This window comes from Maylandia zebra, linkage group LG6, assembly GCF_041146795.1.
Source record: "Maylandia zebra isolate NMK-2024a linkage group LG6, Mzebra_GT3a, whole genome shotgun sequence".
Taxonomy (NCBI): Eukaryota; Metazoa; Chordata; class Actinopteri; order Cichliformes; family Cichlidae; genus Maylandia; species Maylandia zebra.
The window spans coordinates 24,368,538-24,512,716 of NC_135172.1; the positions used below are offsets into that span (position 1 = coordinate 24,368,538).

Sequence of the window (144,179 nt, forward strand, 5' to 3'; positions counted from 1 at the left end):
TCTTCTGGTTATCCAGTGCCAGGTTTGGGGCAGCAGCCTAAGCAGAGAAGCGCAGACCTCCCTTTCCCAAGCCACCTCCTTCAGACTTTCCGGGGAACACCAAGGTGTTCCCAGGCCAGCTGAGAGATATAATCTCTCCAGAGTGTCTTGGGCCTGCCCCGGGGCCTCCTCCCAGCGGGACATACCCTCACACACCTCACCCAGGAGACGCCCAGGAGGCATCCTGGTAAGATGACTGAACCATCTCAACTGGTTCCTTTCTATGTGGAGGAGCAGCGGCTCTTCTCCGAGCCCCTCCTAGATGGCTGAACTCTTCACCCTGTCTCTAAGGGAGAGGCTAGCCACCCTTCGGCGAAAGCTCATTTCCACTGCTTGTATCCGTCATCTCGTTCTTTTGGTCACTAACCAAAGATCGTGACCATAGGTGAGGGTAGGAAAGTAGACTAAACAGTAAATTGAGAGCTACACTTTTACGCTCAGCTTTCTCTTCACCACCCCTACAACAATACAGAGAACACTTCAATAATCAGACCTCCTATGAGCAAGCACTTGGTGACAGTGGGAAGGGAAAAACTCCCTTTTAACAGGAAGAAACATCCAGGAAGACCAGATTCAGGAAGGGGCAGCCATCTGCTGGGACCTCTTTAAGGTGGGGGGGTGCCTTCTTAATGAGACTTCTGAAATGGCAATACAAGCTCTTTAACCATGCAAGAGACCAAAAAAAGAAAGGCCGGATGGTCCACTGTGAACACTGGTGGGACTTTTATGAGTGTGTGAGGATTTTGTTTCCACTGTTGTCATACAAATGTAAAGCCCATCATTTGATTTGAAAAACAAATGTAGTCTATTACAGTTGCATACATCCACACCGTATATAACTGCCATCATGCACAGTTATAATGTCCTTCAGTTGCATCATTTACACACACAGACACAGAGCCCCTTCCCTAGGAAGATTAGATTATTTTAGCCTATTATGGTCTGTATTCTTAATAACTTGTACTTCCTGTTCCCACGGTTGGAGTCACACTATGACCTGTGATCAGTGGGCCTCTGGGTTTCTCCCACAACATTGTCTTTGAGGTTAGACCCACATAAACAAAGCAAGTCAAAATCAACAAATGAACAAAAGCAGTTTTTAAAATCAAAACATCAAGGCAAACCTCTTAAGTTGCATCATATTCATTGAGATATTTCATTCAAGAATACTGTGACTGCTCAAGTTCCCACCCAGCCCTCAAACACGGTTATTTAGACTAGCATGACTGTAGACAAAAAGAGTTGTTAACCACAGGGCATAGCAAGTGACAGGAAAGATTTGCAAAGAGCTCGGTGTGGTTTGCAGATGTTATATTTAGATCATCTGATGAGAAACTTTGTTTTGTTGTATTTTTAGTGTTAATAAACCTAAGATCAATTTTCACAACTTCTCATAACTACCAGGCAAGTACAGTGTTTTTTTTTTTAAAGTTATTTAAAGAAACCCTAAAAAAGAGCAACAAGATCTACTCAAAGCCGTCTTTGTATATGAAAGCACTGAAAATGACTCAGTTATGGGCGGGACAGTATTTTTCTTCTCTGCAAACGTCACCTAGATTTTCCTACATGGGCAAACACTGTTCTTCAATGCACATGATTTAGACTGACTTATTTTTCCAATAATAAACTATATCAGTGAGGAATGTGGGGTTGTTTCCTCTGGGCCCTCGTTGCTCCACTTAAGAATCTGACGGGTTGAACAGTGGGGGATTATAGGGTGAATCATGAATGGTCCTTTCTTATCCATGTATGTGACTGATCCAGACTTGTGACCCGCACTATTGCATGCCTATAAAAATGGTCATGCTCATCCTTTCTTGTGTGGGACTTTGAGTTTGACTTGCAACAGTGACTCCTAAGGCAAATACATGTTCCCATAAAAAACACGACTTATGGCATGACTTAATGGATGGCAGATCTGTTGGTAAAGCCAGACTGAAATATTGCAGAATCCTTTGGATAAATCCGCTGTGCCCATATAAATGAAGAAAGTCCAATTAAAAAACCCTGAAATATCTCATATCCTTTTTGTGCTTCCTGCTAAAGATCAGTTAAAAACAAATGATCTGTCCTGGTATTGTCATAGATTTGTGTCATAATATTGTCTCTATTTATGTAGTTGAATGCTAAACTGGCTTTGTGATTTATGACCAAATATCTACACAATGATACAAAAAAGAATCATCCAATTTCAGAGTGCTTGGAGGGAGAGGGAGACCTAAAAAGAAACAAAAATGTCTGCAGCAGATGAACAGCATCTAAAAGTCACTGGAAAAACTCCAGCAAAGACCAGACATGGGACATGAGAGATACATCTGGCCCTTCAGCTGATTCATCTACTGTTTGCCAAAACTTCATCAGAAATGGTCTCAGTGGAAGGTTGGATGTCAGGAAGCCATTCTTAAGGAAGACAAACAGGGAGAAAAGACTGGGGTATTCTAAATCACATAAGAACTGGATTGAAAATCAGTGGGTCTTATCGAGTGATTAATCAATTTTTGTTTTTTCAAATTCTCGTCAATATATATGTAGCTGGTCAGGGGAGACTGTCAGGAGAGACTGTCAGCTGTGGGTGCCTGGGTGTAAAACAGTGGAGGCTCTGTCATGTACTGGGGCTGTATTTCAGCAAATGAAGCTACAGTTCTTGATGGAATTGTGAATACAGTAAAGCACTGTCAGATTTTGATCCACCTGCAATATTATCTAGAAAGCTTCTGATTGGCAATGGCTTCATTTGTTCAGCACAATAATGATCCCAAACACACTGCCAATGCAGTAAAAGCATATCTGGATAGAAGGACATTATCAGGCCTGACTAGAGCCCAGAATTTATTGAAGAAGTACGGGATCATCTTGATAGGGAAGAGAACAAACAGCAGCCAAAAGCCAAAGAAGAGCTTTGAAGGTCTTTCACAGAAGCCTGTAGAATTACTCCTGAAGACTTCTCAAAGAAATTAGAAGAAAGCCTGCCTAAAACAACTGTGTTGAAGAATAAAGGTCGTCATACCAAATATTGGCTTTCAAGCGTGTTAGAAATGTAGAAATGTTTTTATATACTGTATTTTCATGTATGTTTTGCAAAGTACATCATTTAAATCTGCCTACTTGTATTTTGTGTTCAGTGTTAAATATTAATTGGTGGCATGCTGGCAAGCTTTGTCTTCATGAATGGAGAACATTCCTAACAGTTTCCTAGCTGAAGGTCAGCATACATATTGTTACGTCATGGTTGGTATGTTCACATTCTTGTATTTAGTCCCTCCCTGAACTTCCACAGTAGTTGTAGATCTGTACTCACATCAAAGCTACATTTTGCTTTAACCTCCCACATTTAGTGCTTCGCTGCTCTTCCAGTTCACACACAACTGCACACACAGAAACATTGCTGATGGGCATCTTCTCTTGCACATGTTGTTGCCTAAATATGTGTTTTCACAGTATCACTGGTGTATCAGATTGTGACGTACACCAGTTGCCCTGAGGACAAGCAAGATGGTGTGATTGGCAGGGGAAGGCATAGCCTTTTAAATTATAGAGCAGCATTGGACGTCCGCAGGAGATAATGAGTGGATAGCCTGAGTCATGCTCTGTGTCGGGCTCCGCACTTCAAACACCAACTGTATCCACATGGAAGCTTCTGTAACCGAAAAAAAAATCTGCATTTCATTACATGGCACTTGGTGTAAGAGTGCAGAGTGCATCATGTGACATGCAACAGCAGAGTCTTGTTGTACTTGGATGGCTTGCCCTTGAGTTCGACCATCTGTGTCCCCGGAGAGGCAACATTTATGGTAGTGCACAGTTTCCCAGTGCAGCCCCTAAGAAAAGACTCATCCAAAGCTTCAACTCACATCTGGATGACCCAGAGGTTAGAGGCTGGGGTTAGAGAGATAGTTGGAGGGGGCTTCATTCCAGTTTTCTCTTGTGCTTGGACTGTCCCTGTTGGTATGCAGCTGATCCAACTGAAACAAAAAAAAAAAAAACCCAACACAAAAAACACTCATTATAAATCTGATCATAGCTGAACTTTTAGTGAAATTAGGAGATTACTTACGTTTTGAGGTTTTCAACTGGTCCGGGCTTTCCAAATGAAATATTCAGCTTGTGCTATGATCCTAATTTCACTATGGGTTTAAAAACAAATTATGTCAGTTGGTCTTTGTGATATGAAGAGCAGTCATTGCCAGCTTTGCCCTTTCTTTCTGCAAAGTGCTTCACAGAGAAATTACTATATTAGGAAATGAATTGCTGGTATTTTGGTCCTAAATATTTTTTTTTCTTCCCACTTAATCTCCTTGAAAAGAAAATTGTCAGGTTCGTAGCACTTTTAAAGCCGTCTCCATTATTATAAAGTATGTTTTAATGCTGAAATATGATTTACCATTTTAGTGTATTTTTAAATACCTCTCCCCAACCAGATTAACTATAAAGATATCTTGCCTTGTATTTTTTTCACGAGTGCCAGTATTTTTATCTAAGAATACTTGTAGTTACAAGATGACAAATTTGCTGCAGATATGACTGCCAAAACATTAGAGCAATCTCAGTTGGCTCGCAGCCCGAAGTCTTACGAAGCAGCCTGTCTGTTACTAATCAAAGCCAACTCCTCCTTCCCAGCTCGGTGAAATAGGGAGCTAAAGAAGAATGAAGAAAATGTCTCCTGAAAAGAGAAGCAATATTTCTGAAATAGCGAGTAGTGAGTGTACAGTAGAGGAGGGTGGAGTGTATGGTGTGCTTCGAGAGCTGTGAGACGGGGGATGGGGCTCCTGAGATGTGACTCAGACTCACTGTCAAAACCAGCGGGGAGGGGACCTGATGAGAAAAAAGGATAGAGCGGAGGAGAGAAGGGAGGGCCGGGAGAAAAGAAAACCCAGCCCCTCTTACACCACCCCGACTCTTGAGCGTTCAGCGTCAGCAAAAACCATAATGTGATCAAGATGGAAGTTGTCCATGGACTTTTCACTGCTTCCCGGCTTTCTGCCTTCCTCTGGGGGCTTCACTGCCTGTCCAACAGTTTTACTGCGAAGATACTGACTCGAGTCTAGAAAAAGGCTCGTATAGCTTAAAGTAAGGACTTCTTGCTTGGAAAGAGTGAAGTAAAATTTCCCAAACGTGGACAGATTTCTTTTGATGGATGAATGAAAAGTCAGCTTGAGTAACATCTCTTGGCAAACTGCATTTCAGGAACTAATTGATCTGCAATCTTTGGTTTGGATTATATATTCCACTTCTGGATTTCCACAAAAGCTTTCAGATTATGTTGCTAAACAATGTGTCATCACTGGAGTATTTATGAGAAGTAAACATCAGTGTTCCTCCACTGTAGAATGTGGAGTTCGGCTGTCAGCTGTTCGTTGGAGTGCAAGTAAGAGGAGCGACTGCTTTTTGGATCTTTCCCTTATTTTACATATAACCAAATCTGGTACATGTTTGTGCCAAAGGGTGCAAATGGCAGTTAGAACCACCATCCTTATGACTTAAAATGAATATTTGGGAAAAGAAACTCTTCAAGCAGGTCTTCCATTTTTAAAATACTTTCAATACACTTAAAAAAAAATCAGATTCTTTGTCACAGACTACTTAAGGTGGCTATGCTATGTTGTTTTGAATTGTGTTATTTACATAGTACAGAATGGTTCTCTTTAATCAAAATATTTTATTTGTCTGTCTCGACACATAGCAGATTTACGGAGTAGTGTAAATCTTCCATGATTTACACTACGTTTCTTCACATCTATAAATTGAAATCAACCACAAAAGGAAGAAAAAACACAGAGCAGTGTAATGCAGTATATCTTACTTTGAATTCTGTGATAAGACTTGCATTTGGTTCTGTGATAGTGTTGGATTCTGTTCCAGTTTTACTTCAATCTACTTCAGTCTCTTATTTTTGTAGGTGAATGGGTGCAGAAAGACTGTTAACTAACACCCAGCACTTTTTCAGACTCTTTTTTTTTTCACTGTTAAAATGGTGCAAATCTGACAAACTGCTTTGTTTACAGTTTCCTGTTTGTGATAAGATAAACAATCGGAGGGATGTCTACATTAATCTCAACGATTTAAACTTTCTCCGTCTTAAAAAATTAAACAATTGTTAGAGATCAGAGTAGTTTACTTGTAGTTGCCAAGCTGAAATATGGAAAAACTTCAAAAGAAATCGGTTTCCTGGGTTAAATTAATACACTTGGATTGCTTACTTGAAAGTTGAAGCATTATTTGTACGTTCAGCTCCTGCAAAGTGAAAACTTTGCAACACTGGCTATTTCTTATCTCCTTTTCTCCTCTTGTTGCACCAGATCTGGCCCTTCTATTTAACCTGGCATCAAAAGCAGCTTTATGGGATAGCATTGGCTGCCCATCATGCCAGTTGCCATACGTAAAAGAAGCTGGGAGGAGCATGTGACTCACCCGTCAGGATTACAGTACAGCTATGATGATCTGGATCTCGTCTGCTGTCATGGGGTCGAAGGCGATGGGCTATGGATGGCTTCTGCGGGTTCGAAACAAGGTAGACGGGCAAGGTGTTCCTCTATGCCAGAGGGATGCCACCAGCTGCCTATAGATGACCCTGCTCAGACTTGTGAAGGGGGAGCTTCTGTGATGAATGATGATACTGAACCGGAACACTTAAAACTAATGGAAAACAATGGAAAGGATTTACAGGAGTCAGTGGATCGGTCTTATGAGTTGGTGGGTGCTGGCATACTCCCAAAGACTGACTCTGACTCAGAGGCTCTCCAAACCGCAAGCCCTGGGAATTTTGGAGAGTTTTGTAATTCAAACAGTGGTATGTCTAGTGCAAATATTTCTTGTGCAACTGATAGCAGTGATAAAACTATCGATAATAAAAGTGATTTGGGCACAGAAAGTTGCCAGAATCACAGCATGTGCGATGACAGGGTCTTTAAAAGTACACATATCTCTCACCAACAATACGTCTCTATCTCTTCCAACAATGTGCCTCCATTGTCTGAATGTGCTGGTGAGCAACCTGGCAAAGTTCCAAACCATCAGGATACAAAGGGGAGCCATAGAGAGGGTTACAGCAGACCTCCTGAAATCACTGGGGCCACAGTAAACTGTTGCTCTGCTGGCGAACAGGAACCTCAAACCGATCTCCCAGATGTTGAGGAAAGCAAGACTGTCATCTCTGACCAGCCTGGTATGAATGCTCTGCTAAGCTCAGCAAATATGGAGGGTGGTGAAGCACTGGCGCTAATCAACAAAACTGTGGAATCATTAGTAGCAGATGGAGAATGTGACAAAGGAATATCTGAGAGCCGGAGTGCATGTTCTGCTGACAAGCAAGATGGATTGAGTGACCTAGGAACTCTAAATGAAAATACAGGACTGAGCTGTCTCTCAAGAGTCACTATAGGAGAAGAGCGGGACCATGAAGACTGTGCTGGACCGTTGGATAAGGATCATGGTTGGGAAATATCCAACCAGACATTGTTGGAGCAGCACAATGTTGAAATGTTAGCGGAGAGCAGGCCCCAGAGAGTGAAAAGTGCACAAGCAGAAAGCAGCGAGAAAAAAGGACACGTCAGACCTATTGAATCATCTGATGTTAGTGTCAGAAATCAGTGCTGCTCTTTAATGGCAGACAGCAACGTGTCATCTAAACAAATGAATTCTGGACATGCAGGAGATGCCATTGGGACAAACACGACACAGTGTGCAGATAAGGATGTGAAAGGTTCTGTAAGTCAGTCACTGGGAAATACTGACCAAAGTTTAGTGCCTGTTAGTGAGGATCTCGCCATTCCTCATCAGACAGAATATAGTTGTTCAAAACTGGACACTATACCAGAGATCAGCCCTGTGGAGGCAAAAGACAGCTCTCTACTTCATGCTCAAAAGAATAATGATGTTAACAGTACCCCAAATCCAGCTGCTGAGCGCTGCTGTTTGGATGATAAACACGAGGTTGTTGAACAACACACGCAAAACCTGCCACCATGCTCTACAGAGGTCAACGAGGGACTCCATGGTAACCGAGCCTCAGGTCCTCACTTCAGTGAGTCACCTGCCTCTGAGGTGGCAGATGGTCACAGAGAACACCACCAGCCAGGAGCCACAATGGAGGCGTCAAGGGAAGACATACGTTCAGTTATATACAACGATACACAAGATGGCAGTTCGGCTTTAGATGGAACATATGAGCATGCAGATCAGAAGGAAGACAACGTGTTCAAAGTGCGGCTGAGAAAGGTAAGAATAAATATGATACAGAAGTGTAATGGATGTACAATTACTACATGTACTACATGTATACTAGTTTAGATCAGTTTTGCAAGTTCTGTCTTTGTAATTCTGCGACCTGAATGCTTCTAATGAACAGACACTTACTGGGCACACATAATTTTGGTCCCACACTCTGGCAAGTGTCTCGGAAAACACTGACTTCACTCTCACATGCTTACAGATCTGTGAGGGGGCTGTGTGGAAGGGGGGGGGGGGGGGGGGGGGGGGGGGGGGGTCTGTGAAATGTTGTACTTTTTCTCAACCGCTCATTGCAAAACAAGGTCCTATAAGGGCATGGAGACCATGAACGCAGAGGGGTTGGAAGCTCAAAGTAATCTCTAGGGTGAAATGCTTAAACTGTTTTCTCTAGCAAATACTGTATCTTGTGCTGTTTTCACACTGTTAGCAGCATGCTTATGTGGTGCAAAAATATACCAAAAATCTTAGAAGCAGTTCGTGGATTTGGGATCAGTGAAGCAAAGCAACAATCAGACAATTGAAACTGTATTCGCTAATAAGTTGCTGTAGTTTCAGTCCTTTTAAAATAACAGTAAGAAGCCCATTAATTTCAACTCAGGGCCCATTAAGAAGGCATGTTGTTTGGACAAGAAACGTATTGTGAGAATTCTTGTGTGACATTCAAGATCAAATTGATCACACTCTTGTAAACAGTGACACATCTGAGTTTGTTTTATTATAAAAACTTGTGGAACGTTTCATATTCATATTAATTCACCTATTTTGCATTAATCAGAAGTATAGATATTTATAGTAACACCATTTATAAGAATGCCAAGGTAACTGCAAAGAGCCACACAGATATTTCCTGATAGAGACTCACTGATATAGGATTTTTAAGGCTCATACCAGTGTTTGGTGATTTAAATATCTGATATGCCAATTGATATTTATTCGTTGAGAGATACAAACCATAAATAGATTTCCCTAACACCTGTTGTGTGTAGTTATTGATGGGTCCCTACTAAGATAATATGACATTTTTTCCGTCACAAGTTGTGGATTATTCGTTCACTCTTGACTCTGCTCTAATCCACTGGCTCTTGTGTTTGTGATGTCCCCAGATACATGCTGCCATAAGTGAAGTTAAGAGTGGTGGGCAAAGTTTGCTGCATTATTACCCATAACATGGTTGAAGAGTATTTCTCCTGAATCTTCTTTACTTTTTACATGTATCGCCTGTTATAAATGTTGAAATGAATGTATCGGCAAATAGCCAATATCAGCTGGTATTGGCATGGCTGATATATCGGTTGGGTTCTATTTTTGAATATACCGTATTGTTAGCAATTATAATTTCTCATGTGATGACATAAGTTATGTTATTACAACTCATTCATTATTTGTTGAAACAAAAGGAGTCCATGTGCAACTGTGTAGTGTGTGGTTAACTATAGCTTGTTGGCTATAGTTTACATAATGTGAAAATAGTGCTGATTATTGTGCTATTGTTTGGTCATATTCAGTTGTTTTGTATATAAATCTATTGATGTGTGCTGCCATGACCCTAATAATATACCACAACCCCTTCCTAATAGTAGAATAAAATGCAGGCATACAATAAAAAAAATATTTGGCTTGTAGTCTAGAATAGAAACCATAAAATCAGCTGGTGCTGAGTGGTTTATGTGTCATATATTGACACTCTGGTTATAGCTGTGTTCCTGAAAAGCCTATGGGTTGTGTAATCCTAAAGATTATCATAGCATTATTTCCACATAAATTTTTTAGAAACTTTGGAGCCACTTTTAGCCATGACTAATGTTGAAGTCAGTCCACCAACTGCCAAAAACAATAGGTCATACTCCAACAGGGAGACATGGAAAACCAGTGCCACATTTTCCCCTGGCTCTAATTTCAAACTTAGAAATGATGACTTTAAATACCCCACCAAAAAAGCAGGATTTTGGAACTTGAAAAGAGCAGTTAAGCCAGTGGAAGAAGCCAACAATTCATCTACCATATGGTGATGGCTTGCCTCATCTTTGACAGCAACGTGATTTGTGTGTCCAGTTTAGCGCAGGAATTGTGCCGTATAGAAGACCATGCTGATAAAATATAAATTAAAAATGTAAAGCTTTATCCCACGGGACATAAAAAATGGAGAAGAGTGTTTTCAATATCACGAAGAGAATTACTGAGCTTATGTTAGTTTCTTTAGTGGATAATGACAGAAGCAGCCTGGAATGATCTCTGACAAGATATTGTACTGACTAATGATTGCATCCCCCAGTAGACCAAGTTTTTGTTACAGATTCAGCTTGTAAAACAAACCCATCTGGTTTGCATAACAGCTTGAGATTAAGCTGATATTGGGCTTTGTTACTGTGTTTATTTGTTTTAGCAACAAGGCCTTATCCTGACCCCAAGGCCAAACTGGCTCAACAGTCAGCAGACAACTTGGCAGCATCACCCTCAGTGCTCTCTCTTTTCCTTTTTGGCCTCTTTGTCTGTATTAATTAAGAGAGCCCACTCAATGCAGAGGTCTGAGAAATGGGATGCAGACTGGCTGTAAGACAGGCGACTGAGGGGTCTTGAAAAAAGAACAAGTTAAGGGGAAGGAGGGATCTAAGAGTTCAAACAGTGTGGGAAACATCTCCCATCTCAAAAAACAGGAAGTTAAGTGGAATGTGACAGAAACCTCAAACATGGGAAAGACAGCAAAGAAACCTTCTGAGAACACCCAAACCACCAGAATGCCCCTAAAAACGTTGCCTCCGAGGCAACTGAAGTTTACGCTTGCACTTGTTTTTCACTCTGCCGTTTTGTGGTTGTTTTTGCCATCCCGAGCCAGATGCTTTTGTTCATTCAGCGAGGCCTCGTAAAGATGTCATTGTTTTACAACGGTACAATGTTTCATTGTGATACTTTGCCAAGAAGATGGGACCGTAGCGCTGCGCTCTGCCACGAGCTGCGTGCTGCCACGAGCTGCGCGCTGCCACGAGCTAGAAATGTCAGTGAATGCATCAGTGTGAAGCGCATTTCCCCGACACACACGGCATGTCTATTTGCGCTCTCAGCAAACCGATAGGATCTGACTTTGACAGCCAAATTGGGCACTAACTGGAAAATAAATGTAGAAGCAGTCATAAGACATTATTAGGGTTGGAGCTGGAAGCCAGACGCAGGGATGAGGCTACCTTTAGTATCCTGACTCTATTAGCACATTTATGATTAAACCATGCTGACCATTTCAGCAGACACATTTATGATCTGTAAAAAGTGCATAACCCAAAGATTCCTCTTCAAGGCACTGCATGTAGAGACAAACCAGGCATGAAAGCCAGCCTCACATCCACTAGTTTTTGTAGCTTTGCGTAAGCATACAGTCACAGTGGCTGTGTGTGTGCCATGAGCTCACTCTCATTAAGAGTTTAACAGCATCTGTTAGCGGGGATTGTAACAAGGTTTGTTTGCGGGTAATGGGCCAGCCATGAAATTTCCTCGGGTTCTTCTCAAGGGTAAAGCTCAGGCAGGGAGCCACACCCGGTGCCAAGATAAGACAGGCAGAGGGAAATGAAAACATACTGCTTTAAGCAGTGAAGAAAAGGATATTACACGTTTTACTCCTGCTCAAATTGCATGAAAACAACATAGAGCTTAAGGTTAGCAGAGGACAGAGTGGTAGGTGGAGTGTGATGCAATGCTGGATTGTAGCATGTCGGTCTGCTTGTCTTGCACAAGTCAAACCACCTGAGGTCAGTATGAGACTTGTTATCACAGCCCTAAGATGGATAAATTAGCACAGCATATTAAAGGGCAAATAAGTGGAGTGTTAAAGTAATGACAGAGGCGAAACAAAAGAGATAGCCATTAAATGGCCACAATGTGTAAATCAGCTATTTTAATTGGCTGAAGTGGAAGGTTGCTGGGGAACATAGAGGGACAAAGAACAAAGGAACAATTAGATATATTTTGTACTTTAAATCATGCTTAAAAGTTATAAGCCTTTAAAACAAAGTCACCGACTCTGTGAATAGTTCTGATCTTACTGTATAGTACTGACTTTTTGCTTTTCCGGTCACATTTCTAATTACGTTTCACATATATATTTCATGTTTCTGTTCTCTTCCTGATCATCTGGTCAGAGATCACAGATGACACTGGAGAAAAAAGTTTCCTTAGAGAAGTGGAACAAATTGATTTCGGCACATTTAATGCTGGTCTTAATAGTTTTGTGAGTTTGACTGTTCTCCACTGATCTGTCTCAGCGTGGGCATGCTCGCTTGGACTCGATGGTGCTGCTGCTGATGAAGTTGGACCAGCTAGATCAGGAAATTGAGAATGCCCTCAGTGCTACTTCCTCCATGGACAGCACAGCCACCTTCCATCGACGGCATCACCCGGTACCCGCACAACTGAGTTATCTAGCTGGATGTGACAGCAGTTTTTTCTATATTTGAAACTGTGCAGCAGTTCGGCGTTCTCAGTGAACTATATTGTTTGTTTTTTTACTTGTGCAGGAGTTTGATTTAGGATCCTCTTCAGCAACGTCACAACCACCCACGCATCCACATGCTGCTGTTGTTGCTGCTGCTGCTGCTGCTTTGTCTTCAGGATCTCCACAAGCCCTTGGAGCAAAGCCTAAGAGTGGGGTAAGTCAGCACCCGAATGTATATAGAAATCAAAACAATGTTCCAGATTCCAACTGACTGATCACATTTTCTGGCAAAATGTCACTGACATGACTAAAACACGTGGGCAGTTAAAATATGAAAATATTTTTAAAAAAGGACTAAAAAGCCAGAAAATAGAATAGACAAAAACAGCAAAAAATAAACTGACATTAACATTTAAACTTAAAAAGCAGTGACAATAAAACACCTAATTTTTCAAGGTGAAAGATCAAATAAATGTTAATGAAATATAAAGAATATCCTGCATATAAAAAGGTACATTTCTAACATAAAATAGTTTTTTTCTTTCACAGTATGCCCAAAAAAAAAAACTGTAACAGGAAATAGTCTTCGCGTTTAGCTTAAGTGTTCGAACTAATCACTTTACAATGTGAGTCACCCGTTCACATGCCAGTTGTAATGGAGCTGCCACAGAAGGCGCCCGCCTGATCTCGATCAGCTTACAGTCTGGTGATCTGCTCGATGATACTTGGGCAATAAGTCGATAACCTGCTTGTGCCTCTATAGCCACAACAGCACACTACAAATCAGGCACTACTCTTAACTTCCGAAACACTGGCTAAACTGGGCCCCTGATGCCAGATTTTAGTCCTGAGGCCTATTTCGCAAGACATGAGCTGACACGGGTGTTTCATTGTAAAATGTCAAGGACACAAATATGCCTATCATATGACTAAAGTGGTATAGTGGTTAAGTTACTCAGTGGTGCTAGAATAGATGAGACAGCTACTAAGAATCCCAATCTCAGGCATGTAATTCAAGACATAAAGACCTGATGCAGTTAACATCCTCTGCAGGTGTGAAACAGAATGGCATGGTGGAGAAATACCCAATGCAAGTATTTGGCAAAGAGGAAGGGTCTTGGGTTATCTTTTTGCTTGGGTGTGAAGACTTTTTTTTTGCTTCCACTGAGATGTATGATGAGATAATGGTCTGATAGTGGGCAGGAAGCTTTGGAAAGAGAGGAGGGGAGGACACACAGTAAATGTCCCCGGGCATATTTGAACCTGGACCTCTGGAATAGCCTAACAGTATATTGGTCACCTGCTTCATCCGGTGAACACCCGTGAAGGCTCTAGGTTTTAACATTTAGCAAAAAAAAAGTAAAGGTTGCCAAACTGAGTGCACTTACTGTCTTTCCAATCAAGTGGCTGGAGATTGGTTGCAACTCTATAGATAAAACATGGTAAATGGCCTGTATTTGTATAGTGCTTTACTAGTCCCTAAGGACCCCAAAGCGCTTTACACAACCAGTCATCCACCCATTCACACACACATTCACACACATAACAGTGTTGCAACCTGATCTTTGAGAATCACTGAGTTGGACACTCAGTTAGGCTCCCAGTTCACACACGCACACCAAGTGTACAACTTTTTCCTCTTACTCTATACATGCCATTTAATATTTATAGGCCGTGCAACAAAACCTTAGTTTGCATTAGTCTGGGTAAGACTTGCACAGAAACTAGACCTGTGTCACAATCTGTCTCCATTCAGAGGTCCACTTCTATCATATCATACTAGAAAAATACATTCAATATTTTTTGATGAACAGCAGCAAAAAAAGAGACATGTTTTCCTATTCTGGGGCTTTCACTGGTTTTCCTTTACTTTACTGCCACCAGAATGATGTAACTATGACCTCCACTCCAAATTGGTCCATAATCTTACTGAGTAAACAGATTTAGGTCCCCACAACACTAGTAATATCTGGACCACACAGACACACATACTCAATCTTCCAATTGTAGGAATGTCCCTCAGCTCTCAGGGCTTAGCAAAGCAGACGTTAAAACTCTCTAATTGGCTGGTTCCAAAGATCTAGATCCCTTCACCCCATCAAAAGGGTCAGAAGGGGGGGTCTGGGAGGTGAAAAGCCAGGGCAAGAGGGAGCAGTGGGGGACACGCTTCGAGTGAGACGTGTGTCTAAAACCCTTGCATGCTCACTTAATGATTTTGTCAGCCTTGCATAGCCATTGCCTACATTCAAGCAAGCCTTTCTATGTCAAAACTGGTTAAAATGACATAGAGTATAACTTTGTAACCTTACAGAAGTGTCTGAGTTACTTTAAAATATATATATATATTAATTTCACGATTTATCTGTTGCAATGCCACAGTTGACATTGCTGTGTGCTGTTTATCTTCCCTGCCGTCAAAAAACATAAGAACAGTTCTTGGTTCATTTAAAGGGTACATATCAACATCCTCAGTGATGTGTGATTTATTATGTCTGTAGCCAGCAGTTTCCACAACCTCCATTCCTACAGTAACCCAAGGTAACTCACTAGGCTTGGGTAAACACAGCTTTCACTGTGCCTAATAGAAGGCCTTTTACAGTGGTGGCCCTGTGGAGTGATTGATTGAGGCCAAAGAGATGAAGACTTGGTGAAGGGGATCTCAGTAGTTCATAGTTGCAGGGGTCCTTTCAGACATAAAATGTTGTGACACCCACTTAATCTTTTTACCTACACAATACAAATCCACTGGCCTTTCCTAAAAGAAAACAGGAAAGGCAATCTGGCAACCTATTGGCTATTTCTGGTGGGTTCAGCCTCTGGAGAGGACAGGGGTTCTGATATAGCCAGCAGATATCTGTGCCAAGACTGTTTGATTATTTTTATTTATTTTAAATGCTTCAGTTCAGCTTAGACTCATTTTTTTAACACTGACAGGTTGTTGGTATTTGTCAGGTCTGTAGACTTTATCAAAGATGAACAAAGCTTCTGGGTGGAAAAATGAAGCCAGTGAAGAAGGGTTAAACCTGCATTCTATCTCAGGGCCACCAGATGGTGATGGCTGTGGCTGCAAAAAGACTTCAAGTATTAAAGAAGTGTATAGATAAACAGATTTCTGATTTGACCTTTGGGAACACTTTCCTGTTGGGTTTCTGGCCTTAGACACATTTTGAGTCATAGTAGATAAAAAATAAAGCCTGTTTTGTAAATCTTGGTTACGATATTTTTTAAAACGAAGGATTATAAGTGCTTACTCTTTGGCTAACAACTTTGGCTAACATTTTATTTTTATTTTATTTAGTAAAAACTGGTTTTAACTGTGGGGCAGCATGGAGGCACGGTAGTTAGCAATGTCACCTCACTGCAAGTTTGAATCCACCACCTGGCCAGGGCCTCTCTGTGTGGAGTTTGCATGTTCTCCTCATGTTTTCGTGGGTTCTCTCTGAGTACTTTGGCTTCCTCCCACAGTCCAAAGACATGAAGTTAATATGGGTAGGTAAATTTATGATTCTAAATTGCCCATAGATGTGAATGGTTGCCTGTCTCTCTGTGTTAGACTTGCAATATTCTGGCGACCCGTCCAGGGTGGGCCCATTGTAGCTAGCATAGTGCTCCAGCCTCTCGATGCCCCTAATAAGGATAAGTGGAAGAGAATGAATGGATGGATGGATGGATGGATGGATGGATGGATGGATAGTTTTAATTGTTATTTTATCTTTAGTTACGTATAATAACTTTGGTTAACTGGTAGTTTTGAGATTGCACTTGAGATGTTACTTTTCCACTCCTTACCAGGACATGCAACCAGTGTTTGCTCTAATATAAATTCAGACTGCAAAACAACCTTCTACTATCAACAGTCTTGTCACTTACCTGTAGACATGAACACACATGCAACTCTAAATAGAGATTACAGGAAAGGCAGTACGAGGCAACTGTCTAAGATTTATTTTTCTTTTGTGTGGGTGTAATCTCAGGTTATAATAGGAAATAGCTTAATCCTAATTCCTAGTATTAACTTTTATTCTGTACTAATGACAGCTTTTATAGATTGTACATGTGTTGACTGAATTGCCAGAAGTACAAATGCATCATCACAAAAGGCATCTAAATCGTAATCAGGTTTAATTACCACCCCTCTGACACACTGTCGCCAATATCTAAGCATTACAATAGAATAATAGGATTTATTGAAAAGCCTCTGAATTATATACAGTTGGGAGGTACCTGTACTTTAGTTGCCCCATACACAGTAAATTGACATATCCAAACAATCAGGTCATACCCATAAAACAAGCCTTGTATTGTCTCACTACAAAAATGTTGAAACAACCAAAATCTCAGATAGGCCTGCTGTAAAATTAAAAGGGAAAAAAATAACCCTATTAGGAAATCTCTCGCCCTTTTCTGCATCGCTTTTTCACCAACATTTGTACATGTTGCCGTGAGCATCTCTTGACATCAGTCAGGAAGGTATTTGCAAGTTTACACAGGACAGAGCAAACAACATATCTCTTTAGCAAACCGGGGGGTGAGCGCAGCCTGACTGAAGGTAAAACGCTACCATGCACGCTTTTGTAATTTACGAGAGAGAGGAGCCAAGCTGAAGCAATTAGAGCACAGTCTGGACCATCTGAGAAAGTAAAATATGGGCATAGTATGATTTGAAATAACTGTCTAACTGCAGTTCTAATTCTTTCTGAATTCTCTGTGATTCCCACATGTACATCAAAGCATCAGGAAAGCTGTGGTGAAAAAGAGTGACACTCTCATCGCTGACATGCATGCGTTTCTGCGTGTGTATGTTTGTGCAGGATGTGCTAAAAGTAAAGTGTTTATCATTTTTGCATTAACATTCCTTCCATTTCTTCAGCTGGATTATGCAAGATGTGTCTGGTGTTTGTGCTGACACTATCCCCATGACACCTCCATAAACACAGTGCAACACTCGGGTGTAAACACACCGCATCTACTGAAGCACTGTCTCATGCTGTCCCGACCTTTACGTAACCACGCTAAAGGTGATATGGGGTTGTATCTGTTTGTGATGAGTGGACATTCACTTGGCATGCGCAGTATCATTCCTTTGCTGCTGTGGATAAGGTATTGGGTTCATGCGAATGCATTCTTGGCTCCTTGCAAGTTTAGACGGTGGGTATTGTTAGCCTCCAGCAGGTGGCTGTTATTCTTGCATAGAATGTGAGCCGAACACTTAGCGGATGTTGTGCTGCAGCAGGTGTTTGTTCTTATGCTGGAACTGCTATTCTTTACTCTGAGTGTTTTTGTTGGCAGGTTTATATTACTTGCTTAGTGTGGCAGGTGTCTTGAACTGTTGGTTAGCTTGCATTATTGTGTTGCAACAGGTGGGTTTTATTTGGTTTATAGACTAGTGGGTACACTGATTCAAATGTATATTGTATTCATGGCTGTAAATAATGATTATTTTTGTTTTTTGGTTTGATGATTATGCACTGATTACATTACAAGTTGGTTTCATCAACTGTTTTCTAAAAGTCACAAGAGCATTCATTTTACATTATAAAGGACTAGAACAGTAAAAAGTATAAAATTATTCATGCTTGACCATCTTAAACCAGTAAACAGGTGTAATAATTTTCAACTAATACAATCCTAGTATAAAAATGAGTATTTATTTGTCCAAAATTAGAGTAGATAAGCACTCTGTAGTGACATTACTGCACCATCCGCAGTGCAAGAAGTATTTGTTATGAGACTATTTTTAGGGCTCTGCCGCTGCAAAGGATGTGCCAAGTCACAGAGGCAGGCGGAGCCTGCTGACCCTTATCCACCTGCCTTTTAATTTTTTAGTCGGAAACAACATATCAGTCACCTTGGGCAGCGACAGTTCCCATGAGTAAGGCATGTAACACAGAAGCTGCTGAACAAATCGCATAACTGCCCATTAAATTTAGCACAGGGGTGTTTCCCATGTCATGCACACGATGACAGGGAAGGTGCTGGCGGGCACCACCTCTCATCCGTCTTCGGTGAACATTCCATGGAGCGGTGACCTTTGACCGTATGTTTGGATCTGTATTCTATCTCCATAGCAACAGTATTCAATTTTACCTCTGGTTTCACTGCCAGTGAATTTAGAAAGTAAAAGTTTCCATATCTGGGTTCATGGGATTGTTTTGTTTTTTTCTGGGAGGGATGATTGATTGAGAGATATTTCTATTTCAGAATGACGGAAAGACTCTACTCCCTGTCAGTAGGTTATGTATGAACATGGCTCTTTATCTGTCTGGTGGACAATAGAAGTGCTGTGGTTTGCGTGCTAAGGTCACTGGCAGATCTCTGCTCTGTCCTTCCTCCATGTTCCGGTTTGGCAGCCTCGCAGTCCCCAAACATCCTACATCCAGACCACACCTTCTCCACGTCCCAGGCAGATAAAAGTCTGAGTATTTTGCTACTTTCACTGCCTTTTATTTATCTTTACATTTACTCCCACTCTCTCCCACTCCTGTCTGTGGTCAATAGTCGACACAATGGGCAACAGGCATAATTATGTTTGCCTACATTCCACCCACGTATTGGCTTAAAGGCTGTAGTAGGCCATAATGAGTCAGGGAGCTATGAAACCAGTCACCATTCAGTCTGTCAAGGGCTGCCAGCAGTGGCTCTGGCCATGGCCATGCTAGCAGCTTTGTGTAGTGTCATTGTCCTCAAGGTCACTTCTCTGCTGAGCACAGCTGTAACAAGGAGACAAACAGGGACCTGCTGTGGTTTCCAAAAAGAGGGTAAGAAAAAAGAAAAGGCTTATGTTTGGAACAGGATGTGGAAAATGAATTTCTCCTCATGCCCCATAAGGAAATTCCTGTTGAATCAAGGCTAAAGGCAGTGCATAAAGTACTCCAAGGGAATTGATTCAGTGCTCAATAAATGTATTAGACTACCTGTCACAAAAACAAGAAAGCAACTGTCGAAAACATATTTAAAACTCATAAAAATGTATCATTATTTATCATTTATCAATCTGAACTCGTTTATATCCAAATTTGAGCCAGCACCTTGGACTCAGTAAGAAATGAATTGTGCATAACATTCAACCACTAAAATTCTATTTTTAAGTAAACAACTGTAATTTGGCATTGTAATCAAAATATATTAACTGTGTGTAACTATTTTTTTCTGCTCTTTTGTAAAACGGGGCAGCATGGTGGCACGGTGATTAGCACTGTTGCCTCACAGCAAGAAGGTCCTGGCAAGATGCCTTTCAGTGAGGAGTCTGCATGTTCTCCCCGTGTTTGCGTGGGTTCTCTCTGGGTAAACACTCTGGCTTCCTCCTACAGTCCAAAGACATGGAATTACGGGGGTTAGGTTAGTTGGTAATTCTAAATTATCCATAGGTGTGAATGTGAGTGTGAATGGTCTGTCTCTATGTGTTAGTCCTGAAAGAGACTGGCCTCCTGTCCAGGGTGGACCCTGCCTCTTGCCCTATGGTAGCTGGTCCAGCCCCGCCCCCCAATTCAACAGCAATGATTGATATTTTAGCATTAAAAATATAATTTTGATTAAAGATATTATACAAACTAAAGGATTAATTCTTACAGAAACATAAGTGCTTTCTATCCAATGTTCACTATCCATCACAAATCAACTTGGGGTTAGGATCTTACCCAAGGACATTTTGCAGACTGGAGTAGCCAGGCATCAAACCACCAACCTTACGATTAGTAGATGACCTGCTCTATCTCCTGAGCTGCAGCCACCCCATAATATCATATTAATATAATCACAAGTGAAACTCTAATAGAAAGCACAACACATGGTGTATTTTAGAGATATTGGTATTGTCCACATACATGAGCCTGACGCATTTGATGTGTTTAACTCTTTAACAGAAGGAGTGCTCTGTTTCAGCAGTGTCATGAATGTCAAATATCACATGATTCTTAGTGTTTACACACTCAGCTCAACGGCAACTCTCTGTTTTTATAATAACATGTCGTGGCACCGCCCCCAAATCACACCAGCCCAATCATCAATGCGATTTACTGCCTCCATATGGATATCGCTGCTTTTTTTTTTTTTTTTTACTTAAATGAATCATACTTTTTCATCCATAATTACATTAAAAAAATCGCTTCACTATTGGTATCGTGGAACGCACTGAGTCAGTGAATTGAAGCGTGAATCGATTTCATAGAGGACACTGCAGAACGTGTAGCAAATATTTGCAAGATGATGGTACTTGTTGACACTAAATCATGAGGATGACTGTAAAATGCAGGCATCTGGAAATACCCCTACAGATACACAGATAATGAAGTGCAGTAAATCACAGAACAAATAAACAGCGTCTCAGGAACACAGACGCACACATGAACCCACTGTAAAACCAGGTGCAATTCAAGATACACTCACTGGGGCGTGCGGTTTGAGGTTTTAATTGGGACGTTTAAGTCAAGCGTGTGTTTGCATTTTTTTGTTTTCCATCCGTATTTGCCTTGAAGTTAGATTACCTCAGTCAAGAGATACTTGAACCTCTTGCTCAATTCTTCAGCTTTCCTTAATATCTTAAGGAAGGAATGCAGCCCACTGGTGTTTTGTGTTTATAGCTAGATGTGCTTGTGGCATTTGAAGTTGTACAGGTGAGGGGTTTACAGTTAGGTCATGCAAGAGAAGAGACTTGAGTGACCTTCTTTGACTGGATGTAGTGCCCTGAAAAGCGAATGGTTAAACCTAAAGTAGATGTTACAAAACCGTGACCCCCGCGATCGAGTAGCTGTTTTTGCCACAGCACAGGGCCACCATAATCTTGTGCAGAGGATATTCTAATCCCCCTTGTTAACCTACTCTCAGCTTTGTCCTTAAAAATGTCAGCACCTAATCCTGTGGGCAGCATTGTTGTTGCAGTTGGGATCTTAGCTTATCCCTATTAACTCTGGTCCATAACCCACAAATGTGACCTGGTGAGAAGAAGCAGGTGACATATTTAGTGCCTTAATGAGCGTAGTGACACTGTAGAGATGTAAAACTAAAATTATAAAACTAGTTTGTGTGGCTTAATCAGTGGTTTCTGAACTTTTTATCCCACTTTTTTCACATTGCCCTTTGTGGAGCTACTTTAGAGTACAATCCAAAAAGCAATAACTAGGCTTACAGAGTGATTAATTAGTTTTAGATATGATTGTGCGTATGCCTCGATCTGGTGCCAACCATTCTGTTTTGAAAGAACCAAAAAATGGAGGGAAAAGAGCTGCATCAGTATATGCTCTGCATGTTCAAACATATGCCTAAGGTGTGGTTATTTGTTCTACTTGTCAAAACATATACATTAGACTGCCTGCTTTCATAGCACCTTATCGGTTTCTTTATTCGTAAAAATTAAAACTTTTAAAATCATATTTCTCACTTTGCACATTTTCAGCTCAGATTCTTTTTGGCACCTGCTTGCTCTGGTTCTGCTGCTCTCATTAGGCTTGGTCATACAACAAGCATGAAAAGGATTATTGTCCCTTAAGATGCATAAAGTGGTTTCCTTAATGCTTTACTCATATGAGGTAAAGCAATGGCATTATTCAAAGAGAGAAAAATAAAACATTTTCCTTTTGGGAGAAAAACGGTCCTGGTCGGACAAGTGAAGAGTTATTGTCTTGTCTGGTGATGGAATCCAAGGGCCACTGAACAGTTCACAGTTTACGCTCCACCACTAAACCCTTCCACAACAGCGCCTGAAACCAGAAGTCCGTTGCTTTGGCTTACGTGTGTAAACAGAGTCAGATGTATGGGGCTGTCTGCGTTTGTGCACATCTCACCCTCTCTTACTCCCTTTCAGTGGACATCAGCACGTACAGAACATAACTCATGACTCAAGGTTGGGCGAGGGAACAAAGTCTCAGCTGGCAGTCTCGTGCATGTGTGTGAATGTGAGTAAGTGCACAGGTTGTACGGTGAAATCATTAACCTCGTCACACAGCTAAAGACTGAAAGTGCACCCATTCGTGCTGTAGGTTTTACTTGAGCTTTTTACTGCATTAAAAGATCACAGTAAACGTCACAGAGACATTTTCAAGCATCACCTCGTTTTGCGAGGTCACTGTTAAATCCAACATCTGGACGCTACTATACTTTTTCTACAAGAAATGTTCCAGTGGATCATTAAACCAAGTCATCGCATCACTTCCTGTTGACACATTCTAAGTGTGACATATGGAGACTATTAAAATGAGGGAAGGGGATGCAGGGGAGAAAGGAGAAAATGTGTGGGGTGGATAACTGTGTGTGTGGGAGGGGGGCTTTTCTGGAAAGGAGAAGGTTAAATGAAATTGTTTCCCACGTTTCCCTGCACACATGGAGTCTTGGGCTCTGAATAAATTCCTTTGTAAATGCAGGGCAAAAAGAGCACATGAATGCCAGTCAAAATACAGTGAGTTCCAGATAACATCTCCAATGTTCCTAGGAAAGCACGCACACACAGTCAGATGCATTTCTCTTTCCTCTGTCAGACACACACCTTAAGCATCTAGTGCTGGAGACTCAAGCTTACCTGGGCATAAGCCATCTGCACCGATTTAGCCATTCGCGTTAAGTGGCTGAGAAAAAAGTTTGGGTTTGCCTGAGCCCCCTAATCCTTGGCCAGCACAAACCATGGGTGGTCACACACACTCGCACATCCACACAAACACACACACACTCATACACACACTGCAGCTGCAGTGCTGGAGGGGGGTGGGGATGAGAGGTTGGCGGTGGGGTTGGAACAGGCCTGGTGGACTGCTTGGGTTTGTTGTGCAAGAGCCACATGCCAGTGGCTTGCTTAACAACTCTGACTACCTCACTCACACAGAAAGGCATGCCACACACAATGAGGGGCCATTACTAAGAGACAAAATAATATTTGTTACTAGGACTGAGTATTGAAAGTCTTTACTTATTTGTCTATAAGCTGTCATGTTTCCATAGTACAAGATAAATTAACCTTTCAGTTACTGAACCCAGGCTTTGAACGTCTCTTCAGCAGGCAGCAGACCATCTGTGAGGAAGCATCGGCCATGCTTCAAAGCCTCTTTAAAGATAGCATTCATTTTTCTCAAGTGGTCAGTCTGTTACACAAGTAACACATTATTTGACTCATCTAGCCATTTTTTTTCCTTGAAAATAGGTTGACAGGTTGGTGTCTGATGCTGATTAACACACCTATTACTGGTTGTTCGTTCGTATGTCCTTAGCATCTTACCTTTCATACCTCTTCCCATTCACTTGTCTAGTTGTACATTTTCTCACATTGGCTGTTGTGGATGTCCCAGTGTAACTGCAGTTGTTATCATCTAAATTCTAACTCTTAAATATCAGACAAGCTATATATTATTGAGAACGCTCCAATGAGTCTGCGAGCATTCCAGGAGGGTTAAGAGTGGTTTTGTAATCCCCTCTCATTACCAGAAAATCTGGGCAAGTACGGACCGACGTCCCAAACCAGATGAATGTCAGAAGCAGGGCTGATGTCACAATACCAGAAATGTAGTAGTTGGTAACAGCACCAAACCCATGTACTTTAACGTAAACTCCTGTATTAAAAAGTAATTTTTTATCACCAGCATTGTTGTAGCAGACCATTTATTTAACACTTATTTACATTGAAGGTTTGTAATTAACATATTCATATAACATGTGAATGTTCAAATTCAAATTTTATTTATCACACACACAACCATGCAAAGTATGACATGAGGTAAAATGCTTGTAGCTGTGCAGTGCCCTGTTTCAAGTGAGAGAGGGTCGCCTCGGGAATGGCGTCTGGTGTTAAAAATCTGCCAAATCAAACCTGCGGGATTCATCCGTTGTAGCGACCCCTGGTGAATAGGACCTCCCATATTTCCATTATACAAGGATGGTCCAGCAGAGGTAACATGCATGTAACTCTGCTCCAGCTCGCAAAGCTCTGTTGTCAGATGGAGAGAGTGTACAAAGTAAGTGCTACAACCGGCCTTGGGCCATGCTTGCTTGTGCTGTTGTTGGTCAGTCAGTTGCAGAAATGACTGACCAACAACTCCACACTGGGGAACTTCACTTGTTACACCAGCACAAAGGACAGGAAGAAAGAGTGAAGGGTGAAGTTCTAACATTACAAAAAGCTGAGGTGAAAACAAGTGTTAAAAGCAATGAAAAGTGTCCACTGCATCTTTCTCTGCTCTCATGCTATATTTGTTTAATCTTTGGAGTTTTTTACTCAGTTCTCCTGTTCCCAGTGAACTCCACTATTGCTTCCTCCTACTACAAGAACAAATTCTGTTGTGTTTTCATCATGTTTCCAGAATTTTGATATCAAAGGGTGTCACAAGCATCTGTTCTGGGGACATATACTACAAATAGTTAGATAAATATTTTAAAAATATATACCTGATTCCTGCTTGCCAGGAGCACTTAACAAACATTAGAATAACTGAACAGCTTTTAGAGTAAGGCAGTAATATTAAGTGTCAAAGTTCTCCATACTATTCCAATCAAAATATCCAGAATGTTTAGTAAAGTAAATACATACATAAATACAAAAAAAGTTTCATACCTGGATTTTTGAAATGTATTCACTAAAAGTGATTTGTTGGAGAAAAAAAACCCAAACCAAGACAAAAACAATTTCACCGGCCTGCTGCTTAGAGTAATGACCCTAATTAACAACCCTACAGTGTGTAATCATGCAGGCACGCATGCTTGCAGGCCACTACATACTCATGTGAGGCAGACGCATACCGTACCCCTTGTGCCCCAACACCAACCACTTCCAGTAAATTAGTGGCAGTAAATGAGGCAGCTGATGCCTGTGTGCTGTGCAGCCTGCAGCTCCCCAGTGGACACTTGACACGGCCTGGGCGACCCCACACTGGGAGAACCTGCACTGTGGCATGCAGAGTGGGGGAGAACAGAAAAGCATTAAGAAAATATGTGAGTGTGGTGCAGTGAAATCACTGGTACTTATGTGTATTCGTTAACATTCTTGTTCTCATAAATATATGAACATATTTCTAAATGTATTCATTATCTGTAATTGCTATCATAAAGTGAAACGCAACAGTACGTGAAAGCTGAGGTTTACACTGTGTGTAAGTGATCTCATGGGTCACTGAAAGGAACCCGTGGTGTCGTGTTTACACAATAAGATGGGTGCACTGGTGAACTGAAATGTCTTGTTAGACCTAAACAGAGAAGCCACACAGACCTCCCATATTTCCATCCTTCAGAGTTGTAGATGAAAATACAAAACATTAGCCATTCAGATTTTTTTTAAAAAGAACCTTTTTGCTACAATATAAAGGAATAACATGTCTTGTACATGTACAAAATCTGAGTTAATGTGGTGCTGTTTAAATATAAAACGCTGTTTGAGGATATATTTTGGCATTTTGGTAGTATTTCAAATAAAATTGTATATTGTGGCGAAACAAGAATAATAAATACTGTTTCTAACCTATATCCAGCTGATGAAAAGGCAAAAATGGAGCAGGTGGCTTGTGTTATCTTAGCTGAGTCTCATACCATTCATAATGTTTTCCTGTAACAAAACATTGTGGCTGAAAAAGCAGAGCTAATATTACCCGTGTGCAACAGCTGAAACAGCACTGAGTATAAATGTATGTCTGGCATCACCTCACTGCTGATGTTCTGTTTGTTCCGGATAATTTAATGACAGGAGCCTTCAGCTTCTCCCTGGTGTCTTTTTTAGGCTGTTAATTAGCAATAAATTGTGAAGCTGTTTGTCCACAGAGGAAACTTCACCCGTGTTACGTCTGAAAGTGACCGACAAATGATTTACTGCTGTTTCAGCACACATATGATATGTTACACATGTGCAGACATAAACACGTACACATGCATACTCAACAACCATAAACAAATGCATCGCCAGATAAAAATCTAGTTACGATTTTGTGTGGATTTTAGTTTAAACTATGTGTGAGCAGATAATTCACTCGTTGGATTCTAAAAACTGGATTTAGGACCAAGATAATTCATTTATCCAGCGTGAATCAGCAAACACGTTAGCAAAAACAAACTCGTGCATAAGAGCAGCCATTGTGTTCATACTCGCCAGACCGTGTCATACCTGTGGTTATTCAGTCATAAAATACAGGGGCTGCCTCTGAGACTGGAGGAGCAAATCGCCTGTAGCCATATTTTTTGCTCTGTAATGATTAGTCATGTTTCTTTCTTGAATGTGACCGTACTGCAGCCTGATGCCAATGAAATTAAAAGTGATTAATAATCAAAGTAATGCTCCCTTTATGGCAAAATATATTGTGCTCATACTAACAGAGAAAAAAAGAAACATTTACAAGGCCGGGAGTTTGTATTAATCAGATTTGTAAAGTTTAGTGTTGACATCAAATTTCAGGAAACAGTGGAAATTATTTGGTTACTAGCGTAACGCCGGTTCTCTGTAAGCTTATTGCGGTATCTCGTCATCCAAAAATTACATGTGATAAATGATGATAGAGGCATCGTATTGCATTGTAGTGCATTCCAGCTCAATTTCAAAATTCCTAGTCAGAATTTCCAACTGGAACACCCCCTCAAATCAAATTTCCAACTCGAATAGTTAGAGCAGCCCCACCAACACTGACTTAACAAGACATGATGGCAGTCGTGAACATATGCAGTAGTCAAACAGTAAAGATTTAAAACTGTACAGCCACTATTGTGTATTTCTAACTCGATAAATAAGCCATACGCAGAGCTCTGACTAGGCTCTTTCCATGATCACGCTGGAGATCTTTTACGTGCAAAAAAGCATCATTGCGCTGTATTTCTTGTGATGCATGAATAGTTCTACCTTGCTAGGAAGTAAAACAACTGACTTTGCTACTAAAACTTGCTCAATTCATGAGTGAAATCACTCACAGCTCTGAAACCCGATCTCTGAGGTAAATGAAATGCAGCATTAGTCCAGAATGTTTGAAATGAAATATGTTTACAAGGTAACGTGTTTCCCAACCTTACGGATGGTACAGAAAGGATAAAACACAAGTTACAAGTTGGTCTTTTAGGGAAACACTAAATATCTTCTTTCTTGAATGGAGTTTTTTCTTAAGGAAATAGTCACTCTTTAAAGGATCTTCATTTTTTTGAGTCCATTATGGCACATCACCAAAGGACTCCTTATGCCAATCTCTGATGCCAGTATCACTGAGTAAGGACTCTCGGAAGAACAGAATGTGATCGTTCTTCAGCCAAAGTGAGTGTGTGGGCAATTGCCTCAACTGTTAACCCAAACTACATGTTTCCAGCCAGCTGTCCTGTGGTATTTGTGCCACAATGTGGGTTTAGGCATTAGTAGGATAGGTCTTTCACTCCAAACTCATTGCATATGGGTGCACCCTTGGCATCACATTTAAATGCAATAGGAAAGTGTTATTTTACAACATGCGTTTCCTAAACCTGTCCAAGTAGATTTTGGTGTCTAAACCTAAACTAATAAGCGAGTGAAAATGAAACAAATCAGTGAGTGATAAGTGAAACCAAGCTCTCAGACAGGACACAACCTTTGGTCTCTTGGCTGACGTTTTCTAACTTCTGCTGTTTTTTAATCACCTGAAGGTGAAACAAGAATGATTCATTTCTTTTGCTTCCACTCAATGTGATTAATTTGAATTTTGGTGCCATTTGAGGCATTATCGCTCTAAAAGAAGGATGGAATGAAAGAGGTCAAAGTTGTAACAGCATACTTAAACATCATTAAAGCTGTTTAGCTATTTCTGAGGGGAAAATAAACATTGAGTTGTAAACTCATCCTAATACAAATATCATATCGCATATAATATCACAATGTTTAGACTTTATGAAAACAGAATTCTTCTCTGGGCAGTGTGAGAGCATTGTAAGAATGGTCCTGCTTACTTTGTCTGATCTCTTCCAGGGGAGTTTGGATTAAACAGGTCAGGGTGTGGAGATCAGCAAAAGACCCTGAGGTCAAAAGTCAGCACCAAGAAAGACCTTTACATTCCAGCTGAATGCTCCACTCTACGCACGTGCAGACACACATGCACTTTACCACTGAAACGACACACAGACTGTTCTATTTTTACCCAGAAAGGTTGTTGATGCAGCATTATTTTCTAAAACCTGCAACAAATCCAAAAAAGGTCATATTAAGCAACTAGAATAATAAGAATCTACTACAGCTACAAAATGTGTTGTGATTTTATCAGTAATGTCTCTCCAGACGACCTACGTGAGAGCTGAATCAACATTAACTCACAGGAAAGTGTGCTGTGTGAACACTTTTAATGATGTGGTTTTTTCAGAATTCTTTGGTAGGTTTGTTATCTACTGTAACCATTTATTAAAATGTTTACACATCATAAAATTATGCATATTGGGTTTTGGCAACCACATTCCTGGTATCTCAAACCTGGTATGTCATGAAACAATGTGGTGTAATTATACGCTCCATTTAGGCAAGATTCTTAGAAGCATATATGGTTAATACCGAAGATCAACACTTATTTTTATGCAATGACTGGCATGCTTTTCTCTTTAGCCAGATGACCGACACGAACAAGCAGTTCAGCAAATACATACAATTTGCTGAGCTCGTGTTAAAACACTGGTTTATAAAACTGCAGATGCTCCTCAAATAAGAGGGATAACATGTAAAGGAATGAAATAAGTAGCTGCTGAAACACTGGAATAACACAGGATGAATGCTTATTTTAATTACACTCTCTAGGTCAAGGTTTATTTAGGAATGCTTACAAGTGCTAAGAAAAATCAAGCGAGTTTCCTGTGTGAATCACTCCGTGGCATCAAGTATCATGGAAATGCATCATAGCCAAGCTATCGTGACTATAATCTTTTTTTCTCCTCTTTTTCCCAGAGCACCCCCGTTGTTCCTGAGAAAGAAAAAGCTGGTAAGTGCTTGCTGTTTTTTCATTATCATTTGTGCCTGCCTAGATGAGAATCTTATTATAATTTTTTTTTTTTTACCTTGTTCATTTTTCGGTCACGTAGAAGTTGTGAAAGTTGTCTTCAGTGTGTCTGGTCTGCGCCTAAAGTGGTTTATGTGAGGAGATTCTTGACAATTTGCGATGGATCCGTTGCAAAGTACTGAGAGAGAAGGTGGAGTGTTTGACTGAACAAGGACAGACTGTGGTGCTATGAGGCTCTGGATATGAGTGTAGATAAGATCCTAGACTCATCTACGAAACCATCAAGCCTGTCGCCTTTCCGAGATAAGAGCCAGACTGGATGTCGAGTCTGTGCCCAAAACTTTGAACCTTTCCCTCGTTTACCTTTTGCCCTCACTTTCCAGACTCTGTATAAAAAAGAAAAATGGGGGGAAAAAGCAAATAGAAATAATGATCTTATATCAAATACATACAGCAGCACACAAGTTTCTCTAAGCAATATTTATCGAATAATTTAGCAATACAAATAATCTATTCTGAATGAATGAATCTGATGAAAAGACTTATTTCTATTGACATGTTATATCATTACATTGCAATTCTCCCAATGGGCCACTTTATTATGAATCGATCTAAAGAAAAAACTCAAATCTGTAGTGAATGCTCCCTCCACTCTCTATCACATAGTGCACAGGAAACTGTGGATGTACAGACCTACTTGCAGACAGACGGCAGGGGAGCAGTGTTCATTAAACACCCCCCCCCCCATGTCGTCAGTATGCTGGTAAACAATACCGGAGAGGTGGTTCGACGTAGGAGATGAGGCTTTCATATTGCCCCCTGCTGTCTCAAAGCCTGATGAGAGTCCTCACTCAGGCTTGCTCTGTCTGTCCCTTTCTCTCTCTAATTAATACCACTATTGAATGGAAAATGTCCCAAATATGTCCTTGTGTCTGTGTGTGTGTGCATGCTGTGCATATGTGAGTGCTACCTGCATTCTAAGTTAAAGCTTGGGGAAAAAAAGTACTTTGGCAGCTTCAATGGGGTCAAAGTCTGTTCTTCATTTTTCTTAAATTAAATCACTCTGACTCCCTGTAAGCAAGTTATGTAACCTCAATCTTTGCGTCTGTGTGATAGGGCCCGTGGATGTGGATGGAGGGGGAGGATGGGGTTACAATGGGAGGTTTTTTTTTTTTTTTTTTTTGGGGGGGGGGGGGGGGGGGGTGCACAAGGCCCAGTGTTCATTGTGGCACTTCAAAGCCCTCTCTGTATCGCCAGCATTTAAGGCCTCTTGGAATGACACATTTCTGACAGTGTTACATCACACGCCATGCCCTGAAGGCTCCTGCTGCACTGCTATGAAAGACAGCTCATTCATGGTTAATTTTACTATGTGTGCAACAACAGAAGCTCACTAGTGATCAACAAGACGTTTCCACAGTCCATGCTCCCTAATGGCACGGTTGATGACCTGCCTGTGGCACTGGATGTACCTTAGCCAGTGTTATGGCTTGGCTGCGCACAAAGACCATGTGTCTGTTGCTCTGCAGAGCTACAGCTCCTGTCCTGCTGGTTATTGCCTGATTTTACAGGGCCTGCAAAGTACCAGTTAACTGTAATAGCAAGAAAAGACACAAGACATACCGCATACCATTGGAGGATAAGGACAGTCATGATGAGGTGAGAGATGCGATGTGTATGTTATGCTGCTGAAACTAAGAATACACTCAGATTTATTCATTTATTTATTCATTACCACAAATGTATTATTACTATAACAAAGAGGCAATTTTTGTTAAACAAAAAAAGCCTCTGTTTATCTTCAGAGGCAACTTTTTCTTGGATAAAAGATAGGAAGCTGACAGACTTGCCTCGTGGAGTAAAAACACAAGGAAAACAGCAAAGACAGCCTATATTGGAGGATTTAATATTTTTAATGCTTTCTGCTGTAGGCCTGAACACTTCAAGCACTCCTTTATCTGCTCTTTATTTGAGCAGGTTAAGGTAGCACATAGTTGGTATGGCTGGGTGAGGTTTAACAACTAGGGTTAGCTACTGTGAAGCTTTTCTTACAGTACTATTGGATCATCTGGGAGTAACCTTTATTGCCAATTTATGACTTAGAAATGTCGTAGACATCGCCCTCCATGTCATAACCAGAAACTGAAATGTGAAAGCAGAAAAACATAATTGTTTATTATAGCACTTGGTTAAATCCGTATCCAGTACAGTAATGATAATTATCTTACTGAAAACAAATCTTTTTTACCAATATCCTAAATTATTTGATTATCTATATTTCATAATTTGCAAGCTAAAGAGAAAATAGCTAACAGCTAAATGATGGTGTTTTAATTTTTGAAGACAGAGAAGACAGAGTGTAGCAGATAGAGCACAAAGTAACAAAAAAAGCTAAATGTTGGCATTTTTATTGTTTATGATTCAAACAACAGCTTCTGTTATTTGAACCAGTGACAGTGGTCTTGCCAAAACAAGATAATATGTGCTGCCTACAAAATGAAACGAATCCAGGTTCTTTGCTGAATGGGATCCAGATCCACAATATAACTTGATATCCAAACTAAGTTTGATAATAATAGACACTGTTGAGGGTAATAACACACAAGCTTAAACTGAATGTTCACTGATGTGAAAACTTGCAATGTTGTAAACATGTCAGAAATCCACGTTGCAGATTACTGATAGCAAAGTCGGTCTGTCTTCTGTGTTTTTTTCTTGGCTGTAGTTGAGTTTAGAGGCACCATGATCTGCCTAACTGATCTAAATATAAACCAGTGCAAATATAAAACACAATGATGGGCATCCAACCAATAGCAGGGTCAAATCCCGGCTTTTTACCTGGACCTACGTGTCTTGGCTAGCAGTTGGCGATAAGAAGAATAAGGAAACTGGAGGGTTAGATACCCTCAGTGGGATTCTTCATGCTCCGACTGTGAATAACTTGCCTCATCATGTCTGTCTGGCGCTGTTTTTTTTCCCTGTTTCCCTGTTAGTCACTATTCTTTCCAGTTACAGTGATGTTACTGGTATTTACGGCTGATGGTAAGATAATTGTTTATTAGAAGTGACCTGAGCGTTAAATTGTGGGGAACCCAGAATGAATCATTAGAAAATCTCACATCAAAAAAACTCCCTTTTGAAGGCACAGCCGTCTGGTCAAGTGAAAAGATATCAGCGTGTGGATAAAGTCAATAGTTTCTGATCTGTAATGTCAATATGATTCATGTGAAGATTTGAATCTGAAAGAAGCAGCTAAAAAGATGTTTTAACTATATTTAATAGTTTGACTTATACGCCACCAAATCACAACAGCAGTTGCCTCAAAGTGGTCTATTATATTATAAGTAATACACTTTACAATAAGCGAAAAACACCACACCAAGCAGGTGACCCCTGTGAACAAGCACTTGGTGACAGTGGGAAGGAAAAATTCCCTTTTAAGAGGAATACACCTTCAGCAGAACAAGGCTCAATAAATAGACAGAAGGCTTATTGTGTAAAAGAGACAGAACTGATCCACTCATCTAATAAAACGGGGGGAAAAAGAAATTTAAGTATATTTTTCTATTTTTTTTCCTTTAGTAGAAGTTCTTAGAAATATGGTGTATCTGTGAGGAATATGTGACAGACTTAGTCATCTGTGCAAACAAGTAAATCAGTCCTCTGAGCACAGATGGTGTCTTAAGGATCACGTTTTCTCTGCAGATCTTGTGACTGATCATTTTGGCTCCAACAGACCACGTTCCCACACAGCGTCCCACTTAATTCAGAGAACATCACAGTTAGCAGAGTTGAACAACTTGCTTTTCTCATTTGCGACAATTGCCTCTTTCCTGCAGCTGCGTGCCCTCTTAACGGCAGCGCTGTCATCTGAGAAAGCGCTCTGACAGATGTAAACAAGCTCTTCGTATTTGGAGCCAAGTCAACAGCAGCTCATGACTGATGTTTGTTTTCTGCTGCTTGTTCCTCTTCTTTAATTGAGTCTGCCTTATCCCACTTTTTGCCCTCCCCACTTCATACCAAGTACAGGAGTCAATGTGTTTGTGCAAGGTCACATTCCTGGCCTCCCCCATCCGTCTCTGATGGCCTAACCCCCCCCCCCCAACCAGCCCCTCCTCTCCCCTCCCATTTGACACCCTCTCCTTTACTTCCTGTATGGAGACCTGTAGTGTAACATACTGCAGCTGAGTTGGTTTATATTTCAAACTTTTGAGTCTGAGGTGGAAAGATTTACAACTGCAAATCACAACTGTTCCCTTTGAATGTACATAATCCAGTTTCCTCATGCTTGATGTCAAAGGATATCTGGGATAGTTTGGAATTTTAAAAAAGTTTGGAAGCATTTGATCTTTCACTGTTCTGCTACTTCAGATTTCTGGTTGAATCATATTGTATTACAGTAAGTGTTCCTCCTGTGAATTTTGAGAGCTCTTTCTTTGGGCATCCATCTCCTTTACTGTGAAAAGGAAACCACACATGAAGGGGAATTTACAACAGGAACTCCTCCTGAAACTCCCGAACCTACAACAACAAAAGTCTCCCCTGTTCTATAGAAATAAGCCAGAAGAGGTGAAAGAGGCCTTGCGTCATCAGTCTTATTATAGCTGTTCAACAGCTATTGATTCAGTACCCACAATACATGCAACGTATGTAGAAGAAGAAGACTATCATGGAAGCTGCCGAGTAAATGTTCTACATGGATGGTGAGAAATTTATATTTGTCACTGATTTTTTATTTTAGTTTTTTGGTAATGGGTTTAGGCTTGATCCCAGTCAGAGACACAAATCCCTTTGGGGTTGCATCAGGAAAAAAACATCAGCAAAATCAAACATTTGGAGCTACCTGCTGTTGTGACGTAAAAGAAAATTGTCTTTTTTTAGTCTTTTTGCATAAAGAAACCTTTTTGATATTGGTTGTATTTTATTTTTAATGTCACCATTTATAGAAACTCATGACATTAGGTTAAGGTTGAGGTAATAAGTTCTGTTGTGGTTTAAAAAACACTCTCTGACCTTTCTGGCACTTACCTTCTACCTCCCTGTGTGAAGGGCCGGTAACAGGTGTAATGTGGGTAAAAATTTCCATTTGGCGGGTAATTCTCTGAGGTTGTCCACCACAAAGGTGAGTAAATGGAACAGGGTAACTGCAGAGAGTGTATAGAAGGTCGATAAACATCACGTTTAACAAAACCATCAAGTTGGTTTCATTCTTGAATACATTTAATAGCAAAGTAGATTTATATGAATTATACAGGTCCTTCTGTTTGTTCATAATTTGTTTCAAATAATGACCATGTCTTTAAGGTTGCATACATAATTATTACCTAAATATCTATGTAAATGTATGTATGTAAATTTGATCTCTGCGATGCTTAGCCAGTGGATTGGCTTGTCTGTCTCTTGGTCAGGAAACCAAAAAGTTAGTTTTAGACATCGGATGTGAGAATATTTTTTGCAAAGGCTTTCATCACATGAAATAAATATTTTTTGGTTTTTGCTTCAAATAAGAAACATGGATAAGTTCGGAGGTAACTAAGTAACCAATTGATGCCATTCTGGATATGTCACTCCCTATTCTCTTTATTATCATTTTCAAAGAGGTGTATATCCTCTTAAATATATTCTTTATCTTAAATAATCCTGGAGGAATTTTCATCCATAGCCAGGAGGTTGTAAATCTCCCCAGTGATGATGGTGTAGCATGCCAATGCTGTCCCGAGGCTAATGAATCAGTCCTGGCTCAGCAGGCTCTGTCACTCCCTGGCTGGTTTATTCCCCTTGTTTGGTTGTCAGGGAGAGAGACTGAGGTTCACTCAGATTCTCACTCAGTCGGTGGATTTTTTTCCTTTATATATCTTAAGATGTCTGGGGTTTTTTTTTCCGTGATTTCAGAAACTTCATTTTTATACCTTGAATTAACTGGTAGCTAGCATGTGAGGGAGTGTATAGTTCTGCATCTACATCATAACCTACGCCATAACTGGAACTCCATTTTAACCCTACGCAGCAAAGTTCTGCGTAACCTGACGAGCACCTCCTGAAAATTGTATCTACACGTCAGGTCAACGCGTAGCACAATGACTAGAATGCCGTGGAAGTTTGCAATGTGGGGACAAAAGAAGTTTCCGGTTACTATGTAAGTTAGGATGTAGGTTTATCACAGAAGTCTAAATCAAGCTTAAGAACTCAAGTGGGTGGTCACATCAAAGGAACTTGCACACAATTACAGTCACACTGTGCCACACACACACACACACACACACACATAACACATCTTTTTGGCTTTTCTGCAATGGGCACATTGTTTTTCATAGACATTTTGATGGAAGACCCTGGCATACTGTTCCTATGCACTGTTTGAAGTCTTCCCAAAGCACAACACCCCTGTCTCCATATCTGGGTCAGTATGTTGGCATGTAACCCTCTCCAGACTGTATTCTGTGGATTCTGGTATTCGTGCACACTCCTGGCAGGCTGTACACTTGTTTGACAAAGGAGGCATTTGGCAGTGCTTTCCTTCCTGAGGTGTGAGACTTGCATTGTTTTCTGCTTCAGCATATTTACCCTCATATCCAGGTTACAGTCTGCGTATTGCCCCCTATCACAGGTATACTGGAGACAGAGAGGGAAAGTCCACCAATATGTTGTGATACACACACACTGACCCAGAGGGTTTCTGTTTGTGTCCTGGTGTACGCACACAAGCGCACTCGCCTGAAAACAACAACTCGTGTCATGTGAGTCAAACCAGTGTGTGAAGGAGGAACGGAAACTCTGATACTTCCATAGTTTCTTTTTCTTTATCACGCCCTAATCCTTATTTATTAGGTTGTCCAGGACATCAGTCCACAGTTGTGGGAGCATGAACTAAAAGGTTGTGAAAAGGTTAAGATGCAACAATCCAACGTTATGAGTCTCAGCAAACCCCGGGAGACCATAAAGTCAACTGGCCGTGATGAGCACAATGCTATCTTGAAATTGCAATTAGCCTAAGCATTACCTTCACTTGCTGGAGCAATCAGCATGACTGGCTGATCTTTCTCAAGTGTGAGCTTAGTGTGAAATGTAACAAAATGCAGTTTAGCAGAACACAAATAGTCACACACACACACACACACACACACACACACACACACACACACACACACACACACACACACGAGTATGAGACTGTTGGGTCTAAAAGACGATAGAGTGTTTTTAAGTTCAGTAAACTGTGAGATATTAACTTTTTTTCTGGTTGGATGATTATTTGGGGGCAGCATAACAAACTGAATGCAAATGAAATTATTATCACCTTATAATATATTTTTCTGCAGTCTTCTTTCTGGTCAAACAATCACTGTTTGTCTTGTCTTTTCATTATCTTCTGAAGAAAATATGTTGCGCTTTAGCTGCTAAATTCTCCATTGCAATCACTAGCTTGTTGCTTGCCTTTGTACTGAAAATAATGTCCTGTTGTAGCTGGAAAACACAGTTATCTCACTAAATACTGACTTATGAGTCATTCAAGCACAACTTTGACTCAGGTATGACATATGACACAAGAACTGGACTGAAAACCAGTGGCAACAGTTTTTATGTAGTGATACATCCAAGTCTTTGAAACAAATCTTTATCACAACAACAGGTGAGGTCAGGAGAGAGGTACAACAGAGCCTCTGCAGCCATCTGTAAAACATGGCGAAGCCTGTCGTAGTTTGGAGCTGCATTTTAGCCAATGTTTGTCACAGTACGGCTGTGTGCAGGCAAAAGTAGGACCCAAACGCAAACTCACAGAGACAAAAGGTAAACTCAAAAAACACAGCTTTATTGCTGGCGTGGAGTGGGACACGAAAAACAATACAAAATAAACTAAACTGGAAAAACTAAAGCACAAGGCGCCACAGGGAAAAATCACACAGCTATGATGGAGGACGCAACACTGACAAAGAGAAACATGGGGCTTAAATACACTGAGGGATAACGAGGGGGAATGAGCCACAGGAGGAGAGCACAGCTGAGAGTAATTAAGCAGGACGAGGCAAGGGAAGCAAAACTAGAAACATTAACATAGAACAGACTGTGAAAGTAAAACAGGAAACACACTGACGGAACTCAAGACATGTGAACTTAACAGACTGGGGGAGACAGAACATAGGGATCTGAAACATGGAACAGAAAGGAACAGTAGATCAACATGAACATAACAACGCCACAGGGGAAGAGTAAAACTGAACACGATTAACACAGAAACACCAGACCTCTTCACAATAAAACAGGAAACATAATGAGACGTAGACATGACAACCCAAACTTCACAATGTAAGACACAGACATGAAACACATGAAAAGCAGGGGAGATTTACCATAGTTGGAAACACGAGGGGAAAATAATAAGAACTAGAAACACTTAAGCATGATAACAAATGAACTTAGGAACCTGAAGGGCTTACATAAACTAAAACATCAAAATGAACTAAAACTCAAAACACTGGGTCATAAGACCCAGGATCGTGACAATGTTATTGCAAGTCTTTTTAAAAGTTATGGGATTATGAACACAGAAAACCACATTATGATTTTAATCTATAACACAGTACCATCTGGAAAACATCTGATTGGCAACAGCTCGATTTGTCAGCATGACAATAATCTCAGAAAGAAAGAAATCTGGAGAACTGTTCCTGAAAAGATTACAAGAAAGATAGGTTGAAGAATAAAGGTGGTCATAACAAATACTGCAAGTATTTCCCAGTTTCCTAGCAAGCATGCTAATGGATGCATAGGAGGTCATTTGGGATTTAGTATTTTGCCCAAGGGCAAATAGAGAGTAGAGGAGCCAGGTACCAAACTACTAACCTTCTAATTAGTGAATGACCCTCCACCTTTTGAACCACAGCCCTTAGTTTATTGATTGGTGAATTTACAATTGCAGTTTATGCAAATTGGTGAATCTAAAAGCATTCAATTAAAAAGAAGTTACCATTTCACATACAGGTAACAATATGAGCCTTTTTTAATGTAAAAATAGAGTACTAAGCATTAACATTAAAAACACAGCGTAGCTCTCGTGCAAGTTTGTGTTTTCTTTGTCTTTACAGCATTTTATTAAATTTGCATGAAATATTAAAACCATTTAAAATGTAATAACAAACTTTTATTTGACTGAAAGGCACATTCCTATTTAGATTTTATCTTTCAAAGGCTTAAAGTAGCTTGTGTAGCCCCACCTTTGCAATGTGACACCAAATCAACACCAAAAAATAAAAGAGTACAAAAATCAGTTTAAAGTTTTCGAAATGTTACTACAGCTTCTTTTTTTAAATTCAGCCAATGCTTAAGCTTCCTCGCTGATCTCAGAGAGTTGTACTTGCTAAATAGAAGCCAAATCATGATTATCCGATCAACACCGCGGTGGTACAAGTAGTAACGGATTGTATTATGCTGTTTTTGGCCATTTCAGAAGCTTAAGTTTGGTTATGTAAGAATCAGCAGTGCATGTGTGTTTCTCAATAACTAATAGAATTTACTTGAGCTTGTGTTTATGGACGTGTGTGTTTGTATGTGTTCACTGTATGTTCTCGTCTGTCCATAATATATTTACAGTAAGTCATGCTATGAGTCGGACGGTTTAACACAGGATTGGCTTAGGAAAGTGATTATTGACTGTTGGGAATGACAGAAGTTTTTGTGGTCAAAGCAAGTTAAACTCACTTTTTTTCACTCTTTAATTGCTTCTAACATTTTGTCCTCTCTGAGTGGATCTAGATGTTATCCTGCACCCCTTCATTGCCGTCACTTCCATTTCGTATTATTTCTTTAAGGTGAGGGCAGGTGGAACTTCAGAACAAGCATGCTGGCTTGGAAATACATTATATAACAGGCATTGATGCTCCTTGTGTCTAGACAGGGAAGGGCAGGTGTAAATAGACTGGATGTGAAGGAAGGTGGAACAGTTAAGAGGCAAAAATAGAGAGACATACAGGATAAAATGCAAGTCGTGACTGTGACCCACTCATTTATTCACAGAGAGGGATGAAGCTTCTGTCAGAAAGCACTTACTCACCTTAACACACAGCACTACACACACACACACACATACACACACTCTGGCAGAATAGAATATGAGAGCATTGCAGCACTGGCTGGATGTGTCCCAGCAGTTACCGCACTGATGCCTGCTGCAGCAGACGGGAGTGTACAGTCCAGACTCGAACAGAACAGAAGGAGAAGGAGAAGCAGCCCAATGCAGAAGATAGCTCAAAACCAGGTAGATGCAGAAACTAGTCAGATTACGCTTGGATATTTGAGCACTGATGATAGTGATGTTTAAGCTATTCCAGATAGATATTATCCAATTAACTGACGAGAGGGAAATGCACAAAAGACAACTTAGTCAGGAATAAGTGTGCAGATAGAGTGGGAGTCTGACATTGGTAAGCTTAGGTGGATCACCATGTCTCGCTCCATGAGGCTGCTGCTACTGCAGAGGTCCTTCAGTGACCACATCAGGTCCTCTACCTCCAAAGCCCTAGATATGCTCAGCAAGCCCGCTCGAGAGGCTCGTCTGGCAGGTGAGTGGCAAAAGCATGTTCGTGTTGTTGCTGGTTCAGTGTGCACATCCTTTCTTCTCGTTACTTTCCTCTTAACGGTTTGCATATATGAATGTTTAGATACAAAACATACACGTGTAGTTTATCATCTCTAAGATGATGCGCAACATTATGACAAAAATGCATTGTCATTGTCTCAGAGAGGAGGCAGGATTTATGGCCAGGCTTCTGTAAAGTCAGCTGTATTTCTGACAAACAGATCAATAGAACAACAGCTGACTGGGATTTAATGGATGGGTGGGGTACTGAAGCTCAGAGAAGGAAACAAGCAGTTCGGATTGTTTTGACGGGTTTGTGTCATGTTTAGAGCTTTCTCGTTTTTGGTAGATGTTCGTGAACATGGCTGACGCTTTCTTTTTAAAGAGAGCAGTGTTGCTGTCATACCTACTCTGTCTCTCTAGTGACCAGGTTTGGCCCATGTATAACTAATGAGTTGGTTATGCACACATAGGACTGAGTCCATTAGAATAGACTTCCAGGTCTCTGGTAAGCTTGCTTTTAAATAATACAAATAGTCCCTGATCATATAAAAGCAGCAGCACAGAGAGTGCATTTACAGAGATGCTCTTTAGGAATGCTGGCCCCAGATGGCTGACATCCACTACAAGTTCAGGTCTTTTCAAAGTGCTTTTAAGAAAAAGGTATCTTTATTTAAGGCCACATTATGTCCTTGCGTCATGTTTAAAATCTGTGTTCTTTGCAACTCAGCTCGGTTGTTGGATGTGCCTTTTCAAAGGGGGTCACACAAAATCCCCATCAATCCAGAGGTGAGTGCCCTGTGGACCTAACCTCAGTAGAAGTAAAGAGCACCAGGTAATAAATATCCATCGACAAACACTTCCAGATATGTCTCACACTGCAGCATAGATCACTTACATGAAAGAGAGAAGACTAGAGAAGTAGGCTAAAGAATTATGACAGGATCTAATTACAGCTCTCCTGTTGTGACACTAATTTCTCCCTTTTGTTTTTTCAATACACGTCACTTCCTCAAGATTTAAGCTCAGTTTTAAGGCTTTCAACAGCAAATGTGTATGTAATTAACTTTTGACTGTGCGTGATGTCATTCATGACATTAGTGTGCAGGAACATGTTGTTCTGAACCGAAACATTCATAGTTGTGCCTTAGTGTGTTTGGAACCAAACAGGCTTAACACGTCTTCAGCCCCTTAATGAAGCTTTAATGAAAGTTTTCTATAATCTTTATGTGTGAGTCCAACATTTTCTCTTGCTGTGGGAGATGACAGCATTTCAACAAGACTCTTTTTAGTCCCTTGTAAAATGATTTCTCATCTAAATTGACCTCTAGAGGACAAAAGATGGGTAAGATGATATTTATTTACTTTAACTCATGACAATGACTTGATTTTGGTCTGTAAACCTTGATGACGCATGTGCATTTTCTAACAAACACCGACAGTATGATCCTCAAGGATCTCACTTCTGCACAGTATCACACGTCCTGAAACTCAATAGCCTTGTTGACATTTCCCACCCTTGTCATCCTTACACTTACATCACATATTTAAGTGTGTTTACAGCTGAAAGGAGAAAGATGTACTCAACTGCAGAGTTCATCCACTGACAAAGCCCAGCTTCTAGTCCAGTCTTTGTACACACTGTCTACTGGAGACGTAAGCAAAAAGATCACCGCTTCCTCAAGCTATTTATTCTCAAGACCAACTTAAATCTGCCTACTTTTTCAGTACAGCGTTTCTTTAAGAAGCAATGAATGCAACATTTAGGCCACAGGTATGAAATTTAACCATGAAAGTCAGCAGATAGTAAACCAATGAGGCTGCAGACAAAAGCCATTCGAATGTTTTCTCAGTCAAAGGCGAGAGACGCAGTACACCCGCATGTCGCCAGTCTGACATTCCTTTTTTTTCTTTTTAAATCAAATCTTGCTGAATTTAATTCTTATCAGCCTAACAAAGGTGTCATCTATACATATGCTAACTGTGCACTAAAACAATGCATGTGACCTGAAGTTTCTCTGAAGGCTGTATTTAGACAAAATTCACATTTTGTGTTGAACCTCATTTTTAACATTGTGCCATTTCTGAGATGTAATCATGGATTGCTTATTTCTGCTCTACATTTAGATTAGATTAGATTAGATAGAACTTTATTAATCCCTCGGGTGGGTTCCTCTGGGAAATTCGATTTCCAAAAAAGCACAGCACCGACAGAAGTTACAGAGTTACAGAATATTATATATATATATATATATAATACACACACACACACACATATATATATATAAATACAGAGACAATATAAATAAAATATACGAAGGGGATAAATAGAATAAATAGGAATAAAAATAAAAATACAAGTGAATTGCACATTTCAAGTATTGAGTCTATTGCACCGTTGACTATTTACAAAAGTATTGCACAAAAGGTATTGCACAGTGAGGTGACGAGGCACTACAGCTTAGTTGTTCCCCCCTCCTTTGTCCTCCTGTTTCCCCTCCCTCTCCCCTCCAGGGAGGAGTTAAACAGTCTAACAGTTGGACAGCTACCATAGAGGTCTAACTACTTTATCTCTACTGTAATGCTCATAGGGTAATACTGTTGCATAAGAACCAGATCTTGATCAATAAATCTATTTATGAAGGGAGGCAACAGGTGTATTAAGTTGGTTATTTTAGAGCATTTCAGCAATTTCTTTAATATTACTACAAGACTAAGGCACTGTTATTCACAGCAACCTCTTAAATCGGTTGCCGTGTTGAAATTAGCTTAACTTTTATCTATATCTTCATGAAAGAATTCAACTTCTCGTCCGAGCCTTGACTTTTAAGGTCCCAGTAACCGTATAATATAGTGTAACCTATTCCTAACTTTTTATTTCATATTTGAGTCTATCCAAAAGAGCCACATTTTTCCATGAATATTACATATATGTTTGGGGTTTTTGCATAGTAAATAAGTTATTTGGCGTGACTACAGTGTCCCTTGTTAAGATCTTGCGAACTAGTGAAATTTTAAATGAGTACAGCAGCCGTTATGTGTGTGCAGCTTCACCAGCTTTATTAATTATAAAAAAGCACAGACTGTGTTTGCTTGTGCCGAGTCTTTGTGGAGCCATAATTCAACGCCAAAATGAACAAACCAAAAATAACTGCACTTCCAAATCTGCATTACCGCTCCATCCATTTTGAACTATATAAGTGGGTCCATCTTGTACCAGAAGCACACAGAGACAAAAACCTGCTTTGTGCCACGTGAAGCTGACGAGGTGCTGACACATAACCATCTGGACCAAAGTGGTGTGGGCGTGATGAAGGACTGGGGAAACCAATAACTCTGCAGCACTTGCTAAGAATAATGTTACTTAAAATTTTTCACCACTGCCAAAACAGAGACATCAAGGTCATGACATGTTACTTTGAAAATTATCTGTTAGGAATTAGTGCATTTAAGTGCTAGTGTTTCAATATGGGAGCGTCTTTGTGCCCCTGCTTGTCCATGTGTGATTGTTAAGTGGCAGCCAGGCTTTTGTATGGGTCTGAAGGGTGGGTCAGTGGGGTGCCCATAGACATGTTCCGGTCTGCTCAGACTCTGTCTACTGTTAAACCACACAGATGTTCTGGACCTATTGTGGCTCTACAGGGACCCAACAGAGTCATTTCACGCCTGAAGGACGCCCAAAGAGGAAGTCAGAATGGGTGCACCACTGTGACATCAGCATAGACCTCTTTGAATGAAAACCGACAAGGCAACTGTGTAACAAATTAGCTTCAACAACATACATTCACAGCAAGAATGGAAAATTTAGCGGCTGTTTTAGCTGCAGATAAACAAGACAAAATCACTCTGTGTGTTTTCTCGACAAAGTCCATTTTAACTGCTGGGACTGAAAAAGCTTGTATCACACACTACTTTGTTCACCATGTTCACCTTGCTGTTGCTTTTATGTTGTTATTCTGAACTATTTGTTGGGTTGCAGCTTGTACTTTTTTGTCTTCGCAACACTTGTCTATAGCACGTTTCAAATGGCTAATGGTAGCCGATCAAGAGCAGCGTTCCTGCACCTTCAACTAATGAGTATTCAAGTGTGATTGGCAGACTGTTGTCCACTGGTTTATTTAGCCATGTGCTGTAACCTGGCACTGATAGCCAGTTATTTGATCAGTCATGAGAAAATAATGACATCCCACGGCTGTTTACACCTTTAGCACATCTTCGTTGTCTTCTCACGTCAGTGATGCGTTCATTGTGCGTGTAAATAGTCGCGTTTTCAGCATCTAGCTAGCTCTACTGAAGATGAGCAAGCATGAATGGAGTAAGGTTTTTTTTTAAGTGGCAGGTCATTTCAAGTGCAACTTTTCTAATAGCTCAACAAACCAACCAGTCACACTAATTGTTTCTCTGCAGTTTGTCACAATATGTACATGTGAGCTAAATGTAAGTTTTCTGTATTTCCCGGAGAAAGAAAAGTATGTTTAATGCACAGATTTTATAAACTGGAAAAGAAAAGCTTATGATTACTGTCCCATCTCGTTTTAAAGTTGTTAATTTGATATGGGATCTACATATGATGTGTTACATAGTTATGGTTTTTATACTAAGTATAAGTATACTCATTTTCTGTTACTCAAATTTGCAATGAAAATGTACCAGACGGTTTTGTGCAGGTTGTCATATCTCATCTTGGCCAGTCAGAAGCCTACAGACAATCAAGGAGTTCACAGTCTGACATCAACAAAGGAGGTTAAGTTGCACAGCTTTGACAGTTTCTAAAAAATTGTCAAGGAACTTTTCAGAAGCTCCATTTTCAGTGATCTGAAAAGCCATTTACGAGAGGACAAAAGACAAAAACACCCAGAAAAGCTATGTTTACAAGTATACCTGTGTAGGTGTGTTCAGCTTGTATTAAGGCTTATGACTTTGCTTTGTGAGGGGTGTGGCCTCTTTGAGGTGTTTTCCAACCAGTCTCAGCTTCTAGGCTTCACTTCACCTGGTTGACATCACTGAACTGGATCACTTGACCCTGTTTGTGAATATGATCACTTGATTCCAAAAGAAAGGCAAATGCTGAGCCTAATCTTAAGGCTTTAAAATAGAAGTCAACAGACCAATGGCTGACATCACAGCTGCGTGCATCTTTTAGGGTTTCGAGCCTGGCTACAACTCTAATAGAGGTCCTTGTTTCTAAAGTTGACCTTTTCTACTCCCATCTTGATGTCAAAGTGGCTTCAGGACAAAACTCTCCACTAAGGTTTTCTTTGTATCGTTAATTTGCCGCAGCAGATGCTCCTCTGGTGATTTGTCTTGTGGTCGTCCATTCGTGCATTCTGCAGAATGGCTTGTGATGTTCCTTCTGGGCACCCACCAGTTTCAGACGTCACATTTGAGCATTTGCTGTGACATTTAGGTCAAGCTGCTCATTTGTGACTATAAATAGCACGGCTTTATTATTTTATCAAGTGCACTCCGCTGTCTACTTCTCTGCGTGTTTTTCATCCTTCATGAAGATGAAGAAAAGTAGGCCAACACTACTTTCCTTTCCTGTGATCTCAGTGGAAGAGGTTCTATTAAATCCCACGTGTGTCTCTTGAGGGATATGTGCTATGTTTGAACCTCCTGAAAGAGCCATAAAAACAGTTTGTTTTTGTGGGTGTGTAAGTGTGTGAGTAATTGAGGGAATACGCAAAAGCATGCACGGACCCTTTTACCGCGTTAGCGTAAGTATGTTTGCTATATAAGATTACAGTCATTCCTGACTAGACATGACTATGGGACACATGCCAGGGACACACTGTTTTTTCCTTCAGCCTCGTAATCAACCTTTTCCCATTGCTGCATGATTTTTGTTTTGTGTAGTAAACACCACACTTTCAGTTCAGTGTGTTTCCCTCATTAAAGGAGAAAGTGAAATGAATTAAATTTGCCGAAAAGTCTGTTTTTCTCCAGCTTCTGTGGGCAGTGGGCTGTAAAAGTTTGAGTTTCCACCTTGGTACTACCAAGTTTTCAAAAAATGTGTTACAAGCTTTCTGTGGATTATAAAATGTAACACCTTTAATGCGTTATGTGTGTCTAAAGCCTTATGCTAGGTCTATGCATTCCAAATATTTTGCCTTTTTTTAAAAAAATGCACCTTGTCTGAGTTTCATGGACGAGGTTTGAGATTGTCGTGCTGTTTTTCATACCATCTACTTTAATGCATATATCACCTCTATCAGAGTTTGACACTTCTTTTTAGCTTGCCTATTGTATGTATACCTAGGATAGGCTCCAGCCACCCCAGACCTTGAATTGTAAAATGGATAGCTGGCTGGCTGCTGGATGGATGGATGGATGGATGGATGGATAGCTGGCTGGCTGCTGGATGGATGGATGGATGGATGGATGGATGGATGGATGGATGGATGGCTGATGGATGGATGGATGGATGGATGGATGGATGGATGGATGGATGGATGGATGGATGGCTGGCTGGCTGGCTGGCTGGCTGGCTGGATGGATGGATGGATGGATGGATGGATGGATGGATGGCTGGCTGGCTGGCTGGCTGGCTGGCTGGATGGATGGATGGCTGGCTGGCTGGCTGGATGGCTGGCTGGCTGGCTGGCTGGATGGATGGATGGCTGCTGGTTGGCTGCTGGATGGATGGATGGATGGATGGATGGATGGATGGTTTCTGAGGCTGCAAGTGTCTTTCTTCCTTTTATGTCAGCTACTCAGTTTTGGAGTCGCCAAAGTGGATCATCTGCCTCCTCTGTATCCTCTTCTGTTGCACCATCCCTCATTCACTCCCTCACTACATCCATTAACCTCCCCCTCGTATTATTACTTCATATTTACATGTATATGTTTTAATGTAAAATCCCCTGTGCCTTCATGTCAGTAAATCACTTTGTCCTCTCCCAGTTTATTAGGCTTGGCTCAATTGTTGTCACTGATTGTGTCCCATCGTTCTATACGTTAGTGTACTGGGCCCTATTTCAGGAAGCCGGTTTAGTGCAAACTCTGAGTAAGTATACCCTGAGTTAACGAAAACTCTGGGTTTTCGGTTTCACAAAGCGAGTTTAGATTAATTCTGAGTGAGTTACTATGACGACACACTCCGTGAAGCTAACCTGCCCCCTAGCAGGTTTACTTCAACTAACCCTGACCTTCTCCGCCTCTTTGTCAGAAACCTGACTGTAGGAAGTGTCAGACATGGCATGCCCCTTCCTTGAAGAGCCAGTAGATGTTGAAGCCCAAATTCTCCGCAGAGCTCTCCGCCGGGAGAGAGTGATTAGAGCGCGTTTGGACATTTTATCATTTCCTGATGATTTCCTGTGTGAACGTTACCGTTTTTCAGCACAATCTATAATTTATTTGAATAACATCCTCAGGCCTAATATTGCTCATGTGACACATCACGGACATTCTCTCAGTTCTGTACATATTATTTGTATCGCACTTCGGTTTTTTGCAAACGGGAGCTTTCTGTATAATATTGGTTACGCTGAGCACGTTCCCAAGGCTACCGTCTGTCGGGCAGTCAGGAATGTTACAGTTGCACTGAAACGTCTCCTGTACTCGTTTGTGGTGTTCCCCGGTCATAGACCCACAAGATTTATCAAAGAGGGATGCCACAAAATTGCAGGTAGCAGGATGAACGAAACTTAATTCATGATGTGGTGATACTTGAACTACTACTTAAATTTTACATTTATTCTCACGGTTCCCAGGCGTGATTGGCTGTATAGATGGCACTCACATTCCAATCATTGCTCCTTCAGTAAATGAAGGAGACTATGTGAACAGGAAGTCTTTCCACAGCATAAATGTACAGGTACATAGTTCCCTGTAGCATTTCAAACTAACAAATTATTTCATTATAGTAATGGATGCTAATTTGTGTTCTCTGCACTGTGAAGATCATATGTGATGCTGCCAACATTATCACAAATATGGAAGCCAACTGCTCAGCCTCTGTGAGTGGTGGTGGTGGAGGACCCCCACCTGTTTTTCGGGCCTCCGCTTTTTTTTCTGTTGGCTATAACGGGTCACATTTGAGCATACAGAGTAAGCAAATATGTACTTGTAATGTGCTCAGATAATTTCAATAAGTGCTTACAGAGGGGAAATTAATGTAGCCTCTAACTGCAATTGATTTACATCGGACAAACAGACCAAGCACTATGGCCCATGATACAATTACACCTTACCTGTTTGGACTATATTTTTATATTTCATTTTTACTTGCTGCCAGGAACGTTTGGGGCCTGTTGGGTTGCACCTGCGCTCAAATCACGTCACAAAATAAAATGTATAAAATACAAAATAAAATAAAATATAATAAAATAACGTGTTAAATGGGTGGAAATCCCTAGATCAATGTTTAAATTAACACTCACGCATTGACTCTGTCGGCTATGTTTTGCCATGCATGCTCCCTTTCTTTTGCAGCTGAGGCTGTGTTACTTTTTTTCCGCAAAATTTGCATGTTATCGGCATATGCTGCCATCAGAATTTCGGCCTCAAGCGCTGTGAAATAAATTGACCGCGCCTTCTTTCCCTCCGTCTCCATGGTGACTCACTTAATCTGTGCTCCACTAATCAGGGCTTTATGTATCCTCATGCGCGCGTTTAACTTGGGGTTAAAGCAACTCCCTGTTGATTGAACTAATTGTTATCAGCCTTTCTGAAACCGAATATTCCGAGTTGGACAGTTCGGGGTTACTCAACCCTGAGTATCGTTTTTCACTCTGAGTTTTCTAAACCGGCTTCCTGAAATAGGGCCCTGGTAGCCACTTCAGTGTCACTGCTGGTGTGTGAGAGTGAACACTCTTAGTATTATGATTGAATTAGAGGCCATGAACACTGTTCCTGTTCAGTGATTTAAAGCCCACTTGTTTCTCCCTCACAAGGCCGCCTGTTTCGAAGACTTTGGAATTTTTTGCTAAACCCAGTAACTCCAGTAGGCTCAAGCCAAGCTTGTTTACTTTGCTTGTTCTCCCGTGCTCCCTCTCCTTCCTTCAGGCTTTTCTCATTTTCTTTTTTAAAGCCATGAAATTACTCAGTAGCTCTTTTGACTCTCCCATTATGTTTCATTGATCCAGCTATATTGAATCAGTTCTGTCTTTAGTTCTAAAGAGAAAATGTTTGATCATGGGAGCATCTCTTGAGCTTGTGAAATAAAAGTTAGGTCAACCATGCCTTTTATCTTGCACAGCAAGAAGGTCCTGAGTTCAATTTCACCATCAGGCCGGGGTCTTTCTGTGTGGAGTTTGCATGTTCTCTCCGTGTCTGCGTGGGTTCGCTCCAGAGTTATGAGGAGCTGCACCTTCAGTCTGCTGTTTTGTGAGCAGAATCCTAATCACCCTTTTTCTTTGATTTCTGTTTCTCTAGACCTAGCCATGACTCAAGTGGGATGTCTAGCACTTGTCAGCAGGATCACAAGTGGCCCACTCTATGCGTGCTCTTGACTTCTCATGGTCCCATTCACTGCCAGTGCTCTGCTCCTAGAGTCTCCCACACTTCCTCACAGACTCAAATGGCTGGGCACGACTGAGCTGGAACAACAAGCTTTGCCATTTCAAGTATCCTCTGAAATTGTTTGCTGAATAGATGCTTGCAGAGTCGACACTCACAGAACTCCTGATCTGGCAAAAATTTGGGAATTCTAAAGCAATGTGCACAAATATTTGCACACATTGTGGGGTTCACTCCTGCTTACTTGGTAATTGTACTTGCTGATTTCATACCACAGTCTTTTGTGGCCCGTCCACTCCTACGTCTTTACTCCCTGCAGTTGCAGAAATGTGTGATTTCTCTTTGGGGCAGTGCTGCTTTGTCAGCAGACATGGACCTTTTCACATTAGCTTGAGTCACCGTGTAATATGTGCCTCCCCAGCTTTAATCAATACAGCAGGTTGTGTCGTGCTGAGAGGAGTCATGCACTGTCAATTACAGAACCAGGGAGAGAGAGTAAATCAGAGCAAAACACGTATTTCACGTCTGCAGACAGCCTGTGAGACTTTTTTGCAGAAGAAAATGATAAATAAATAATCACAGTTATTTCTTTAATCCATAAATTTTATGGCTAGAAAGGGAGGCTAGAATTTATGGCTCGATAAATACTTGAGAATAGAATGCTTGTGTTTGCAATATAAAAATGTAATATACACTGGAGGACAAAGTGAGCCTGTCATGTGATTTTGTGCTCTAATAAAAGGAGGTGTTTATGCAATGGCTATATCAATAATATGGAAGGCCTCGTGAGATGATTAAGACCAGAGGGAACACAGCGAGTGTAGTTTGATGTCATGGAGCGTTGCAGCAAGACATTGCCACACTCACATTTCCTGGAATGCAGTGTGACCGTAGCTGGCTTAAGGACTTTTCAGCTGTACAGGAACATTAAACTGAGTAGAACGAAGAAATACAGAGGGGTTGCACGTAATTGAAAAGCAGCATAATCGCGGACACGCTAATGCAAAGGAACATTTCTGTGGGATGAATTTTTGAACTTCATGCAATTGGAATGCAAATTCATATTAATCACCGTTGCTGGTGCTGTTTGAATCCACACGCTCCATCAGTTGGTGCAGAGTTCATCCAAATGGCTGCATCTGTGGCGAATGGATGTGGATAATTAATGGATCCAAACTATTCTCTCCAGCACTTACTAGACATGCAGCTGAACACTTTCACTAACACGTCTTTCATCACCGCTGCCTCAAGAACAGATACTAAAAATCGCTAAAAACTCAAACCACAACACCTCATCGTAGATTTGAGCTCCTTTTTGCATCATATTTATATTTTAATTATGATTGAGCAAACTATTGTGTTCTCCATATTTTATTAAGGTTTTTGCTGCCGTAGATTTTTCTTATCTGGCCTTCGTATCTTTTATATAAGATAATAATCTTTAGTGAAAATTAAAAAACAATAATATCATGAGGATACATTCACTCTGGATAGAAGCTGTAAGAATGAGTGATTGTGCATTTAAAACGATTTGAGCATCTTTTACTTGCACAGTGAATGCACATTAATCCCACTATGAACTGTACTGCAGTTGCACAAGACAGGTGTATCTACACATCTGTCAGAATCTTTTTAATACTTTATGTCCAAGGTCTTTGTGTCTCACAAGCTCCAAGTTTTAGTGCCTGCCTTTTTAGCTGTTCATAGTTGGAAATGACTTGTGAGAGAGGATGATGGCGTGACGATTCGTCACCGGTCATTAGCTGTAAAACAGCCACATTCTGGAAGAATCTACTCCAGATGTGTACTTAAAACAAGTTTTAGTGCCCCATTAAAACAGTCTCATCTCTCGTGAGTTAACTACCTCTTGGGGTGCCTGATCTTATGGTATGTTGCTTGTTTACTCTCCAGTGGGCCTTCATTTCCTGTGTGTCTGCTGCTTTCAGCCCTCTAACAGTTCTCAGGGGGTTAGCTATCTTTAATTTACTGAGCCGTCGACGGGAGCTTTTTGGCTAATCTTGTTGTTCTTGTTTATATTTTTGACCCTTTGAATACCATTAATTGGAAACTTTCTCTCTAAATCTAGTTTTGTTGTTGGGAATAGGAAAGGTGCAATTTAAATCATGTTACAGTGCAAGAGAAAGGTACAGCCCATGCCCGTGTCTTTGGACTAAGGGAGGAAACTGGAGTACCCCGAGACACGGGGAAACCATGCTAACACAGAACGGCCCATATTTTGTTTCAAGTACTGTACCAGTGTTGTGGTTTGAATTTCTTTCCGGTATCTTGCTAAAATACTGCTTTTAACCAAATAGAAAATGGGGAGAAGATCATTGATATATGAGGAGCGAGAGAAATCAATTACAGATGGATTTCCAAAATCTAGAAATAGAATCAAGGACGCTCTGCTTAAAAACCTCCTGCGACTTATGCCAGATCTGGTTTCTGACTCATTTTCATAAAGCTGGAAAGTGACTCCTATTTTCTGTCTGTGAGATGGCCAGTGTTGGTCAAGTTACTTGAAAAAAGTAATCAGTAACTAATTACTGATTACTTCCCCCAAAAGGTAATCCCGTTACTTTACTGATTACTTATTTTCAAAAGTAATTAATTACTTAGTTACTTAGTTACTTTTTAAAAACACGATTTACAACCCAAATAGGTGATAAAGCGATAGATCTTTCAGCCCAATTCTACTTTTTCTGCATAATCCATCATACAAAATGTAATCAAATGGAAAAGTCTCTTTTTAAAACTTGTTTTATTAGTTTTAATCTTTTAACTTTAGGCATCAAGCAAAAATTTAATTATCTGCAACATTCTCTGACTTGAATAAATTAGTTTAATATTTAAACCTATTTTCTGCACATTCCAGCACATAAAATAAAATAATTTTTTTGTGTGTTTACACTCAGTCTTTCAAATAGATGCAAGTAAAACACAGCAGAAAATAAATAAAGTCAAAGACTCAGCGGTCCTTTTGCTCTATTTTCACCTGTAAAGCAGGAGTGGGGTAGGCGGAGGTTTACCCTGGTGCAGGTGTGCCGCAGCGGTCAGTGGAAGAATCCGCGAGTTTCTCTCTGAATTTCCCATTACGTCGTTGCGCACTCGGTGCTTGCTTGGACGTTTAGGGTTTTTTTTTCGCTGTAAAAAGATGTTTTCTTCCCACGCACAACGGACACTAATGTTTTTGTCACTTTTTATGGAATCAAACTCAAAGTAAGGTCAGTACTTCCACGCTTTAAACGCTGCACGCTCATACTCTCTCCCACAATCGATATATGATCCACTGTTGATCTGCACACAGCTGTTGTCACGAACGTCGCACTTGCTTACGTCACTGTCATGAGACATTCTCGCAAAAAAATCACGGTTTTAGTAACGCAGTAACGCAGCGTTCCTATGGGAAAGTAACGGTAATCTAATTACCTTTTTTGCAATTGTAATCCCTTACTTTACTAGTTACTTGAAAAAAGTAATCGGATTACAGTAACGCGTTACGCGTTACTGCCCATCTCTGGAGATGGCTTGCAGACACTCTGGGTCCTCGAGCAAGGATGTTCTTCATTTTCCATGTCCTAATTAGTTTTCGTTAAATTTGCTTGGACAAAACTATTACCTAAATGCCATTTTGATCAATCTGAGAACAATCTGGTCATCAGTCAGGGAACTGGTTAGAAGTCTGTACCCATGAACAGCGCCAATAAAAATGCATCAGCTGCTCTGATAAGCTGCTGAGACAGGATGCCTTCAGGCTCCTTCTGGTCTTTTAAAGACTGTTTTCTGAGAATCTCAAAGGAAAAGGTTTATCAGGGCAACAGTGTGATCGATCACAAGTTGCGTTGGATGCTAAAAGGTTACTACAGTGTTTTCTTGTTTTTTAAGCAAGTGCTTGCTTTTTATTCTGTTTAAAATATCTCATCTTCAGATGGTCTCTCCAGCTGAACTTACATTTCTGTTGTGTTGCCTAGACGCCTCAATGGAGACCTCCGTGGAGCCTGAAAATAGTCTCTTTGAATGTTTCTTCCTCCTTTTCATCAGGAAGTGTTGCCTGCAACCTTTTACCTTGCGGTTTCACAGGGATCCTAACCCTCTTTACCACCCTGAATAGGTGAACACAAGGCTACTCGCCAAGTGTTGTCACTCCCCACATCCAAGCCAAACTTCATTTAACTCTTTATAGCTGCTAATAAAAGAAGCACTGGGGCGCTTAGCGTTAGCGTGTTAGCTAAGTGACATTTTGACACCTTAATGTCTTTGGTTCTTGTGTGGTAGAGGTCAGGGTCAGTGAGCATTGTGTACTTAGTGTTCCTTGGGCTAACTTCCCTGACAGATTACACAATAGCCCCGTGCTTTCAAGAACACAGTCATTTTTTATCCCGAGGTTATAAAAGCAGCAGGTTTATAATGTTCTGAACAAATCTCTCTGAGGATATAATGAAAGGAAGGGTTTGTTTGAGTCTTCTGGAGGTGACTTTGGACCTGCAGTATTTATTTAATTCCTTTCTAACACAACCATCTGTCTCTTTCTGAAATGCCTTTCACTTGAAACTTAATGAATGGTAAACATGCTAGGTCTTTTATTGTCTTCTCCTGTCTTTCCTCGGGGTCAGTGTAGCTGTCATGTGAACCACTTGAGTGGCTCTAACAATGTGCGCTCACTGAAACATGACTCGTGCCTCCCGAGCATGTCATTTTTGAAGATCAAATTTAAAACTATGTGTGAATAAACCAAGAGCACAGTAACCCTGAAACCTTTTCTCTTCACATGCCTCAATACTGCACAATGAAGCTGTTAACACAACACCTGAAGACGCAAAGAGGAATTTGTTTGTTGTTTGTTGTTTCTTGTTGTGTGGTTGTTGCCTGGTCACAAGGACATTATTGTTTGTGAAAAAAGAAAATGGCAGGTGTTTGTGTCTTGTGCCAGCATCATGTGTTTTTCTTTGAATAAACTCTTATATTTGCAGTTTTAATGCAAGAAAGCCAGATTTCTCTTTCAGGGGTCTCTCGCATTGTGTGACATCATTCACACATTGCTTCAGTGTTGTCCGCCACATCAGATGTGATATAACCACCACTCAAGATTTAAAAAATTATGTTTCCCAACTTATTTGATGGGTGGTTGGTGGACGTTCCTTGTAGTTAGTGGATGAAATTGATTGCAAAGAGGCTGTTGCACAAAAACCCTTGTGGTCACGACCAGATTTCTGGGATGTCCATAGTATGCATGGAGGACACATTGTTCCCTAGCAACTGGAGGTGACAAGTATGCATGCATGACTGACGCCTTATATGCTTTATGCATTATGATTGTGAGCATATTGCTAGTTTTTTTTTCATCCAAAATCGCACTTTTTGGCCTATATAGGTTAATAAGCAAGAATTAAATTGTTATTTTGAAAATTATTGATTTCACAATCGGTATATCCCTATTTACTAATTTTATGATGTCAGCATTTACACGTAAATACTACCTTTTAATGCCTCATTAAGACTTCTGCAGTGACCGACGCTGTTGCCTACATTTATGTTTATGCTGGTGCATTACATGTTAATTACAGCAAGGTCATGAGCTGTTGTTTCATATGTGGTGCCAAATGCTGGGACATTTTTCCCTCCTGGGTCACCACTCATCTTTACAGGTATTTTTTTTTCTTTTTGAAGTTAAACATTTTTCCCCATATTTGTTTCCACTACATTCAATTTCTTTTATAGTTTCAGCGATCTACCTCCAGGTATCTGCTGATATTTGTGGGTCCTTATATTGATGGTATGATTGTTATATGATTGTTATTCTCTCACTGATAGATTCAAAACCAGCAGCACAAAGTTGCCAGAAATGTGTTCATTCACATTCAAACAGTTCTTTCTCAGAGCATCTCTGTTTTAATTTTTCCATCTGCTCACGTTTCTTCCTTCACATGTGAAGAACTGGAGGAATGGGGGAAGGTCAGTGATGAGAGCCATAACCCAATCTGCTGGACATATGGAGGGCTCTGTCGCTGCTGCCAGCCTCCAGCTGGATGGTATTATTCCCCCTCCGTACTCAAGGCTTGAGCTATCATCCTCCAGGGACCAATGAGGAGCAGAGGGATGAGGGGGGAGTCATAGGTCTAAACTCTGGCTCCTGTTCATCACATAGTTTTCCCACCCTAAAGCATTTCAGTGCTTTCCATTAGCTCCCAAAGTAAATAAACCAGCTTTGTGAAGGCCAAAAAGACAGTCTAGGTGAATGTGGGCATTAGTGTTAATCACATAACGTGTTTTAGAATCTCTCGAGAAATAAGAGCCTTCTACATTAGACTTTTATATTTTATATCTAATGTAACTCCAGTCTGCTATATTTAAAACAGAATTCATTAATAGAATTGGTAAGAATAGTGGACCACATTGATTAGTGATCATTTTTATTTGGCTGATTAAGTGCTTGACCCTGATTCCCGTTTATCCTATTTGCATCTGGGTCGCAGTCCATTTACAAGATGTTTCCATTCACTGCCTAAGTGCAGAGCTGCTTTCTTCTCCTTATACACATACACTTACTTCTTTCAGTTTATTTGTATTTAGCTTACCAGATTCCTTAGATTCCTATGCTCTAGAATCAGGTCAGCTATGCATAAAGACAAGCATTTAGACTCCCCAATTGAACTACAGCCCTTCATAAACATATCAAAAAGCTTCTTTTTTTGGTCAGCGCTTACACAAGACCACGTAAAAAAATGCCAAGCATGCAAATAAATGTACGTGTAGGTTTGCACAGGCACACACGTGAAATTGTTTCTACTTGAATCTCCTTAGGTTCCTGTGTGTGCCAGACATTTGTCTTGTGAATCTCATGTCCATCGCTAGTTTAGTAGGTCAGGCTGTCACATGAGGAATGAGTTAATATCCACAGGCTGACCTTCCTGCTGTGATTTGACAGACCAGAGCCGAAGGGAAGAAAATTACTCCCACAGAAATGGAGTAGTGAGCAATGAGAGATAAAAAAAAATAATAATAATAATAATAATAATCACAGGGTTTTACCCAGAGGAGGAAGGTTATTATTTTCATCAGCAAAGTTCTTCAACTCAAAGAGACATTTAAAAAGACAACGTCTTCTAGCTTCTAGAATATAGTAAACACTAACACTTATTGCACTACTGTGCATTTGATGTAGTAAATGCAGCATTTTTATCAAGTAAATGCAATGGTCAGTTGCATCGCAAGTTTTTTATTTTTTCCATACTTAAGCTTGTTTGTAGGGTCTCTAGTAAAAAGAGAAACCTGCTGGAAGGTACGGGTAGCTGATACCCGTCTATACATCCAACTGACAGATCTTATAGAGGTCTCTGTTTGATTTACAGTATCAACCCTATAGTTTCTGCTTTCTGTGCAAGCTGCTTTGCAACCCACCTCCACTATAGCTCCTCCTTGTGTCCGACTAGGTCACTGCCGTCGATGCCTCCTCTGTTCTCGGGATGGGGGGAGCATGTTACTATAGATGCAAATAATAATCATCTTTTAATCAATGTGATCTTGATTGAAGTATAATAAAATATTACAAAAAGAAATTATGTTTCATGTAGATTCACAAGTAGATTTCCAGTGAGACCAAAATTTCTAGTTTAAAATTCTTTCAGTTCAAAACAATGTTTGTTTGTTTTTTTACGACGGAAAGGTGAAAAAATTGATTTCATGCACTTCTTTCCATTTTTTCTGGTATATTATTTGTCATGGTATGTTTGTCATTTATCCCAGCTGTCTTTGATCTGCAGGAGCACTTTCACTCATTTTCTGAACAATGTCACATGAAACAGGAGTAGTAGCTGGCAGAAATCACTCTGAAATTGAAACCTGCTTGGTGCTCTATGGCCGAAGAAGCTCCAGGATCAGTGATAATCTCCCAGCTGAACCTGGTTTGTGTTTATCGTGACAGCCTTCGAGTCTGCATGCTTTGTCACGTGGCTCGCTGTAGGTCAGGGTTCAAAGGAGGTCACAGGTCAGGGCAGGGAAGAACCAAAGCATGAACTTCCTGTGTTACTCACAGGCAGGTTATACAGAGAGAAACAGAGAGAGAATGGATATATGGTACTTTGGAATTCGGTCTTTGCACGACACAATTAGAACTCCAAGACAAAAGTCAAAAACAGGAAAGAAAATAGAAAGGGGACGAGGGGAGTTGTTAGAGCTTCTTTTGGATGCCTCAGCAAGAACATGCACGTGCAGGATGCGGTGATATGTTTAAAAAAAAAAAGCATGCCACTCACACAAACAAAACAAAACAAAACAGGCACACAAACATATACAGGCATGCAGCCATTTTTTCTCCCAGATGTCATATTTCTTCATCTTCCTGGCATATCAAACGTCCATCTGTTCTCACCTTGCCCTTCACTCAGTCACACTCAAACTTCCACAATAGCTGCTGGGCTTATTTCAATCTCACTGCAACTTAAACTTTGCACCCAAGGCCTTGCAATTCATTGTTACTGAAAGGTAGTTGGCATGCAACTCTTCCAAGTGCTGCATATATACCAACCCCACCTTCATTCAGGGCAATTCATCATGATGTCAGACGCTATCAGCAGGCCGTACATTCTTACGGACGTGTGTCACTACGCTTCTGTAGTGCACTCGGAGGATTATTGTAAGTCTTTCTTTGATTTTATGACAAATCCAAGTCGCTGTTCTAAAACATTGATGATATTGTGATCTGTATAAGTAATGTGGAGCTGGAGATGTCGTTTTTTTAGTTTGTTAAACTTGAAGCGATATGGGATGAAAGACTTGAGCTCACTTGGATTGTTTTGCTCTCTCTGTGTTTCTAGTTTGGAAAGCCTGGCCTGTAAGAGTACACCTTAATCCATAGAGTAATTATTGTACGTCACTTAGTTGAAATAGGAATTCTGGAGATTTCCAGGCATTACGGAGGAGCTGCGGATATGTGTTCATTTCAGAGCCATATGGTTGGCATCATTAACCACTCCCTAAGAATTCATCTCAGTTTCCCAGGCAGACCTCCACCTCTTGTAATTCTTAGAAACTGTGGTTGCGCACACAGTAACTCTTTATGTGATTAAGTGCCATTTTACCAGTCCCACAGCCTGTAGAAATAAATCAAGCCAAATTGTTTCATTCATTTTAGGCCAGTAACAACTGCACTTTGTAATAAAACATTGTTTTTCAGTCTTTTGCAGTGAAATTAATGGCATTAATCAACCAGTGTTTGCAGAAAGCCCACCACAGTTATTTTTTTACCAAATTTGGAAGTTGGAATAAAGTCTTCTTCTTATTTAAAATGTCACGTACTGTGGAATAACACTTAGTGATAACAGATTTTATTATTTGTTTTAGATTCTCTCAATCTTTCTCTCTTTTTTTTCCACGATCATTGCACATTTATAACACTGACTTCCAACCTTTTTACTATTTTCACATGTCCTTCAAATTCAACGCCCAGCTTTTTGTTTCCATGAGAGATCTGTGTTTTTGGAAACATCTTTAAATGTACCTTTGGATCTGCTCTTCCTCTGGCGCCCATCTCTCACCCAAAAGCAAACCGTCACTAATCTGCTTTCTTCAAGCATGACTAATATGAAAACTATGGAAGGTAATCTGGAGCTCTGTGCATGTGTGTGTTCCTTTTTCATGTTAATCGGAACATTAAAGTGGTTTGCTAATCACTGAAATTGTTAAATGTCTGCGTTGTTGTACGTGCCTGTTTCGGTGTAGCGTCTAGAGCATAGGTGTCAAACTCTGGCCGCAGCCTAATTACATTTGGCCCGCGAAGCCATACCAAATTACTATTAGAGCTGGCCTGCTGGTATTATACAGCTAATATATATATTGTTTAGTATTAAGCTTTGCTTGTTCCATATTCAGTTTTTCAGCAAAACGTGTTTGAGTCCATAAGAAAAGATTCATTCTTATATCTGGAGCAATAAATATATTTCAATAAATATTACTGTTAGCCCGCGACTTTGTTCCCGTTTTGAATTTTGGCCCACTGTGTATTTGAGTTTGACACCCCTGGTCTCTGTACAAAGTGACTGGTTTTTTTGTTTTTTGTAGGCAAACACTTAATGAAGCGTTACACACAAGAGAGTGCAGCAATGTGCAAAATAAAATATCTACATGAACATCTATGCAAATATCCAGTTCTTATGTGTGCATTTGGTGTACACGTGTGTATTTGCTACATTACACAGAGTTTGCATTTGCATTTACACATCAGTGTTCGCCAGTAATACCCTCTGCAACTGTCCGAAAGCCAAGGTTGAGTAGATACCACATATGGTAGCGCTTAACAAGAAAACAGTGATTTAACTCCTTTAAGACATCAGTGATGACAAGAACAAGATTCTCTTAATTCTGACGTTAAAAATAGACTGAAAACCTGCTCAAAGGGTTCGGATAGTTCTAGTCACACACACACACACACACACACACACACTTTTAAGCTTTATAAAAAGTCAGGCTAATCTGAACAGATCTGGGCTACAATTGAAATTTTATCAATTTTGTATAGTTTTAAATTTCTACTTATTCATCATCATCATTCAGCCTCTTTGTTATTTGATCTGTATTTTAACACAAGCACCTGAATCTTGGGCTCAATATGACAAATCCCCAAATTAAAATCGAATCAGGCTGGAAATAATTTGGACTAGAGTTGCAATTATTGCAATTTTCTTTGCCCAATTCCAAAGTCTGTCCTGCCGATGCTGAAGTTCTCTTTCTCAGAGCTATGACTACAGCAGTTTATGCAACAAAAATGGCTTTTCTCCAATGCAAAATATTATCTATAAAATATAAAATATAATATAAATATAAATGAAACTATTACACTTTACAGTTTCCACCAAACTGATCTAAGTTACAAGATCACCTCTCACTTAAATAACTGAAAACAAAATATTCTGCTACTGGAAAGAGGAACAAAAAAGCAACTAAAAAATGAGTTGCTCTACATCAACCTTTACCGGACATATTTTACCTAAGCATGTGCAACAGAATTATGTAATGAAACAAATGTCAAGTATTTGCATAATTTTACAGTAATTTCATAAATTAACTGTACGTATCGTTACTACGTTACGTCGCTGGATCATTCTGGATCACAGTGAAGAGCTTCCTTGCTAAGGACATGTTAGCGTGTTACTGTATGTATGCAATAATTTACCTGCAGTGTTGTATGCATGTTGGACATGAATAAAAAGGGCTGCTCGTAATCAGGCATACGTGAGGCTGACCAATCCTTCACCAGTCGCAAACCTGGCAGATTTTAGATCGGTACATCTCTAATTTGGGCCTGAACTTGTTTTCCAGATCCCAAGTTAACCCATCGATGCTAGCCAAGACTGGATCTTCTGTAGCTTTGTGACTTAATGTGCAAATGTGTGATGTATAAATGAAAGTCTTGAAACTGTTATCTCAAATGTGAGATGTTCTGAAAACCTTCGATACGATATGTGCGTAAGTACGTGGTCTCAAGTGGACGTGCAAAACAAACCGCATGCAAGACTGTGGAGCTTAAAAGCCCATTATCCCTGCACAATACAGATCTTAAGCAGCCCTCCTTCAATAGTTCATTCTTCCTGCTTTAGGTTTTTGTACCTCCATAATCTAAATACACTCCTTCTGCTGTGATGTACAAGTAAAACCAAAGGGATAACTGGATCCACCATAGTATGTATATTTTTTTAAACACACCCTATGGATGAAAATACAAAGTATTAGTCGCCTGTGCAGAGATCCATTGTTTGTGTCAGTGTGTGTGTATGACTAGCTCCTGCCTCTATTGTGATCATGGTCAGTCCATCAAAGCCCGGAGAAGGTATTGGCAAGGCATTTGGTCCACTGTCTGCTTCACACTTCCTTTGTTTGTGTGTGTGTTTGTGTGAGTGCTGGTCCAAGCCTCTGTCTCCTCACACTTCCTCCCGGCCATTGTGTGTATGGAAGCATATGCTCGCTCTCCCTTTCTCTCTCTCATTCTTTCTCTTTCTCTAATCAGTGTCTCATTGGGTTGATCCCCAAGACTCTGGATGAGCTATTTCTGGAGATTCCTGTTATGAAAAGATCATCCACCCCACCTAAACGCCATAACTCTTCTGTATACATTGCTATGAAAAAGTATTTTCGTCCTTCCCGATTTCTAAGTTTTTTGTGTATTTGACACACTTACGTGTTTCAGATCATCAAACTGATTTTAATATTAGACAAAGATAATGCAAGTAAATACAGAATGTCATTTTCAAACGATTAACCACATTTTTTGGAAAGCTTAGTTCAGTTTCACTAACAAGAAATCACTGAAATATAACCTGTATGACAAAGTGAAGTAGGCTAAAAGATGTCAAAAAGCATGATCTAGAGAAATAATTGAGTCATTGACATCAATCAGTCTGGAAAGGGTTGCAAAAGGCTTGGGGACTCTATTGAACCATGGTGTGAGCCATAAATGGAACATGATACAGTGGTGAACATTCCCAGGAGTGGTCAGCCTACCAAAATCACATGAGGTCACAAAAGAACCCAAAACGACATCCAATGAACTGCAAAAATGTAACTTTTCTGAAAGTATGAATCTCGTTACATTTAGCCTAAAACTAACACAGCATCTTATAAAATGAACATCATAACAACAGTCCAACCTGGTGGTGATAGTGCAAACATCTGGGGATGCTTTGCTGCTTCAGGATCCAGATGACTTACCATAATTGATGGAACCATTCATTCTGTGCTCTACCAGAAAATCCTGCACGAGAATGTTCAGCCATCTGTACATGTCCTTATGCTCAAGCACACTTGGGTCTTTTCAGCAGGACAATGATCTGAGAGACACCATAAAATCCACCTCTGAATCACAAAGAAAAAATCCCACAATCCCCAAATGATGGTTTGGGAATGGCCTAGTCAAAGTCTGGACTTAAATCAGATTGAGATGCTTTGATATGACATTAAACAGGCTGTTCATGCTCCAAAGTCCTCCAGTGCAGCTGAATTATAAAAATTCTGCAATGAATACGACCAAATTCCAGCAAGACTCACTGCCAGTTATTACAAATGCTTGATTGCAGTTCTTGCTGCCAAGGGCGGCACAACCTGTTATTAAGTTTAGGAGGCAATTACTCCTTCACACAGGGCCAGGAAGGTAGAGCTAATATTAAAATTTGTTTCATGATCTGAAACATACAGGTGTGATAAATATGCAAAAAGAAAAAGAAAGAAAGAAATCAGGAAGAGGCCAAATACTTTTTCATGGCACTATATCTCTCTGTGTCTCAAAGTCTTTAACTCATTTTGTATCAGTGAAATGCAGAGGACAAACGCTTGCCATCAGAGGATTCGACTTCACAGTTGTGTAGATCCAATTTAGAAGCAAATGCATTACCTCTACCTTGCTTATGAATAGATCACATGACAGGCACACAATAAGTTGACAAAGTGGTGCCGTCATAAATACAGAACTTCAGTTTTTTGCCGATTCCAGTGGACCTCATTGACCTTTGCAAACCCACAGTTTGGTTATCTGTTATGTGAGTCTTTTTTGACATGGCCTTTGGGTGTTTGTGTATGTGTGAGTTGGACTGACACCTCCCTGCACTGACCCTCACTTGGCCTTTCTGTTTGGGGTTAGGAATGGCAAAAGACTGAGTGTAAACCCCGAGGCTGTCCCATGTCTCTACAGCAGGGGAAATAGTTTCATTCATTTTTCTCAAGCTTTTTGCTGTTTGATGTATTTGGCTTTGAGTCGTTCTTCTTCTTCTCAACTCATTTTTTATGATTTTTTTAACCCTCCTTTTCCCCGTTTCCCTCTTCCAGGCCCTCCCTCTGTGTCTCGGGGTCAGAGGTGACACTGTAAAGTTTACAACCTACAACAGTAGCATCACCTAAGACAACCAGCTACAAACGCTGGATGATGTCTGTTTTGTTTTTAAAAAAGACATCAGTATGGAAGTTATCACTATGAACCACTAGGGGACATGTTTTAAAATTTACTACGTTATACAAGATAATCCACTAAAACTGCCCCGCCTTAAATGTAATGTTTGTATTTTCTAATTCCTTTGCTAAAGGGTAGTTACACATAATGCCGGCTCTAATCCGCTGTGTCTGTCTGGTGCAACACTGATGCATCTCCCCATTTCCTTTCTTTTGTCCAAAGCCCTCATTATACTTATGTGTATTTGATCTGTATCTGAATCATAAGCCAAACAAACGCCTGACTCTGACGAGCTTTGATGAATGAAAATTGTAGACACTTGAGAGAGACACACTCATTTTCCCCTGAGCAACTGGCAGCAGCGGCAGTCTGCTTGTCTGATCTCTTGACAATTTACCACACACATACATCAACAACAACTTGCATTATTGTGCATTTATCGCCACAAACCAACTTGAGAGTGTTAACCCCCACCCCCCTCATTTTTTTGCAGGGTTGTTGCCCCATCTCAAGCAAGTGTAGCTTTGGGTTAGGGGTTTGGTTGCAGCCTCTGGGTGGTCGGGTTATGTGGCTCAGGGATTTGGCCTTGTTTGGCAATCTGTCTTCATCTTTTTGTCCCTTTCTTTGCTTTCTCTCTCTATTCTTCTATCATTTTCCCCTCTCTTTCTCTCTTTTTCCTCTATCTCGCACACAGACTAATAATCCCAATTAGCTTTCTTTCTCCCTTCAGGTAACAAGTTAAGGATAGTCATCACAAGAGATGTTCCTTCAGATTATGAGCTCATAAAATTGCATATTTTGATGTTCATGCATCAGTGATCACGCTGATCTTTTTTGCATAATTTGCATGCTTATGCTTTATCGCTTAACCTGGACTGTTTCCTGCAGTGAGAGTGCAGCTGATGCAAAGTCTCTCCAGCCTTGTGCTGTATTTGACAACTGTAAACCGTGTTCTGACCTGACTGTCCCAACATTGTCCGGATATCATGTGTGAAAACAGCTTCAGTTTTTAAATCAGATAGGATCAGGAACTTTTATATGAGTGTGTTATGTTTTTGTATGACTGCTTGTACCGTCCCGTATGTTTTGCTTAGATTGGCTTTACTTTGGATTGTTTTGGGTTTTTACAAATCTGATGTGGAATGTTTAAAAATAGAAATTGCTAAAACATTTCTTTTAAAGAAAAAAAAACTATACAGATCACCACCACCGTGAATTTTATCCATTCATCCATCCATTTTCTTCCACTTATTCAATTCAAGGTCACCAGGGGTGCTTATCTATCTCAGTTGCCATGGACAAGTTTCACGTCTGTCACAAGACTAACAGAGAGAGACTTACAACCATATACAATCACATTCACTTTAGAATTACCAGTTAACCTACTAACTGCCATCCTTGGACTGTGGAAGGAAGTTGGAGTACCTGGGGAGGACACACAGAAAGGCCTCGACCAGATTCGAGGCCAAGAGCTTCTTGTTGTGCTCTTTCCAAACACTCGAAACTGCCCTACCGTGAATCACCATAGATTTTATAGTTATGGTGAATGGACATGGAAAATGTGATATTTTCATCTCCCCAAAAGTCAGCAGAGATAAATCCTCTTTTCTCTTCAGGACTGCCCTAATTCTTTGTGGCATAGATCCAACAAGGTGCTGAAAACATTCCTCTGAGATTTTGGTTCATAATGACGTGATAGCATCACACAGTTACTGCAGATTTGACGGCTGCAAAGTGTGCCAAGAAAATATTCCCCACTCCATGAAACTATAACCAGCAGCCTGAACTGTTGATACAAGGTAGAATGTTCTCTTGTTGTTTATATGTATGTTGAAACACAAATTGGGAATCAATAAAGAGCAGGCAACATTTTTCCAGTCTTCTGGAGTGGCACCTGGTGTGGTCTTTTGCTGTTATACCCTATCCTCTTCAAGGCGTGTTTTGCATTCAGCAATGCTCTTACCTAGATTTCAAGATTTCTCCTATTGTGTTATATACCGTTGCCTTTCTGTTGGCTCAAAGCACTTTGGCTCCTTTCATTCTGCTCACTGAATATTTTGTCTTTTTCAACCATTCTCTTTAAACCCTAGAGAGAAAGATTCCTGTACGTCAGCAGTTTCTGAAATACTCAGACCAGCCCATCTTGCACCAACAACCATGCCACATTCAAAATCACTTGAAATCGCCTTTCTTTCCCAGTCTAATGCTCAGTCTGGACTTTAGCAGGTCATCTTGACAGTTATAGATATTTGCACTAATGAGCGGTTGAATGGGTGTACCTGATAAGGTGAGTGTATGCTATAGTCATTCTGAAGGTACTAATGTCTGGATTCCATCACTCACCAAAAAGGTGTAACTCTCTCTTGTAGAGCTTGTGAACAAGTACTTACAGGAGTTTTTGGAGGGATAGTACTGTATAAACATTATGGGCAGCATCAATCACACACATGTGGCATATGAGAAAATCCATTGTTTCTGCTTAATACCTGCCAAGGTGGTTATGTGTGGTGTGTGTATTTATTACAGGGTTACGCAAAAACTTGCTGACAGTTTGGCATGAACATTTTGCCAAAGGTGGAGTTTGATTGCATAGACTGATTCGGATCTGGATCCAGGAAATTATTTGGACATATTACCTAATATTTTCATATCATATAGCCTCCCAAATACATACTAAATTTAAAAAGGAAAAAGTGTGAAATGTGGTCTTTATGTTTTCAAGGAAAATGTCACAAATGGATCTGAATCCATACATAATTCAGGAGCTAGTGACTCAATGTATACATAGGAGGTCTTGTTGGATGTATAAAGGACTGCTCTTGTTTTATTGATTATTTGTGTAAGTACAAGATAGGCCTTTAAAGTACTTAGCAAATAGTAGTAGTGCAGAACACAAGCAATACACGCTTTTTTATAGTTTTAGAGGTAGGGTTGCAAAGACCAGATATAATGAAATAATATGTTTGTGTTGGGGACTTTTAGACATATTACCAGTGCTAAATGTATGATAGACAGTCTTTGCGAGTCATACACTAAATGTTTAGAAATCTTCTGTGGGCTATAAAAACAAACAAAAAAACTGCTTCTTGTTAAAACTGAAAACTCAAGGCAAAAATTCCAAATTATTCTCATCACCCATCAGAAATGAAAACAATATGCCTCTAACATGCTCACTTCAGTAGTTGGCTGGCTCTGTTCTGACTGAATCACTTGTGACTCCATCGTCAGCTGGTTCTGGTATAAATGCCAGCGACAGACTGCGCACAGAGCCAGGATTTTCTGCATCATCCTTTCCCCCTTCTGGCAGTCCGAACTCTGGATTAGACATATTTCCGTGCCACTGACTCGCCTCCCTTTTTTTTTATTTGCACCACTTCAGCGCTGTGAGTTACCATGGCAATAACAGAGTTGACGAGATCTAGGAAAAGATGAGAAGTCCACACATGGGAGCATGTGGCAGAATCTGCAACACTCAACTGGCTGTTTCTAAGTATACCAAACATAAACGAGTGAACTGTAAGTCTTATTATCTCAGTATCTCGTCCTATGTGCCCTGCGGTCAGGAATTTAAATGTGTTGTCACTGCAGTCAGCCTGAGCATGGTGTACGTGCGCCTGGCGCGTCATGGACACAGCCATTACCATACCTGCAACACTTCTTTTCAAGGCACCACTTGCGCTTTTCAGACTAAATCCCGCGTCACAAAAGAGAGTCTCACAGTTGTCTCCATTAGTTTCTAATGATATGCAAACTGGGTGCCAACCTACAAGTCAAATACTTCTTATGGGAGTGGTAGAAGCGGGAGAGATCCTGCAGCTGAAAAGAGTACGCAAGTCTTTAAAAATATATAACTCGGTTAATAACTTTAGTTTATCTACATGTAACATTTGTAAAATATATTTTACGGTTCTGAGCAAATACATTTGCAAATGAATTAGAAACGGATATCATCGAATGAAGTCGCCATTTGTAGCGGGGAACTCAGTTTGTAACTGTTAGTGCGTTTGGACACAAAGTTGTCAAACAAACTCCAGTCCCTGCACATTATGAACTGCAGAGGTTGTTCTGAGTGCATCTGCATGTCTCCAGCTCCTTATCAGGTGTGGAGCAGCAGAGTGAGGGGGGGGGGGGGCGGGGTGGAGCCACGGCAGAGCTGCCCATTCCTAAAGCTTGAATCACACTTTACTCTCTCCATTCACATTCCTGCTGGGAACCGCTTCATTCAAGGTCCGGTGTGGTGTTGGGACGATTTGAATATTGTGGAATTCTGTTTGCCGCAGCAAGATTAGTTAGGACTATGGAGTTACCGCTTTGCCCAACGGTCGGAGAACATTTGCACCCGATTCTCTAGTTTGCGTTTTATCTACAGTGGATTTATCATGCGGACTTCGTCCTAACGGTGGAGTAGATCTGACTGAACTGTCTACCCTGCCAGAGTGCAGCCGGGAGTTTGGTTTTATGGTGGAATTGAGACCTTAAAAATGATACTGACACGTAAGTTCATTTCATTCTTATCCACCGAACTGCGTTTAGATAAGTGATGGTTTTCAGTTTGTATGAATAACGTGTCCGTCCAGTGAAGCGGTTTCCTGTTCGTCGGGGAGTGAAGAGTTCCCAAAAGTGCACTTTTTAAAGGTTATTTTCGGAATTTAAGATTTAAAACTTTTACTGCAGGTTTAGTTTTGAGTGGAGGTTTTGGATAAACCGTCTTTGGGGCGCAGCGCTGCGGACTGTCAGAAATTCTCACAGCCTGACGCGTACGGAGTCCCGACCTCTGTTCACAATTCTCTGAATATGTCCGGTTTTTGTTGTTGTTTCTTTGATTGTTTGCTTGTTTTTGTTCGTATGTTTGTTTATCGGTGACCTCCACAATACTAAATGGGGACTATTTTCTCACATAACCAAAAACCTACTGTAAGACTGACCCTTTTACGCGCTCAGCCAAGAGAAGTTTCTAGCAGAGCAGCGCACACTTCACTGTTAGAATCGATAGTGGTGATGAAACCTTCTCCAAAATGTGCCTATTTCAAGTAGCCTTATTGATATTGAATTGGTTTTGAGATTATCCTGGGTATAGTACCAGCCCGCGACAGTAGTGCCATCCTATCGCCTCCAGTTTGCTTAACTGCCTTTTGCCTGACGGCCGACCTTTTGCGAAAAGCAGGGGAGGGGGGATATTGAGGGGGTGCTTTGTGGCTGTTTAAGTCCTGTTTTCAGTTTAGTTTTGTCAGGCTTAGCTTGATTTGTTTGCTTCTCCTTTGTCCCAGCCGTTTTCAACGTTTGTTCCAACACATGGCTTCTTATCAGCTGCCTGAGGTTTGGAACAGATATGAGCGCTGAGGTTCAGTTGAGCCATAAAGGCATTAAGAACGTGCTCAAAGGCGCGCACGCACACACAGTATATACTCATTTCCAGCCATTATGATGCAAGATGAATGAACTTTATCTACAGTAACCACTAATCCAGGAATAGTATAATGCTGATATCATTCTACTATGCAAACTAGGAATAGAAGGACTATCCAGTCAAAAGTGTAAAAGAGACCACATTTTCTTTTCTTTTTTCAAGCCTATGTGGGATGAGGTAAACCACCTTAGACTGGGGTTGTTCTAAATGAAGGAAACATGCTTCATCTGGATTCTTTGTGAAACAGGAAGAAGCTGTGACCTTATCTGGAAGATTTACATCCAGCTGTTTTCTTCATGTCCTGTGAGAAAAGTCATATGTTCGCTGTTGCTCTCACCTTCCTTTGGCTGAAGGTACTGGGCTGTCCTGGGATCTGTATGTTAATGGATTGCTATCAGGGGAGGGAGGGAGGGAGGGAGGGAGGGAGGGGAGGGGTGCAGGCAGGTAGACTGTCATCTGGTTGCTGAAAGCTTCTCAGAAGCTTTGAATATGCCTGGTCACCTGATCCAGGGCTAGGGCCCTCCATGTGAGCATAAATCTGTCGTCAGGGGGTCTTTGGGGTTAGCGCTGCGATGACCCATCTGGGACAGCCGTGTGTTTGCGTGTGGATGTGCTCGTGGATCCGTGCCTGCATGCCTGCGCCAGCTGGTGGTTGATAACTGGAATGGAGCATGTTAGTAACTTGATTATTTTTTTGTTTGTGTCAGTGGGATATAGTTTGAGAACAGCCAGATGGTAATATTCCTGGCACCGTATCACTTAGCCAACAGCCAGGCCTTCTCTGTGAGCACCAGCTGTCTCCACAGTGGAATCACAAAACATGATACCCATCAGGAAAGAAAAAAAAATGTCCATCCTTACATTCCACTAGTGGAGCACAGGAGGGATTTTACATTGGTCACGCTAAAAAATCTGCAACGTCCAGTTGTTCTTGGGTTTTCTCACATGTGTGTGTTGTGATTTCAATTTTTTTTCAAGTCTTTTACAGGCTTATCCTTGTCGGTGCTTATGTGAAGGACAAAAGCAAGGCAGCATTCAGGCTCTGGTGCTCTGCTTATTACGTCTGAGCCAGCCACACAGTCTGGCCTGGTTTATCACATCACCTATATAAACCAACTTTGCGGTCCCTTTGGAACGGCCCACTCTGAAATGAACTTCATTAGGATCTGACGACTGCTTTTTGGGTTGTTATGCAGTGGGCACTTGGAAACTCAGCAGTGATCAGATGACTCAAGATAAGCCACCTCAATTCACAACAGTGGTTAGTCAAGCATTATTCTCAGTCTGCCAGCTTCAAAGCCCCAGCATCACTGTTAACTGTATAGAGACTCTTGACCTCCAGTTTGCTATAGGTGGGGGAGCAGCATCCTTTGTTTGCTTGCTGCTGACAAACTCCCACTGGAGCTGAGCATTCAGACTCAGCCAGCCAGACCCCGTTGCCTCCTGCACTGGGGGTGGGAGGTGGGGTGGGACTGTGGTCGGCAATTGTGAGAATTTCCTGTTACCGGAAGGGAGAGAAGAGAAGTGGCGAGCAGAGTTGAAATAAGTAGAGACAGCGCAGGAGATGAAGGTGAGAGCAGGGAAAAGGAAAGCAAAGAAAAGCTGTGGTGGATAATTTTAGAAGTTGATACTTCGGGAAAGTGGGTAAAGCTTGACTGGGTGCTCACCAGATTAGCTTTGGGCAATGTGCAGGAGAAAAGATTCTCGTGATCCATATGAAATCTCTATTAGCATCAGCTTGGATCTTATTAGTTGTGTTATCTGCTGTTCTTCTGTAATCATCTTCATCTTTCCAAGCAAGAGGGAGTGTGTCCCACTGAGTTGTTTTTGCTTGTTCATATCAGTCAGGATTAGTGTGGAGCTGACTTGTCTTCATTTTTTGGTTATAAGATTCAGAAATCAATGTGGCTAATTATGTCAGAATATTTATTATTTGTTGGAAAGTCTAGACGAAGTCACCTCAAAGCCTCATTCTGTTCTGAACTTGTGATTATCCAAGTTCTGCGCCCGTCACCTCGCCAGTGGTTCTCAGACTTGTTCTTAGAAGCTGAAAAAACAACACACCCTACACTGAAATTCAAAACGGAGCAAAGTATTATAGCAGCAAAGTCCTGTTTAGTTTTCAAACAAAAATCATACTTGGCTTCAGGCCTATTTTTTCCCACTAATCATCAGTGGTCCCACTTGTAGTGGCCACAGTGTGCCAAACCTACCATGTGGCAACTGGCTTAAAAAAAAAGAAGCAGCCAAACATGGGAGACGTTTGGCATAATTATCTTTTCCAGTTGAGAATCGCATCATTATTCACACCCCGAGTTAATGGCACGAAGTGACAAAGTTCTCATAGAGTGGTGTACAATAAGTTTCCTTCAAAAGCAAGAAGATAAATCCTCCAGGAATTAGACTGAACATGATGAGAAGTGAAGTGAGCTGGATGTAAAGAGCTTGCCAGGACATGTAGCATTTTGAGTGGTGCCACTGGCTTTGAACCTTTGACTCACTCTGTATGTGTTATCCCTTCTTGAGCCGACTTGGCACACGCGTGCTGAATAACGCGGTCATTATCAGGGTGATAAAACTCTCTTTTCTGCTTTCTCACTGCAATGTTGAGGCTCTAAGTGGGTGCCGCAAGATATTTGTTTAGAGTGGCTTTGTAGCCATCTTTAACCACGAGGACGTTTGGTAAGTACACACAATCGCCGGGGCCCGTGTTTGTCTTGGCTGCCTCCCCGTCTATTATCTGGTCTGGAACAAATGAAGGCAGGGCTGCACAGCCAAGTGGTCGGTGGCCATTGCACGCTGCTAAGCTTTCTTCCTGTGAGGGAAGCAGGAAGGGGAAGTGAGGTAGTTCCCTGATCAGGGCTAGGGAACCAGGGTGGACAGTGAGTGAAGAAAAAATTTGAAATACACCCTCAAATCTTTTTCTATCGAAGCTAACATAAATGTTAATGGCTAGGAGGTCTGGTTAAAGATGATGTTTTTATGGCCTGAGTTCCTGGGATATTCTTGTAAATTCCTTTTGTTGCTTTGTTGATCCGGCTTTTGATTCTTCCAGATGCATGTTAGTGCAAGTGGGTGCTGCTCTATTGTTAAGAATGTTTGTGCCAGATGCCCCATGCCCCTGTCCACTTCCTGTGGCCAAACAAAAGACAAAAATATTCTTGCTTTTACTCTGTGAATGAATGGACACAATGTAGCTCAGTGACAAATATTATTCAGTCGGATCCATCTGCGGGGTGAATGCTGCTGTCTTTATTTTATTTCCTCGGCACACTAAGTTCACATTATCTCACTGTAAAATAGATTTGACACACATTCTAGCCCAGTAGGGTGTGTCACTGCATAGCATCCCAGCAAAAGGCACTTATTGGCTCGCGTAGCTCCTTTTCTGGGGACTGGAGGGGGGCGTGGGGTTGGAAGGCCAACCATGTGTTTGCATGTCTAATTTGCATTTCAATAGCTTTACTGTCTTTTGAGTGGTTTGTCTTTAAACATGAGGTTAGTCAATGCAAACACACACAGACAGACTTACTTGTGCACACACATTTAAACACGAGCGAGCACAGGAATCTCTGGCCCTGTGCACTGCTTGCTTTCAAGAATGCTGGTATAATTATTGCTTGGTTTGTACTTTCCTCTGGGTTCACTACGCTCCAAAAATACTCAGCTGAGACACACACACACACACACACACACACACACACACACACACACACACACACACACACTTTTTCTCAGGCATACAGCTTCACATCCACGAGGAAAAATAGCGCACGTTTGACAAATAACGCCGGAGTGTAGTTGTTAATGTGCCATTTGACACTGCGGTGCGCGCTGGTGTCATGGTAGTTGTTTAAAGGAAGTTGGAGCCTCTGCAGTGGCAGTGGGGAGACTCTTGTCTTGGTCGTGTCACACCTTGTTGTTAGTGGGTTTGTCTGCCGTCTAGGCTTGTTGTTGGTATGTAAATGTCGGCATATCGCTTAGTCCAGACCCTTTGCAGCTGTAGTCTTCCTTGACCTCTCTGTTTCTCGTTACTTTTCTTGCCTTTCAGGTTGTTCTCTTTTTGTGTTCTTGTGGGAAGATATATATAACGTGTGGAGCGATTTAGCTTTGAAATGGGGTGTAACTGCTTAATGCGCGAACCAAAGATATAATGCACTAAATCCAGTTTCTTTACGGGTGGTTATGATTAGCTAATTACACTCAGCCAGACACAGTAACCCAATTAAACTTGCCAGTGTAGCAGTTTGTAAAAGCAAGAACTTTTGACTGTCCTCCAAGTCTTTTACTTGCTTTGTGCCTCGGGGGCGATCGTGGCTCAAACGTTGGCAGTTTGTCTTGTAATCGGAAGGTTGCCGGTTTGAGCCCCGGCTCCGACAGTCTCGTCGTTGTGTCCTTGGGCAAGACACTTCACTACTGGTGGTCAGAGGGCCCGGTGGCGCCAGTGTCTGGCAGCCTCGCCTCTGTCAGTGCGCCCCAGGACAGCTGTGGCTACAATGTAGCTGCCATCACCAGTGTGTGAATGACTGAATGTAGTGTAAAGCGCTTTGGGGTCCTTAGGGACTATGTAAAGCGCTATACAAATACAGGCCATTTACCAATTTTGTCACTCAGGCTTTGTTTCTCTCAAGGTTGATCTGCGTGTGTACTTGCTATCATTCTAGGAACTAGGACACTGTAAAACTCTTCTTTTGGTCTCCTGTCTAAAAACAGGTAGCTGCAGGGATAATGAAGCATTTATGGCGATTGGAGCAGCCATTTGGCACATGTCATCTAAAAAGCTTTCACAGATAGCTGGGAGACATCCTCGTGGCACCGGTGACACACTATAGACCTCAGCTTGTGTTCTAAGGGAGTTATGGGAGAATTTGTTTGTCAGCCTTTAAGAAGTATGGAATAATGGCTTTTATGGAGAATCTGTACGAGCTCTCAGAATGACACATCTGAATGTTAAACTCCCTTTCCTATACTCACGCTAATCTTCAGAGTTTACTTGTGATGGTAACAGGAGGAAACAGATGCTCTTAGACAACAAGCAAAGAAAATGTAACATGTTAATACTTTAAAGAATAAATGTTTTCCATGGATGCAGATCCACGGCAACCATTGTTCGTGTCACGTGAGGAAAAGGTTAGGCAACGTTTACTGTCAGAGATATGTGACTCCACTGCATTACCTAGCTAAGAAGCTTAAGTGGAAGACACTTGAGAGTGTGATGGTGTGAAGTTTGCACGTATGTTGCTCTTAGCTCTAGAAACATGTGAGAGGCGTGCGTGACGGAGTGTTAGATAGCTAATAAGGTCAATCAGTTCACATTGGATAAGCTGCTAACATGCTGGAGGGTTCCAGAGTGTTTTCTTGGATTGGTGTTTAAACTTGATAACTTTATTAAATGATGTTTCATTTACACTCGTGATGTTATTACCAAAGCCACGCTCATGTCTTTTCATGTTACTACACGCTTTTTGACATGATGCTGTTCTTCTGTAACCCTTAACGTGTGTTTCACTTGTTCTTCTCCATAGAGATCGAAGCCAAAGAGGCCTGCACGTGGCTCCGAGCTGCAGGGTTCCCGCAATACGCCCAACTTTATGAAGGTAAGGAACACTAGGAGACACCGCAGCCTGCTCAAAACTGGTACATGACTGATGGGTTTGGGTTTTATCACTTTGCAATAAGAATAATTTTTATATTTAGTTTTCAAAATTTAAACACACAGCCTAACATTACAGAAGAGCAAATGAGATGTGTGGGGGGTTTTTTTTTTTGCTCTACATCCGAAAAGAAATCCATGTAAGCCCCAGCGAGCTGTACTGTATTGCAAACATTGCCTATGCTTTGAATACAGTGTAACCTATATAATTATAGCTTTCTGCTCCATCTAAAGCTACACCTGCAATGACAACTGCTTGAAAAAGAGTACTTTGCATGACCCTTGAAATATAAATAAGCACCAAAGTACATAAAACATTCTTCACTCCTTGTAGGTCTTCTATACTACTGCATGCCAGGGGCATACCAGTTCCCTTTATGTAATTACAGAATGATGACAGCAGTACCGAGCTGCCATTGTCAGCAGGTCACTGCTTATTTCCACTTAACTGTGAAAGGTTTCCTATTTGAGTTTCTGTACAGGTGTTGAGACCTTTCAGACAAAAAAAAAAAAGCAATACAAAAGTGCTGAAAACTGCGCTTGACTCATTTGTAGTAGTAGTAGGAATTGCTCTGTTGATATGTGACACACATTTCCCTTCCTTATTTCCATAAGAGATTCTTTATTGTCTGTGCCGTCGAGACTATTGCCCCACTAAAGATAGGCAGACTGATAGGCCTGCTCCAGTACAGTACAGGTTAAAGGTGCTGGCCCCATGATAGCATTTTCTTATCAACGTGACCCCTGAGGGTTTGGATGCAACAGTCCCATTTTGGGTTGGTCCGACATTCCAGAAAACCTTGTAATATCCAGTTGGTCATTCTTGGCATTCAAGACAGAATTTCAAGGCATACTCACTCTGCTTTTACCAGCCCAGCAACTGGGCGAACAAGTGACCTTGTTATTCAGGTAGACCAGAGAGAAAGAGTGAGAAGCAGAAAAGGAAGCGGGACCTCTGAGCCACATTGGAGTACCTATTGTCATTCTTCAATCAGTCCCCTGTTCTCTCCCCCTGTGCTGCATATCCCCCCTGCCTGCTGGGTCTGAAAGCTGCAGCTGTGTTTGTTTGGTCGACTAAGACGCTACTTCCTCTTTTAGCTTTTAATCAGGGCTGTATGGGTGGGTGGGAGTGAGAGGGGGAAGGTGGGTGTTTGAGTAGGTGGGTGTCTTTGGAGCTGAGGGTGGTATCTTTTAGTTTTATCTGAACATACTGATCCAATCAGTGGCAGGGAGATGCCCTCACGTAACCTGACTCACTTCTCTCTCTTTAGACGCCCAGTTTCCCATTGACATTTCTTCAGTCACCAAAGACCACGACTTCCTCGATCGGGATGCTATTGAGGCTCTCTGCAGGTGAGATTACAAGTCATGCTTAAAACCCTTCATACGCCTTTTATCTTTCTTTTGATGGTATGTTCCTTTCTTCTTGTTCCTCATCATCTTCTCTTTCTCTCTCTCTTTTTTGTACTATCACTACTTTTCCCTCTGATGAAACCATGAGGGCACGACTTCAAAAAGAGCCATGCTTTGGAAAGTTGCCGATGAGATAAAAGAATCGCACGATAAGCAACCGTGCACTTCCCCTCCCTGTTTGGTTTCACTATGTTCTTACCTTCTTCCGCCTTTATTTTCTTCTTTATCTGGGACTGATAGGGTTTATCTTAGCCGTTAGAGTCTTTTGTACCATCCTCCCAGGCACATATCTTTCTCCTTACATCACTGCATCTTTCTTTTTATGTTGTAGGGGACAAAAAAAATTAGACTGCAATTGTTCCCTAAAACATAAACATTTAAAAGGCTCTGAGCTTTGTGAGCCTTCATTTTATATGTGAAGTGATCCAAATGGTTGCAATTATCATTGAAGACGACTGGGTTTGCATTCAATTTGTCCCCCTGCCGTCCTTTTTAGCATATGAGGAGGGAACTAATGGTTCTTTAATGGACTCAGCCTCTTCATCAGAACTCGATCCTTAAGTAATAAACCACAGCAGGTGTTCCTCCATACATCTGGAAGCTATCATCTCAGTGTCTCCTCTTTTGGCAGCATTCATCCCTTCCCCACATCCGCAGCTATCCTTGAGTTCCCATCACTTCATCTCTCCATTGTTACATGATCTGCTCTAAGAGCTCTTCAGAGGTTGGACCCCCTTCTCCAGGTGGCTAAAGGGATAATCTTTCTGTCCCCTCCCCGAGGTTGCGTCGGCACTCCAGCAGATTTCATTCTCTTTGCACTCTCTCCTTCTCTTCCTGTCCACGTAGGGATTATCCCTCCGCATCTCATTAGCCAGACTGGATGCACCGCAGTTCCTTTTTGCCTTGTTTCATCTTTCCTTCCTTTACACATCCTTGTGTTCTAGTGAAAGTTGGTGAGGTTTAATATTTAAAGCCCACGCAATTCAAATCTAACCAGTTGTGCGTGTGTTTGTGTTTGCAGGAGACTGAACACCCTCAATAAGTGCGCTTTAATGAGACTGGAGATTTCGCCACAAAGAAAAAGAGTAAGTCTACATGCAAGCACTTGAACTACCCTCCTTTGTGAAAAGCCACTTTGCACATCTCCTTATCCACAGTTGCACCGCCTCACCTCAACCCACAGTTCGCACTTGGCCACAGGGCAAAGCTGCATTTTCTCTCATCTCGTTTAATGAGAAGGCACCTGTTGAGTTCATTTCTATACCAAATGGGTTGTGGGATAGTAGGGGAAGGGAGGAGAGCTTTAATGTCTAAATGAAGGGGTTTCTTTGACCAAAACTCCCCCATTCATTTAAAGTATGCTCACCTTCTCTCTTCTAAAATACTTCCTCGTATTTATACATCTTTCAATGATTTCAGAGGTATTATAAAGGCATGTTTTCAAGCAGTTTTTCGCACCAATTAAACCCCCACCAACACCAGCTCTTAAATGTCTTTTTTAAGGAAGCCGTCCTAGTGGAAAGTGTTTTTCCTCCTTAGGATAATTATGTAAAAATCCCACTTTTAGACCACTCATGTTTCAATTAAAGCAGAAAGTCTAGACTGACAGACACTGTCACTTTGTGACAAGAATTTCTCTGTTTTCTACAAATCAACCAAATCTAATGCCCTTAAGGGCTACATAGGAAGATCCTTGTTCTATGCGTGGTGGTATTCATTAGGATGACCCTTTCTGTGTCACCTTTCATTTCAGGAGTCAACAGAGAAGAGCAGAGGAGTCAAAGAGGTTATTTGCCTCCTCGACTCCTCCGCTCTTGCGGGACAACAGCCTCCCACCCCCACGCCCAGACAGCTTAGGAATGCATTGATCTCGTCACGTCTTTACATTCCCTCTCTTAAATCTCCATCTCCTCGTCTCCCGTTCTTCGTGGTTTGCTCGTACTGTCCGATGATTATAAGAATAGCTTTCATTCTGCGACCTCATTGATGTGGCAATCAGCGTATCAATCAGTATGATTTGCTGGGTGGACAGTAAAAAATGGTTCCAGCTATGATCACCAGTGAGTGCTGGTTACCTCTCATTACAACCGGAGTAACTGGAGAAACAGGCTACGGTCGTATAGAGCAGTGTCGCCAAAATTACTAAATTGTTCTTTTTAGGTGAATCCTCTTTGTACCAGGATAGATCACAATCTTTATTCACTTTTATTTGAAACGAAGCCTATAATAAAGCCCTTTGTGAACTCTGAAAATGATGATTTTTTTTTCCTTTTTCAATCAAAGTGCTTATCTCCAGGATCCTTTATATAGGAACTTCATTTATAAGTTTTTGGTGTTCTAATGAGTTCAGATTTTAGATTTGAGGCCTGTGTTTGACTTTGATTGTATACTATAGACGCCAGTTTTGTAGGTGGGTTGTATAAGAAATTTTAAAATATATCAGTGACGGCGCTTGTTTTACTCTCCAACCATGAGTGCCTGTGCACAATCAGATAACGACTGTGTAGGTGGGTGTAGGCGGGGGGTGACCCCAGTCTGGCCGGCTACATTGAGAGCTATGGGGTCAAAATGGAATTTCCTCAACGCCCTTCGGGGTCTGAGACAGATTAACCAAACTGGGGGAGGTGTGTGCATTTTTGTAATGGTTCATATACATTAAATGTGACTCAGCAATGGCCAATTTATTCTACTTATTTTTCTGAGGTTTTCTGACTGACCATGAATATAATTACCTCATGCTTCATGCTGAAATTTATACATGTCTTCTTATAAAAGGCCTTGTGTTATGGAAGCTTTTGACAGCCATTGTATATAATTATATTTCATGTAGGTTAAAATTAGATCCATTCTAAAATAAGTTCCATAACTACAGAAAGTTTCCTGGATCAAGGTGAGGAATACTGGAAAAGAAGTGGAAAATGTGGCAGTGAATAATGTCACCAACTGTTTCTCTCCCTCCCTCTCTTTTTTCCCCGTCTCTTCTTGCTATTCCTTTCTCTCCCCTCTCCCTTCCTTGGCCCCCTTATTCATTCAGAGTGAGGACTCAGATGAGGATGAGCCTTGTGCCATCAGTGGACGCTGGACCTTCCAGAGGGACAGCAAGCGCTGGTCTCGGATGGATGAGCTGGAGGTTTTCTCCGCGCTGCCCACAGATGCCTGCCAGCCCCCTTTTCCCAATGACCAAGCATCCCAGAAGGGCAAGCTCACCCTCCGAGAAGGCAACAGCTCGGAGAGTGTGCTGACCGACCTCAGTGAACAGCCCGAAGTCGGCTCCATCCACAGCAGTGGGAGTGGAGGGAGAGGAGAAGAGAAGACCCACGGTGCTGCTCTGGTAAACGAAGCTGTGCCCCCTAATGCCACCCGTGCCAGCTCAATAGCTAGCATGTGTTCATCGTCAGGCACGGGTGGGTCAGGATGTGCTAATGAGGACTCTCTGTCTGACGGGTTGCCTCCATCGCCCCTAGAGACTCTCAGGCAGTTTACCTTTGATGTAAAGACGGGGGTCGCCGGACGAGGGGGAAGTCTGGACCGAGGATCCGGCAGCAGCAAAAGCACACGTTCGAGAGCTAAGAGCTTTCTCAAGAGGATGGAGAGTCTGCGGCTCCGCAGTGGCAGCTCCTCTAAGAGAAAGAAGAAGGGGGGCACCGGCGGAGGCAAAATAGAAATCAGCGGCCCTGTCGTCAAAGAGGGTCTCGATGATGACAAACTGCGGAGGCTCAACTGCGTGGACATCTCCAGTCTCAACCTCAACCAGAATCTTAATCACCATCGCAATAATACCCAGACTATGACACTTAACCGCAATCGCTCTGTATCCTACTCCACTCAGACCAGCAACGGAAGTACTGGAAGTACTGGGAGCAGCCAGTCGGAAGCTAGCAGCGGGAGTGCGGTGAGCACGCCGAGCCCAGTGACTCGAGCTCGCAGCCACAGTGCGGCAGCGACCTCCAGTAAGCGAGGGGGCATGTATTTGGAAGGTTTTGATCCTTTCAGCCTCCTCCAGCAAGCTTCAGATCAGCAGCAAGCTCCCAAATCTGCCCCACCCATCCCCTGCCACGCTAGTAATGGGATGACAGTTGATGAGCAGAACCGCAAGAACAACTACAGCGTGCAAGACAGCAGCAGACAAGTGGAAGAAGAAGAGGAAGAGGAGGGCATGATCTTTTTCTATTTACCAGAAGGCCATAAGCCTGGAACCTTTCCCAAGGCCCTCCAGGATGGGAGTTCACGCACTAATGATAATGGAAACTCTGTGATCCTCAGGGGACGGCACAGCAGACGTCAACGCCGTGGCTCATCGGGCTCGGTCGACAGCCGTCTGAGTTTTTATGACAACGTCCCTTACACGGAGAGAGTGGAGGGAGAGGAGGAAGAGGGGGATGAGCACAAATTAGAGGAAGTGCTTCAACACGTCAGCGGCCTGCAGCGTTTCGTTAATGCCTGGTCTGAGGATGCGGCTGGTGAAGAGGAGGAGGAGGAAGATGAGGAGGAAGAAGGCGACTCGGATTCAGCACTGGACTCGGCCTCCCCGTGCCCATCCTCTCCTCTGCAGAACCGCCTGGAGGAGGCCGAGAACGGAAGCGACCAAGACAGCACAGGAAACCCCTTGGGCGAGGGGGAGGAAGGAATGAGGGAGAGAAGAGACTCTGGTGTCGGAGCATCTCTAACCCGAACCAGCAGGTGAGGGAAGAAAATTCAAAACCATCTTTTTACAAATGCAGATCATCAATGAAGGGTCGGTTCATCCAGATTTTAATAAAAAAATCAGAGGTTTGAAATCCTTACATTTTATAGTAAGGTGCAAACATGCCAGGTTCGAGTACATGTGGTCATTTATATCTATAGTCCCTAAATCAGGGATGTCTAATTCATTTTACACTATGGGGCACATACAGCCCACTTTGATTTTAAGTGGGTCGAGCAGTAAAACCCCTCTTTTTTTATCAATGTAAAGAAGTTTAACTACACTTTTAATACCTGAGATGTAAGAAAAAGAAGTGCAGTTTCAACACAATGTCTCTTTTTCTACATGATAAAGAAATGCTGTATAAATAACTGTGGGGGGAATCTTTATTTGGAGCCAAAACTACAGTTAAAAGTCTAAAATTTATGCTCTCCTCCACATATTTTCTTAAGATATGGAGTGAGCCAGATTGAAGTCTTTGCCAGGCCAGTTCTGGCCCTCAGGTCCATTTCATACTCCTGCTCTAGATTAAACAGCAACTTTGACTCTAAATAATTCCCAGACCACACTGTTAGCCATTCTCAAAAATACAATTTCATGCATATTTTTATATAAGAAAAATTTTATGTGCTACTTTTAGTTTTAATACTAAGTGGAAAGTCTCATGCTGCCAGTCTTTCTTCTGTAAAAGGACAAAGCAAACCTGAATGCAGCACTGAGGTACCAACAAAAAGAGTTTTACATAAAAAGTGACAGCATAGGATAAACAGGGGGACACGCTGAGACTTCTCTCCTTATGTAATGCTACCGAGCGCTCTGGAATGCTGCTTGGTTTCCATGGGGACCGTTCCTGTGCTTTCAGGAATTCACAGGCAGACTTACGTTCGGCGGGCTTTTAGTCTCAAAGACAATCTCTTGATTGATGTGTACATAAGTCCTTGTAATCCCCAAACTGATCACTTGGCACATAACAACTACAAATACTGTGTGTGGCCGTGGGTTTTATTGTCAACGTTTATGCATGAACAAAAGCATGAGGCAGATCCCGAGGGTTAAACTTGTTCTTTCTCAATCGTCAGTATTCTTCTCACATCTCAATTTGTGCTCTGCTCTTCTCCGATGTACTCCAGACCACAGAAACTCCGCTGGCCCAGCTTCCAGAACTCCCATCGGCCCAGCTTGGCCTCCGCCCAGCTTCAGATTAGCTGCCAGTCTGTGCTACAGATGAATCTGCTGCAGAAACTCTCCCTTCTGCAGCTCACTGCTCTACTGGAGAAACACACTCCTACAAACAAACATGGCTTCAGTTGGTGAGTGGACTGTAGGGAAGGCTTGTGGACGGGAAATGGAGGGTGAAAGCATTAAGAAGTGTTTTTCTTTCTTTTTAAAGCTTCATGTGAAATGGCTTCTGCCACTGCCATATTGTTCCTCTAAGTAATGCCCTTTAATATACCCATTCAGCCAGCTATTAACCCTCTCAATCCTACCCATCTCCAAATCCTCTCCATCTGCAGGTTGTTGTATAGTGTGGGGATGGCTGTCCACAGAGGTTGGGTTTCACATTCTTTTCCCAGGCCCATAATTGCTGGGAAGGGGCGTACATAGTCTTTTTCTCAACGGGGCAATCATGGCAGTTCACACGCGAGGTGTTGAGCTCGAGGCTGAAAAGAGCTGCACGCAATAACTGTCCTTCCAAGCTATCTTCTGTACCACTTCTAAGCTTAAGGTCTGGGCTAATGTAATTCCCTGAAATGAAAGCAGCTGAATGTCACTGAACATTCTTCACATTACAGTAGACTGAAGTGTCATTGTGCTAAATTGCTATAAGCCAAAGTGCTACCTAGAATTGGCTGTTTTGAAGAAGCTAAAGTTAAGGAAAAAAGATGACTAGAAGTGGAAAAATCACATTAATTCTGTGTTATTTTTCTGCTCGAGGCTTTCTTTTAAACGGGAATAGAAGGCATTATGACAGTCTTATGACAGGTCGAGGCTCACTGAAAGACAGTGTCCAATTGTTGGCCACTGGAGGCCCACAACATAGTCAGAATTCTGCCCGGGATCATAACATGCTCTTTTTTTTTTCTTCTTCTTGTTTTTTTTTTCTAAACCGTGCTTCTAAGAAGCACTCCGAGTCTTGTGAACCCCAGCACTTACAAAGACGCACTTGTCCTGAGTCACGCATAACATCTCTGTGCAAAACACACTCACACCCATGCAGACAGATACTCAGCCATAAATCTGCGGGCACATTCTTGTGAAACGGTCAGGGTTGCATGTTTCAACTCTGGGTTTGTGGATGGAGACTTGCTGTTCACTAGGAACCAAATCCTTGCACACAAGCTCGCCCAGAGTGACAAATCTGGAGACGGACGTCGACTGGAGATGTACAAAGTAGCGGGTTTGTACATCTCCTTTCCACGATCCCCATTTTTCCCTTACCTTTTTACCCACGCCCCCCGTAACCCTGCAGATGGACCTCTGCACTCGCTCACTTTCACACTCGCCTTGCACACACATAAAAGGCTCAAGCGCTGTGTGATAAAAGGCCTAATTGGATTTGTTTGAGTTTTACATTGCATCTGAACTAAAAATAAACCATTTGACGCATTTCTGACGTGATTCAATTTTCTGTGTATGAATAGGTGTTTGTGGAATGTCTGTGTTAGCCCTGATTACTGTGATGTGTTTTTGTTGATTACAGTCTAGGCTCTCAGTTAGTAAAGAGAGAATGAAGGTATGTCATTATAATGTTGACCCATTTTAAAGATCCAAATTTGTGTGTATGCTGCAGGGCTGTGCCGAAGTTTATGAAGCGCATCAAGGTGCGCGACTACAAAGACAGGAATGTGTTTGGTGTGCCACTACAAGTCATCGTCCAGCGGACGGGACAGCCCCTGCCTCAAGGAATCCAGCAGGCCATGCGCTACTTACGAAATCAGTGCCTCGACCAGGTAACATATAGTACAGAAATATGCACAGATGTGTGCAAAACCTTTTTATACACTGGAATTGCAAGTTTACATGTAATGGCCACCTCAGCTTTAGCTTTAAGTACTATTTTAGCTAACTTGTTTTCTTTAAGCTACTCAAACGGCATAAAATATCAATTTAAATACATGTGCATATTTCTCTTGGTGTTACATAACATGAGGCAGGGAATTGGAAAAAGTCTGATGCCCACTCAGTGTGTAAACACTTTCTGTGTGCCAGGGGAGAGTCAGTGTGCTCAGTCACCTGTGTCGCTTTAATCTATACCCAGTCTGTCACAGTCTGTGCATTTATAAAGGAAGGAAAGGTGCAGTCAAATTGAAAAATGGCTTTTAATATGGCATCATGCAAAAGAGAATGATGGCTCTCTTTTCAAGGACAGACAAAGTGCCTCTGTTTGGAAGTGTGAAAGCTCATGGAAAATATTCAGTGAACAAGCCAGCAGTCTTCTTCTTTTCTCCTCCCCAACATTGCCATTTCACACAGCCTTAAAAGGCCATTGATGAGGTCCTACACAGCATTCACTACAAGAATGCCTACTGGCTGTTGTTGGAGCTCCTTGTAAATACAGTCAACAGGATCTGTTGTGATGTAACCATATTGACTGTAAGCTGCGGATTTGTGGATAAGTCAAGAATGTTATTTTCCTAATGCAACAGCCTAACGCAATAAAAGACGTGTGTGTGTGTGTGTGTTTGTGAGAGTCATTTTTGATACTCTTTGATCGGGTACTTTATAGTTCAAAGGTTTCTGCATGGTATGTGAGACGTAACCCTTTTCTTCTTTGTTTCCCCGCCCAGGTGGGTCTTTTCAGGAAATCGGGCGTAAAATCTCGTATCCAAGCCCTCCGTCAGATGAATGAAGCGAGCGGCGCCGACGGGGGAGGAGTCAACTACGAGGGCCAGTCAGCTTATGACGTTGCCGACATGCTGAAGCAGTACTTCAGAGATTTACCAGAGCCCTTGCTTACCAGCAAACTTTCAGAGACCTTCCTGCAGATCTATCAGTGTAAGAAGACACAAAACACAGAAAATGTTCTTCCAGGCTCGTCTACGTCATTCCTCGCGCAGCTTGACGTATGCAACTGCACAGCTGACATACTTTGTTTTAGATGTTGTAGCCATAGAGCTGTAAAAACACATGAGACAGATGAGCACACATCTGTGGACGCTACACCGTTTGCGTAAGGTGATGTATGAGAGGTCAAGCATATAGTGGACCCATACATATAAGCTTATGTAACATAGCTTATGTAACAGGTCAACACAGATCCCATCATAACTCGTTTTTGGCAGGTAATTGGAGGCCCGATACGGTCTACTTCCTGAATTAAACAACAGCTGGAAAGAACGATGACAGGATGTAGTATGACAACAGATATTAGTACTGACTGACTCTCCTTGAGCTTTTAATTTTATATATGATAATCTTATTGTGGAGCTAAATAAATTTGTGCTAAATTGAACTGAAAAGGAATGATGATGGAGTCCATGTTCTTCTCCAGACATGCCTAAAGAGCTCCGCCTTCAGGCAGCTCGCGCTGCTGTGCTGCTCCTGCCGGATGAGAACCGAGAGGCACTCCGGACGCTGCTGTGTCTGCTCAGCGATGTGACGGCCAGCGTGGCTGAGAATCAGATGACTCCCACCAACCTAGCAGTTTGTCTGGCCCCATCCGTTTTCCACCTCAACACGCTTCGACGGAAGGAGAGCTCCTCGCCGAGGTGTGTGTCTGAGTGCGCGCCGTTGTAATCGGTTCAGTTTCATGCCTTTAATCAAAATAGTTTTTGTTGCAGCATCTTGCATAAGGGCACAATATGCCTGTGCAGTTTTGGAAAACAGGAAAGGGTCACTCCAAACTAGCACGAGGGCAGAATAGTGTGGAAGAGAGCAAAGCCGGTGAGAAGAGGAAGGGGGAGAGACAGAGGAAATAGAAAGGTTACATAAACGTCCAGACCTAAATAAAAAAACACATGCATTGTTCCACATTTGGCACTTCTAGGTGAGGGTTTATCAGCTTTATACAGCTAAACCGTTTCCTCCAGTTTTTTTTTTACTTTTCTTTTGTGGTGATTGCTCTGATTAGCCTCATTATGTCTTCTTCTTTTTCCTTCTTTCCCAAAGGGTGATGAACCGGAAGCAGACACTCGGAAAGCCAGACCAGAGGGACCTGAATGAAAACCTTGCTGCCACTCACGGCCTGGCGCACATGATCCAGGAGTGCAGGAAACTCTTTAGGGTCAGTGATTAAAAATCGTGTAGCAGAACCTGTGCGGCAAACTCTTCACTTTTAAAGTTAGCTTAAAAAATAAAAGCAGAATGAGTTACTGGCTACTACCTTCACAGTAAACTGCCATTTAAGGTAACGAGGGTATGTTTGCTGACAGAATAAATGTCACCTCCGGTTTCCTGCCGCATACCTCGTGTCCCTGCGTTTGTCCTGTCAACAAACAGAGTCCCAGTTATGTAAGGTATTGATCCAATTCATGCAGTTATTCGTTCAAGAGGAGTTTGGATTATGGAAAGTGAACATGCTACGGGGGGCTGAATACCTATGTTGTCCAGAGCTCTGTTCAAGTAAACGCCCCCCAAACTCTAGCATAGTATCACAGGGGTCAGAAATCCATAAATTCATGTCAGTGAGATTTGGCATCTCCACATGGATAGCACAACAGGAAATAATCAGCAAAACTACAGCATTACAGATCCAATTAAAACTGACATTAAGCCAGAAATGTGCTTTGCCTTGTGCCATCTTCTCTGGACATGGTAGAGTAAATGTTAAAAGGCTGCACACTGTGGGTCATTAAGGTCGTTTAAAATTCTATTAGGCTGTGGAAAGGCTTCCTGCTTTCCTGTCATGGTCACATTGCACAAGTAAACCGAATTAACCTCCTTAAATGATTTCTTTAATTACATTTGCATTTGCTTATGGAGGTTTTTTTAAAGGGAAGATTGACGATAACACTGTCAGGATGCAATTAACAATGGAAGATATGAAGGAGACTATATTGAGGATACACTAGGCAAACACAGGATGTGTTTCCAGTTTGTTTAATGGGATTAATGTAATAATGACAAAGCCAGAAAAACCATGACTTCAGTGTTAATCACGTATTCAGAAATGCTTTGAGATCTTTAAAATCAGACCTGTTTTACATAATAGTTTTTCCCCACAGTAAGCTCACACTGCCAATCATTTTTAGTGAAGGGGGTCTTAATTAATTTTTTAGTTTTTTCTCTGAAGTTTTCTGTGCTTTGTTTTCTCTAACATCAGTAGGAATTGTAGAAGTCTGTCAAACCAAAAGATATTTCTTTATCCTAAACTCTAACAGACTAAGCAGATGAATAATTGTTCTAACCATCCATCTCCTCTTCTCTCACAGATCCCAGAAGAAATGAATCGCTGCAGAAACTCGTATATGGAGCAGGCTTTGCTGCCGCAGCGCTTGGAGGAGCTTGCAGGTGAAGAAGCTGCGCATGGAGGCTACAGGGCGTACCTACAAGATAGCCTGGACACTCTCCTCAAAGAGGCTAAAGACAAGTTCAAAGGATATGACAGCTGCTCCACGCCAGAGCATGCTGACCTGGCATATAGGAAGGTAGGTCCTCTTTTTTTCTTTTTTTAAAAATCTATCTCTAGGTCCTTTTAAATGTCATCTGTTCAGCCTGTGCGGCTACTTTCAGCCTGGAAACATTGATAAAATTGTCAGACAGCTCACAGGAAAGATTTATTATCTTTCTATAGAGTGTAAACAAGCTGTCACTCCTGAAACATGCACACCATCTCTGTTTCCTCTCCTCTCTTTTCCTCTCAGTCCTTTCCCTGCCTCTCTTTTAACTCTAAATATCGAGTGGAAAACCTGCAGTTAGGGTTTCCTGTGTAAAAACAAATCCGTGCGAAAGTGGCCTGGCCCCTTGGCATCTCATTCCCATCCCAGTACTGGACTCCATCCCAGAATGACATCAGCTTGACATAGAGACACACACACACAAACACAAACCCGTACAGAGCCTCTGCATTATCCCAGGCTTACATTTCCTGTGTCCAGTTTGCGAGGCCCTGGATGAGGTTATCTTTTTCTCCAGTTTAAAGTCACAAGGCACAGAGTGTGTGCTTTTTATCATATGATGGCAGAAAGAAGCAGCTGACCTGGCCAGAGCGCAGTGAAATATGTTGAAACACAGCCTAGCTGTTGTGCATAAGATTAAGGCAACTGGTGTTCTTTAAGTTTGCTGAGGACATCTCACTCGTTGACTGATTATTAATCGTGTGCATTATTACACGACTGTGAAAAAGGTGTCAGATATTACCACCAGAGGTTGTGAGTGAAACTGAACTGACGAAGCCTCTTGGGTGAGAGGTGAAATGTCTTGAAAATACTTAAACAAGTCCAGTCACCTTCTTTTCAAGCCCTTAAAACTAACTGCAGGAACCTGTGTGCATGACATTTCCTGTCTGCTGTAATTTCCTGTCTTTGTTCTGTGATTTTAATGACATAAAGTGCTTTAAATCAATGGACTGCAAGTAAAGTAACTGGGTCTCGCCATCTGTTTCTCTAGGTCCATGATGGGTATCCACTGCGGTTGTGGAAAGTAACGGTGGAGGTTCCCGCAACTCCCGAAGAGGTTTTGACCCGGGTGCTGCGAGAGCAGGGACACTGGGATGAGGACCTGCTCGAGAGCCGTGTAGTGGAGACCCTCGATGACAGGACAGAGGTCTACCAGTATGTCAGGAACTCCATGGCGCCTCATCCTACCAGAGACCATGTCGTGCTCAGGTAGATCGCTGTCTTTTTCTCTTCTTTGTGTTTATTTTGCTTTTGTCTTTATCTTTCATCTTACATCTAATTTAATGCTGTTTCTAATCTAAAGTGTCTTTATTGGTTTCTAACAGAACATGGGTAACGGACCTGCCAAAGGGAGCATGCGCACTGGTGTGTACCTCTGTAGACCACGAAGGGGCGTCTGCGGTGGGCGTCCGAGCCAATGTTCTTACTTCACGCTACTTCATAGAGCCCTGTGGAGCGAGCAAATCCCGACTCACACACATTTCCCGAACCGACTGCAGGTGAGTGGATTACTTCCAGAGCCACAAACAAATCAAGTTTTAGAGCAACGCAGTAGGCTAACAGCCTCCTCTCTTTCTTTGTCTAATCAGGGGTCGTTTCCCAGAGTGGTACAATAAACTGTATGGACACTTGTGCGCTGCCGAGGTGGCACGGATACGAGACTCATTCACTGCACCCATGGACAAATGAGAAAGCGCTGTGCAATTTGGACGGCGGCAGTTTTGGGGAATTTTTTTTGGGGGGTGGGACTTTGACCTCCATCCCACCAGGGAGGTCAAAGTCCAAGCCTCCATCCTCACATCAGGACAAACTCTGGATCCTGGATTGAAGGACTTTTTTTTGTGATTTTTTTTCCCCCCCCTATGTCCAAACAAGATTGATGTTATGTTTTTAAACTGTTCTTTTGGGGCCTCCCAGCGTGCTGCCAAGAGGACTTATGTCAGACAAACATTTATCTGGGCCAGAGGAGGCGATGTTGATACAGGATGTATGGTTTGTCCAAAGGGTGCTATTGCTTCTGAGAAGCAAAAGAGGGATTTAATGTATGCGTGAGAGCGTGTATGCGAATACGTCAGTTAACACAGATTCGTCATACTGGTTTCCAGTAGCAGAAAAATGTGTACATAAAGTAGTCTGTTCAAAGTAAAGGTCGGCGTATGTCCTGCGTTACCTCTGTCCCCTTTTTTTCTGTTACAGCAAAGCACAGCAGACATTATTATAGTCAGCCGATTGATAAATCCACGGGCGAAGAAAGACGGTAATGCGCAGACTGAGCGGAGACAATAGATAGGATGTTGTGAGACGACAGGTGGCCGGTAGCACAAAGGGTTTTAGTGTTTTAGGGTAGAGACAGACGAGTACTGGTGGCTGGCTCACCAAACTGAGAGGAGCGATCAAAGGAAGGGCCTCATTTACTAACATACAGATAGATGTCTTAAATTCCATCAAGAAGAATTCAAATTGAGTAAGCGGCAAATGTCTCTCGAGCGTGTGATGCCATTGTTTGCGTTCTCGGAGATGCATAGGCACACTTTATGGATGTCACGAACCGAAACGCAAGACCAAACTGATTTAATGGACCAATTCTTTTTAAAAACCCAAGATGAAAACAGTAGATTCCCCACAGTGAGCTTTTCCTCACCGTCACAAGTGTTAGATTTGTTTAAAGCACAGCACAGTTTTTGAGATTTTAGGCTTGTATGCTATCAAAGTTTTTAAAAACATATAATGCTTTCGCAGTCGCTTTGATGTAGACGAGAACAGAAAGGTAGTCCGACAGGAAAAGTAGAGGGGGAAAAAAAAGAGGGGTCCTTTTATAAAGGTGGTGATTTTACAGGTTTTACTGTAAAGAGGAGGGCAGACTGAATGTGTGAATTTGAAGGAAGGAAAATATCTTTGCGTGAGCTTCTTTCGCTGTGCTGTCTCGTCTGTGTTCAAAAAATAAAGACATTGTATCAGCTGACCTTCACTCGTAACACTCGTGCTTAAATCTGAGGTTGTGCGTTGTTCGCGCTGACGTGTCCGATTAATCCACTAAGCCATTGTTCGCATCGCAAGTGTTTTAACTGTGTCTCTGCCAAATAATAATGCATGACAATGACAGTTAATTTAAAGCCAATATATTTATACCTCAGATATGTTTGTTTTGTATCATATTGTTTTATTGTACATGTTAAGCTTTGTGTTACGTAAATGAAAATGTTTTATCTTTTTTAATAATATTATTTCTGTACAGGTTAATCAAAGTGCACTATTAAATGTATTAAAATAATAACCGCGTGTGTGTGTCCTGTGAGTTATGTAGTTGTAAAGAAACAGGGAGGGCCACAGCACGGCCAACTTTCACGCCAAAGTATTGTGGCTTTGTTCTGGCTTTGCTCTTCAGATCCCCCATAATCTGCTCGGTCGCCTGTTTGCACAACAGTTTGTTCCAAGTAATTACACCTTCTCAGCTCCAGACTGATACTGGACTTCCATTTTTGCTTCCCCTCATCGCCCGCTCTCTGTGTTTACTCCACACCAGTGAACGCATGATGGGACCAGAGAGGCTTGGTAGATCTTGGTGATCTCACCCGCGGTCCTGTTTGTTACATAATAGTGTCATATAGCAGAAGACAATGGGGCCTGTTGTACCACAGCTGTCCTGGCTTGGACACAGCAGACCCTACAATGAGGAGAGCAGTCATGTGGCAAAGCAGGGAGGGTGGGGTGGGCTCCAGGGTTTAGAGCTGAGAGCAGGGGGGAGCTAACATACCCATCTATGTTTTTATCCACTTGGCCAAGTGAGAAGTGTCCATGTGCGGCAGGAAAACATCCTTCGCACGTGCTGTACATGTTTTGTTCAGGATCTGGTGTAAACCAAACAGAAGAATTGTTATGATCCTTAACCGTGAACCGTGTATTCTCATAGCTCAAGTCTCAGTACTTTCCATATATGTACAGAGCGACAGCATAAACAAGTGTTAACTTGACTGCGAAAGCCCACAGTTAAGACGGGGCATTTACATTTCACGCTGGCATCCTCACTCGCATTTTTTTTCCCCTGTTGGATCAAGAACACTTCTTCTTACACTCGAGTGCAACACAGAACTGGAGACAAACCAGAGACTCCAACAAGATCATACACGTAGCCGGAGACGTGCGCACACGTGCTTGGCTTTGAATTTGTCGCATAATGTTTAACAGAATCTTTCAAATAACATAAACCTCCAGGTGACCTCTTCCTCCCTCTAGTTCTAGTGTGTGTGTGTGTACGTGCATTTGCTTGCACACTCGAAATGCTGCTGTGTTTTTTGCATGTTCTTGAGTACGTGTTTCTCCTGAGAACCCAAACACCTCTGGGAGATTACGCAGGGCCAGATAAGGCTGACCAAGAGTCACCACCAGGGCTGCATTCCTGCACAGCTGTTTGAGAATCAGGCACAGAAGGTTTCCCACATTGATAAATGAATACGAGCGTGTGCATTCTTCCTCCAGATTTCTCAAGACGTCTACGCTCAGAACAGTGTGCATTTTGTTGCTCTGCACAGTCTTTTTCTTTTTATTCCTTAAGTGAATAATGCAATTTTATTCCACTCTGAAACAGATAACACCAGCACAGACAACCTTTGTGCTTCAGATTGAATGATAGAAATATGTCGAGGCTCGTTATGTGACCACATTTTCTCCATTTTACTTTACAAGTCAAACGATCGACACCATGCAAGCTGCCTGCTTATTACAGTTTAAGCATCACATTATGATGCACATGTTACACACCGGACTTTTTTTATTTTTTCTCCCAGCGTTATCAGTCCCACAGACATATCAAACTGAGAGGAAGTGTGTGTCACATATCTCCGCGTGGACTGGAATGTTCTGACAAATCAACTGTAGCACTGTTTTGTCAACAGAAATGGTATGTCATCGTGATAAGACTGTATTTGAAGAGTCAACAGGGAAAAGAACGAGGGTTTAGTCACACAGTGTTTCTGTAGTTCCTTTGATTATCTTTATATTTCAGAAATTCAAAGCCTGCGAACCACTCGAGTACACCGTATGCATCAGTGTACGAACATGATGCAACGTACAATAAACACACGGGTAAGCAGGCCTGAGTCTGCAGACCTGCGTTCATTTTATACAATGTTTTTCTAAAAGCCAGTTCCCAATATCTCAGGACGCTTCATGTTAAAGTCAGCAGTCTTGGTAACTGTAAGAATTCTGCTGGATAGATTAAATAGTTTTATGAACTACTGAGAACCAGTGTGTCTGTAAATGTGACTCTGGTTTGTGTAATTATTCTTTAAGGGAGACTGTAAATATTTATAAAGTGAGAAACTCATCACTCTTTATGTGTTTTATGCTTTTAAAGCTTTTGATCCTGAGAATCACACAAAGTTATTAATTAAGAGGGGAAGAAGGAAGAAGTTTGTTCCCAGTTCGTTTAAATGGGCCTTTCCTACTCTACCCAAGCACTCGAAGCACTTCATTCATAGAAGCACTTTCTTCTACATAAGTGCTCTTATTTATATGGGGCAACTTGGGGTTAATATCTTACCCAGAGATATTTAACATGCAGACTGGAGCAACCGGGAACCGGGGATCGAACCACCAACCTCCCAGTTAGTAGCTGACCCGTTCTATTGCCTGAGCTACAGACTTTATGCTAATGAGTTGATGAAACTTGTCAAATTTGGTACTGTTCAGCCATCGCTCTACTGATCTCTAGAAGCTCCTTGCTAAATTCACCAATCTCTTTTATCTTATTTCACTTTTTTAAATTCATTTTTATGTAATTGTACTTCTGCTTTTGTCTCTTTACTATATCTTTCTTGAGTTATTTTGTCATATTTACTTAATATCTACTTAATTTGTGTATGCTTAATGTTTTGCATGCTGTAGCACAATCATTTCACAGTTTTGTGGATAAATACCATACATTTTATCTTGTTTTTTGTTTATGGCGTGAAAAACGACCCCCAACCCCTCAAACTAGGTAAGTGGAAGTAAAGAGATAATTGAATCTTAGGATCTGTAACTGGGGTTAGTTACATTGGGCATCTTGCATTGATCAAATTGTTATAACTGTATTTTTGTGTGGTAATAATCTTGCTTGCTTTTTTAAAAATATGCCATATGAAGGCTTTGTTATGTTATTAAAAAAATTCCCTTTGTGCAAACACTCTGTGGGGAGTATAGGAAGAAAAAACTTCCTTTAACAGGAAGAAAGCTCCAAAAGAATTTTCTCAGGAAAAACAGCCATCTGTCTTCACTGACTGGCAAACCAAACAAACAGCAGTTTTTGTTGTTGTTTTAAATCAGTAACTACTGAGCAGCTTCAGACTCAGGGCCATATACAGACAGACAAGGAGCGATTTGACACAGAACACACAAAGCTACTGACATGCAAAGCAGCACCGGAACCAGCCCTATGCATTGCATCATCACAGAGAGTGGCTGCCATCTTTACTACACTCCACAGGAGATGATGGACAATAAGGAATAAGGAAAATAAAGAATTACAATAATTCCGGCTTGAACTGGCAAACGCAGGACTAGTTTTCCAGAATCACTGTGACACCAGATGTTCCTAATCTGTACAATGTTGCACAGGTGAAAGAAGGCAGTTGTAGAGATTTGTTTAATGTGGCAGTTAAAGAACATATCTTGGCCAGCATGTTTGCTCTCTAACTATCATTCACGTGTGAGGAAGACTTATAGTTTGCATAAAATGGGCAACTGTCAGATAATCGTTATACAAAGTAACATCTGCTATAGTAAAATTTTGTGATCGGTTTTGAAATCAGTATATGGACTGATTATTTCCTTCTGTGCTTCAAATCCGCAAACTATGGTTAGTCTGTAACTCTTCAGATTAACCATACGGATGCACATTTGCAAGGATCTAGAAATAAAGAGGGATGATCTTAAATAAAGAAAAATAAAAAGGCTCAGTCAAGTATAGCTTCTTAATAAAGACACATTTAATTGGAAATTGTTGATCAAGAATAAATTATAGGGGATGACACTTCCTTTCTAGCTTTTGTGACATCGGATTTAAAATTATATGAGAGCGACAAGGAAAGAGAAAGGAAGATTCATGAAAGGAGGGCGTGCCGACTCTGTTATCATCAGTGGCACTGTAACGTGTTTAATGTAGCAAATGAGCAAAATTCAAGTTGTGCGTCTGCACAGTTTTAACCTCGTGAGACCCAGCCTGTTCATTCACATCCTCTGGTGTGGACACACAAATCACACACAAAAAAAGTTCAACTGAAAGTTTAACCTCCTGAGGTTAGTCATGGAACTGTATGCTGGTTTATGCATCTGATCATTCGAGTGAGCAGGCTGTGACTCACAGTTTACACAGTGCAACACTGCCCTCTAGTGGGTGTTTATAACAAGCCTATCACATGACAGTGCAAACTGCTTCATCGCGCTCTCTGTGGATTGCGTACCATCAGAATGTGCTAAGAACCAAATAATGCGATCCGTGCGAAATATTACATATAATGAACTGCACGTTGACAAGTGATCATTAATGCTATGTACATTTCTATTTTTCAGTATAAAACATTTCTTTGACATGCTTTAAAATTCATTCGATTAAAAATAGATACATATTTTATTGTATTTATTCAATCCAGACATTTTGTAAATAAATAACTTTTTACAAATAAAACTTTTTTAAACAAGTCCATTAAAGCAATAATATTCTTTAACCACTAGAGGGAGGTGTCCCTCCACGTTATACAAAACTCAATCAGGTTCACACCGCCTCATAAAATCTCAGCTACACTGTGTAACGTTTTTACAGCGTTTCCCCAAAGATTGCAGAATTTCACAAATCACCCTTTTACTTTTCCCTTAGAGCTGATGAGCTCTGAACATCTGTATATCATTAAAGCCAAGAGTGGTTAAGCATGAGGGGACGTGAGTGGATATCCTGTTCAATAGCTATAATAATGTAACCATAGTATCACCACAATTGCCACAGAAACTTACAGCCAGGAGAACATATTTTGACAGACCCCGAGAGGTGAAATGACTCAACAGTCAGTTTGAAGAAGCAGATTCGGAACTGGCAGATGATCAATCAGAGTAACTGTTTGGTGTGAACAATGTAAAATGTTACAGTTTTTTTTAATTGGTTTGGTACTATTTTCACAACTAAAGTGTGCATTTTCAAATCTCTCAGTACAAAACTCACATTTGATCACATTTGTAACACCACTAGTCATTCTTTCAAATCTGATGTCATGAGTTCATTGTATTTGCACATATTTTCATTCCACTTAATCATTGTTGCAGAACATATGATCATTGTGATATATTCTGAGAACATTTGCTTTAATCACCCAAACAAAACAGTAAGATCTTATTTCAACGTAGTACTTTTACCAATCATTTCATTCAGGAGCAAATAATACAAGGTAAGCGTTTCAAATTGTCCTTGGTGATGAATGAGTGTAACTGAACTGTAAAACTTTACACAGCAAATATTACACTTATGTTCAGGCATAACCGCCTAGGCTGCACTGTCGAGCGCAGATCCACTGAGCGCTCAACACAGACAGCATCGTCAGAAGGAAGAGCGCAGGGCAAGCTAGCGAGACAGAAGTTAAGCTCTCCTTGCAACATGGCAAATTGAACCTCCCCCACCCTCATTCAGATCTGGCGTTTGGAATTATTTTGGTTTTCATGTGACGTATGACCCTGAAGGTAAGCGAGTCATGGACTAAAGTAAAACAGTATGTTGGATGTGCCACGCAATGCTCAATTACATGGGTGGGAACTAGTGTGTTAGCGCAGTTAGCTCGTTAACATGTTGGCGGTCTAGCCCCAGGCATGGGGCGATCAGGGGTAGCTCGTTAACGGAGATTTGCCATGTTGTGGCGTTAACGTCATTTCAACGAGATTAACGCTGACAGCACTAGTGGGAACACAACAAATATGACTGCACATTTACGCCCACATCAATCCTAGTGCAAAGACAAGTGGAAGCAGACAAAAACAACAAGCATGCATGCTACAAACTTTACCCGAGTCATTTAGACAGCCGTTAGCACATGATTCTCCTTATGGGGACCTGATATGTTTAATCAGACAAGGTGGAGACGGAGGTGCCGTTTGGTCTTGCTTCCCGTGAGCTAGCCAGGGAGCACAGCCGTTTATTGACATCTGCAGAAGAACACTGCGGCTAGCTAACTGCTCAGCACGGCAACAACAACACACAGGGCGCCCTCTGACCCCGGAAGGACACACCGTCGCAGCGAGAAGGCGTCACCCGTCACTATGGCAACATAAACAAAACATAACTGTACGAACAGAACCCCGAACAGCCCTGACCCGCTACAATATGCTGCTGAGAATATAGCCCAGAAGAAGCGTATAGTATAGCTTTTATTTTGGAAAGAGCCATTTCTCTGTAATAAACTCTCTTTTCCAAAGATGAGTGATTCCTCAATCAGATACAGGGCTCGCAAAATCGCTAGCCCGACGTCCCGGGGCTAGCGATTTTTCCAGTCGGGCTACCAAAATCTATCTCTGCCCTGCCCGTTGGCCTACCTTAGGAAGGGAAAATATATGTCAATGCTTTTGCATTCTTTCGGAAATGTAGCTGGGTAATTATGTCATTGGCATCGGTGAGCCACTGTCAATATGTGACATATTGAAATCGCGTTTGAATTTGCGCTTGTTTTTTGCTTTCACTTTGCAATCGCGCGAACTGTGTATAGAGAGCGACAGCACTGATCTGTGAGTGATGATAATTTGTGCACCAACTCCTCTGACATCGTCTTATTAATCGTTAGCTTACTATGCAAACATGACAAGTGAAATCTCCCGCAGCTTAAACATATGAGAGGTTCATTGCGCATAGAATCGCTGACCGTTATATGTGTGTGTGTGTGTGTGTGTGTGTGTGTGTGTGTGTGTGTGTGTGTGTGTGTGTGTGTAAAAGCAGCAGGATATATATTTTAGTTCTGCTGAGCCAAATAAGACAGGTCAGGGTGAGGAAGTGACAGCCAAAGAAAAGCTTACCACAAAATGGAAAAGTTATGACAAATCAGACTATAAGGCAAAAAGAAAGTGCAGCTTCATGGTTTCATGGACAAAAGAATTTCTGTGGCTGCGATATGACGAGCTAAATAACCAGGGCTGCACATAAGTGGTCCGCAGGTGCGCATTCGCTGTCAAAAAAAAAAAAAAAAACGCGCACAAGATATGAAGTTGCAACGCGCGTTTGCATACATAAGATTTTCTGGAGGTGGACAGACATTTGTTTAGAAATCTTAAAGATGTTGAAGAAGCTCCTTTAAGCAATTGCTTTGGTGTTCCTCCACCTCCAAACAAATGTCAGAAGGAGTCCGAACCACAAAAGAAGCGCGTATTCTCGGAAAAGTGGTTGCAGGAGGTGAGCTGGCTTCAAACAAATGATGAACGCACAGAGATGTGGTGCAGAATGTGCCGTGAAAATCCCACTCTAGCGGACAAAAACAGTGCTTTTTATATGGACGCAAACGCGCGTTGCAACTTCTTATCTGGTGCGCGTCTTTTATTTTGACAGCGAATGCGCACATGCGGACCACTTATGTGCACCCGTGTAAATAACATGATGTTCTGCCGGGTGTGTTGTTGGTTTTCTCTCGATTTCTGAGTCGACAAGCGCCTTTGTTACTGGGACCAGTCATTTTAAGAAAGGCTCCCATTAGAACCCATGAGAAGTGCAAGAAATGCATTATTGCTCAGTCTGCAATATCTTTCCCAGAACAAACACCAATTGCAAATAATATACTAAAAATAAACCTGAAAAATCTGTTTAGAACAGCGTACTATGTTGCAAAGAGTGAACTACCACTGGCACAATTTAGCAGTCTTTGCAAACTTCAAAAAGCAAATGTCCTAGATCTTGGTTCCACTTGTCTCTTACTCGTGACTTCAGTGGAAATTTCAAATTCAGGATCTGACACAGACTGATTCATGTCCTACAGTTCTTACAAGTTCATAGAAATTTCTGTTCAATTAGAACCAAGTATTTGAGTTGATGATTGTAATTTTTATACAATGTTGTAATTTGTTTTTCAACAATTTTTTGATTAATGTTTTGTTTCCTTTACAATATTATACTTTAATGTATAATATTGTAAAGGAAACAAAACATCAATCAAAAAAATTGCTCTTTTTTATTCGGGCTACTTAAATTTATTTTGGGCTACCAAAAACGGAAGAGTCCCTGCCCGAAGGGCTACCAGGGATTTTGAAATTTTGAGAGCCCTGAGATATATTTATTTTTTTAATTACTTTTGTTTCAGCAACATTAAATTTAAAAACTGTACTTTTGAGTTAAAATATATATTTATAATTTTAATAAATGACAAATTAAAAAGGCATGAACATTTTTTTGTATCGAAAAAATATTGAACCGTGACACCAAAGTATCGAACCGAACCGTGAATTTTGTGTATCGTTGCACCCCTAATATATATATATATATATATATATATGTATGTATATGTATATATACACATATACACACACACACACACACACACACGAAAAAGGGAGAAAAAACAACAAGTCATTTACATAAGCACAATATATTTTTTATTTTATTTTTATCACTTTTATACAATTAATCAAGCCGGTTATTAACATTGGGCCATAAGTTTTCATCAACATCCCAGTGGATGTCTTCGTTGTTCAGGCACCGTGGGAAAAATCTCCTGGCATGACGAATCCAGGCTTGACATTGCTCAGCAGTTATATCACCACAAGCTTCACACATGGCTTGAAGAAGGGAGACATGCTCATGGGGATGGCGATCATACACCTTCCACCTCCATGTAGAGAAGAATTTCTCAATTGGGTTGAGGAAAGGGGAATATGGTGTGTTTGAAACCATTCCTGAACCAGCTGTGCATGGTGGAAGCTGACATTGTCCCACACAACAACATAGACGATGTCTTCTCCCTGACAGGCCTGCTCCAGTTCATTTAAAAAAAACTATCAGGTGTTCAGTGTTGTATGACCCTAGAACTGGTCTACAGCCTACCACACCATCTTCAGATATAGCTGCACACATTGAGATGTTCCCCCCACGTTGTCCAGGGACGTGGATGGTAGCCAAATAAGGTTACGTCCTCTGTGTCTAGTTTTTGCTAGATTGAAAGCGCCCTCATCAACAAAAATATACTTGTGATGATTCACAGCAGCGTCCAGCTCCATCACCCTCTGTTACAGTAATTGCATGCCAGTTTAGTGTTGTACCTGAATATATTCTGAACGCAGTTGTTTCACCTGGACATTGTTCCTCTCAAAAGGAACTTACAAATGACCAGACAACAATCAGTCAAGTTGAAAATCCATGGACATAATGAATGATTCATTGATTAAACATTAAGATCGGTTGAATTAAATGACAGAAAAATGTATTAAACTGAATAATAAGAGATGCAAATCAAAAATTTTATAGTGACAACATTATGAAAGGCAGTAACTGTGAACGAAACATTTATTTAGATGAAACACTTATTTTGTGTAGTGAAAATGATATTTTGTCATTATGTGTATTGTACTAACACAATTGAAAATATGCTGAAATGTTTGAAAAAGGTGCACTTTTGATGATCTGTTGTGATATAAGTACTAAGAGTTTTGAAAATGTACCAATTGCTTGTGAAAACTGCACCAAACCAATAAAAAAAACTGTAAACAAAACCTCATTTTGTGTAGATGTAGACAATTTGTTTAATTGAAAAAAATGATTTCTTTTTGCTTTGGAATATTTTGATTACTTCTTGTGGATCAGGGAGAGGAGAAGAAACAGAGGAAATAAATAAATACTGGCCCTTCGTCTTTTTCCTTCAAACTATGTTCGGAGATAGATAGATAGATAGATAGATAGATAGATAGATAGATAGATAGATAGATAGTTAGTTAGTTAGTTAGTTAGTTAGTTAGTCAAGAAGACATTCGTATGGAAGAGAAACAGGGAAAAAGGCTGTCATGGTTTGGAACAACACCAATAGTATTTCAGCTAGATTTTGATTCACTGTGCAATACCATCTGGAAACCATCTAATTGGCAACAGCTTCATATATCAGTATGACAATGATCCCAAACACACTGCCACTGCAGTAAAAGCATACCGGGGTAGAAAAACACACCTCCCCAGACCGGACCTCAAGCCCTGTTACCTTTGGAGAAAGGTAATTTCCCCTTACATAAATAATATGGCTGTGACGTAATCCTAGCAGTGACCGGGTGTTGTGATCTTTGCTTTTCTGTGCAAAACGTTCTAAAAAACCAAACAGTAAATATTTCCGGCAGCAAATGAAAGTATGAAACTACACTGAGAAAGTCGAAAGAACAAGGAAAACATAAGGTGCATGAAATTAATTACATAAAACTGACACTTGGGAAAGTGTTACAAAATCGTATTACACAAGCAGTTATGAATGCCTTTTAGTAGGTTTCCTATTTCCCCTGGTTTCAAAACCTCCCGCTCAAACTTTCGCAGTAATATGGCTTCTGTTTGGTTTTATTTGACTGTGAAGGACTTGGGGGGGTTAAGAAGTTCCAGTTAGAGCGTTGACATTTAGCACACTGGCAACTTTACTACGTCTCTTCCGTAGTTATGAAACTTTCAAGCACAGGTTTTGTAACCGAGAGGTCCCGACCAATCACGGCACGAGTCTGCTGCTCACGTGACAATTATTTTTTTATGTAACAATCGGGTATCTATGGGAAAGTGCGTTCAATATACCGCTGAGGACCACGGCAGCCGTAAAATGTATAAACACGTTAGCAGTAAGTCTCTATAACATATTATTGCTCATCTTTTTAGACGCTAATATGTCGCTCCAGCCGCAAGCGGCGGACGCCCTGGAGGAGAGAAGCGCCTTCTTCATCGGTGCTGACTCGGGCAACGTCTCGGAAGAGGAGAACCACCATGAACTTATACTTCAGAAAGCTAACGCTCTAGCGTCCGAAAACTGCCTTAGAGAAGCCATTGATTGGTTTTCAGCTGCTATGCGGTACAGTCCTGTGCAGCCCGAGCAGCTCAGCACTTTCGTGGACTGTATCCTCCGCAACTTTAAGAGGAAAGCGGCCGGGCCAGAGCCGCTGTCGGGCCGTAGTAGCCGGGATGCGGCGGAGAGCTCCGCGGAGGAGGACGTGCTGGAGTGTCCTAACTGTCACTGCTTTCTAGGTGAACCCGTGACCTTAGCCTGTGGACATTCATACTGTAAACGATGCTTACAGCGACGGCTGCTTGACAAATGTAAACTGTGTACTGAACACGTGAGGGGCGAGGAGAAAGTGAACGTGATTTTGTGCGGACTACTAAGTAAATGGTTCCCGGAGGAGGTGGAAAAATCGAAAAAAGTAATGGAAGTGGACGCACTCTGTAGAAGAAAACGCTACCAAGAAGCCGTGGACCTAGCAACCGACGTGATTCAGTCAGGTCAGTGTTGTTAACAGTGCCAGCCGTGCACTCGGGAGAGGTGTGTCTACTGCGCACTCTCACCGAGCAGGCATGACTGGAGTGCGGATGTGTTATTACTTAAGCGGCGTTGTGTAGTAGTGACGGGAGCGGGATACGTGTATGGCCCCTGCCCTCAATGGGTCCAGAGGCGACAACATGGTGACCAACATATTTTTTAAGTAGTAATTAGTTAATTTCATGTGTTATACTGACGCCAGTCTCCTCTTGCTCTGCCTATCTGCTGGGCCCAGCTTACGAAATGGCACAAGATGGGCATGCGCGCTTTGTGCACGTTGCGTAAGGCAGGTCGTGACACATATTGGAGCAGGTTTTGTAACTTCTTATGGGGGGAGGGCGGTTGTATTTTGTAATTGTTATGTCTGGGCGAACCACGGTTTCATAAATGTCTTAGAAGGTGCCGGGGGTCCGTATACACACCCAGCAAAGGCAGCAAGTTATGCAATGAAAAAAACTAAACCAGGCTGGTTTATTTATTTGAAGTTAGCCTGCTAGTGATGTGGGAGGTTTGTTGGCATTGAGTTTCGCAGGTGCAGATGCAAGTATCGATAGGAAACCCCTATGTGGGTGTATTGAAGTGAGTAATGCTCCTCTGTCCGGTAAAAACAAACTAGTCATACTGTAAACTGCCCGCATGTACACTGAGTTCCCAGGTTAAAGAGGACAGAGCAGAGGATGGCATACCCTGCCTTCGTGAAAACAAAAATAGAAAGTAAAGCAGTGTGATGCATTGTGGGTATGCTGCTGTCTTACAAGAAGAACAGGCTTTCTTTTCCTTCTTTTTTTATTTCCGGATTACTAAATTTCTGATTACTTTCAATCACACAACGAAGGAAATCTAGTCTATTCATTAAACTTGTGCTGTTATAGTAATTAGGATAGTAGTTCTATAGCCTGGCAGCTTGACAGTAGGTCTGGAAAACTGCTTTGGACCTTCATGTGATTTAATCTCATGTAACATGCTGCATCCTTTTTGACCTCTGTTACTCAGACATTAGCAGCACAATATCAGGATGTTTAGCGAAAGAGTTAACGTGTTCCAGGAACCCCCAGGGACTCAGACTTGAAGGTACGTCTTAGTTAATCAGAAAAAATGAATTGCATTTGATAGTTTGAGTAACTTAAAGCAAAACTTTACCCCCCCCCCCCCCCCCCCCCCCTTTCCCCCTAAAATGGTAAATGGTTTGTTTTTTCTGGATGTAACATGGAGCTTGCTGAGGATAAATTAAGAAATAATCAATACAACCCAAATGCACTTCCTCCCCTACATTAGACGCTTGGAGTTACCTGCTTTCAAATTAACATCATATATTTGTGTGTTCCTTTTTTTGTTTCTCGTTTGCTGCTTCAATTATTTTAAAAGGAAGGGCTGTGTGCCGGATGACAAATGACAAAATATGAAATTACAGCCTGCCCTCTTCCTGGATTGTCTCTCAGGTCGTCCCAAAAGCAGTGATTTGTACACATTAAAGGTTACATAAAGATAATAGCAGCATTACCCTTCTGTCACTCAACAGTGGGTAGAGGACTTTACACCGATGCCGCTGAGGTGCTATTGCAGTCGTAGCACCAGCTTACGACAGTGCAGACCCACAGTTTTGCATCCAACCTGAGGGGAGGATAGAAAGTTCCAGACACAGAGTGGGTGCTTCGCTGATGTAACGATGACAAGACAAACTACCCTTACCCTTCCAATTAGTATCTCAAATGCTCCATAGAAATGAGATAATCTCTCTCAGGGAAACGTAATACATTATTAGCACTGACAGTATGCAATGTGGTTTATGATGACACAGTAGTTAAATAACAAACTTCATCTGCCACGCAGACAGATTGCTTTAAAAGGCTGAGGCAGGCTGATTACATAGCCAGTGGAATATATCTTCATCTTAATGTTTAGTCTTTGTCACAGGTGGAAATATTTAGAGCTGTTTTAGGCCCTCCTTAATGGCAGCTGTTATACCAACAACAAAGCAGTCTGCCTTTCAAAAAAGCCTGTCATTGTGTTTAAAGCATATGTCATGTTTTGTAGTGCTTTTTCTTTTTAATTTAAACTACCACAGTGGACAGAACCATAAAGTCAACCAATCTCTCTGGTCTTGCAGGCTCCTGCAGCTTGTTTTTCTTTTACACTGTTTGCCCAGAATTCATTGACACAGTTAATATGTAATGCAGGGTCCTGATTAATTGCATAATGTGTGTGCTATTACTTGAGGTTTAACCTGCGTTGCATGTCACATACATGTCAAATCATGCAGCAACTGAATGGTTTGTATTTGTGCAAGTGTTGAGGTTTAAGCAATTTCCTCCGGCCATTAAACGTTTTTCTTTCCCCTCTCCTTTTCATCCTGTCCTCTGCAGATCCAGACATGACGGTGGTGGCGCGACTGTCTCGAGCGGAGGCGTACATGGGTCTGAAACAGTACCGCCAGGCTTTGGAAGACACTAACGTTTGTCCCCGATCCAGCTGTTCTGCTGAAGTAGGTCACTCAGTGATACTGCAGGAATATGGTAGTCTGCTTTAAAAATAGAAATGAAGCATGACTAATAAATAATAAAGAAACAGAATGACTTTGTAAAATTTGTAAAAGTCTGAGGGATTTATGTGGTTGAATGACTGGTGTTGGGTAAGTTAGCATAGAACTCCCTAAGGATAGTGGACGAACTCACACAACTACCTTTTGCATAGTCGAGTCTAGTGTGCATTCACCTGTTGTGATATATCGGTCAGCCAGCCTTTACTTAGAAAAGGTGTATTTTAAGACTGCTGCCGTCACAGCCCCACAGATGGAGAGAGAGCGGCCTCATTAACTGTGTCATTAGTGTCGTTATATGCTAATGACCTGTAAATTGCAGACCAGTTTACAGCAGCAAGGTTTATTCATTCATCCACATTGATATAGAACACCTTTCAAGGTTTATGTTGGATTAGTGACCAGTGAATTATACTTTTTGCCGATCTCACTGTTTGCTTATAGGCCGTACTTTTAACAGCGGGCTGCTATTTTTACTGTTACATAAAGGAGCTTCTCTTTGGGTAAATATGTTACAAAAGAGTGTCATGACCAGTCAAGGTTTTCTCGATGGCAACTGAGAATGCAGCGATTAAGGTCACAGACATTAATGACTATTACATCACAAGCACGACACCAAACGTCTGTGTCGAATGCCTACGACATGTTTTGTGATTTTATCTATGTCATGCATAGTCATATTGACAGGCATTGAAAGCATTGTGTGTGTGTGTGTATATATATATATATATAAGCTACACCTTTAGCTTGTGTTTTTGAAGCTTATCTGAGAGTCACATTTGCACGTCTTCTTTCAGGCTTTATTTAGGAAAGCTTTGGTGCTGCATGAGATGGGCCAAGTGGACGAGTCTCTCCAAGTCTTCCTCCACTGCCTGGCTGTTGATGAGGACTTTCCCTGTGCTAAAAGACAAGTGGAAAAGGTGAGAGGATTACGGTGTCTGCTGTGAGTCTGCTGCCAGGGATGAAGTGGAATTCATACCGTTTTAACTATTTTAAGTAGTTTAGGTCCAGGGCACGAGTGTCTAAGCTGGGAACACAAAGCTCTCCTTCTCCTTATTCATTTATTATTTACTTTAGAGCCATTTGTCTGTTTATTTAGCATCTGCTATTATATTACAACCCTAATGTAATCGCCTTTTGTAATGACATCTTAATCTTAACTACTGAATTACTCATTTAACTGGGAGCATGTTAGAGACATTAGGTTTTATAAGCATCCTGAAAGGAAGGAGCTGTTGCGTTGCTTTGTTTTTAATAGGATTTATATTGTCAAATGTCCTTTACAGTTTTATTATTCTGGTCATTGATGCTGATATATTTAAATTGAAAAGAGAAAGTAAGAAATTAGTTACATAGGCCATGGGACATTAAAGCTATTGGAAATATGGAAATATGAAGCATTTACTGTTGGTGCTTTACTCAAGGTGATGATTGTGGACTGTATGAGGGACATTGGATGCACACAAATGACATTGCTTTTGGTTTGTACTTCCATGACCATGAACGTTGCTGGTTCCTTCGATCTCCCTGGGATCATCTTAGAATTGCAAAAGTTGTTAGTGGGTCAGATCTTATGACTGTGCTTCTAATGACGTTAGTACCACTTAAAGATCAGACAGAGCACAGTATTGTAGTTACATAACGTTAGCTTCATAGCATAATTGCCTAAGTCATTTGACTAAGTCAATGACTTAGGCACTTATGCTATGAAGCTAACGATAAGTGACATGCAGCTGACTAATGTATGCAGGACTACATTCGTTCTCTGCATAGCGTGACAGTTCGCCATTATGTGCCTAACCTGGTCTGTGTTCAGCTGCCGACACAAGCGTTTTCTGTAATCGCGTTTCAAAAATTGATTCGTTTGGTCATTTTGGGTTACTGGGTGTGTTGGCATCTTAACTAAATTTCTCATGTTTCTGATTTGGAAATTAGAAGTGAACTAGGCATCTTTCTGCTACAGCGTGGAAGCTCGGCAGCATGAGCCAATAAACCAAGGTTGTACGAGTTGTACCAGCCTCCTCAGTACCAAAATGTACCAATCAACTAATTAATGAATATGAAAATGACACCCACTGTCCTCGTTTTCATGACTAAGCTCAGACAACACTGAAATGACGCTCAGCATATGGTTACACATCTGTTAAAATAAGAGTGAAAGGGTAAAAATGAAGAACAGAAGTTGTGATACATACACATTTCTGGCAGGGTCATCACTTTCACCAGCTTTATCACAAGCCCTATTTGCTGCACGTAGTTTCCTGTGGAAATATTCTGATGAAATATTTTTTAAAATATGCAGTGTTGGAGAAAACGATGTAGAGGAAAACGAGTGAGTGAAGCATGTGTGAAATGATCTATAATTCAGGCTCTGTCAGTAGTAGACAATAAGCTACTACTACTTTTAAATTTTAGATGTTCATTGATACGTTTTGTTTTTATAGTCTGGGATTAATCTAAAACTGTGAGTGTTGTTTTACTGACATCTGGGAATTAATTATTTATTTTGAACATAACATAAATCACTTCAATGAAGGAACAAATGGTAGTGTGTAGTTTATTCTTTTCTCATTAAGCCCGTTGTGCAGAGAGGACAAATAAGTCTATGCTTCCCTCGCTGCACACTATATGTTTGAGGCCTGAAAATTAAACTGTTATATTATTACTGTGTGAAAAAAAGAGTATTGCATGAACCTGAGAAGAAAATTCACAGTGTATAAAAGTGGCTGTAATTCTTTGGTGGTGACGACAGTATTTTGTTGAACCCTTTGAAATAAAGCTTAGAGTCTGCTCTTTAGGCCCGTGTTACGTGTGTCGGTATCCAAAAATGTATGGACCTAACTGTATTCCTTCAACCTGTGTGGCACGATATGTAGTTTAAAGCCAGTGTTTGATGATTCATTTGAATTTGAATGAGCAAATCTTACAAATATGGGACACCGGCTCTAACACTATCTGAGTCCTCTAGTACCCAGAAGTGTTTCTTCTTCAGGTTTTCTAAGCTTCCCAGGATGGCATTGATGATTTTAGGTGACATTCCAATAACACGCTGATTTCTTTCACAGATCTTGTGTGATCTGCTCTCCCCCGGTGATGAGAATGTGAAGGTTGGCCTGAGGGAAACAACACAGAACACACTGACTCACTTACGCAGTAAAACCCTTGTGGCAGATACCCAAGCCCAACCACAGAGACCAGTTCAAAGGCAACACCTCCACCAAGTCCGTGCTGCCTCTGCGCACCATCTGGAAAACCAGGAGGTACTAACACAATGGAGCTCAATCGCAGAGTTTAATAATGAATTTGTTAATAATGGCAGTTGTAGCCACACCAGTGAAAGAACCACCATCATCTTCTTAACCTCTGTCCTGTGTCATTGTGTAGAAACGCTGGGAAAGTGTGGAGCGACCTGGTTTGAGCCGAGCTCATTCGCTACGATCGCATAGCTCTAATTGTAGTGAGGAGGGTCTAAAGAGAGTTTGCTCTGCTCCTCAACTGGGGGACCAGGACAAAGGAAGCCTCCTGAAGAGGAAGTTGTCAGTGTCAGACATAGAGCCCTGTGTAGTGGACAGCGGAAGTAGCAAGCATAAAAAGCAAGGTGCATTGAACAGCTTTCTGCTGTTTTGTTTTTAATTTCTAACCCAAATTGAATTCAATTAAATTTTATTAAAATACCTCTTCTTGTCTTAAGGTGTGGCAAAAGGCTCCAAAACCCCCCCCACCAAACCTAAAATGAGAATTATTCCCAAGGATCTGCTGGACTCCAATGACCTGGAGTGTTCTCTATGCATGAGGTAAGCACTGCCTTGTGCGCCACATTTACTGCTGGCTTACATCAGCGCTCATGGATATGACTCAACAGCCTGGCTGCTTACATCTAGAACAACAAGCTGATTGTTGGATTTTTGTGACCAATGCAGATTGTTTTATGAGCCTGTAAGCACACCATGCGGCCACACCTTCTGTAAAAACTGCCTGGAACGCTGCTTGGATCACATGCCCCAGTGCCCGCTCTGTAAAGAGAGTCTCAAAGAGGTGAGAGACACAAATTTACCAAAATTGTGCTGGTGTTCTGCTAATTTTTTAAGGTGCTCTGTGCTTCCTGTTTTTATTAACCCATTCTCCCGCTCGCTTCAGTATCTGGCATCTAGGAAATTTAAGGAGACCATACTCCTGGACATGCTGATCAAACAGTACTTGAGCCGGGAGTATGCAGAGAGGACTAAAACTCACCAGGAGGAGACCAGAGAGCTTTCTGAGTGAGCAGCCTTTTCATTCATGCATCATGTTTATCAGTAAGTGTTTTATGCACATCATAGAAAAGTCCTAAACTCGTTTCCCTTTAATTCCTTCTCCCCAGCCTGACAAAGAATGTGCCTATCTTTGTGTGTACCATGGCGTACCCTACTGTGCCTTGTCCCCTACATGTGTTTGAGCCACGTTACCGCCTCATGATTCGCCGCTGCATGGACACAGGCACCCAGCAGTTTGGGATGTGCATCAGTGACCCCGAAAAAGGGTAAGTATGCAAGCACAGGCACTGTGTTGTGGTTTGCATAAGTCACTAAACAAAAGTCTTAATGCAACATGAAGATAGTTATGAAAGCACTTGTTCAAAGTCTTCATTGATTTTTCTGCTCATGACTGGTAGATGTCAGTAGACATGTTATTGCATGTAATTAATTACCTAAGGCCCTTCAGGGGTCATTAGAACAATTTACCTCAGCTACATTTTCTAAATAAACAGTCATATGCCTTCCTGCAGGTTTGCAGACTACGGCTGCATGCTGATCATCAGGAGTGTCCATTTCCTCCCCGATGGGCGTTCGGTAGTGGACACTATTGGAGGAAAACGCTTCCGGGTCCTGTCCCGAGGACTGAAAGACGGTTACAGTACTGCAGATATTGAGCACTTGGAGGATAGCAGAGTAAGAACCACAGCGAATGTCATTTAGGTGGAAGGAATCCTGTTTTTTGTTCTTGGAGAAAAATCAAGTATCTTAAGTTTAACCAGGCCAAACGATTCTTTGCTTGCCAGGTGGAAGACAGTGAAGAACTAGCAAGACTACAAGAGCTGCATGACGCAGTGTATGAGCAGGCCCGAGTTTGGTTCCAGAACCTCAAGATCCACTTCCACAACCAAATCCTGCAGCACTTTGGACCAATGCCAGAACGAGAAGCTGACATCCAGGTACGTCTCACAGCATATCCAAACTTCCATCTGTGAAGATCTGAATATCTCTGTGCAGATTAAATAGTATCTGACACACTTACAAATATCTCACATAAACCAACAAATGGTAATCGAATGCTTGAGCTTATTGAGATGGATGTAAGCTGTTTGCATTTAACTGCAAAGCTTTCTGTGGGTCCTTTGTGTTTACTGTTATATTACACAGAAAATATTGCACTTCACTGATGTCTTGAAGTGCAGCAATGATTACACAAGCACATGTGTGTGTTATAAATTAAAACTGCATTTGATGAACAAGAGGATGACTTGTAATTCATGGTCAATTTAGAATAAGTGAGCTGGAAAATGAAACCTTCTGCATAATTAAACTTCTGCTGAGGTGTGCCTCCCTGCAGTGGGAGTTAATATGGGGGAAAAGTATTAATGGTGTGAGTCACTTTATATTGTTTGTACAGCAGAACAGTTTGTAAAAATACTGCACGGCAGGGAGTTGGCAGCAGAGTTGATTTATTATTATCAGAACTTGTATCTCCTGAATTTGCCAACAGCGGTCGTCTTCTTGGAAACAGCGCACGGCCAGTAAATCTTGCATCACTTGGACTTTAAATTATTATATGAAACTGGACCATTTGAAACTCGACACACTTGCCTTTTTGGGAGACCCGCATTGCCACGTACTCGCTTGCGTCAGGGATCTTAATACCTTAACGTAGGTGCTGTGTGCGCTCAGATGTAGCTTTTACTTGCAGCCTGCAGCGTTAAAGGGGATTACAGCTCACTTCTTTGGACACCCACTGGGTGGAGTCTATTGACAATATAGGCTAAAGAGCTTAAAGGGTGCTTCATAGCTAATCCTGGCTGCCCTGTTGCATCAGAACAGTGTCATGAAAAGACTTTACTACATGCTAGCAAAGACACGACACTGACCTTTTATTCCATTATTATAGAGAAATAAACTGATTATTTGCTTTGAAGTTAACTGTAGCACACACAATAGTAAAGACCATTCACTTCTAATACTGTGTCAAGTGCAAATGTTTTAACTGGCTCAGGCTTCCTGACTCTGGCACAGTCATACGTTAAGTACTGCATTTAGCTGCACATAAGGAAAAACTATGAAGTTTAGTAATAAATGTAGCACCAAGTTAGAAATAAGTTAAACACTGACTTGGTACAGAGTTTAAAAATCTCTATGAGCAGATTGATTTGAATCAGTTTCATGGGTGAATGGATTTAATTACACTTCTAATTAGACTTCTGAGATGTCTGCAGCAACAAAAAACGAATAGATAAATAAAAGTGGCAGATGATCAGGAGATTTTGGAGTTATTGATTACTGGGGGGGTTTGGCATGCTCATAATTGACTTAATACATTAAAAGTCCAAAATACTCATAGTCTGCATTTGTGTTATGAGACTTTCTATGAAAGATTAGGATTTAATTTAATATGCATGCACTGTTGGGGTTGGAAGAAAGGGAAAGGCTTTTTCTCAAAGCCAGAATAATAAAAAAAAAAACTGAATATTTCTATAATTTAAACTACAACATCCAGTTCTGCTCAGATCCTTGAGATTCAGAGTGTAATAATTTGGGTTTTGTCTGTTTATCAGTACTAGTTTTCAGAGATTTTCTCAACATGCTCCAGATGAGAGTATCACATTTGCCTTGTTCATTGATGTTAAACATAGTACCAGGACCCTCAACTGAGTTGGGCTCAGTTTGTCTCACGGCAAAGGTTTGTGCTTTCTTGAAAGCTGCTTACACTCTTCCTCCTTTCTTCCAGGCGACTCCGAATGGTCCAGCCTGCTGCTGGTGGCTGCTGGCTGTTCTGCCTATCGACCCTCGATACCAGCTGTCTGTCCTGTCCATGACCACCCTCAAAGAACGTTTGGTTAAGATCCAGCACATCCTCACATATCTGCAGAGCATCCCCAACAACTAGAGCTTCCCTACAAACAAACAGCTTTTGGACTTTGAAGTGACATAAAGAAGAACCCTTCAGCAACACCTGCTTTCGTTCCTACTGCCAGTTCACCCCATCAGTTACAGCTAAGAGACCCCCCCATCACCACCACCACTAGTATGTGGCTCGATCAGTGCAAAGCTGTCATTCACTCTAACATATACGGCCAAACCACCTCAGGGATACTTTGAGTGAAACATTTGATGTTTGTGATTATGAAAAAAGATCTAGAAAAAAAAAAATAAGACAGAAACTATTCTCATCTGCTTTATTGTCAATTTCCAGAAATATTTCCTGAATAATTGCAGAAAAACAAGAACAAGAGAAGTTACTGCAGCACGTGGTTAATATTTCCTTGTTGTTGCTCTTGAGTGACAGAGTAGGATATCCCATAATCACTTTTTTTGGGATTAATGCAAGTGAACTGAGGGGAAAAGTGTTTTTTGTATGTTTGTTTTGTCTTTGATGTATGGAAGCTTAATTATGCCACTGGAAAAACAAAAGAAAAAAAAATACCAGGCAGAGCTGGTATCTCATAAATTTGAATTACGGACTAAAACTTGTGACTATTAAGTAGATTTTGAGATAATGACCCCCAATTTTGACTCGTAGATTGCACCCCCCCCCCAAAAAAAAAAACCCCCAAACAACAACAAAAATGCTTCCACACTGATAGGACCAGTGAAAGGCTTTTTTTTCCCCTCTGGATTTGTTTCTGAGCTGTAAAATTTTTATCTGGAGGAAAGGCGGTGTGACTCTGTGAAACAAAATCCTAAATGCTGAAAGTCCAAAAAAAGTAAAAACAAGATTACTTAAAGGAATAACTGTGAAGTGATGTATGCACGGACCAAGTGCAACTAAAAGCTGGTGCACGTGTACCAAACACAGATACAAGTATTACACTTTTCTTACATTACATTTCCATTTCTGCCTCTAGGGAGCGGCAAAGGACCTGTTGAAAGAATACATGTTTCTTCCAGCTTCTCGTGCATTTTGTTGCTCCTAACCTGAGTTTAAGAGGAGCACGTGACCTTGAAAAGTTTTTTTTTTTTTTGTTCGTAATGTTTTCTTCCTTTGGCAGCCTCAGGTTTGGCCCTGGCTTCTCTTTTCTGGTTGGCTCACAGTGAACTTGAATTCCTAATCTCCTTCTTCCACATACTTGTCATGGACCACAAGATTCCTCTAGAGCGTGTGTCTGCAGGATCCAGTGGTTCGGTTCTTGAAGTGCTTTTAGTGTCTTCTTTAAAACAAAAAAACAATCCAGCTTCCCATTGAGTTAAGTTAAAACTGAATTAATTTATGAGTAAAGTAATATGTGTACATTGTGTCCATAAGTTGTGTTTGAAATCCTAAGGGGGTCTTGCAATATTATGGCAAATTGAAACCAGTAAAATCAGCATGCCTACAGCTATTGGGTTAGCATTACTCTTTATTAAAAGCTGCTCTCTGTCTGCGTGGAAGAAGGATGGTACCTGCAGTGCTTCAGTCAGAGGACTGCGTATGCCTTACACCATTTTGCATTGTGGTTTTGGCATTGGTTACCATTCCCTATTTTTTGGTCACAGCATGAATACTATTTTTAATTGTATATCTTTTTTTTTTTTTTTTCAGAATTAATTTGAGCTACCGGGCGTTCACAATATCTAAGAAAAGCCAAGGGGGTGGACGAGTAGAGTTGTACGTAAACTGTTTGTACAAAGGCTTTTTGGACAGACCTCCCTTTTTTTTTGCTCAGATGTTTTAAGTTATCAATTTTCAATAATAAATGCACTTTTTTTTTCAACATTGGCTGTGGTGGTGTTTTTGTTGGGGGGGGGGGGGGATTTCCCACACAGAACAGCTGAGCATTATTTTTCTGCAACATTGACATCATAACTAAAAATGCAAATTGTTAAATAAAAGCTGCTCTTACAGGAATATTTATTTAGATTTGTGTAACTAATTTAGCAAATATTGCTAAATTGTACAAGATCATATGCAGCATTGCCTGTTTCCATCACAGCTACACCTGCTATGATCCATTCATGTATCAGTTCCATAGGAAATACAGTAAAAACAGTTTAATGAGAAATCATACCAGCTCTTTCTCTGCCACCAGAGGGCAACAGTGCAGCATTAACAAATACAATAAGGGTTTCATAACTCACCCTCTGCCCACTGCACTTATTCAACCTCAAACTTTTATTATGAAAATATAAAGAGATCTCTAAGTGGATTACACTTTCACAGCCAGCCATGTGAAATTCAATATTCCACAAAAAAAAGAAAAAGGACAATAGGAGTAAGTAGACAGAAATAATGGCACGCAGCTGATGAATCTGGGCGCTGAATGCTCCGTGTTCTTCCATCAGAGGTCATCGTGCAGAAAGCATCATAACAAACTCTGCAGGGGGAGACAGACAGCAGCAGATCCACTGATAAGGACTAATGACACTAATATCACAAAAAGTCATGCCGTTCTCAGCCCGTATGACACTGTAATCACAAAACGTTTATGTGCTCGCCAGGTTTATGAAACACTGAAGTGTTTACAGGATAGTACGCTTTGGTACTTTGAATTTTAACTGCTTTAAACCCACTTTAGAGTTATGACTACTTCTTTAGCTGACCTTATTGATTCATCTGGATTAGCTTGTCAATGAAGACAGCTATTGACGTTTCCTGTTAATGAAATCCAGCTGCAGATTGCAGATCGATCACATCTTCCATGTTTCCATTGTCCCTCCGAAGTGCTTTCAAACAATTATTATTGGCGTGAAACTATTGATCACTGGGTAGGAAAGCATAATTCCAAATTAACCTAGTAACACTGTTTTTTTACTAGTAACAGCAGCTCTGTTGTAGTCAATCAGATCTCCAGTTTGAGCCTAAACACGATCATTTTCACTGTCCTCATGGGCGCCGTAGATCTCTGTGGGCCATGTGCCTGGTAGTAATACTGCACATGTGTCAGGACTGGATAGATACACTCAATATGCTGCCCTTGGGGCTAATTGATGATAATGAGGAGCACCTGCTTATTGATCCACGGAGTGACACACCTGTTCATATGTCCCCAATCATAATTGATTGGAGTCCTGAGACGAGGCGAACAGGATCACAGCTTGCTTTAAGCCTGTGGTGTGCCGCATACTAATTTCACTCACACAAACGTCGTATTGATAGTGCTGCACGTGCTCACACGTGGACGTGTTTATATGTGTGTGTTAGTTAATTGTTTATCTGAGTGCAGCATAATGTGATTTCTGCTGAGTCCTTGAGCTGCCCAGCAGTGTCTACTCTTTGCATGTGGCATGTGACAGGTGTCCAGGCATGTGTATTGATCGGCTTAATGCAGCTCTGATTACATTGGATCGCTTGAGCCAGCTCACCTTGACTTAACCAGCCCTCCTGTCCTGTCTCAACCTTTTGTACCCCATTTCGCACAATTTTTTTCTTCTTCTGTCCCTTTCAAATTTGACCCATTCCAACTAGGTTCACCATGTCCTTCCTTACCACAGGTTTGACAGCATTCCCTCCATATATCAATTACATCATTACATCAGGTCTGGTGAAAACTTTACATATTTCATAAGTCTTGGGTGGTGCAAAAATGGCTTCATGGCACCATCTATAAAATTTAAATGAAGTTCTTCCTCTCACATAGTCACATAGTTTGAACTTCATGGATAAAATCTGGGACACATGTGTAACATCCCTTTACAAAATGTTCTTGGGGTAGTCAGTAACTTGTAGCTATACGCTATGACCCGAACCCAGAATTACATTACAGTTATACACGCTATACTTCAACAAACTCCTTCCAGGGATTTAATTGGATTAACCTCATATTTTTGAGTCCTTGGCCACGCTAAATTGCAAAGCTTTCCAGTTTTTCTTAAACAGTGACTCTGTGCTGCCATGGTGAATTTCAATCAACTTTGCCATGGCACTCTAATTTGCTGTAATTAACACGCACGTTGTTGAATATGGCTTAAATAATTTGGCTGCTTGACATGTTTGGCAGAGTTTCATACAGAAGCCCTTCCTGACACAACCGCAAAGGGGGATTTGTGTCTCCAACTGGAATTAAACAGCTGACCTTTCATTCGCCAAGCAAACATGTAAATGACTACACTATGGAGGAAATGTTTAGAAATAGCCAACCTAGTGGCAACGGGGAAAGGATGTTTTACATGCTGATGCACCAATTCGAGCAGGTTTTTGGGAGCCTTAAGGAGTAGATGTTACTTTATTGTGAAAACTGTGTAGATGAGACCCTGATGGGAAGCCGAATTTGGCACAGCTTAAAAACTGACATGAAGGTGGGTTGCAAAGGAGGTTGCAGCAGAAGCAGCAATTATGAGCAGAATAAGGTAATGTAAATAATGTAAATGCATAAGATTTTCCAGCAAGATACGTAGAGGAGTATCAGCTGATATAAGTTGACAAAGTGATTAGCCTGCCTGAAAATCCACTGACTACGGAAGTCATACAAGTACCCCTGGCTAATAATGATACTGCGCACCCATCCCCTGCACTCACTTTATCTCTTTTAAAATAATGATTCCCTTTCATATTTTTGCCTGAAGTCTGTCCTCTCCCACACAAGTCCCCAACCGCTCACCATCAAAGTCAATGTTGCCATCTTTGTTGAGGTCAATGTCACTGAGGATCTCCTCCAGCTCGCCTTTCTTCAGCTTCTCCCCGAGGAGGGTTTTCATGCCCTCCCTCAACTCATCAAGTGTGATCTTTCCATCGCCATCACAGTCAAACTGCAGCGGGTAGGGTTAAGAGCAAGAGGGTCGGAGCACAAACATGCAGTGAGCGAAGAAAGACGAATAATTAGACCATAGGTGACGAGAACTGAAAGCCACGCAAAGAACAAAAAGAAAAAATTAAATTACAAATTTGTTAGATAATGATGAAATCAAGCACTGGATACAGAACAACAATACAAGGAATAATAAGCAGAAGAGAAACAATAAAAGTCGAAATTGAGTTTTGCATCGAGTATGTGGATGCAGATTGGCTGCGTGAGCTCCCTGGGAGTTTGAAAACAGCTTGAATGTGCAGATGGTTCAGCGCTGACTCATGAAAAGTTAGTAGTTGAGAAAGGCTTTTGACGAGACTCTAAGTTAGAATGAGCTGAAATGATTTCTCATTTGTTCAGCCTGAGTTTTGAAGCTCTGTATTCAGAAAAGGTGAGAGCTAATGTCCTATTCTCCACAAATTGATTCAAACACCAGAGCTGGAATTTCTGGTTTCTGGCAGCAATGGTAATGAGTCAAAGGCGAAACAGAGGAGTCATTCATAACATACACCAGGGCCCACGAGTGGATAACGATATGTATTTTTGCAGTTTTCCCTGCATACACCGACAGTGGATTTGAATTCAAACATCAAAATCTGTCTGAGGTTTAACCACAGGAGTTTAACAAAATCATAACAATAACCGTTTAGAAATCATCCCTCTGGAGACAACAGACCCACCGGCCCATCCAAATCACCAGTTTAAGATGACTTTGCAGCCTCCCTGAGTCTCCTGTGTCCAAAGTGCAGGCTTCAAACTTTAAACCAGTTTTTAACCCTAACAGTGCAGTTTTGTGGATTTTAATGACAGTTTGATGCATAAAAGTCCCACAGCACAAAAATAAATTGAAGCGATGGTTATTTAATGTCAGTCTTGCCTTCTTTTCTTGAGTCAGTGGGTTTTACCTTTGTGTATTTACATTCACATCCACCTTCTCCAGAGGGTTTTTGACTTGGTTGAATGTCATGAATGCTTTTTGTAATAATTGAAATAATTCTGTGATAATCCACTTTGATTGTTTTCTGTGGTCTTTGTTGTAACTGAACTGCCCAGTACATTCATTCATCTCTCTCACAGTTTCTCAACAACAGTTTCCGCAGACTCAAGAACAGTTTCTTCCCAAAGGCCATAACCAACCTTAACTCATACGTGCACCGATAACATAGTCCCACCCCTTCATTTTCCCTTTTCCCTCTAAAAACCACCACTGTGCAATAACCCGAACTGTTGTAACACTATTTATTTACATATTTAGTTTTTTACACCAGATTGTATATTTGTACATTTTACATTTATTTCTGTTAATACTGTCCATATGTATATAGTGCTGCAGAACATTTGTATTTTTCAGCATAACTGAATCATTTGGAATCAACTCCAGATCTTTAATCTGCTTAATTTGTCATGACATGAAATGACCGATAAATTTTAAGCCTCTGAAAATGGGGGAACTATCACTAAAAATGTCTTTAACTCATAAAGAATTAATACAATACTTTTGGTAAATTCAAGAGATTTGGGAGGCAAAACTACAAGAATTATATCGTTGTCCAAAATGTTATGGGCTTGGCTGCAAACTATATGTTATTTGGCATTTGAATGTAGCTCATATCCAATTTCTCTCTTGCTTTTCATAACAGAGAAAAAAGAGTGAGAAAAAAAACAAACCAGGAGGCTAAATTTACAACACAGATAAATGAATCTCAGTGGCCTGATGTACACTCTGATGTGTTCTCAGTTGAAATCATTAAGAGCACATTATCAGTGCTGTCTGTTTTGTGGTACCCATTAAAAACCTATCATTCTGTAATGTGGTAATGGGATGAATCCAGGTGTGCAAAGCTGTGCTTACAAATAACATCATCAACATCATCGCGTTTGTTTTGCTCGGCCACAACCGACGTCACACGAGGGCCCTGAGCTGCTGTTGTACCTGCTTCTGTGTTCGTGTCAAAGGAAACGACTCAATAAATATTTCCCATGTCAACGAGGCACCGCAGCATTTCAAGGCAACTCCGCTGAGAACAATTACAGGTGGCATGAAGAAGTGTATTTAGAGTATAAGCTGTGGGTCTCTGGACAGTGCAAACCAGACTGCCTGAAAATCTCATCGATAGAAATACTTTTCTTTCTCCCTTTTCTTCTGTATTCTTACATAGAAAGCCCTCTTCCCTCAGCCTCTATTACAGGTAAGAGTCACACAGTTCTTGGCAATCTTTAAAGAAAGGTCGCACACTTCAAAAAACTGTCAGTACTGGGTCTAATTTATTTGCTTAAAGGAATATTTTTTTACACTTTCTGGCTGGAGACCTTTTTACCTGTTTGAAGGCACAGCGGAGCTCTTTCAGCCCGACCATATGAGCTGTCTCAGCCACCATCCTCGGCCCCATTAGCTCACAGAAATCATCAAAGTCTACATGACCACCCCCTGTAGAAAGACACACACACATTCACGTGTACACACACATTCGGAGATATGCACAGAAAGACTGTCAAGAGTTACTTTGTGCGCTTTCCTTGTGAAGCTATGGTGCACATACACTGTTCAAAAAAGCTGGGAACGAGGAAGGAACATTTTGAAAATACATCAGATCAAAGGGGAAGAAAATCATGCTGGATATCTATACTGACACAGACTGGGTGATGTGTTAGGAATGAAAGGATGCCACATCGTTTGCTGGAAATGAAAATGATCAACCCACATCCAGACAGCCCAAGAATCAAAGTAGAAACATGACGTGGCAAGCTAGTCCATTTTGACCAAATTTCATTGCTGGATGGACTAAAACAGACTGAAGCAGTCCCAGGGGTATTCAAATGGATTTAGGTTAGCCAAATATGGGTACCAGTTAATGGTATCAACTCGTTCATGCTCCAGGAACTCCCTGCATACTCTCGCCACAAAGTCAGGCATTGTCGGAGGAGGAACGATGGGACCCACTCCACCAGTCTAAAATTGGTCTAAGGATGTCATTCTGATACCTAATGGTAGTCAGGGTGCTGGTGCCTGTAGAGGTCTGTGCGTCCCTCGATGCATATGTGTCACCAGACCATCACTGACCCACCACCAAACTGGTCATGCTGAACAACTTTACCGGGACTATAATGTTCTCCCCGGCTTCTCCAGACCCTCTCCCATTTGGCACATTTCATTTTTTTAACAGTGTAGGTGTTACGGGCACATGAAATATTTATTGATCAACATCCTGTGAGAATTTTGGTGACTTTTTTCTAGATATCATACTTAGTCGATTTTTTTGGGCAATGTGTTTGGCTTTAAGGCCCGCTGCTAGAGACTCGGTGGCTTTAACTTAAAATCAGTCTTCATTTAGCTCTGTTTTAGGCTGACCTGACTGACCAGCCTGCCAAAGATGGTGCACATTTGGAAAGCATGTCCCATTTAAAACCAGCATTAGTCCTCATCACCTGCTCTGATTAGATGACCACCTGGTGCTAGGTTCACCCCCAGTTTCTAGTGAAAAGTGGACATTTGCTGTAATTTTCACTTATGGCTGGTCTATGGACTGGAGTCTGATGTTGAGTGAAAGGGAAATAACTTGTTCAAACAAAGCTAAAGCTCCTACAGGATACTTCTCCATGTATGGCAGTTTCAAAAAATAAAAAAAATCCACACGGAGAGAGACTGGAAACTTGGCTTTAGCACTGTAAGCCAATTACAGACATACATTTCAGCCAAACTCATTTTAATCTTCTATACCAGCAGTAGCATGCTTCAGTGTCCTGTCTTCTGACTATCACCAAGTTCCTGCTCATAGGGGTTCATCTAATTTGGTTTTTTTTTCCTCTGCATTATTGTAGTGCCCTTACCTTAAGTTGGCAGTTGTTGTGATTTGGCACTATATAGTCTATCTCACAGGTGTCGAACTCCAGGCCTCGAGGGCCGGTGTCCTGCAGGTTTTAGATGTGTCCTTGATCCAACACAGCTGATTTAAAGGCTAAATTACGCCCTCAACATGTGATGAAGTTCTCCAGAGGCCTGTCAATGAACTTATCATTTGATTCAGGTGTGTTGACCCAGGATGTTATCTAAAACCTGCAGGACACCGGCCCTCGAGGCCTGGAGTTCGACACCCCTGCTCTATCTAGTCACGCTTCCTGGTTTGTTCCCTTTTTTGTTCAGTCTGTTCCAGTCTCGTCTCAGTTTTGCCATCTGTCTGAGGTCTGGGTTTTTGTCTTCTGTCTGCAAAAAGCTCGCGTGTCTTTGTCCAGGTCTCAGTGCCAGTCCTGTCTCCTGTCCCTGATGCTGTTCTCTCTGTATTTGTTTACGTGTCTGTGTCAGAGTCCAGCCCATGTTCTGTTACGTCCTGTTTTGTTTTGGTAGCCTGTGTCTCGTGTGCGTTATGTTCAGTTTTGCTCCCCGTTTCTCATTAGTCTGTGGTTAATTTTCAGCCATCTCCACATCTGTTGCCTGTTATCTCAATATCCTCTGTGCATGTATATATTGTCTCAGTGTTCCCTTCATTTGTACAACCACACTTCCATTAGATAAGAACTATAGCCAGAAATAATGGGAGGAGAAATAACCTATAAAAGAGCTATAAGTTCTATAAAAAACGTTTTCCCACAAATGTCTGAAAAAGAAAAAAGATTTATTTTATTAAACATTTAACTGACCTGACAGGTTGAGGGAGCATGTGTTACAGTTTAGGTGGTGCAACCTCAAAGGCGTGGACGCCTCTGGATTTAAAATAAGAACGTTGAACTGAGTCAGATGATCAGACGATCAGGGACAGGTCTGCTTTGTACACAAGAGCCTGCGCATGGAGCCCTTCATATGGAAAATCATGTCATAAAAATTAAAAATGAACACAATTCAATTTAGTTTTATTCATAAAGAGCCACATCACAACAACAGTCTTCTCAAGCTGTTGCACTGTTAAGTAAAGACCCGACAATATTGGAGACAAACAATAACCAACAACCCGCTATGAGTAAGCGCTTTGGCAACAGTAGGAAGGAAAAACTCCCTTTTAACAGAAAGAAACCTCCAACAGAGCCAAGAGGGGAGGAAGACAGGGCACAAGAACAAGGGTTCAGGGTCACCTGATCCACCCCTAACTATATGCTTTATTAAAAAGTAAAGTTTTAAATCGAATCTTAAACATAGGAAGCATTTCTGTCTCCCATATCCAAACTGGGAGCTGGTTCCACAGAAAACGGGCCTGAGGGGTCTGCCTCCCATTCTACTTTTAAATATCCAAGGAACCACAAGCAAAGCGCTCACTAGGGTGATATGATATAACGAGATCTTTAAGATAAGATGGGGCCTGATTAATCAAGACCTTGTATGCGAGGATTCTGGGTTGAAAATACTGAACTGAAAGGGATCAGTGCTGGCTAGTTTTTGTTTGGGGCTTTGCTCCTGCATTTTGGACCAGTTGAAGACAGACAAAGAAGGACTTGGCAATGCAGGTAAAGACTGAATTACAATAAAAGAGACAGGAGGAAATTTTCTAATAGAATTTACCAAGAGTTCCAAGTTATTAGCCAATAGTATTTATTTGACCTTTTTCAGTATTTCTTAGATAAAAGAAGCAAGACTGGTTGAGCTTAGAGAAATGAGACCCACGCTATCAACCAATCCAAAACTGTTTTAAGAGACCTGGATACAAAGCTGTAGCTGTCCAATGTATTTTTCCCAGAGACCACAATATTTACATAAGTGTATAGCTGGCCTAACGTAATTTAAGTTATGAAAATTTTTACGAACATCCTCAGTGCATGGATGCTGCTGTGTGTTCAGCCTCGTGTGCTCACTCTGTTGACTTCCTCAGCCAGTTTGATTGCTCTCCATGGTAAATATCAAAACAGACTGATACAGTGGGATAGCTCGTGTTATTAGTTCGACAAGAGACAGGCTTATTTGATAGTGTGGACCAGTAGGCTTTGCCTTCTTTCATTATCTGGATCTTGTTGGACGGAAAAGGCTCTTTCAATAAAGCCACATGGTCATTTTGTGGTTCAAAAATTTAATCAGTACTCTGAGTCTGCTGAGAGAGAGAATCACAACAAACTGACCGGATGGAAAACGCTCTAAATGATGCTGAATCATGAGGCTAATGGATAAAACCGCTGCCTACCACAATAGCAGGGGCTGGATTTTTACATAAAACCTACTTTTAGCAATTAATTCTCTGATTTTCGGGTTGGTAAAGGATTTTCATGCTTGCCTCAAGGTAAAGTATATTTTTTGGCTGACTGGCTTTACCCTTGTGAAGCAGCTGTCTGGGGGATTCCTGACACAGCCTTGAAGAATTTCTGAGCCTTAAGTGGGTCAGTGTGAGATCACAGGGTTGAGGAAACTCCACCAAAAGCCTTAGGAGATTATTTTTAATTGATAGCGTAATAGTTGTTCTCGAAAAAAAAAAAAAGTGGATGAATTTCATAATCAATCTAGAGGGATTACACTACAGAGGACGAGCTTAGAATATCTAAAAGCTGACAGCACCTTAGTGATCACACCAAAGCCACACTCAACACAGAGTATGAGACACGGCATGAAATATAACACACAGCTGCAACCTCTAAAGGCCTGGTGTGCTCAATATTTCTCTTAAGGTTTTCCTTTTAGCTGCAGATGGAAAATGTTTCTCTACACTGTGTGAGGCATCACTTTATCTATTTTCTGGTTCTTGTTATATACGGATGTGCAAAGCTTCACGTGTGAGTCACCCGTTTCATGGCTGCAGTTTTACACCTTGTGACAGTAGTGATTAAAGCGCGAGGCATTTTTTCCCCTTTACATGTTTAGCTGTATTTGCTGCATGAGTTTTAGTTCACTTTTTGCAGGGGTGCACATTAGATGGAGATATTCATGAGAGCGAGGTTAACGTTGCCACAACAATATCCTTGTTGGTGTCATTCTAAGAATCTAATCAGGATATTATTTACACTGGGGACACCGGCTGAACCTAATTTACTATCTGGTATAGGAGAGGAAGCCAGCTGCACTCTGGTCCCCAAAGATCACAGATGAAAAAAAAAACCCCAGCTTTATTGGAGCAGGTGTGGTGAAGTTGCTACTGACTCACAGTTCAGTATTATTCTTATTATCTATTAGGACAAAAGTAATGGCCCACCCACATATTACATCTACAGGAGCTGCTAGGCCATGGAAACCATGTCATGAAGCTCATGGCACACAGTCTTTGTGCTGATCTTAATGACAGAGGAGCGTTGCTGACTTTTACACACTATCCAAGGACCTGGCTGTGTAACTTTACATGGTCTGCTACTGCCACATGGTCTTGAAATAGCTTCCACTTCCAGTTGATTGTGGGGTATTTAGGAAATTCACTAAATGCCTGCTTACAGAGATGACATCCGGTTACTTTACTGCTCAGTAAAAGAAACCCATTCTTTCACAAATGTTTGTAAAGACAGACTACGTGGACTGGAAACACCTGAATTCAAAGATTAGGAGGTGTGGCCTAATACTTTTGTCCATATGGTGCATCTTTTCATTCATTCATTCTTTCATTCATTCATATTTTTCTGGTTGCTCTGCACTGAGTCACACTAGTATTTTAAAATAATTCCAGAGGCAAGACTATTTTGAAAAGCAGCTACATACAAATAATGAAAGGAAATATCAAAGTTTTCTGCCGTAATGACATTGAGTCATCCAATTTTGCAACAAAAACACTTACATAATATGGGGGTTTTTTTTTACAATAAGAGCAAGAAAACTGTGTCTCTGTGGAAATATGTAATGCATTTTTTTCTCATTGTTTTGGCTGCTGGAAGGCTGAGCTTCGGTTGTGAACATCAACAGGGGAAAAAGAAAGAAAGAGCAAGGAGCATGGTGGTATTTTAATGGACCGAAATGACATTTGCTGGTAAATGTGTGTCCTTTAATGATCTGTAGCTGATCTGACATTAGCACTTCACTTTTCCTAGTAAAGATTGAACTGTTTGTTTGGTCACTTGTGCAGGCAAAGGTGAAGGTAAGATAAGACGGATACTTTCATGTGGGTTGTTATTGTTCAGAGTAAGTGGTTCTTGTGCATTTTATCAGTTTGCTGCTTGGCATTATTGTACAGTGCATAAAACATGAAGCATACTCTACCAGGAGTCACCCCACAGCTCTAAAAACTAACTCAGCTGGTGGAGCTATATTGCTGTCATCAGAAATGAATGTTACCTCAGATCATGGTTTAGAGGATTAACGTTTCCTTCCTCACTGCATCTTTTTTCTTGCCTTTCACATGCATTCAGTGGGAGCCAATTAAAATTCAAGAAAAACACACATCATCAAAGTGAATGCATTTAATTGAATTGTTATACATATTATGTTGTGTTATTGCATATAAATATGATGTTCTATTCATAGGAGAATAATTATGATGCTTCTTATTTATGGAGAAATATAATCTGCTCAAATAATGCCATACACAAACATGAAAATAAGAGTTCTCATGGTGTGCAGGTGTGCTGATATTGGGCTTCAAAGCATACAATAGTAAATATTATGATAATCCTAATAATTGCAGATAGTAGCATGATCTATGTGAAAAATCCTGGCCGTCCACTGAATTTTGCGTATAGTCTTAATAGAACCCTTTAGATTTTCTGAACAAAGTTGTTTTGACATCGGGTAGGTGATACAGTTCGCTTCACTCCAGGCTATGGCAAAATTCTAGCTGCAAAGATGATTCACCTTAAACTTTCAACACTTACCACACACATATCTGCATTCACACCTGCACTCTACTGAAAGATCCATCAATTATACACGCGTGCTTTAGCCTCTTAGGGAGAAATGGGTCCTTATAGATGCACACTGCCAGATAAATACTTACATTTCATCTTGATTTGCTGGATGATCTCAATGAGCTCCATCTCTGTAGGCATGTAGCCCATGGTCCTCATGCAGTCTGCGATGTCTTTGTAATGGATGAAGCCATCCGCATCATAGTCAAATTCCTTAAAGGCCTCCTGAAGCTCTGACAGACACATAAACAAATTCCATCGACTGCAGCAAACCGTAAAGTTGGGTTTTCCCAAGAGTCAAGCGTGCACGCACACACCCACACACACAGTGTGCAGATACAAGCAGAAGTCTGAGCTTTAGTGTGTGATAGGTGTGTGTTTAAAGGTACGTGTCTATGATTCTGGAGACAAATGTTGCATTTTGTACAAAAGTTATTGCACTTTCAAGGAGATTCTGGCAATATGGTGGGAATGTAACACTGATGAACTAATGGTGAAAAAGATATTTTGAGGATCTCCTCAATCCCACAGACAGATCTTCCATCAAGGAAAGAGAGTCTGTGGAGTGTGTGCTTTCATAGCACAGAATCCTCCAGCCAAAATAGACAGTACGACCCAGAATGAGTGACTGAGTCTATTGACTGAAACTATTCTGTAAAGTGTTTACAGAGGTCAGGACAGAGAGTCATTTTCCTGTAGGCTTCTATAGGATTTTTTGCCACTTGCTATCGGCATCTGCTGGCCTTCAGATAGAATGCAGGTTTAAGGCACTTTTACACTGGCTTAATTTTTCCAACATGCAGGTAGGTCTAGTTTCGCACTGTTTAATGTAGAGCCTGCTGACTAGATCACTGTCTGGGAAACTAGCTCTTAACTCATTCACTGCCAGCCATTGGCAGTGAATGAGTTAAACCCATTGACTCATTCACTGCAATTGACGGCTATAGACGTCAATTGCAGTGAATGAGTTAATGTAGGTTAAATGTGTATGACTTTGGTACAAAGAACTGATCATTTGTTGCCTGTTTCCACCAGGATCACTGAACAAAGGGCAGCACATCTGAAGTAAAAAATTCTAGAACATAAATAAATAAATGTATTCTGAGGTGTAGCCCAAACTTGGAATACATGTTAAATAATAGTCTTCCCCTTTGGTGTCAGCGTGGTGACACAGAATTTAAGCAATATTGAAACACATCTCTCACTCCCAGGTTGTCACATATGGATGTTTAAAAAGGAAGCACATGACATCAGATTTATAGCACAGAGAAACCATCATTTTTCAGCATGAATCTTGTGAAAAATAATATTTAAACCCAAACCACAATCTTTTGCTAAACCTGACAAAATTGTGATACACTTCAACACCAGTTCAATCTCGAAAATGTGCATTTTTTAGAGGTCGACTCGGTGCCTGAAGCTGAAGCAGCCCCAGCACCATAACATGGACACTGTATCTTTTTACTAGCTGGGATAACATTCTCATTTTAGGTTTGACAGCATGTCTAGTATTTAATGGCAGATGGCTTGAATGTAAATTGAGGCTGCGGTTTGGGGAAGGCCTCAGAGGGGACTGGTGGTGCTTCCCACGCTGGGCAGATCCCCAAAGAAGGCATCCCCCGGAAGCAAAAATGACTGTGCATTACAAAGGTCAAACGCTGTTGCAAAAATACAACTGGTAGGAATGCTTGGAACCAGTAGATTGGGAGGAAAAATTGCTGTGTCCAGGGAGGAATGAACATCATTTGGTTGTAAAGAAGGGGCTTGAGGTGTAAAACCTGGTCACGTGTTAATGGAAGCTGCCCTGGCACCCTCATGCTATGAAGGTTAGGTGTTGAACTTTGCAGAAAAGGGGTAGTGTAGAAACAAACTGACATCCCAGTGCCAAGAGGTTTGCAGCTCCATTTTGCAAAGGAGGAAACAATGTAGAAGTAGAAATGGCATCCCGGTGCTGTAAAAAGAATGCTATCTCAGCACTATTTGCACTGTTTTTTGGAAAGGAGAGATAGTGGAGCAAGAAACTGGCAACCCGGTGCCAGTAATGTTCATTGTTTCTGCATTTTGCGAATGATGGACAGATGGCAGAGAAAACAGCACCTGGTCCCAGAAAGGTCTGCAAAGAAGGAAACAGTAACCGAGAAACTGACATCCTGGTGTAAGGAATGTTTACTGCTGCGCTTGCAAATGACCAGTATTTGAGAAGAAAACTGGCATCCCAGTGGGGGAAAAGCTTCCTGCTGCATTTTGGGAAGGCGGGATAGAGAAGAAAGAACCTGACATCCCGGGGGCCAAAATTTTGCTTCTGCACTTTGCAAAAAATAATAATGGATTGGATTTATATAGCGCTTTTCAAGGCACTTTACAATGCCACTATTCATTCACTCTCACATTCACACACTGGTGGAGGCAAGCTACAGTTGTAGCCACAGCTGCCCTGGGGCAGACTGACAGAAGGCGAGGCTGCCATATCCCGCCATCGGCCCCTCTGGCCAACACCAGTAGGCGGTAGGTGAAGTGTCTTGCCCAAGGACACAACGACCAGGACAGAGAGCCCGGGGATCGAACCAGCGACCTTCCGGTTACAGATACACTTCCCAACCACTTGAGCCATGGTTGGGAAAAGAGATAGAAAACAGTGACACTGGCATCCTTGTGCCAGAAATTTTTGACGTTTAGATATGCACGCGTTGAATAATAGTGGGCTAGGTTAAGTCTAAATCCTTAATAGAAAAATATTTGGGGGATTTTTGGGTGTCACATATAGATAGAGAACCGGAAGGGGCATGGGTAGAGATGTAGTCCCACTCCTGAAATTCCGATAAATTATCTACAGTTAGAAAGGGAATATTTGACACCGTGGGATGTGAACGCTTTGAAGATTCACGGAATTTTGTATAGTAAGGTGGTGCCTCTCGTAGAAGTATTGCCATCTTGCCTAGAGTTAAATATTGAGTGGTGTGTGTATTGACTAGTAATTTATCTTTTACTTCATCATGTGCTTGCGTTGCAATTACACCTTCAACAACATCTTACCATCTATCTCCAGTGGCATCAGCTGCCTCTCCTGCACAGCAGAGGAAAGAAAACAACAGTAGAAATGATTACAACAGTATCAGAATGGGGGATGTGAAATCAGGCTGGCTTTAAAACTGTGAATTCTCCTGAGAATCATCCCAGTGATCATCTGTTTTTGACTACTAAATTAGAATAACATGCATATCATGTCAGCACTGTTGCTGCATGCCAACAGTAAACTCTAATGGGATTTAACCCAGCGACATGTCTTGCTAATTTGCAAAATGACACGCTAGTGTACGCGCGCGTGCATACACAAACACGGCGTCTTGAGGGAGACCCAGCATTGTGTGAATATACACCCATGCACAGCCATAACATAACAGTGAGCTGCAGAAACTTTGCACTGTCACAAAGAAACACAGGTACGGTTAAGCAAAAATACACATGTGCACACACACACACTTGACACAAGATATATAATTTGCATATAGCCGCGTGTGAAACATTCAGTATTCTCTGCCTTGTTTTGACAATTGCTCAGGGTGATCTCTTTTTCTCCCTTTTTTCCCTCTAACATTTCCATATTTTCAGAGTGAGGCAAAGCTAGAAGCTAGGAACAAAATCTCCACCTAGTCATTAAGAATAATAGATGACAGTGAAATTTAGGTGTGCTGATGGCTTAAAATAGTAATATGATGTTATATGTTTGGCTACAAACAGGCAGTTTTAATGAAAAGACATTATAACTTGGAAATCACTTGGAATACATATCCGTAGGCAAGAAATGCAGACTTAAAAGGATGGGCTTTGTGGTTTGGCAGTTTTGCAAGGATCCATCACACACTACAATATGTAAGCCCTTGAAAAAACAACAACAACTTAATAGTCACATATCACATGCCCTTGAGAGAGTGTTCTAATTAGCACATTTGCAAACATGTGCTGATTTGAATTTGCATAAAAAAGAGCTTAGATATTAAAAGATCACACTGAAATGTCATTAATCATCCTGTAGATGCACTGAGATGATGTGTCCTTAGCGAGATGGTTGCAGCACAGTGTTTTGACTCGAGGGCTTGCAAACAGTGTGCAACTCTACTGCAAAAGCATTGTCCACGGGGGGAAAAAGCAAGAAACATGCTAACTCAGTCATCTTACAGAGCAATGGAGACTGACATATGGAAATGCTGCTTAGCAAAAAGACACCAGAAGCCCAAGGATATCTCTAAGTTCAAAGAAACAACAAACTTTGATTACGTACAGAACAAATGTTGGCTGATTTGCTGTGGGCTTGTGTTTCAATACTTGGACTTGGGATTGGTAAGGCTCAGTACAAAAATGATGAAATATCTATTCACTTGAATATTTCTTGCCTCCCACAATTTTTTATGGATCATCTTCAAACTTCACTTCAAACAATAATATACTGGGGCTTGGGGAGCATAAGGGGCTGGATGTCTTAGCATCCTTGCTTTCCTTGTTAGTACTCAAGGTCAAAGTAGACATAAAAAAATTCAAGAAACCATCATTAAATGAAAGGGCATGGAGTGAGCTGTACAACACACTATCTTTTCAAGACTTTCCAGGCATAGCTACATAGGGACAGACCACCCTCACTAATTTCTGCTGCACACTCAGTCATTTTGTTCTATAAGCAGGCCTGAATTATAACAGAAACCGCTCAGTTCAGAAAAAAAGAGCTTCAAGCATTACTCCTCATCAGCTTTTAAGGGGTAGAGAAAAAATACTGCGTATCATACAGGAGAGAGACACTGTTGAATTTCAGTTGCTTCTAATTAGTTCCATATTCTACAAGTAGGGCTGTGCGATATGACCAAATCTCATATCCCGATACAAGAATTCTATCATCCGATAACGATATAAATCACAAAAATGTAACATTTTCTGTAAATTCTGTGAATCTCGACTTGCGGGAAGTGTTTCCAGCTGCGCGTCATGTAGCTGGAGTCGAGTGTTTTAACAGATGCATGAAACTATACATTTTTAGACATAAGTTGTAACGGCTGCAGTTTTCTTTACACAGCGTGCTGCGGGGAAAAGCCTGTTCTAAAAATAAACTAAGGTTTATTTTTTAGCACCTGGCGGCTCTTTTTTAATTCTCATCCGTAAATAATCTGCTCTTTCACGTGATTCAGTTTATTTTGAAAAGTCTCAACAGGATATTGAGCTTTATTGTGAAAGGTTTATGTGGAACATAAACAAGCGGACACGCGATGCTGTTACCGTTATTGTTGCTAACCACAACACATAAAAACAGGTGTAGTGTGGTTATATAAAATATAAGAGAAAGAGAGAACTTTAAGAAATTAATATAGCCACTACAGTGACCATCAAAACGATGAAAACATATTGCCGTAAACAGTTTATTTTGCGACACCACGAAACAAACGATAGCGTAAAATGAAACCATATCGTCATCCGATATATATCGTTATATCGAACAGCCCTACCTACAAGTATAAAAAATACTTCACCCCAGAACCCATGCCACCCTTGCTTGTGAGCTATTACTGTTTCACCCTTGCTTTTAACCAAGTGTCTGTTTTCATTACTCTACTGCTACTTTTATGAAGGCAAACCGTTCTTCAACCTCGAGTTGTTCATTTTTTTAAATGCTCGAAAAGTGAGAGATAAAAAGGGAAATCTGAGCAGCACGGGTAATGAAATGCAAAGAGAAGTGCAATATTTTTCTTCCTAATGCATGTTGGCACTCAGCCTGTCTAATTCATAAATCACACAAGGTCATCCCGTTCAAGTGCACAATAGCATCAGGAAAAGGCGCCTGTCGTTTATTTGGAAGCTGCGCCGCATGGCGGGCGTTCAAATGATTATTCACTGTGTAAAACTGCCAGCAAGATTTGTAACATAAATGCAACGTCAAGATGCAATTGCACCAGTTATATTACTAAATGTGGGCGCTACTTAAAACATTAAGGCACTAGTAATTTATACAAGGCTTTTAAGTTGTAAAATAGTCATTGCATAAAAAACAAAAACTCAATAGCGCCAGCAGAGCTGCACCACTGTTTACCATGCACAGGATCCTGCAACCACAAAAAGGCATGTTCACATAGCAAGGTCAACATATTAATTAGATTTTTTTTCATCCAGAAATGATTAGTTCGCATGCAACTCAGGCTCTGAATTCATCCGTCAGAACAAGCCCATTAATGGTTCATTTCATTTTGTCTGCCTTCATGTGGCCCACTGAGCAGCACACTGCTTTGTAAGTATGACGCGTGTACACATGTGAGAAGAAGTTTCACATTAGCATGCATCAGCATTGAAGTGAAAAGGCTCTCAAAAACCCACAAAGCAGTGACATTACAGTGTACAGTACAGAGTACAGTGCGATTTGCTTTGCATTCAACTGTGCTTCTGTCTGATGTGCACATGTATCAGTTGTCTTTCTTCTTCTCTCTGCCAGCCGCTTGTTCGATTAGATCTGATGAAGGCTGACAGGGAATCTTGCTACTTGTGTTGAGATTAGGAAGGCTGCAGGATATGGTCTCTCTACCTCAGTGTCCAAGCATCACTTGTAAATTCAAACATTAGACCGCCACGGTAAAACAAGCTAGATCAGTCATGGCAGGTGACGTAGTGAGTCGGAGAGGAGTGTAAAATTGTCCGCGGTAGCCCAAGGTCATGGTGAGATGTTCTTCCTTTTCCAATAAATGGGCTGCAACTCTGAAACAGTCGTTAGTTATTAGGAGATCAAGTTATGCAACATCTGTAAATGTTCATAGGCGCACAGCTCCTCTTGGGGTGGGTTTCATTTCAGGAAATTTCAGGAAATCCTTCTCATGTGTGTGTTTAAAGATTAATCTAGCAGTTAGAGAAACAATGTGGTTTGCAGTTAAATGACCTTTTAACTTAATATGATTACTTGTGACAGAGGCCAGCTTCACAAAAAATAAGTAAAGTAAAAGTACATTTTGTAGCATTTACTTTCTGCCCTCTTTCCTCTGCAGAGTCAGTGAATATTATGACTGCGAAAGAGAAAAACTGGTGCTCGGCTCTAGCACAACATTTTTCTCAGTGGCCACTCTCAGCATTGCCACAAATGAGTCTCCTGTGGCACAAAAAGCAGTTTTTCCATTGACCATGACTATAAAATGGAAGTCTGTAAAACAGCAGACAGTCGGGACTGAGCTGCAAACAAGGTTTTGTTTTGTTTTTTATTCTTCCAACTTAAAAAAAAAAAGAAAACTAGCTTTCTAGCAGTGTAGAAAAGTGAGATTTGCTTTTTATGGGAGAGGTGATGACACACAGTTGGGGAGATGGGGGGAAAATAACACAGAGGAAAACCTATGACTTTGTTTTTTTGGTTTAGGCTCCAGCGGAGAGCAATTTACTCCAACCTTTAAACCCAGAAACCAGCCGTCCATGGTGCAATTTTGGGGCACTTACTGAAACACATTTGCAGGGCTCTAGAGTGCGACCAATTTGGTCGCAAATGCGACCAAATTTCTCCATGGTGCGACTAATAAAAAATACTTGGTCGCACCGGTGCAACCAAGTATTTTCTCGGAAAAAAAGTTTCAGCAACCCTGAAAGTCTCCGTGTGTTCAACAACAGGCACACATTATTATGCCCATGTCGTGCTCTAAACCAATCAGAGATACTCAGAGGCGGGGACCTCTGTGATTGGCCGTGGTCCAGATATTCCTGCAGACCTACTTGTGTTTACGTTTGAAAGTGCGGGCAGATAGAGAAGGGTGAGTAGCCCAGGTCAGAAGTGTATGAAGTTGGTATTGAGAAAATATGAAAAGAACAATTGATAACTTTTTCGTTAAGTTAAGGCCTGATCAGTCCAAAATTCTGAGCCAGCGCTCTGACACGGAGCCATCAACCTCTCCGTTTTTGTCAAACACTGGTCCGGAGACGGCATCAGAAAATGAGCCACATACGATCGACTCCCAGCCGGAGTCCACTGAAAGTAAAAGTGAGAAAATGTATAGATTTCGAATCGAGTGGCTTGACCAGTTTCCCTGGCTAAGATACAGCCAAGCTGACAATATGATGCACTGCATTTATTGTCGCGAGTGTGGAAAGACCATGGCCGGCAACACAGCATTTGTCACTGGTGCTAATACGTTTCGAATTGAAACGCTGAAAAAGCATACAGCATCGAGAAGACACATTATATGCCGCGATAAATGTCCCCGCTCCCCACTGCCTTTCAGCGGCAGGCAGGAGTAAACAGGTCATCGGAGGAGGCCGAGATGATCATTAAGTTTAACATCGCCTACAATATTGCAAAAGAAGAAGTTCCGTTTACTAAGTTCAAGTCAGAAATAACTCTTCACAGGAAAAATGGCTTGGACATAAACCCCACATACAGCAATGATGTTGCGTGCGCCCAGTTTATAGGCGTAATCGCTGACACACTGAAAAAAAAGACGTCAGTGGAAATTGCGAACAGTACATACATGGCCTTCTTGATCGATGGAGACACAGACATCGCCACAAAAGAATGTGTCATTGTGTACGCTCGTATCTTGCAAAAAGGAAGACCAGCGAATATACTGATTGGACACATTGAGGTCCAGCATGCCCATGCCCAAGGTAAGCCATGTCATGTCACGTAGCCTATGTATATGATTAATAATATTACGTCGTGTTACTGAATTAACCATATCTAGCATGTTCTTATCATTGAAAATTAAACATAGCAATAATACATGAATATAGAAACTCAAACTGAAAAAGACTGCATTGTAAACTCTTGATCTGATAAGTAAATGGTATTTTTTTTTAAATTTGTTTAGGAATTTATGCTGCCTCAAAGAAAGCATTTGCTGCTCTTGGGGACCAGTGCAGTAACTGGTTGGATAAAATCATTGCTATGGGGGCTGATGGAGCTGCTGTTAATTTGGGCAGCAAAGGGGGTGTCAAGTTAATCATTTTGAAAGGTTGTTAGTTAATCATTTACAAATCAAAAAAAACGTGAACATGTAAAACTGCGGTGTTAAGTAATGCAGTTTAACAATTTGGGTACACCTAACTTTTGTGCTTGTACCCCTAAATTTTGTGCTGGTGCGCCTAAATTTTATTTTTAGGCGCACCAGTGCAACCATGGCAAAAAGTTAGTCTAGAGCCCTGATTTGTCACATAATTTGTCACAATTAAATGTTTCAGATCACCCAAGAAATTGTAATATTAGACAAAGATAACCAGAGTAAATACAAGTTTTTAAATGATGATTTCATCTACTAGAAAAAGGCAACTATCCCGTGTGAATATGTATTTGCCTCCAACACATAATAACTGGCTTTGCCACCCTTGGCATCAAGAACTGCAATCAGACATTTATGAAATGCGACCATGAGTCTTTAACATCACTGTTTGGGTCACTTTTCTTTACAGAATTGTTTTCTTTCAGTCACACTGCAGTATTGTACAGCTTGTTTCAGGTCATGCTAAAGCATCTCAATATGATCTAAGTCCAGACTTTGACTAGGCTACTTTTGTTTTCTCAGATGTGGACTTGCTTTCGATCATTGTCCTGTTGCATAATCTTCAGAGCAGGAACTGATGGGTCTCCTTCAGGACTTTCTGGTAGAGGGCAGAATTCATGGTTCCATCAGTTACAACAAGACGTCCAGGTCCTGAAGCAGCAACGCGGCCCCATCACACTACTGCCACCATGATTGACTGTTGGTGTGATGTTCTTCTTATCAAATGCTGTGTTAGTTTTATGCACGTGTAATGGGATGAAAACCTTTGAAAAAGTTCTACTTGTGTTTTGTGGGTCCACAAAATATTTTCCGAGAAGTCTTGGAGATCATAAAGCTGTTTTAGGGCAGAGGTGAGTCTCTGTGTTGTTTTTGGTCAACAGTGGTCTTCTTCTTGGACGTGTGGTCTGCAGTTCTTCAGATGTTGTTCTGGGTTCTTCTGTGACTTCTTGGATGAGTCGTGGATGTGTTCCTGGAGTAATTTCGGTAAGTTGTTTTAAATTTTCTCCTTTTGTTGCTCTCACCGGGATACACTAGAAATAACTTTGTAACCCTTTCCTTCACTGACAGATCTCAATGACTTTTGAGTTTCTTGTATTATATAATGTGTCATCATACAAAAACTGCATTTTGTATTTAGTTGGTTTATCTTTGTCTAAGATTAAAAGTTTTTGATGATCTGAAACATGTAAGTGTGACAAATATGCAAAAAATACAACAAATCAAGACGTGGCAAATTTTCACTGTGACTATGGTTTCAGTTGTGGGAGGATCATCTCTGTTACAGTTTTTAATGAAAAGGACAACTTTGTTCTCACACTTGAAAACATGTGCAACACCAGCATTCCCCATCTAATCTACCAGCTGCACGACAAATTTAATGCAGCCTATAATCCTGCCGAGGGAACGTTTACTTTTCTCAGAACAATTAGATATCCTCTCCTGGGCAAATCACTAATGTCATCTATTCATGCTTCATGGATATTGGCTCATTAGGAAGACTGACTAGTAATGTCCACTGTTATATTCATGACCATTATGAACCGACTCTTCCCATCATTACTCTGTACATACCTGAAATGACTGAGAATTGTACTCAAATCGAATCTTCAAAGGGTTGAATTGGCTGTATATTGTGGTCTTTAATTCCACCATGTGTCTCCAAAATGACTATAGCTGAGTATTGTTACATCTGATTAGTCCTAATCTTGTGTAAAAACAACATTATAATAGACTCTCTGCTTATCAGGTTTTAGTGATTCAGTTATATAAAATAAATCCTGCCTTTTTCCTCATATAATACATGAGAAGAACTTTACTATTTGTTCAGGAGCGTTGAACATGGCATATGTCAAATTAAATCATTGTATGTTATGATTTTAAGTGCTTCATGTGTAAATCAGCTAATATTTCCAACAAAAATCAGGATGCTTGTGCATCGTTTCTTGGCTCATGTCCATTTGTAATTTTTTGAAATATTCTGTAACATCCTGCAGGGACCTGGGATCATGGTATCAGCCGTGAAAAGAGCCAATTCTTAACCCGAGCCAAGCAGAGCATTACTGGAAGATGACACAGAGTCCAGGCATTAAATCATTTGTGAAATTATTGGAGTGCTTCCCCCCCCCCCCCTTTTTTCTTTTCCAAGGCATAAAGGACATGGATTACAGCCCACAGTCTCAATTTCATATTTGAATTAATAGCAGTTGGTAATGATACTGATTTCCATGGTTATGTGACCTATTCCACATTAACAATTACCGGTTTACAAACAGAGCATTTGCTTTTGGATCGCTATGGATCACTGCAAACAGCCACAAGCAGTGTTTATACATACAGCTGATTGTTAGTGCTCACAATCAGCTAAATAAATAGGGCAATTTTCCTGCTCGGCTGCATAACTTTAAATTTAATGTTTTTTTATTCAGCTGTGACTCACTGTGCAAACCTCCACTTTATCACGGTTCTGTGTTTGTGTTTTGTGTAGCATAAAGGAGACACATTTGCATTTTTGCTGCACATGCTTGTATTGCATAATTGTTATTAAAATAAATAAATGCTAGTAAGGCTATTTTTTTCTCTTTTAGAGGGCTAGGAAACAACCACTATTTAAGATTTTGGATGTTTCCAGGGGTTTTCAAACTGTGAAGTTGAGACCTGCTGGGCTGATGGAGATGAGGCAAGGACATATCAATTGAAGTGAAAGGAGCAGGTGCACCTTGTACACGTTGAGCAGTTACTGTGACAAAGGAGGAGATTGTGGAAGAAAATATTAACTCTTACGGGCTGGTTATCATCATTTGTGTCTAAAATCAAACTCAGTTTTGCTTTCGATGTATTTCAGGTTGCACAATATAACATTAATCAATTACAGCGTTTGATCAGCACCACAAATGACAAATTCAGTCAGAGGTCATTTAAGCGTATGCCAAAATAGATTTAGCCTTGCTAAAGTAAGATAAAGACAAGTATGATGACAGCAAACATGGAATAAATGAGATACACATGCACATACAGTATGACTGCATGTTTTCAACAGATACTACCAGTTAAAACTTTTAGAACACCCTAGTTTTTCCAATTATTTATTGCAGTTCAAGTTGTTCAAGTCCAATGAATAGCTTGAATTGATATAAAGGTAAAGTTACCAAAAACTGAAAAAATAATGTACATTTCAGAATTATACAAAAAGGTCTTTTTTTTTAAGTGAGGACAAAATGGCTTAACAATTTAAAGCTGTTCTGCGTCAGTGCAGGTTGATCAAGCCTTGAAAGCTGTTGCTACTAATTCCTGCAGGTGTTCCAACTTTTCTGGATTACTTACAACCACTTCACAGCTTTTCAGAAAATGTATCTATTTTTAATCAATGAAGTGTAAATAATTCAGTATATATAAAGTAAATTCATAAATAAAGTTAGGCTTTGATTCAACCATGACTTGAACAACTTATGATCTGTCCACCTGTCCTGTCTGTCCCATGTAGAGATAAAGGCTAACTTGATAGTGATGCAGCTGGGTTCTGGTGCTCTTCACTTCGTACTGTGTAAAATCCACAGCACAGAAAAACTGGATAAAACACCCTAACACCGGTTGCTAATAGCCAGTGAGAAATGTATTGCTGAACAACAGACCACTACATCTAGAGACTGGTGAGTGATCCCATGGGCAACACCAGTTACAGTGAGGTTTACCATGCTGGACCTACAAGCTCTTTGAGATTGGTTTAGTTGCTGAGCCACCTGTAATTTGCATGGAAGACACCAACATGCAGACACTCACCAACTGTTCCCTACATAGTTGTGAAAATGTGAAGAGTGCCACGCAACTCAAACGACTCACTTTCAAAGTAAAAGTTGCATCTCTTGAAACATGTTGTGTCTGACCATGATTTCAGTGGCCGGACACAACTTCACTACAGTGAAGGAGAACAGTTCCAGTTTGAGTCACACATTTTCAAGTTTCTCTACTTGAAAAGTTGGTGATCAAAACAATCATAAGGTCTTTGGTGCAGCACCCTCTTTTGCAACTAATTTCACGAGCGACTGGCAGCAACTTCCAGTAATCACTCGCCAAGCACTCAGTGATGGGGTCCTAACCATTTTGATCTTTTGTGTCTCCATCTCTGTGCCTGCTCTTTGATTCCTGTCTGCACCACGAGATTCCCCTTCAAACACAAACATACAGTATTCAGGTGCAGTTACTGTTAAATTAAGAGGCATTTTTACTATAAAAGCATCACCAGGACATGCTGATATGGACTGTGTACATTATTTTTTTAATAATCCACACCACCTGCTCAGTTTTTTTTATATTTGCCCTTTATAAATGTGCTGTTACCCCTGAATGTAAACATACTCCAGAATGAAACCTTGTTATTTATCACTATTGAGTGTCAGGTTCTGTTTAAATTAATGTGTATATGCATGAACTGACCTGTCCAAAAAGTTTATTAAGGTAGGCGACGTAGGCAGCGGCCACTGTTGAGCTGTTGCTGAGGCTCCTTTTACCACGCCGACTACCCTGCTCCTCAGGGCCCTTCCCCTGGGGTGTGGGGGACTTTGAGCTGTGAAGAGTGCATTTGCACGCCAATTGTTGAGAGCTATCATCATAAAAGCCAAGTCTATAATTTCCCCTCCAGCAGTTTACCAAATACACTTAAGTGCCTTTGAGGTAATATTTTCCATCCCTTGTTCGTGCAGCATCAGCTGCTTGGGCCTAGTCAGGTGACATCAGTGGTAACATCAATCACCAGAAAAAAAGGAAGAAAGGCAGTGTTTCCCAGGAGGGCAACTTGGAAACCTGGAAACTCTACAAGTTTATTTTTCAGGTGATGTATCACATAATTGGGTGCACAACTCTACACGTCCCACTCCCCTTGTCCTAATCAATGTTGATTAGAAACAGAGAACGATAATAACCAGAATTTCTTGGAGAGGCTGAGCTGAAGGGCCTTGTTTTTAAATCTGCCTGCAACGGGTGATCTTCCAGCTGCTGCAGCCCTCCCCACTCGTGGAGATGTGCTAGGAAAGAGAGAGGCCTTAATCAACTTAGAGTCCCATTATTTATTTAAAGAAAAAGAAACATAAATACTGACTTTGATAGAGTCTAACAGCCAGTTCTTTCTCCCATTAAAAAAGCTGGCTACGATGGGAGGATACTGATGACAGCTCTTTGGATTTCTAAAAGCCCCCCCCCCCCCCCCCCCCCAAAAAAAAATGTCTTGAAAAGCTATTAAGACCGTTTAAAATCAGCTAGACAATCTCTCAAGAATTACTTTTCCTACTGAATTTGCTTATGTACTGTTACATAACAGACAAACACAACGGAAATGCACCACTGAAATGCTCCAAATGAAAGGTTTAGGGTTCACACTGAGCTTGAATTGTTAATTTTGACTTTTTTCTTCACTGACCTGGCGGCAGAGGATGGTCTACTTTCTGGTCCTCCCTTTGCACCTTTCACGGACATCCTGGCCAGAAGATAAAAGAAAATGTCAAAAGGGAAGAGAGGGAAAAGACACAAATATCATAATGTAAAGGCAAAGGCTCCAAAAGAGCTTTCTAAAATAATGAAGAAAAGGCTTGTTGGGCTCACACAAAGCAACAAACAACCAAACAAAACCTGATATTAAACACTAAAGTCTTCATGAACTGGCTTTTTCAAATGCAAGGTAGAGACAAGCTAAAAGGGCTGTCTTAGCTGCTAAAGTTGCAGTAACAAAAATGAGCACAGGGCTAGATATTACACACCGCATCACAGCATTAATCACATTTATAGAAATCTATTTAATTCAACTATTGAGCCAGAGGGAAGAGGAGTCACTCAAACCCAGTTTTAAACGTTAGTAATAGCAAAACTTGCAGGGGTGGGGGCTCAGCTGAAATAGGTAGGGACCAGTTTGAGTTTGAATGCAATCACAGCGTATATACCCAAACAGCAGAACAAAAAACATGGACCACAGGACAGTGTGGATGGAAATGTCAGTACAGCAACAGAAGAAGATGGCGAACAGAAAAATGAAAGGAAAGGGAGTGTATGACAGTCGCATGTGCAGAACTCATGAGGGAGGAGGAGGAGAAACTTATGGCTTTCAATTTGAGAGACAGATTAATGTTCTGTCACGAGCCTCGGCAGTTCTGAGTATCAGCGCCTGATGATGAACGGCCGTACTTGACACTGATGCGCTGTAAACCCAACGCCTCACACCACCAGCACGCACGCCACGAAGCTGCTGCAAAGACAGACCCTCAAGATCTGCTCCAACAGTCACTACTTAAGGCGGCCCCGGACCACGAGGGCTGTAATGAGAAGAGACACGAAGACCAGCCAGTCGTCTAAATTATGTTGGACCGTTTAATGCACCTCGGCAAAAAACAAGCCACATTCCCAGCTCCAGCTGGGTGGAACAAAACGTGCCATGACTGAGTAGTGATTGCCTGTCTGTCATGCTTTCGCACAATCAGTGTGCTTACGATACGTCCTGATTGCAACACGCTTGAAGCATATTAAACTGTACGAATGGAGAGGGGAGGAATTTTTAATGTCCACCCACAATTACAGTTTTGGAATTGAAGTGGTCAGAAGTTATTTTATCTATACACTGATTTATTTATTTATTTATTTACATGCATACTGAAAAAAGTTTGCAGTGTTTGCAAAACCTTGCAATAATGCAAGCACACACATATACACAGCGTCTCTGCCGCTTTCCCAAACATTCACGCTGCACTTGTGGGGAAAGCAGGATATCTGGACTTTCTATAGTAATGGCCTCGCATTGTTTGCCTAAAGAATTGCTCTCGTCTTCAGTGAGCACAACTCCCATCAGAGTAAACAAACACAGCCACACTCGCATGCACACCCTGTACCCGTTTCACTACACAAGCCGTTGAGCAGCGCTTTGTGTCTGCAGCACTCCTCCCTAAGTGGCCAATTGCTGTCAATCACTGAGCCGACACAAGCAATTTTAGATCCTAATCATTCTAATTGAAGTAATGAAATGGAGGGCCAGGTGGACTAGACGAAACCAACACAACAAACACAGCTGACGATGGAAAGCAAGCTGCACTTGAGTTCTGCAATGATGTGGAAGACGACGAATGGGCCAGCCTGGGGTGTTGGGAGTTAAACACTAAATAGGGATTCTAAATATACTCCACAAGAGCCACTGGAGTGAAGGACGCTGAGACACATTGTATATGTCATGCAAACGTGACCCACATTGAGTGCATACATACTGAAAAGGAAGGTTTTCAGAGAACTCTAGGCGCTCCTGTGAAACCTACACACAGTGCTAGGACAAAGTATTTGCCCCCTTCCTGATTTCTTAGTTTTTTTGCTTATTAATGCCACTTAGGCTATGTTCACACTGCAGGCAAAAGTGTATCAAATCCGATTTTTTTGACCCTATGAGACCCATATCCTATCATGCTATGACAGTGTGAACGGCACAAATCCGATATTTTCAAATCCGATCTGGGTCACTTTCGTATGTGGTACTGAATCCGATACATATCCGATGTTTTAGAAAGCGACTGCTGTTTGAACGGTCATGTCACATTAAATCCGTCTTTTACGTCACTGACACAAGACAGACGCCAATTATCAGCGGCGGAGAAGCGCCCGAGAAGACATCGCGAACGCTTCCTGGCTATCCAGCGTAGATGTCAGTGAAACTGTTGGGAAGACAACGTTGGAGAAACGTGAGCATGTTATTTGTACAGATTCTGACAGAAATCTGCAACTATCCTTTGAAGCACCACTCCTCTAAAACAGCAATAAGGATAATTATTAGGTTATCTACATTATTATGTAAATAACAAAATAACTTAAAGCAAAAATTGGGAAACGTAAAGTCCGAAGTCTTTATATTAAGGGCCATCAGTCAAACAATACTGTTTGCTCTGGGTCTAAACAGAGCGCGTTGTGTGTGACGTCTTCTTTTGCGCATGCGGGCCGCTTTGAGCGTTCACACTAGAGTGCGTTTGCTGTCGCATTTTATTTGTAGTGTGAACAAGCAGTCAAAAAAATTGGATTTGATCAAAAAATAGGAATTGAGCATTAACACCTGCAGTGTGAACGTAGCCCAAGATGATTCAGATCATCAAACAAGTTCTGACATTTGAGAAAGATAACCGATTAAATATAAAATGCAGTTTTTAAATGATGATTTCACTTATTCGGGGAGAAAAGCTATCCAATTGCCATTGTTACAACATTAACTAGCTGGCATTAACCACTTTTTTTTTTTTAGAAAGCTGAGTTTAGTTTTACTAGTGACACTCAGGCCTGATTATTGCCAACTCTGCTGAATCAAAAAATCAGTTAAACAGAACCTGACTGACAGAGTGATGCCGGCTGAAATATCTCAAAAAGCAACACATCATGCCACGATTTAAAGAAACTCAAGAACACAGGCAAAACAACGTCAGTGACATCTATCAGCCTGGAAAGGTTACAAAGCCCTTTCTAAAGCCACTGATGATTCATCCAAGAGATCACAAAAGAACCCAGAACAACGTCTAAAGAGCTGCAGACCTCACTTAGTAAGTGTTCATGGGTGCTGCTGCCTGTCTGCTAGGTACTGCCTCTACTGTTGCCATACAGCCATTCAAGACATTTGTTCTTTAGTCTTGGGTGAGTAAACCATTTTCACCATCCATTATCTATTATTAATTTATATCAATATGTTAGCACTAAATATCCCTGTCCGTGGATTATAGTAAATAAAGTCTAGACACCTTAGCTAGCAATTTAGCACTTATGGCTACTTCTGCGTCTGAAAAACTGCAGTGGCCTTTATGCTCAACTCCAGACTTCAGAAATATAGTGGTGTCGTATTGGCTATTTCTCTCTTTTATGAGTGTAGCAGATATTCTTATTTGGGGGAAATATTTGAAGCGTGTTGAATTCTTGTTAACATCTGACACAATCTAGGCTACAAAGACTATGAGAAGTTAAAAGTTCCCAAAGCCTTTGATTTGGGAAAAGCAGACCACCACACCGCTTAAACATTGTATTATTTTTCTTAAAGGATCAAAAGCAGAGCAGCAGAATCAAAGATAAAGTTTTCTCTTAGGGTACTGCTAGTGGCTAACGTAGCCTTAAACTAACAGCTTGAAGCAAAGATGAAGAGTTAAAGAAACTCTGCTACACTCACTTCTTTTATATCCTTTGTAAAAATTGAAGTCTTTACACCCAGACTGAAGACTGAACTGTTTGGATGAGGATTTCTTAGCCAGCTATCCTGGGTCATGCTGAGGTTAAGGTTGTGACATCGGGCAGGAAGCAAAGTACAAGCAAGGATGCTAGTGTGCCACAGGGCGCTTTATACAAGAACTTAAAATTTCCCCATAAAATACTATTAAAGAACATTAAATTAAAACCAAATTTATGCCTACAGTTAGGGAAATTGTTTGAGTGGTTTTCAAGGTATTTCTTAACTAAAAAGAAAATTGAAACAAAAATGAACCTTTCTGGCATGCATAACAGAAAGTATCAGAGTCACAAAAAACACACATTGATTGTGAGTTCAGGCGTGGCTTCACCTTCCTGTGTACTCTCCTTGTTTTCTTTTATTTTTCGCATTATCTTTCCGTTCGCCTGCTGTCCAGTCGGAAGAAAGTCGGTCCCAGAGGAGCCAAACCAGTCCGTGTCTGATCCATAAACAACCGATAGAAATGCAATCAGGCCTGGCACTCCATCTTATCTTCACCCATCTTAACACTTCACCACCACTTTCTCATCCTCACATCCCTCCTCCCCTATCCAGCACTGATTTCATGTCACGGCTCTAAAATGAGACTGTCGCCTTTGGTCTCTGTGCAGACAGGATAACAGAGGGTGAGAAAGAGATACGTTTTCATGTTTTCCCTGTCATTTGGGGAATTTCTCCCCATTGCTTTGTATATAATTCGAGTCTAATTACAAGCTCTCGCTGCCTGTTTTTCTGGAGGCCAGCCTGATAATCACACAGCGAGCTGCTCTGAATAAGTCAGCTGATGCAATTGCATTGTAGCAAGCAACAGGGGCACAAATGGTGAACCAAAACAAATGAAAACAGAGGTCTGGCCATCTGCTGGCTTGTACAGCAAAGCTCAGGATCCATATAATCAAATATTACAAAGCAGAGAGGAAATGTTTGTCAGTTTCATTAGCCAGTGTGAGCAGGCTGCCTCAGACGTTCTCCATGCAATGCCTGCTCCCTACAAATGAACTACAGCCAGTGGTCGTC

At 41.2% G+C, this 144,179-nt stretch overlaps 3 protein-coding genes across 7 annotated transcripts in view; 2 read left to right on the plus strand and 1 right to left on the minus strand.

Annotated features, from left to right (window-relative positions):
* Positions 1–4,970: 4,970 nt before the first annotated feature.
* dlc1 (DLC1 Rho GTPase activating protein) lies at positions 4,971–90,526 on the plus strand. Of its 4 annotated transcripts, none has more exons than XM_076884897.1 (18): positions 4,971–5,106; positions 6,336–8,253; positions 12,516–12,650; positions 12,768–12,899; positions 29,520–29,553; positions 74,466–74,537; positions 75,865–75,946; positions 77,028–77,091; positions 79,041–80,686; positions 81,821–82,000; positions 83,482–83,641; positions 84,479–84,686; positions 85,183–85,399; positions 85,800–85,914; positions 87,062–87,277; positions 88,239–88,456; positions 88,573–88,746; positions 88,837–90,526. In XM_076884897.1, exons 2-18 carry the CDS (start codon positions 6,400–6,402, stop codon positions 88,934–88,936), a joined length of 5,607 nt encoding a protein of 1,868 aa, XP_076741012.1. In that variant the 5' UTR covers positions 4,971–5,106; positions 6,336–6,399; the 3' UTR covers positions 88,937–90,526. The 4 variants fall into 4 exon arrangements, with proteins under 4 accessions (XP_076741012.1, XP_012774153.3, XP_004549598.1 ...); XM_012918699.4 differs by having other exon boundaries at positions 4,973–5,404; XM_004549541.6 differs by lacking the exons at positions 4,971–5,106; positions 6,336–8,253; positions 12,516–12,650; positions 12,768–12,899; positions 29,520–29,553 and adding an exon at positions 39,741–40,127.
* A 10,414-nt stretch (positions 90,527–100,940) lies between these two features.
* Positions 100,941–113,207, plus strand: lonrf1 (LON peptidase N-terminal domain and ring finger 1). Of its 2 annotated transcripts, XM_076884898.1 has the most exons (13): positions 100,941–101,693; positions 102,724–102,801; positions 104,094–104,212; positions 105,064–105,186; positions 107,332–107,526; positions 107,651–107,864; positions 107,958–108,060; positions 108,187–108,301; positions 108,404–108,525; positions 108,627–108,785; positions 109,032–109,194; positions 109,305–109,457; positions 111,245–113,207. In XM_076884898.1, the coding sequence occupies exons 1-13, from the start codon at positions 101,084–101,086 to the stop codon at positions 111,401–111,403; spliced, it is 2,313 nt and encodes a 770-aa protein (XP_076741013.1). In that variant the 5' UTR covers positions 100,941–101,083; the 3' UTR covers positions 111,404–113,207. The 2 variants fall into 2 exon arrangements, with proteins under 2 accessions (XP_076741013.1, XP_004549603.3); XM_004549546.5 differs by lacking the exon at positions 102,724–102,801 and having other exon boundaries at positions 100,942–101,693.
* A 30-nt stretch (positions 113,208–113,237) lies between these two features.
* The window catches only part of cabp4 (calcium binding protein 4), a 31,102-nt gene continuing 160 nt past the window's right edge, over positions 113,238–144,179 (minus strand). Inside the window, exons 2-9 of the mRNA XM_012918697.3 lie at positions 139,359–139,415; positions 138,865–138,966; positions 138,380–138,509; positions 127,983–128,013; positions 125,039–125,182; positions 118,535–118,644; positions 116,031–116,178; positions 113,238–113,807 (exon numbers count right to left, since the gene is read on the minus strand). Coding sequence (XP_012774151.1) covers positions 113,779–113,807; positions 116,031–116,178; positions 118,535–118,644; positions 125,039–125,182; positions 127,983–128,013; positions 138,380–138,509; positions 138,865–138,966; positions 139,359–139,414 — 750 coding nt within the window. The 5' untranslated portion in view covers position 139,415 and the 3' untranslated portion in view covers positions 113,238–113,778. The remainder of the gene's footprint in view (positions 113,808–116,030; positions 116,179–118,534; positions 118,645–125,038; positions 125,183–127,982; positions 128,014–138,379; positions 138,510–138,864; positions 138,967–139,358; positions 139,416–144,179) is intronic.

Coding starts and splice junctions, on each gene's coding strand:
- dlc1 (XM_076884897.1), top strand. CDS start 6,400: ATGCCAGTTGCCATACGTAAAAGAAGCTGGGAGGAGCATGTGACTCAC. Junction 29,554..74,465: donor TCCTGAGAAAGAAAAAGCTG/GTAAGTGCTTGC, acceptor TCTTCTCCATAG/AGATCGAAGCCAAAGAGGCC. Junction 88,457..88,572: donor AGAGACCATGTCGTGCTCAG/GTAGATCGCTGT, acceptor GGTTTCTAACAG/AACATGGGTAACGGACCTGC.
- lonrf1 (XM_076884898.1), top strand. CDS start 101,084: ATGTCGCTCCAGCCGCAAGCGGCGGACGCCCTGGAGGAGAGAAGCGCC. Junction 101,694..102,723: donor AACCGACGTGATTCAGTCAG/GTCAGTGTTGTT, acceptor TCTGTTACTCAG/ACATTAGCAGCACAATATCA. Junction 107,865..107,957: donor TAGCAAGCATAAAAAGCAAG/GTGCATTGAACA, acceptor TCTTGTCTTAAG/GTGTGGCAAAAGGCTCCAAA.